The following is a 144,179-nucleotide window of genomic DNA, read 5'->3' as shown; positions in this document are numbered from 1 at the left end:
ACAAGCCAGACAAAGGTTAAGACCAGCATGATCCAGAGAATTAGAAGGACCCAGAAGATTAGATCACATTGCCAAACTTAGTATGAGGTCAGGCAGAGCAATTTACTGAGAAACTAAGAGACAACAGATTGAATCAGTCAACTTGGAGAGGAATTTGAGCGAGAACAGATGAGTTGAACCAGCCAGCCAGAGTTCAGAAAGAGCTAGAAAAAAGGAACTTATTCGGCAGTAAGTCTCAGAGGCTGAAAACATTCTAGGCCTAGATAAGAATGTATGGTGAGTAGAAGCGTTCAAGAGCCAGGCCTAGGGTAGCAGGAGGCAGTAAGCCTGCTAGACAACAATTTCACCAGGACAATAAAATACTGCTTTTATAGACCTCTTTGCTGATCCTTCAACCTTGTCCCAAGCAAGCATGTAAAGCTGCTAAGTAACATTGTACCGACATGTTGTTATCAAATCCAAACAGGCTTTGTAACTCATCATATTGACCTTCACCTAGCAACTGATCCTGGGAGATAATACCTCTAACCCCATTTCATTGTTCTCTGGCCCTAGCTTCCTCCTTTCACCATGTCTTCCATTGTAACTGGGAACCAGCTTCCAATATTGCCGTTGTCAAATCTTTTCAGACTTGGGGAGTGATTCTGTTCTGAGTTGCCCATGAATTTAATATCTGCTTCACATAGGAAATCTCTCTAATTTTTCTTCTAAGACTTGTATCTTTGCAATCCAATTTTTATATTTTTCTTTTTCCTGTATTGATAAAGCTTTTTTTTTCTTTCAGAGTGTACAGAAAGTCATTCTGGCTACTAAAGATAAGTATAAAAAACAAAATGGTAATAATTATAATAAGTATGGAGCCAGTTTCTCTGTCCATGTGGTCCTGCTGCTTGTTTTTACAAAAATCTCAATCATTTGATTTTACCAATAAAGATTTAGGAGCCAGATGCTGGGGTGAAGGCCTGCTAGCTCAGAGAGACAGAGGAAGCATCCATCTGACTTTCCTCCTCAGCCAATATTCCAAAAGAAAAAGGAAAGCTCTCTCTCCATACTCTCGCAAAAACCCTCAAATGAATGATCTGCCCTTCTACTTCCTTAGCATCTCCCTATCCATTCTCCTGACTTCCTCTTACTCTCTATGAGTTTTCTCTATGTTTAATCCCTGTCAACTGGTTGATTGCTCTGCTTCTTGACCTATGGTTGACTTTATTTAATTCTATCTTGCATTAATCATGTGTGCTAGGGCTGAGCCACACCACAACTACAAACAGGCTTTTCCAGCAAACAACACAATCTCAGCATTCAGAATGTGATCAAGTATCCTGCAACCTTTGTTCTGATAGTCAGATACTAAGCTAATACTTACAATGTATACACAAAGGATCTGTGGCAGACCCATGTAAAGCTGGTGCTTGCCATCTCAATCTCTTTGAAATCATATATGCTTTGCTTAGTTTATTCAGAGGGACTTGTTCTCCTGGTGTCCTCTATGACCTCTGGCTCTTAAAATCTTTCTGCCTCCTATTCCTTAAGATTCTCTGAGCTCTAAGGAGAGGGATTTGAAAGAGAACTCTAATTTAGACTCTCTCTCTCTCTCTCTCTCTCTCTCTCTCTCTCTCTCTCTCTCTCTCTCTCTCTCTCTCTCTCCACATAATGTCTGGCTGTTACTAGAGGAAGCCTCTCTAATGTTGACTGGATAAGGCACTAACCTATGATTATAGCAGAATCATTATTGATTTTTTGACAAGTTGTGTTTTATTTTATACTAGGTCTCTAGACTACCTAGTACCTAGTTCTTGGTTACCCAAGCAGTTTGGGGTATGTTTTCCTTCTTGTGGAATGAGCCTTAAGTCAAAACAGACATTGGTTATCTACTTCCACAAATTCTGTGCAACCATTGCCCTGGCATATTTTGCAGGTCAGGCTGGTGGTAAGTCAAAGGTTTTGTGACTGGATTGGTGTCCACATTTCTCTTTCAGTAACCTATAGAGTACCTTACTGCACCAAAGAGACTAGAATATAGGGTGAAGGCTCAATCTAGGTACCAGCTTGACTTTCCCATGCTCAATGAGTTGTGTGGATGTTGCTCTTGGCAATGGGGCTCACACTGTCACTTTACAGATACCTTTGTCATAGTATCAGCCTGAGTTGTTTGGCGGTTTCCATGGCACTTGGTGGGACAACAACTCAATTGAATGCAACTGAGTCCCTCCACTAGAAGCTTTGCAGGGCAACAAAAAGTGAACAGCTGAGCTCCATGTCCCCCATTACTAGAAGTCTTCAGTAGCATCACCTTCATAGACTCAAGGAAGTTCCTGCTGCATTAGGTTTCCACATCACACCCCAAATGTTCCCCAATTTCAGCCATTTACAGTGAATCTTCCCACTTCAGTTTCAACCAATCAAGAAAATCTCTCACAAGTGTGCTCAGCAATTAGTCTTTTAGTTAATCTAAGATCCAGTCAAAACTAAGATTAATCATTTTAACCCATTAATTATCACAATTACATAGTAATGTTTTTATAATAGTTTATTGTATTTATGTATAATAAGATAAATATCTATATAAAATAATAATAATAAAATATTTTTAAATATATAAATCATTTTTATGATGTTCAATGTCCTTTCTGTGGTTCATGGAATCTCTTAACTGTAAAATCAAAATGAAAAGCAGATCACAAACCTTCAGTATACAGTGGCACAGGATATACGATACCATTCCACAAGGGAGGAAAGGGTGTATACTGCAGAAATACTGGTTCAAAACAAGACAAAAAACCACCTGGGCAAACTCCAATTTCTTTGTCTCTGTGTTTGCTATTAAAGTGCTTTCAGATCTCCAACTCCTTTCAGCTCTACTGACTGCAACATAACTTTTCCTCTGGGGCTGATTCTATTCCCAGTTAGCAGCTTTCCCCAAAAGGTATCGCATGCCTGGCATCTGTAACATCTTGGGGTCCCCAAGGTAATCCAGTCTTCACCTTCACAGCATCATGCACTGATCTCTCTAGGCCTTCATGCAGAGACACACCTGACCGGGCCTCAGAGGATTTCCTTAGTTATGGAGAGACATTCCATAAGCCGTTTCTTGTATCCTTGACTGTAAAGCCAGAACCGTGTGGCCAAAGCTGACAAGTTCTGTTGCTTGCTGGGACTGAAACATGCCTCCCCACCGCTAGTTCAACTACATCTTCATAGAGAAGCTCTAGCCTCTGCTTCCTGAGGGCTGGGGTTAAAGGTGTCTACCAACCCAGATGGCCCTGTGCTTTTCTTGAATTTCTTTTCACTAGTTGGAGGCTTAGCTGGGCCGCATGTTGTTCTTCAGTCACCCCTCCCTTCAGTCTAAGAATCATACTCTTCTTAAATTTGCTTACATTTTATGGTGTCCCTTTCTCCTCCAACTGTACATTTTGTATTTCCTTTGCTTATCTTGCTCCTTTTCATTATAGATCTGCATGAGACCAGTCGTTAATAGCCATTCAAAACAGACAATGCTAGGTTGTTGGGAAATGCCCTTTGCCAAACCTGTCAATCTATAACTCTTCAATTTAGCCTCAGGCAATTTTTTTTTTTTAAGAAATGGGCAGAAAGCAGCTACATTCTTCACCAAAATATCACAAGAATGATCTCTACCTCACGTGTTAATATTCTATTTCTCGGAAACCTCTTGACCTGAGCCCCTCAGCTCAAATCACTCTCTGCACCGTTGTCTTTCAGGCTCCTATTTGAACGGCCTATTTAGTCCCACTTAAAGTGTTCAGCTGCTTTTCTAGTCCAAAGTCCATATTCCTCCAAACAATACCATAGTCAGTCTCATCATAGCAATACCCCACAGCTGGTACCAACTTCTGTCTCTGTTAGGGTTTCTGTTGCTGTGAACAGACTCCATGACTATGGCATCTCTTATAAGAGGAACATTTACCTGGAGCTGACTTATAGTTCAGAGGGTTAGTCCATTATCACCATGCAGTAAGCATGATGGCACATAGGCAGACATGGTGCTGGAAGGTAGCTGAGAGTTCTACGTCGTATCCACAGGCAGTAGGAAGAGAGTGAGAAATTGTGCCTGGCTTGAGCATCTGAGACCTCAAAGCCCCCCATGCTCCAACCCCCAGTCATCCCACTCCCCTATCCCCCCATCCTCCGACCCCCCCATCTCCTCCCCATAGCACACTTTCTCCAACAAGACCACACCTACTTACCCCAACAATGCCACCCTTTCTAATAGTGACTCACCCCATGAGCTTATGGGGGCCATTGTCATTCAAATCATCACAGCTAGTGTGTAGCTCAGTGCTACAGAAATACTTCACATGCTAGAGATGCTGGATTCGATGCCTCCAAAATTTAATGTGAAGTTACTAGTTTTATTTTAATTCACATATATTACACACACACACACACACACACACACACACACACACACACACACACACACAAATGTTAATACTTAATATATGAGAAATAGGCATGCCTTTAATCCTATTATTCAAAACAGAGACAGGAAGATCTCTATGAGTCCAAGGCTAACTTGGTTTATTTAATAAGTTTTAGGGCAGCCAGGGCTAGATAGTAAGATGTTTCAAAACAACAAAAATAAAACAAAACAAATAATTAACATGTGAAGGCAGCTACTGATAGAAAATGCCTGGGACTTCTTCCCTACCTGGGCAACTAGCAGCATGAGTGAAAAAAGCCTCTGGTATACAAACTTGAGTAACAGGTGCTTTGTAAGTGACCTATGAAGTCATAAGACTCATGGCCCAAGGCTTTGAGCAAGTCTTTTTCCAGCTTAGTTGCCCACTTTCAGTCTCAAGAGTGTCTTCCTTCTCCTGCCTTCTTTTGTTCTTTCTTTCACTAAATATATATTTATTTTGGGGAGGAGGGTATAAAAGTAGCTCAATGTTTAGAGTACTCACTGCTCTTTTTTTTTAATTTTTGTTTTTTTATAATCTATTAACATTACATCCCAATTGTAACCTCCGCCCTCATCTCCTCGCCTTCCCACCCTCCCTCTCTCTTCCTCCCATCTCCCTCCTCTAGTCCTTTGAAAAGAGGAACCCTTTTCCCCTACCATCTGACCCCAGCCTGTCAGGTCTCATTAGGACTGCCTGAATCCCCTTTCTCTGGGGCCCAGCAAGGCTGCACCACCAGAGGGAAGTGATCAAATACCAGGCACCGGATTCCATGTCAGAGATGGTCCCTGCTTCCCTTACTAGGAGAACCACATGGAGACTGAACCGCCCATCCGCTACAACTGAACAGGGTCTAGGTTCCCTCCATGCATTGTCTTTGATTGGTGCATCAGTCTCTGAAGCCCCCATGCTCACCTCTGGGTCCAGATTTGTTGTCTTTGTTGGTCTCCTTGTGGAGTTCCTGTCTCCTCCAGCTCCTTTTATCCCTCTGCCTCTCTTTCATAGGACTCCTGTGCTCTGCCCAAAGTTTGGCTGTGAGTCTTAACATCTGCTTGGATCCCCTGCTGGGTCGAGTCTCTTACAGAGGACCCAGGTTCAGTTTCCAGAAGCTGCATATCCACTCATAACTGACTGTAACTCCAGTCCTAGAAGATCCAATGCTTCTTCTGACTCCTTTCAGGCTCCTACATATACATTCACTCAAGCACATACTTATAGACACAAATGAAAATAAATAAATAAATAAATAAATAAATCTTTGCTCACATGTGTTCCAGTGCCAAAGAAGGCCAGAAGAGGGTGTCAGGTCCCCTTGAATCAGAGTTACAGAACGTTGTGAGTCACCATGTAAGTGTTTGGAGTTTAACCTAGGTTGATCCTTTGCAAGAACAGAAGTACTCTCTTAACCACTGAGTCATCTCTAGAGTCCACTTTCTCTTTCCTTTCCTTTTTTTTTTTTTTTTTTTTTTTTTTTTTTTTTTTTTGGTAAGAGTGCGGGGTTAGACAGGGTCTCACTGTGTAGCCTGGCTGGCCTAGAGCTGGCTATGGAGATGTCATAGAGGTTTGCCTGCCTCAACTCCCAGAGTTCTGGAAGTAATGGTATGCGGCATCATGCCTAGACCACACCTGGCTTCCCCTTTTTCCTTCTTAGTAGAATTTTTATCTCTATCTTCTATTTCTATCTCTCACCCCGGTGCAGTTTGTTATCCTGAGTCACAAGAAATCCTAGTAGGTGTCCTTTGTACTCTGATCTGTGTCAACTCTACCACTTTCTCATAGCTAAATAAAGAAATGATAGTGTTTCTTTAAATTTGGAACAGTTTTGTTCCAATTTAAGTTATAGAACAAAATTGTAAATTTCCTCCCTTAGTATTCTGAATGTACTTAGGTGTTTTTTCTTTCATACAAAAAAAAGCTTTATCAGCATACAACTTATGTCAATGAATTTTCATTGAATTTCAAACTTGAAGTGCATTGTTGAATAACCATCGCCAACACAAGAGTGGAGGTAATGAGGACTACAGCCAAGATCTGGACCAAGCAGAGGTGGGATGGCGCATGCCCTTATTCCCCAGCACCCAAGGCAAGTCTGATATGCATACTGAGTTTCAGACCAGCCAGGGATGTATAGTGATACCCAGCCTCCTAATAAATTTTTAAAAATCTAACATAAAACATTCCAACTAACCCTAAGGTACCTGACAAATTAAATGTTCTGTGAATTACAGCCTTCTCATCCCAGGTGAGCTGCACACCTAACACTGTCTCACACATGTGCAATCCCTCTAGTCTCCAATATCTCTAAGACCTTCAGCCAGCAATAGCCAAATGACAAAGGCCACCTAGTCCCATGCACTTCCTTGAATCAATCATACAGCCTTTTTCCCAGAAAAGGATAGGTAGCTATATCGCTTGTTTTCTCCCCTTCCCCAGCATTCATCTACCCTCATTTCTATAGAATCACAAGCTGGCTTTTATGAGACTCCTACACTGTGTATCAAAACTTTTTCTTGTCCAAGCGGTTCAGATGTACAATAGTCTCCAACTACTCTATTTTTCTTTAGTGGCCTTTTGTTAAAAATCTTGTCTCACACCAGATCACAGATTCACCTGCATTTTGAGGACAGTCTACACTTATGTTTTAAGATAGGCCATTAACTACCATAGAGATGAAGATGGATTTCTTGGCACCCTATGTTTCACCACAGACACTACATTTTCAAATGGAGCATCACAGCTACACATCCTGTCCCTCACAGGTGGGGTGATGTAATTGTTAATACAGCAAGAATGCATGTCATGCCACACTCAGATAGCTTGCCTTAAGTTGTATATGTTGTCACCAATATCAGAAACAAGAGTCTTCCAATATAAACATTTAGTGCTGTCTGATACTTGTCCTGGCACTAAGATCCAGACAAAGAGATGATAGTACCCAAATCTAGCTTGGTGTACTAATGAACGTAATTGATGCTACTTCTAGGATGATGAGAAATGAGCTATTTACAAGCACCTGGGCAGCTGATAGACAGCTACACCAATTAAAAAGGGTCTCTCCCCAAACAATGGTTATATGTGTAGGTATCCTAAAAGAGTATGGAGACTTCTTAGAAATATTATTTGCTGCTTTCTAAGCTCCCTTACTCCCTTCCAAGAGGGCATGCTAGCCAGCGCGAGTTGTAAGAGTCTTCTGAATTGGCTAGATCTGAGCAGGGGAGTCTAAGTTTACTGCATGTATTATGCTTTGTTGGTGCAACTGTTTGGGGACTGCCTCTGACATGAACTCTGGTGGCCGTGATTTGATCACTTCCTCCTGGTGGGAAGGCCTGGTAGCACATAGAGGAAGGGGAGCCAGGCTATCAATAAGTTGTGTTCATATAGTCTCCATCTGTCAGAAGACTAAGGGAGGGGAACAGAGTGAAAGAGGGAGGAAGGGTGGGAACAGGAAGATACAAGTGAGGGGATAACATTCAGGAGGTTTCAGCACAAAAAAAAATTGTTAACCACAGCTTTGTGTCATGTGTAAAGAAGGTTCCAATGCAATGGCTGAAAAACTAAAGGTGGTATTTGGGCGACCTCTTCTGGCAAATGGCTCTTAATGCATTTTTCCTGAGCACTAACCTCCAAGATAGCCCCACTGCTTCCATTTGCCTCCCTCCTCTCATTTAAACTGAGAAGACCATGATAAAACAAACAAACAAAAAAAATTTTAAATGTATAGGTATATATTCACAACCACAGTTACATCTGGAGGGAGCCCTCGATTACGGGAATGTTCCGTTTTTTAAGTGGACACTGTACACCTGGGAATCATTTCATGACTATTACACCTATTCTTCTGCATGAAAAACACCAGCAGTAAACTTCACCTAAAATTTAAAAGGCTACAGAATGTCAGAAGTGTAGTAGAAGTGCTGCAATTAAGAGAGTAGGTGGGGGCAAGGATTGAGCCTGGAACAATATCTCAGTAGTTGTGGATTTGGTTCCCAATACCTACATAGAGTCTAACAACCATCTGTAATTTCCAGTTCCAGGATACACGATGCCTTCCTCTGGTACGTGTACCTGGCACTCATGTGGTGCACCCATCTATACAAGCAGACAAAACAACCACAGACAAAAATAAGTAAATAAAACTGAAGAGAGAGAGGGAATGAGGGAAGGTAGGAGGGAAGGAAGGATGGAGGAAGGGAGAAAGAGACTGTGCATGTGAACACAGATGGGGTACAGTTATAATTCCTAGTTTCAACCAAGGTGCAAAAATCATTCCCTAGGCAGAAAAACAAGGGTTCCCTTTTACTCAGCCATAATCACAGTGTGTCAGAATGATGTGGTCAATCAGAATTACTTGCAACCTGATAACATAAATATGTCCTCATTTACATAGCAAGTATTGCTTGCTGGGAAATGCTAGGCAAAGTTACTCACCCTGACCTAAAGAGGATTATTCCTGTAAGGCTAATCATGGAGACATGAGCTTGAATATGTGTTTTTAGTTTAGTGTGCAGAGATTGTGGGAAGCCATGCCAAATTCTGCCATGTCAGAAATCCTGTGCTTAGGCTGCATGCTGTGACCTTTGAGTTGCTGACCTTTGTCCCAGGAGGTCTTGTGTTCCAGGCTATCCTTGGACTATTTACCTTTGAAAGAAGTAGGGAAGTCCCAACCTGGAACCACCCAGAGAATCAAGGAAGTTCTTACAGGGAACTACTCAGAGAACTAGGAAGTTCTACAGGGAGCAATTTAGGCTATTGTATTCTTGCCTGGGGGCTAAGGTGAGTGAGATTAGAATAGATACTATTTACCTTGCTCTCTATATATTCTTACTGGTAGGGCATTAAAATGAATCTTGATCAGAAATTTCTTGACTTGATTCATTATTTCTCGTGTTTTGTATCCTACTTTCAATCCCCACTCCCTCTTTTTTTTTTTATGGTTTTTTGAGACAGGGTTTCTCTGTGTAGCCTTGGCTGTCCTGGACTCACTTTGTAGATCAGGCTGGCCTTGAACTCACAGCGATCCACCTGCTTCTGCCTCCCAAGTGCTGGGATTAAAGGCATGCGCCACCACACCCAGCTTCCCACTCCCTCTTTCAGGTGAACTCTGATTCGATTTTTCCAGCGGGACAGAACCCGACATAAGCTCCTAATTCTAGTCAGTGGCTCTGGTAAGTGTCTATCTTACTGAAATACTCTTGCCTGTATATATATATATATATATATATATATATATATATATATATATATATATATATATATCAATTGTCTCAAAAAGTAGAATAGAAGTTTATAAACAAGGGGATGGTGCAGAGGATATTTCATAGGGAAAATGTTACCTATGTAAAATAGTTCTGGAGTTCATATAAAAACAGTTATGTATCTAAACCAAATACATGAGGGTTTTCTAACCATTCATTTCTCCTGACATTATTACAAGTTTATTTACTGTGCCTTACAAAGTATCACAAATAAAACTCAGTTTTTCTGGGCTTTATATTTTCATACTAATTTTTTTCACTTCGGTTTGTGTCTGCACTATACTTGTTGTTGGGTTTCTGAGTTCATCTTGGCATGATGAAGTTTTATCTTACCCTCTGCACTCAGAAGTGACACAACACTCTTAATAATATCTGCAATAACAAGTTCACCTTGGGTGTCTCTTTACTAAGGAACAATTGGAAGAAGAGGGATTTCTTTGTGGTTACCCTGGAACTATTAATGTAGACCAGGCTGGTCTCCTACTACCAGAAACCTGCCATTCCTTGCCCTCTTTCTTGAGTACTGGGACTAATAGCACACACTACCATGCCAGGCAGTTTTTTTCTTGACATCTCACAACCACAAATGATGAAGTTCCTATTAGCTCTTTCATTCATGGGATTCAGGATAACGACTGAATTCTGCCATGGCTTGTAAAGTGAAAACTTTTAGCTTGGTATTTGGAGGTCAGGGTCCCATTGAACTAGATGGAAGATGTAAGACCCCCAGCACGGTGGTCTTAATGTGGAGACCCCCACCAAGAACCAGCGAGACCAAGGTTTCGGTTGCAACACGCAAGAGGCTTTATTGCAGGGGGACAGGTACCCGAGCGTCTCAGTCTCTGGAGAGGCTGGCGTGCCGAGCGAGTCTTTCGGGGGTCTTTTATAGGGATTTTAGCGGGAAGCGCGGGTACAGAAGCGAGAAGCATAGTTACAGGGCTCTGATTGGTAAATTTAAAGAGGCGAGGTTATGGCCCGGTCATCAGATGGGCTTTAGGAACAGGGGAGTTTACCCGTTCCCTGGGCCAGATGGCGGACCATAAATATCTCGTTTGACATGAAGTGAGGTTATGGCCTGGTCATCAAATGGGCTCTGGGAACAGGGGAGTTAACCCGTTCCCTGGGGCCAGATGGCCGACCATAAATACCCTGTTTGACAAGGACAAACTGTTTCTGTTATCTCTGGGCCCCAGGCCTCATCTTATTCCGGGAACCTATTATTCTAGTCTTGCCTTGCAAGATAGTGTTACTGCTGCTATGCTTGCTATGGCGGGTGCACAGGGGAGGGGGTCTTACAGAAGACAATGGCCTGAGTTATCCTATGGCATTCAGTGTCCTGGGGCTTCCTAGCCATACCTCGGTGTGAAAGACTCTCCAAGCTGGAAGGTTAGAATGGATTCCACTTCAGAGTGAGGGTGCATTTCCTGGACTAGGATTGGGTTTCTGTTTGAGAGAGGAAACATGCTTGTGGGAAGGAGACGCGGGTCTGTCCCAAGTCTCAGATTTGGAACAAACTCAGATTTGCAAACACAGCTAAGGTGCACTGAATTCCTACTTCCACAAGGTGGCAACCTACACCTGGTATGCACATCAGGACAAGTGCATGAAGACCTTGGCCAGAAGAGGTCGCAGTGGAAACACCACCCTTCTTTTCCTCACCTGCTCAGTGGGGCTACCATGACCACCTAAGTGAGGACCATCTTTATACACAGCACAGAGCTGTTGTCAGCATGGAAGATAGTAATATTTTATGCCCTGTCATGGGGCCCTAATATATCATATAATGTCAGATTGAAAGCTTTAGCTAATACCCCCTAATACTGAGTCATAAGAGTAGAAAAGAAAGAGGTAAATCATTTTTACTTGCTGATAGTATGATAACATTTCTGAAAATATCAAGGCCATCGGTGAAAAGGCTGCTATTAGTCAGGGAAGCGGGTAGACTAACTCAAGGTCTTCCCCTTCTCCTCAGTTCCTCCAGATCCAGTCCCACAGCCTCATCCCGTCTCTGCAGCAGACCACTTGTGGCAGCCTCCCTTTGCCCCCAACCCCCATCCCCAGTGGATCTCACAGATCTTCCCCTATTAGCTGTCTTCCTCCAACTCATTGTTTTATTGCAGCTCCTAACTACAGCAGGCACTCTCTGGAACCCACGGGCCACTCTGGCCAGGGAAGCAGGTATGCTAAAGGCAAATCTTCACCTCTCCCTCCATTTGCCCAAGTTCAATCCCCCAGTCTCATCTTCAGGTCTGTAGCAGAACACGTACTGCAGCCTCCTCCCCAATCTCCAGGGAAAACCACACATCTTCCTCTCCAAACCTCCTCCCCACATCCTGACCCATTTTCTTGTCCCTAGCCACCAATTCCAGCAGGCACTCACTGGCCTCTCTGACCAGCAAAGCAAGTAGGTTAAGGGCAAATCTTCACCTATCCCTCCAGTCTTCCTAGTGCGACCCCCCAGTTTCATCCCCACCCCTGTAGCAGACCTTCTGCTGTGGTCCCTTTGCCCACAGTCCCAGGGAACAAACTAAGCAGATTGTAATGACACACTCTGCTTTTCTCCCTCTTATGAATCCTGTCCACAGCTCTTCCCCATGTCTAAGTGTCAGCACTCACTACCAAGAAACACTGTCCACCTGGAACCCCTAGTGGTCTCACACTTCACGACCCCAGAATAATATCCTAAATGGCAGCACAAAGCCAACACACTTTCCTAAGAACCAAAGAGGAGACAGATACCAAGAAACAAAATACCCACCCAACAAAGACAAAACCACATGTCGGCACCTAGAATTACAATTTTCCCAATACCAGATGCCTAAACATCCAAACAAACACACAATCAATTAACATCCAGGACAGCATGTCTCCACTAGAGCCCAGAAGCCATACCACAGAAGACCCTGAATATTCCAACATAGCTGAAGCAGAAGAAAAAAAGCTTAAGATATTTATGAATACAATAGAGGCCCTCAAAGAGAAAAAGAACAAATTCCTTAAAGAAATCTATAAAAAACACAAACATACAATGGAAGAATATGAATAAAACTCTTCAAAACTTGAAAGTGTAAATAGAATCAATGAAAAGAACTCAAACTAAGATATCTGGAAATGAAAAATTTAGGAAATTGAACAGACACCACAGAGGAAAGCTTCACAAACAAAATACAATACATGAAAGAGAGAATCTCAGGCATTGAAGACAGAACAGAAGAAATGGATATATCAGGAAATGAAACTGTTAAATCTATCCCAATACCTCACTGGGTGGAGTCTCTCAGAGGACATCTATGTTGGGCTAATATCCACTTATAAGTGAGTATATACCATGCTTCTCTTTCTGGGTCTGGGTTACCTCACTCACTCAGGATGATCCTTTCTAGTTCCATCCATTTCCCTGCAAATTTCAAGATTTCCTTGTTTCTACTGGCTGAGTTGTATTCCACCGTGTAAATATAAAGAAACCACAGTTTCTTTATCCATTCACTGGTTGAGAAACGTCTCGATTGTTTCCAGATTCTGGGTATTACAAATAAAACTGCTATGAACATAGTTGATCAAATGTCCTTGTTGTACGGTGGAGCCTCTTTCATTGGAACTTGCTACTGGGCTCCAGGTGCAGCTCTGAAAGTTGTATGGAAGAATTGGCGGATGAAAGGACCCAGAGGGTTCAGGAGTCCCACAAGGACATCATTAAGGCTGGTGGATCTGGACCTAGGGGGGCCTGCACAAACTGCTGCACCAACCAAGGGACTAACAATCTAAATATAATCTGAATGAATTATAATAAATTAAAATTTAAAATGTATTTAAGAGTAAAAAATAAAAACAAAAAGAAAAGAAAATATTAAATCTAAAACATTCACAGCAAAAAAAACATTCAAGAAATCCAGGACTCTGTGATCTAAGAGAGAAGACAAATCCCAGCTCGAAGACACAGAAAATAGTTTCAACAAAATCATAAAGAAGCTCCCTGTCTCAAAAAAAATGAGATGCCTATCAAAGTGCCAGAAGCATATAGAACATCAAATAGACTAGACTGTAGAAGGAATCTCCTCTGTCTGTATGGAAGCATCACCTCTCAATACAAAGTTAATGGTCTACTAGCTGAGGCAGAAAATAATTAAAGACGTGGGAGTTCAAAGACAGACAGACAGACAGACAGACAGACAGACAGACAGACAGAGACAGAGAAAATAACTCTGGAAACTCTGTTTAAAAGATGCATTCATCCTTGGTTTCCAGCTCACCTCGAGTCATCCCCCATCCTCCCTGGAGCCTGCCCTGTTATAGGTTGCCAGACTGTTTAAGAGATGCCCTAATCCTTGGTTTCCCTTTTCTCTCCAATCTCTTTTACCTCCATTCCTCAACTCCCCACCTCTGATCCCCTCACCTCGTTTCTTTCCCCCACATACTTTCCTACCCAGTTCACTATCTTTGCACGCTTCTGTTGTCTACTCTATTTCCCTGTCTGAATGAGATTAAGGAGGGCCTGCCTTGAGCCCTCTTTTTACTTAACTTCTTTTGGTCTGTGAATTAATGGTTATACCCTAATATATGGCTAATATCCACTTATAAATTAGTACATACTATGTTTGTCTTTCTGGGTCTGGGTTAACTTACTCAGGATGACTATTTCTACATCCATCCATTTGCCTGCAAATTTCAATTTTTCTTCGTTTTTATATCTAGGTAGTATTCCATTGTGGAAATATACCATCATTTCTTTTTCCATTCTTCAGTTGAAGGACATCTAGGTTGTTTCCAGTTCTGGCTATTATGAATAAAGCTGATATGAACATAGTTGAGAAAATGTCCTTGTTGTATGGTGGAGCATCTTTTGAGTATATGCCCAGAAGTCGTATAACTGGGTTTTGAGATAGTGCTATTCCAATTTTTATGAGAAAGTGCAGGATTGATTTCCAAAGTGGTTGTACAAGTTTGCACTCCCACCAAACTGAGAGCTACAAACACTAGTGATGCTGTTTCCCAGGGAAGAGTATTCCATGCTGTGTGGAGAACCTGTGTAGACCACCAGGTTAATCCACAGAAAAGTCCCTGGGTCCCTGCAGGCATGTGCACAGTCTCCAAAGGCTAGCCACTCACACACATGCATTTGGCACCTGCACTCTGGATATCAGAATGAACTGAGGACTTAAAAACAGCAGTGTCTTGGTTTTCCATCCCCAAGGAGATGCCACAGTCTTGAATACAAGTGGATCCAACCTCAGGTCACCCAGCCAATCCATGGAAAGTTCCAGGGTCTCCACAGACACGGGCTCGGGCTCCAAGGTCTAGCCACATGCCTGGGGGAGGCACACAACATCTATGCTCTGTGTCTCACATGTATCCGTGAGCTATAAAATACCACTGTCTGTGTCTTCTAGCCTGGAGGAGACTGTATGGACTATAACACAAGTGGATCTTACCTCAGGTCACCCAGCCAATCCACAGAAAGTTCCTGGTCCACACAGGCAATGATGAGGGTTCCAAAGTCACATGTGAGTTGGAGGCACACAGTACTCGTATTTTATGTCTGAAATGGAACTGTGGGCTACAAAACACCAGTGTCTCAGTCTCCTTGCCAAGAGGAGACACCACAGTGTGAAACATAGGTAGATCTGACCTCAGGTCACCCAGCTGCCCACTGAAAAGTCCCAGGTCTGACCTCATCCACCTGAAGGGTTTCCTGATTCCTGTAGGTGAAGGGTCTCAATCTATAACCACTCACTTATGTGCTCCTCTTAATGGCCAGTGAAGGACAGTAGAAACTACCATCCAACACCAGACACAGGAAGATGAGTTAAGGCCAGTGTACAAACACAAAGAGCAAAAGCTAAAATAATATGGCATCTCCCAAACCCAGTTATGCCAAAGCAATCATCCCTGAAATTTTTAACACAATTGAAACACAAGAAATTTATGTCCAATCTTTTTTATGAAGATGATAATGGAGGAAATGAATAAAATCTGTAAAGAAATAATAGGAAGATACAGCCAAACAGATTGAAGCCTTCAGAGAGGCTATGGCAGAGGCCTATAGAGATGAAATGAAAGAATCACTGGAAGAAATTCAGGAAAATGTGAACAATCAGGTAAAAGAAATCAACAAATCTGTTCAAGATTTGAAGATGAAAATGGAAACAAACATAAAAACACAAACTGAAGAAATCCTGGAAAAAATGAACTTAGAGGAGAAAACAGGAACTGCAGAGGTAAGTATGACAGCAGAATGCAAGAAATGAGAGATGAAGGAAAGAATCAATGGAAGAAATTAATGCAACCAGCAAAACATCCAAGAAATTAAGGACACCATGAACAGATGAAACCTAAGGATAATAGGAACTGAGGAAAGATAAGATGCCCAGCTCAAGCCCAGAAAATATTTTCAACAAAATCAAAGAAGAAAATTTCACCAATTTAAAGAAAGAGAAGACTATAAACATACAAAAGGCATATACAACATCAAATAGAGTATACCAGAATAGAAAATCCTCCTGTCACATAATAACCAAAACACTAAATATACAGAACAAATAAAATATTAAAAGTGTCAAGGGGAAAAACATACAATGGCAAATGAATCAGAATCACACCAGACTTTCCAGTAGAGGCCATAAAAGCCAGGAAGGTCTGGGCAGATGTCTTGCAAACCCTAAGAGACCCAGATGTCAGTCTAGATTAATATACCCAGCAACACTTTCAATAACCAAAGATGGAGAAAACAAGATGTTCCATGACAAAAACAAACTCAAATAGTACCTATCCACAAATCCAGCCCTACAGAAGATACTAGAAGAAAACTCCAACTCAAAAAGGATAACTACACTCAGGAAAACATAGGAAATAGATAACTTCACTTTAGCAAAACAGAAATTAAACAAGCACACAAACATACTAGCACACCCAATATCAAAATAAAAGGAACTAACATTCACTGGTCATTAATTTCTCTCAACATCAATGGTCTCAACTCTTCAATGGCAAAACACAGATTAACAGAATGGATGTGTAAACAGCTCCAATAGTCTCCTCCATACAAGAAACATACCTCAACCACAAATATAGGCATTTTATGAGAGCAAAGGGCTGGAAGAAGGTCTTCCAAGCAAATGGACACAAGAAGCAAGCTGCAGTAGCCATTGTAGTACCTGATAAATTAGATTTTCAACCAAAATTAATCAAAAGAGGTGAGAAAGGACATTTCATACTCATCAAAGGAAAATAGCCAACCTGACTTCACAATTCTGAACATCTATGCCACACATACAAAGGCACTAACATTTGTAAAGGAAACATTAATAAAGCTTAAACCACACATCGATCCCCACACATTAATAGTGACATCCTTCAGCACCCACCTTTCACCAAAGGATAGGCAAAAGAAACAGAAGTTAAACCAAGAAACAATGACACTAAAGATGTCATCAATCAAATGGACTTAACAGATATGTACAGAACTTTCCACTCAAACACAAAAGATTATACCTTATTCTCAACACCCCATGGGACCTTCTCCGAGCCTCAACAGATACAAGAAGATTGAAATAATACTTTGTATCCTATCAGGCCACCATGGACTAAAGCTGGACCTCAACAACAGAAATAACAAAATCTTACATACATATGAAAAATGAACAACTCTCTACTCAATGAAAACTGAGTCAGAAAGGAAATAAAGAAAGAAATTGGGGACTTCCTAAAATTCAGTGAAAATGAAGGTACAACATCCCCTAATTTATGGAAGACAAAGAAAGCAGTGCTAAGAGGAGAGTTCATAGCACTAAGGGCCTTCATAAATAGAATCAAAACATCTCATACAAGGAGCTTAACGGCACATCTGGAAGCCCTAGGAAAAAAAGAAGACATCCAAGAGGAATAGACAGATGGAAATAATCAAACGCAGGCTGAAATCAATAAATTAGAAACAAAGAGAACAATTAAAAGAATAAACAAAATCAAGAGCCAGTTCTTTGAGAAAATCAACAAGGTAGATGAAACTTTACCCAAACTAACTAAAAGGCAGAGAGACACAATCCAAATTAACAAATTCAGAAATGAAAAAGAAGACATAACATCAGATACCAGGGAAATCCAAAGAACAATATGGTCTTAATTCAAAATCCAATACACCATAAAATTCAAAGATCTAAATGAAACAGACAATTCTCTTGACAGATTCCACTTGCCAACATTGAATCAAGAACAGGTAAACTAAATAGTATGATATCTCCTGTGGAAATAGAAGTAGTCATCAAAAGTCTTCCAACCAAAAAGAGTCCAGGACCAGATTGTTTCAGCAAAGAATTCTACTAGACCTTCCAAGAAGACCTTATGCCAATGCTTTTCAAACTGTTCCACAAAATAGAAATGGAAGGAATATTACCTAACTCATTCTATGCGACCACAGTAACCTTGATACCTAAACCACACAGATCCAACAAAGAAAGAGAATTTCAGACCAGATTCTCTTATGAACATTGATGCAAAAATACTCAGCAATATACTTGCAAACTGAATCCAAGAATACATCAAACACATCATTCATCATGACCAAGTAGGCTTTGTTCCAGGCATGGAAGGATGGTTCAATATATGGAAATCCATCAATGCAATCCACCATAAAAACAAACTAAAAGAAAAAAAAACACATGATCATCTCCTTAGATGCCAAAAAAGCATTTGACAAAATCCAATACCCATTCATGTTTAAAGTCTTGGAGGGATCAGGGATACAAGGCACAAACCTAAACATAATAAAGACTATAAACAGCAAGCCAATAGCCAACATCAAATTAAATGGAGAGAAACTCAAAGAAATCACACTAAAATCAGGGACTGGACAAGGCTGCCCACTCTCTACAGACCTCTTCAATATAGAACTTAGAGTTCTAGCTAGAGCAACAAGACAACAAAAGGAGATCAAGGGGATCCACATTAAAATAGAGGAAGTCAAAGTATCCCTATTCACAAATGATATGGTAAATATACATAAGTCATCCCCAAAATTCCACCAGAGAACTCGTACAGCTGATAAACACCTTCATCAAAGTGGACAGATAGACTAATTTTTAAAAAAACAAGTAGCCCTTCTGTATACAAATGAAAAACAAGCTGAGGAAGAAATTATGGAAACCACATCCTTACACTCTTCCCTGCTCCACGAATCGTTTCAGTTTCCTACTAGGATCTCCTGCTATTCTTTTACAGACCCCAGCAGAACTGTAACCCCATCTTCACAGATGGCAGCAACCGTCTCCTTGCTTTGTCTCAGGACAGTCTTCCTTTCCCACTTCTGCTCTAACAGCGAGATGTGGATTGTTACCACAAGAGGGCAGAGAATTGCTTTCAGGGGAAGGTGCTCTTCAGGTTCAGTGTGTCTATGACTATAAATGCCCAATGACTCTGGACATGGGAAATATATTTCCTCCAGACACCAGCAGCCAGAAAGGCCCTATATTATGTCCTGGTGTGGGTTTTGAGCTAGCCAGGAGTAGTTCTTGGTTTTATGTCTGCCAGCTACAACTTGGAGCAGGAGTTTCGTGCTTAAAAGCTCGCAGTCAGAAAGGCTTAGGACTGTACTCAGGTTACAAACACTCAGTGCAGTTGCTGGCCTGCTAATAGACTTTCTATTGGCTTGAACTTATGTGCAAGTGATCTTCTACGGTAGACACCTCACACCATGGAGTGTTGTTCTGTGTTGGATACCTTACAACATTTTTGGAGGTTCCAGAGAGATCCTCAGAGACCATTCCTCAAGACACCAGGGGTCTTAGAACTTCTTGGAGAGAGAAAGACTGTAATGGTCAAGAAACTCCTAAGAAGAGATGCTCAACCTAAGGCATTCCAGGGCCCAGGAATTCCCTCTGATCAATTCTGCCTACAGCTTGAAAGAATCCAATAGCTCCTACCCAGAAGGGAATAAAATTGAAAGTTATCTCTGTCACCTACAGAGGTAAGTCTGGCTGAGGTGCCTTCTGTTTAGGACACAAAGGAGAAGCCAGACCCTGCCACTGAACCAGTATCCGGGATCTGGGGGAAAAGTGACCAATTTCATTGGTCTGTTCAGCTGTGTGAATGTGTGGTGGCCACCTGTATGTTTCTCTGTATGTCTACATGTTTAAGCTCTGTTGGTTGGAGAAACTGATCTAAAATGGAAGCGGGAGTGAACTGCCCTAGGATCCTGGACTCGGCTGCCCTGGAGACAGCACACAATTTCTTCAGCTATGTTGAGCCACCTATCTGTGCTGTGTGCCACCCCCACCCCCAACGTCTGGTGGTGACTGTGGCTGTAGCTGCTGCTGTTACTATGGTGATGTCAGAGGTGGTGGCTCCTGAGCAGTGACAGCAGAGGGGACCACAACAGGGGAGTTTTTGAAGAATGAATATGAGGTTTCTTGCATGAAAAAAACACAAACTTTTATAAAATCAATTGACACTCTTATGAAGTCAGGTAGCCCAGTGACAATTCAGACCATCTACTTCATGAAAACTGGGAGGCCCTAGACACCGTGACTACTTTCTCTGCATTGACCAGTGGCTTGCTTTCTTTGATGTGAGACCACTTGGCTTAAAACCTGTGCCCTACTATTGGGGACCCTTAATCCTTTTGGGTCATCCAGGTGACTCAAAGAAACCCAAGCCCTCCACCTTTTCTCTTCTGCTTCCAGAGCACCCTCCCCCCAGCTCTAACTCTATGTAGCTGGTTATGCCAGGGGAAGGGGGAAGTAGTTCCTCTGGCTGGGGAAGGCTGGCCAGGAGAGAAGAGGAAGTCTCTTTTCTTCCCCTTTCATGGTTTATGTCTCTTTTTCAACTGATGCTCTACATAATTGGAAAACTCAGAACCCACTATTCTCTGAAAAGAGTAGTAAAGCCCTGCCTCTACCCCTGGGCCCTGTAGAGTACTGTTGCTGGACAGTGCAGTACAGCCCTTTCTGTCCTAACTGACTGGAACCCCAACACTGACCAAGGTAATGATGCTTTGGATAATTTTTACCAGGCCCATTTTTAGAAGGCTTAAAGACAGCTGCTAAAAAAAAAAAAAAAAAATCTTGCTTTTGTTATGCAGTTAGTCCCAGATATTAGAAATAAAACATAAAATATTAGAAGGGTGTGAGAGTATAAATAGTATAGTAAGAGTATAAATAGAGTATAAATTAGGGACTGATCAAAAGGTTTACAATTCAAAACAAAAGATAAAACAGATCCCAGAACAGAGAGCCAGAGACCTAGGAACAGGAGAGGAGGAAAAATGCCCCATCCTATATAAGTGACTGTAAATGGGTCTTTGCTCAGATACCAAGACCTTAGAAGAGGGCAGTGGCTTATCTGTCCAAAAAGCTTGATCCAATTTCTGCTGGTTGGCCAGTTTATTTGTGGGCAGTTGTCACCACAGCCATGTTAGATAACAAAAACAAAAACTGACTTTGGACTAGGAACTGGTGTTCCTAACCACTCTGCTCTTTGTTGAGGTCCTCCTGAGGTGGACCCCAGAAAGGCGGATGTGCAATGCCCGCATAATGCATCATCAGGCACTTCTCTTGGACCAGCCCCATATCTAATTCTGTAAAACTTTAGTCATCAGCCCTGCCTGCCTGCTACTAGATGATAACCTGACAGAGCCACTCCAAGACAGCAACCAACTTAGGGTCTTTAGACTCTATCAGCCAGATAACAGACACAGCAGGGCATGCATCTGAGATGATGCAGTGGATGCATCCCTGGCACAAAACCCCAATGAGGAGAGATGTGGTCCAGGTGCTTCACTGGCCTTTCTGACTTGAGCCAGCAGGAACTTTCACCTCAGCTTGTCCAAGCCCATTCTGGCAATGCAGACGCACTAAAGGCCATGGTGAAAGATGAACACAGCATCTTCAGCACCCACTTCAAACAGGCCTCCATCCCAGGATGTTGCTGCCCCTGTAACTACAGATGCTTCATTCTCCATTTTGAGGCTGGCAGGCCAGGAGCCTCCTGCCTCTGCTTTGGGCAATTCAACCCATTAGACCTTATGACATTCTGAATGGGAGCAGTTTTGTTCAAGATGAATTCAGGTATGATGAGGCCAATTGTCTCCTTGGACTGTGTTTTAGTTAGGGTTTCTTTCTCTGTGATGAAACACCATGACCAAAGAGCAAATTGGAGAGGAAAGGGTTCATTTGGCTTACACTTCCATACTGATGTTCATCATCAAAGGAAGTCATCACAGGAACTCAAATAGGGCAGGAACCTGGAGGCAGAAGCTGATACATAGGCCATGGAGGGGTGTTGCTTACTGGCTTGTTCAATCTGAATTCTTTTAGGACCTGGGACCGCCATCTCAGGGATTGCACCACCCATAATGTTGCCACACCTTACATGCAGATCTTATGAAGGCATTTACTCAATTTAGGTTCCTTCCTTGCAAATGACTCTAGCTTGTGTCAAGTTGACATAAAATTGGCCAATACAGACAGACTGGTGAAATCAAGGAACTTCAGCACAAAGGACTGGACTTCTGGCATCTCCTAAGAACTTTTCTGGGAGAAGGGTAAAGCCATCACTGCATACATGGACAGCTGGTATGCAACACACACACACACACACACACACACACACACACACACACACACATACACACACACACACACACACACACACATGGCCGTGGGGCCCTCTATATATAGAAAAGGGGCTCCTCACCTCAGCCAGAATCTGGCCTTATTAGAGGCCATACAGCTTCCAAGAAAGGTAGCCATTGTTTTCTGCAAAACACATCAAAAGGGGAATCACCAGAGGCCCAAGGAAATAGGACAGCATACTTGGCCACCTAGAAGGCAGCCCTAGTACCAGTGAGCCACCTTCAAATCCTGGCCACCCTGTCTGAACCTGGATTAATCAAGAGCCCAACCTATACATAAGAAACTTTGTTGATCACTTCCCCTGATGGGGGTGGGAGCAGGGGGAGGAGAGGGAGAAAAGGGAGGGAGGGTGGTACTGGCAGGGGAGGAGGGAGGGGGTTACAATCAGGATGTAAAACAAGTAAAGTAATGGGTCATGGTTCCTTGCAGATGAGACATTTGCACTCTCTGCCATTATCAGAAGACAGATGGTTGCCAAACTCCACCAACTAAAACTGATGAGTTACTCTGACACAGTATCCCAGATAAGAAATTTCTAGACTTGAGCTGTCCCTCTCCCTGGGGTCTGACAATGGCCTGGCCTTCAAGGCCAGTTGCTCTTACTCTGCTGAAGGTCCTAAATGTTGATTGGAAACTACATTGTGCCTAGAGGTCATAAAAGTCAGAGCAGGTAAACCAATCTTTTACCTTTTGCCCTCCTAAGAGCCAAATGTGCCCCATATCAAGAAGTTCATATGGCAAAAATTACTAATGATCCCCTCCTCAATCCTTATAGGCCCTGCATCAGACCTAGAGGACTATTCACCAGACGGTTCAAGATGCTGTGCCCTTTCCCATGTCTGAGTCTGCCCACGAGTTCCAGCCTGGAGATTTTGCATGATTAAAGAGAATCCCAACATTGAACCTGAAACCAACATAAAAAGTACAATACCCCGTGGTCTTTGCCACCCCTGCAGCAGTGAAAATCACCAGTGTCACCCCATGAGCCCTCCACACCTAGATGAGAGAGGCTACAGAAGATAATGACAGATGGCTGTCACCAGGTCCTCAGAAGCCCTAAAAGTAAAGCTGAAACAGGCTGTGTAACTATGGTTGTGCTGTTTTGTCTTTCCATAGGGAAGGCCAAACCCCCATACCCTCTCCATAAGTCAGGACTTTGAGTATAGAAATTAAGAAAGACTGGAACTGGAGAGTTCATAGCCAATCTATCCAATTAGATCCAAACCACCTTCAAAGTAGATTTCTGTAAAATATTGCACTCAAGGGCTACCATCGGATGGATCACTCACTCCTGAAAAGGAGCACACCATTGGGCTGTGGGTCCTTTGTTAAAAGAAGGGCTTCTGATCTATCCAGTACTATGCTTGCCCAGCAGATGGGCCTCTAATTTGCCAGAAGCCAGGCAAATGCCATTGTTCTCAGTGGGGCTGTGAAATACAGTCCTTCTGAGGGCACACTGATCCATTTACTGTCCTAGAAAGGAAACCATCATCACCTACCTGTGGTCACCAGCAATGAAATCACATATCCATAAAAGTCAGGTCCTCACAGGAAGCTGAAGATCATTGTTGAGAAACCAGTAGAACTTGAGGAGGTACGTTATACCTAAACGGTCCAGACCAGTTTTCTAGGTCCAGAAGATACCTACATCTAGAGTCATCTGGACCATTGGCCCAAGCTGACCCATGTTGGTACCCTTGGGAAATAGTCCCCCTAAGATAGTGAGTCCCAGGACTCCAATTTCTCCAAGAATTGCTTTGGCAAATGTCCAAAATGCAACAGAAGCTATTTGCTCAGTATTCAGGACACTAAAAAGATATGAGGCTAGTATCAGTTCCTTAGCTATTCTCAACATGACATAGGTCAGGGCTGCTGGCTATGCCTAGACCAGAAGGCTCCTTATTAGGTTGAGATTGCAACTAACCAAACAATAAGTTGTAAATAGGACCAAACTCAGCTCCCCCTGGAGGTCCTCCAAAGGAAGAGTGCCTGTTTAATGTCACCAAGGTACTCCATAGATCAGTGGTTCTCAAATTTCCTAATGCTGCCACCTTTGAAATACAGTTCCTCATGTTGAGGTGACACCTAACCATAAAATTGTTTTTGTTGCTAATTCATAACTATAGTTTTGCTACTGTTGTGAATCATAATATAAATATCTGATATACAGGGTATCTGATACCTGTAAAAAGTTCACTGGACTCCCAAAGGGGATTGCAATCCATAGGCCAAGAACCACTACCCTAATTAGTTTCCCCTAAGCAGATTTCTGTAGCAGTCTCCAGTACAGATTAACTGTTATGGAGATTGAATTTAACTAAAGTAATCCCAGGCCCAGGGACTACCATGCCACCTTGCACTAATACTTAACCAAATGTGCATCTTCTGACTCATTTGCACCAGAGGAGAACCCACTCCCTTACATTCTTATGCATAATATACCAGAGGTGCTCATCTACAATGGAGAAGAGGGCAGGGACCACCTACATCTATATTCTGGGCTTCTCCATGCACAACAAGCTCTTTCCATTCTCATTCCCTGCTTGCAGGCATCAAGGACTCTATTGCAGTTGGAAATCCAGCCCTAGTTGTAGGGGGGAGGTATAAAAACTTTAAGGAATGCAGTCCTCAAGTAGACATAGACCTGGCTCCCATTTTGCTTCCCATTTGAAAGCTCAGTTAGATTACTTAGCTGAATCAAAGAGGACTTGAGCTTCTCCTTATGAGGCAAGGAGGTCTCTGTATGACACTGAGAGAAACTTCTTGCTTCTATGCATTGAGAAAGTTTAGCTGTGGTCAGAAAAGCATTCAAGAAAGAGAAATATCAAGAATCTAACAACTGGCACCAATCTTTGTTCTTTTGGTCCCTCTGGTTAACTACTCTAGTTACAGCCGTGGCTGGGCCAAGCTCTAATTATATGACCATGCTTACTCAATTGTTTCCTTAACTATGTGAAGCAGAGAATAAATTCTGTTAAAATACTAGTGGTTAAGGAGGCAATAAAACTCCTAGCCCCAGATGAGTTCATTATTTGACTCATGCCAATAGGGTCAGTGTAGAATGTAACAGGCACCAAGACCTTAGTAGGTTCTCAGACTTTAGCACAACTGGGGACATGATGGCTACTGGAGCCCAGCACATAGGCAGGAACACCTGCAAAAAAATAGAATAAAGCAATGGCACTAAATGCACTAATGTTGGCTTTTGGCTTCTGTAGTTCCACTATACCTAACTACTTTTGATACCTGAGGTGTCAACCCAGGGTAATACCCCACAACACATAGACATACACATGTACACACATAAATACACACATGCACACCCCATAAACATACACATATAAGCAAGGTGCAGCAGCACAGGCCTGTAATCCTGCACTCAAGGAGGCAGAGACAGGCAGATTTCTCTGAGTTCAAGGCCAGCCTAGTCTACAAAGCTTGTCCAGGACAGCCAAGTCTACACAAAGTACACATAAATATACAACATGGACCCACACATAAATATACAACATGAACCCACACATAAAAATTCCTTTATAAACACAAAAGTAATAATGTGCATGTATACACAAACATAAACATACATATGTATACACACATAACTATATACATATACTCACACAATCAGAAATATGCACATGCACACAGATAAATGTACACATGTTTACACATAGACATATATTCTCCTCAAAATATATACATACTCACACATAAACATACTCATGACCCACAAACATAAACATGTATACACAAAAATATAAACACATACACATGTACACACCCTAATTGTAAACATGAAAAACCACATAAGCATACACATATACACCCACATAAATCTTCCCATGCACACATACATACATATACTCATGTACATGTACAGAAATGAACATATACATAATTGTTGTTCAGTGTCAGGAGGGCCAGTGCTGGCCTGGCTTCCACTTCTGGAGGGCTGCTCCAGGCACTGCTTGCCTCTGGACAAGAACAGACAAACCTCAAGATCAAAGGCTCCATTTCTAGCTCAGGGGCAGCTTAGAGTTTTCCACTGAGTGTTACAGTATCAGATGGCTTTGGAAACTTGGGCGTTCCAAAGGTTCCTGATGCTATCCCAGTGTTACAGGTCCCTGGTTGAGCTGTTGTGCTAATCACAGCAGAGAATGGGGATAGACTTCCTGGAAGGCAGAGTCTGTGAGATGAAGGCTTCATCGGCCCCCAAGGCAGTTCTGCGCACCAGTGAATGGCAGCAGCCCATGGAGGTCAGCAGCACCTGTGGACTGACCAGCAGTCAAGCCCTGACTGGACCTGGTCTAGAAGCTCAGCATATTTGGCAATGAGTCTTCAGGAGCCCTACCTTCCCTGGGAAAAAATGACCAATTCAGACGTTTGTGATAGAGTGAGAGAGCAAGCCAACATTAACTCCTGAATCAGGTATACATATACACACACCAGGATATACTTATGTACACACATAAAAATATGCACATAAACATGAACATCAACATGTACTCATATAAATATGCATCTGTACACACACATCAATACACACGTGTACATACATAGAAATATATACATATAAATACACACAAACATATATATAACATATACATATAACATATACAAGTACAAACATGGACATATGTATACACACATGAATATACAAATCTATACACCTAAAACATTAATACACATAAGTACTATTGTATGTTTATTCACCTCAGATAGGGGGTTCCACAACAAACCAAAGTACAGATAACACCTGAGTCCATCTTGGTGAACCATGAATTGTATTGGGGTTACACACAGGAACATGGGTGAGGGGTTACATACAGGAACAGAAATGACTCAGAGACATCTGCACCACCAAATCCCACTCCAGCATGGGAACCTGGAACATCTCAGTGTGTTGGAGAGTGTCCTTCCCGGAGCTTTAGTTGATAGAAGGCTCTTTTAGGCAGCTCACCTGGTTTCTGCTTCTTACAGACAGCTGTTCTGGTCTCAGAGTCTTTGCAGCTTTTCTCCTCCAATAATCTTATTCGACACTCAGTTTTCTTCTATTGGAGACTCTCAGCTTTTGTAGTTTACTCTGGTCAGTTTCAGGGATTTCCTGAAGCTTTTTTTGAGTTATTTATCTTCATTCCTTAGGAGCTGCCCTGAGGGATGGAATGTCTCAATCTCAGAAGAAGCTGTAACGTAACACCACACCATCTCCTCCAACTCTTACAGTCTTTCTGTCCCTTCTTCATAGCGGTCACTGAGCCTTGGAGGGGATAACTATAGATGTCTACCTATGACTACGAAATAGGCCATCATGCCACAGTAACTTGTTCTCAGGAACTTCCCCAGTTGTTATGAGTCAAAAGGTGATGACAACAGCAATCCGTAAGAACAAACACATAAGAACAAACAGGAACAGCACATCCATCTAGGAAAATAAAACATAGAAGTTGCTTCCCCATTAAGACATATGACCTACTCAGCCACAGGTTTTCGTCCTGGCTTATAGTACCCAGGCTTGAACTCCCTCTTGCAGAGCAGGCCTTAAATCCTATAGGAAGGCTGTTAGTGTTACTAACCATAGCCAAGTCACTACTCCAAAAGTAGGAGCATCCTGCCTAGCATGTCAGTATTTTAGCACATAGGGTCCATAACCAAGCAAGATGTTGGTGACAGTTCTCCACCAGCAGCCTGTGTGGCCCCTTCCAGTACTATGAAAGCCACCTAGCAGGATGGGAGTTTCCAGCGAAATACAAATTTAGTCCCTCCATGTCCTGCAGTCAAAGTGTGCAGTGTCTCCAGCACTCCAGTCTAGTTCTCCTAGACAACTAATAGCAGGACCATAGCCTTTGTGAGTTTGTGGGGCCTCACTAGGAGGTAGCCAAGCCCTGGAACTGGGGTTTTCATTCAACAACCTTATGACTTTGAGAGTGTCCCTTTCCAGCCATGTAGGATACATTTTGTATTCTCCCCCCCCCCTTTTTCCCGTTAACACAGCCTCTGTAGTGTTGTAAGGTAGGTGGAAGTGCCATTGCATCGGATTGTCTTTCTAATGGCTTTTCAAATCGGTAAAATTCTAAGAGGTTTGCATTATGTCATCTATATAACAGAACCTTTTCTGGTATCTATCACAGTCTCAACACTGAAGTCTACCGTTCAAACCCCAGTGTGCAGCTTTCCTCAGCAGATTCTGCCATCTCCAACAACTTGGGGGTCTCCTGTTAAATCCAGGCACTTTTACAGCTTCACAAAATGACCTCTTTGGGCCTCCAAGTAAAGATGTACCTGACACATGCCTGGCCTCAGTGGCTTTCCACAGTCATAGAGGGATATTCCACAACCCCTTGCTTGAATCCATGACTCTAAAGCCAGAAATGTATGGTCAACGTGGCCAAGTTCTGGTGCTTGATGGGGCTGGAACCTGGCATCTTCCTTCAGTCACATTTGCACCAGCTTTCTGTTGATAATGGCTTCCTTTACTGACTAAGCTTTTCTTTTTTAATTCCTTTTCACAGGTTGGAAGCTTAGCAGGGTGGGGCCTTGTCCTGAGGTCACCACTCCCTTTCTTCCATTTATCATCAGGTTTTTTGTTTTGTTTTGTTTTGTTTTGTTTTGTTTTCAAGACAGGCTGTTTACGTGTAGCCCTGGCTGTCCTGCACTCACTTTGTAGACCAGGCTGGCCTAAAACTCACAGAGATCCGCCTGTCTCTGCCTCCCGAGTGCTGGGATTAAAAGCATGCGCCACCATGCCCGGCCATCAGGCTTTTCTTTACACTTTTTATCTCCTTAAACACTGGACTTAGCTCCCATTACAGTTCACGGTTCTCCTTTTCTCCTCAAACTGTGCATTTTGTATTTTTCCTTGCTCAGCTTACTCATTTTCATTGTAGATATCTACAAGAGTAGCTGCTAATAGCCACATGACACAATCAATGCTAGGTTGTCTTGAAATCGTCTCTGATAATGTCATTAGCTTAAAAGTCAACTTAGCCTCAGACAGATGTTTTTTCTCTCTTTTTATTTTTTCTTCACACAGATTTTTAAGACAAGGCTAAAATGCAGCCACATTCTTTCCCAAAATAGGCAAGAATAGTCTCTAGATCACTCACTAATATTCTTCCCCTCTAAAACCTTTGGACCCCACAGTTCAAATCACCCTCAGGATTGTCTTCCACGCTCCTAATAGAACGGCCCATTAAGCCTCACTTAAAGCATCCAACCATTTATCTAGTTCAAATTACCCAAATCTTCTCAATTCCTCCAATAATCAGCATGGTCAGGCCTGTCACAGCAATAGACCCCCTGCCTCCCCTCCCCCCTCCCCCTCATACCAACTAAGTGTCCTATTGCTGTAAAAAGACACCATGAACATGGAAATTCTTATCAAAGAAAATATGTAATTGGAGGCTTGCTTACAGTTTCAGAGGCCTAGTCTATTATGATCAAGGCAGGGAATATAGGGACAGAGGCATGGCAGGAATGGTGCCTGGAGAAGTACCTGAAAGCTAAATCCTCATCTGCAGGCAGAGAGAGAGAGAGGAAAAGAGGTGGGCCTGGCATGAGCTTTTAGAACCTCAGAGCCCACCCCCAGTGACACACTTCCTCCAACAAGGCCACACCTCCTACTCCCTGGTGATTAAACATTCAAATACATGTGCCTATGAGGACACTGCCTATTGAAACCAGCTCAAGTACATTTTGAATTTATACCCATTTAGCTGTTGGTTCAATTACGGGGTCAAGGTGGATGCTGTGAAGGACACTGGTAATATGACAGCCTGCCAGATATTGGTGTCAGAGCTTGCATACACCACATCTCATTGCTGTAAGAGTATATGCCACCTTTGTACAGATTGGTTCTGTGCCATGACAGAAAGCAGTTTAGCTAGGAAGCCTTCAGTCCACCCAGTCACTAAGGTCGGACAGGTTATGAATTCCACTGGTTGCAATGCTTTGTATTCCTCTCCCAGTTGCTGTTCTAATGTTGTACATAAAGATTCTGCTCCTTTCCGTGACTGAGACCAAAACCTTACTGGAACCATTTGCTCAGGTTGCTGAAGTCATAGCCCCCAGCTATAGCCTTCTGAAATCCTAGTGACTTCTAACAGGAAGGGAACCTGGAGTCCTGGGGCAATTAGCTGCTTAGCTTGTTCTACAAGGACCTTAGCCTGCTCAAAGTCCTTTTGAGCCTTTCTTTCCTGATTCCATATAACAATCTTTATCAATTTATACAGAGAATAAGCAAGCTTAAGCAAGATATGGTATGAAAATCTGCCAATACTTTGTTTGTATCTTCTTTATATTTACAAGCACTGACTGTTGTGTCAGTAACATTGTCAAGTATCATACACATCTGACTAGACCATAATAGCACAAGAATTTTTATTTATTTATTTATTTATTATTTATTTATTTATTATTTATTATTTATTTATTTATTTATTTATTTATAGCACAAGCCCTTGCACCTTGTGCACACTGATCTTCCATCCCCATTCTTTGAGATGAAGTTGTATGTCTCTCTAAATCTGCAAGACACTCAGAGGTTAACTGTATGCTAACAGGCCGGTGAAAAATCACCCTGCCCCTGGCTTGCCCTGAAGCTTAGACGATGAATGGCTAAGCAATGCTTCAGCTGTTAAAGGCCGAACAATGTTTCAGAGTTAACATACTTCCAGTCACACTGTACTATTCCAGTACCTCACTGCTCCAGCTCCACTGGCTCATTGCACATGCTCCAAAGACCCTATAGAAGCCTGCCCCTCAGCCTACTCCTCTGCTGTCCCTTCCCACTCAGAGACAGCTCCATTTTGTGTTCCCTTCCCCCAATAAATCTCTTAAGTGAGGGTTGTTGCATGGTGTACTTTGTGTTGTTTCTTGGCTCCTGATGGTTAAGATGCTCTTATGCTGGAGAAGCCCTTTCATTGGTTCCAAAGCTTAGACAGGCTCTCCTGGTGCCTGTGCCATCCCCACCCCCCACTTCACCCCTGCCTCTGGGTCTGAGCCACACTAGAACTCTATCTCTCATCTCAAGTCCACCTACAACAGACTCAACTTCCATCCACCAGTGGTAATTCAATAAGTTTCTCCTTTGTTTGGTGTAAATAATTCTCTGAGTCTGAGGAAGTGGCTGTTGAGTACAGTTGACCACCTACTAAATGGCTTGTTCTCCTTCAGTCCTCCTTGAATCAAGGGAACGCCTTTGACTACAGGCTGCTGTGACCTTTTTTTCTTCCCAACCCCTGTCACCTATGGGAATGGTGACATCCACACCTTCTCAGTCTCCCTTAGGATGCCCATTAGAAAACCTCCAGCCTTTCCACCTGGCATCCAACTGAAAGGCCCCAAGCTTATTCACTTTTACAAATTTGGCATCAATATCACTTAGATAACAAACCCAAATGGCCACTCAGTGACATCCTCCATCCCAATATTATCTGGGACTTTTACAACTATTGCAAGTGATGTGGAAATGGAGTTTCCCCATTTCCTACATTCTAGCTTTCTCTTATCTCAGCTCCAAGCCCTCTATATATATATGAGACACCCAAAATCCCTCTATAGCCAAACATCATTTCCACCTTGTCATCCAGTTACAAAACCCTACCAATTACATTACCCATGCTTAAAACCTACTCCCTCTCTCCAAAGTCTCATGGGACTTAAGCTTCTTAATTCTGACCTCTTAAGAGAAGGCCTTCTGTGTCCCACTTCTTCCTCCCCTTTAACACTCCCATATTTGCAGTTTTAAAACCCAACAGAATTTACCATGTGGCTCAGGATCTCTGACTATTGACTCTGCAGTGGTTCCTCTTCTCCCCGTCGTACCCAACGACTATGCTCTCCTTTCTACCATCCCCTCAGGGACCTCTTATTTCTCTGTCCTAGACTTCAAGAATGCCTTCCTTTCCATTCCTCTCAGCCCTCAGTGCTTTTACTTGGACTGACCCAGGAATGAACCTTTCTACCCAATTCATCTGAACTATTCTACTCCAACTCCAGAAGTTCCAGGATAGCCCACATCTATTTGGCCAGGCTTTGGTTTCTGATTTACTCTCATTGTTTCCTCCTAAATCTAAAATTATGCAATACATAGATGATCTTCTCCTTTGTAGTCCAGCACTACAAATTAGTAAGGGTAACACCTCTACTCTACTAAACTTTCTGTATGGCCAGGGATATAGGGTCTCACCATCCAAAGTCCAACTGTCTACTTTTCAGGCCATTACCCTGATAGGAAATGTCAAATTCAGTCACTCACAGTCCCTACCACCAAGGATAAAATTCTACTCTTCTAGGGATGGCTGGCTTTTTACACCTTTGTATCCCTTCTTTCTCTCTTATTGCTCACCCTTTTATGAGGTGGCCTTTAGTCCCACACACAAGCCCTTCCTTGTACCCATGGCCCATCCTTTTCATAAGCTTCAACAGAGTTTCTCAGCCCAAACCATGTATCAACAGGCTGAACTAGTAGCTCTTACCAATGTCTTCCAACTAGTAAAGGGTCCCCACTCCAAATCAAACTTTTAATGTGACTCAAGCTGATGATTTGGCTCTCCTAAATTATGTATGGAGCATTAGTTTTTGCTAGCTTCTGATACCACCATATTTGATTTCAAATTCTAGACTCCACCTCTTCAGCTGTTTTTCCCTCTACCTGCTCTAACCATCCGTCGTTCCTCTCCTGCCTGGTAAGTATCCCCTCTGGATTTTGGAGCCTGCTACACCCTCCAGGGCAGCCAGCACATGGGCATCTCCCTTCTATGTTCTCTGGGGCCCCATCTTATAGGGAACTATTAATTACTAAGACATTTACTTCTCTCCCCTTACGTGAATCCTATTTCCTTGACTCCTCCCCCTAGAAACTGCATGATAAGTCCCATAGCTTCTTTAAGCCTTTCTAAGTCTCTATGACCTGGTCCCTCCTGTCTCTCAGCTACCTGCAGGAAGTCTCACAGCTTTTCCAAACCATCCTGAGCTTCTCTCTTGTCTCTCAGCTACCATTTGGAGTTTATAAAACTTCCTTTAGAATAGTTTGTTTTGTGACCTTCCCTCTCTTCCTTCATAGACTCAGATTTTATTAAAGATTCACTCTGTTACTACAAACAGCTTGACCTCAGTACAGCCCAGTGATCAAAGCTGGCATGCTCAATATTCAAATTCTGTCATATGGTAACAACTTCTGCCACTGTACAAACAAATGATTCAAAATTGGCTTATACCTAAAGTTTCACTCTCCTCCTCTATTTCTCCCTATTTACACATGTCCAGGGTAGCTCTTACATATGGAAGTTAACATCCAAGAGAGCCCCCACTTCTAACCAACAGCCTGTCCTAATCGGGCCTGAAATTGCTCTATAGCAGGTTGTCAAAGGCCAACCCAGCTCCCTATAGCTTTCTTATATATCTCTTCTTCACCAGGGTGTATGCCCAAACCTATGTTTACTCTATTTCTTGTTTCTGACCTTAAACTCCACACATCAGTTACTGAATAACACCCTGCCTGGCCACTTTGGAGAATGCTGGTTGTATGTCCTTCCCAGGTCAAACCTATGACCACATTCATGGCCTTAACCATTGGTCTGTTAGACTTTCTCAGCCCACTGCTCATTAACTGCTCTGAAGCAAATAGCACTACTATTCCTTATCTTTCCCACTCTTTGGTACCTCAGACTGCTTAATTTTTCAGGGACTCATTTATGAGCTCACTGGAGTGTTTAGACTGTAATAATACCTTAATCCTTAGCACTACTACCCAGCCTCTATGGCCAAACATTCACAATGCCCCATCCTTTGTGGTGCTCCAGTTTACTGCTGCCTGCCTACATGATGATCTGTAACTTGTGCTCTGGTGCTCCTCTTTCTTTCTTGAATTAGGGGCAATACCCAGTGAATATTCGTCGCTGGTTCCTTTCTTCATCCAAGACCTCCAATGGGTGGTTCAAACCACCCTTGCCCTCCAGAGTCAAATAGACTTATTGACCAGTGTAATGGTACAAAATCAGCAAGAATGAGATCTACTAACAGTGGAGAAGGGTGGCCTTTGCCTCTTCAGAGGGGGAAATGTGGCTTCTATATCAACCAATTAGGTACAGTTAAGTTCAAGATCTGACAACTCCAAACAGATCTACAAAAACGTAAGGCACAGCTCAAAGCCTCGGGCCAATGGACAGTTGATGGTCCAATATGGAATGGGATACTGTCTTTCTTACCTCCCATTCTCCTCCTTCTCCTAATCCTCCTAATTGCTCTTTGCCTTTTAAACTTCTTGTCTGGACTTCTTCAACAGCAAATTCAAAACATTTCTAACCAGCCCTTTAATCCATTTGTTATTTCAGGATTATCAGCCCCTGGCTACAGAAACAGAAACCTGACCCAAGGGCTTAGCAGGAAGTAGTCTAATGATAATTTCACCCCATTTCCCTATTCCTGATTAGTTATCAATAGGAAAAAAAAAGGAAGGGGAAGGAATTTGTTAACATTGTCAGCTATATAATAAAACCTTTTCCAGAGGATGGGCAGAACAAGGCAACATCCAGGACCACAGTCCAATATCAAATAGGGTTATAAAAGTAATGTTGGTGAAGCCCTCTGAAGGTTCCTTGTCATCTGTCGAGGGTCAGGTGGTCGCAGAAGTTTACCACTAAGAAGATATCAAAGTGGAACATAAACCAGAATTAATACAGCATGGAAAGGTTCTATCTGTTTGTATCAATCACTCCCTCTACAAATCAAAGTTGAGTGCACAGCATGGGTAGGAGTCACTAACTTAATTAGCTTCCTGTAACCCTCAGTCATTCTCTCTGAGCCATATGGTTTCATATCCTGGAGCTCTTCCATGGAGCCCCACCTCCCACATTTCTCTACTCCAGATAAATTCAGTGGGCCTAACTTAATCTGTTCAGCCCACCTCAGTGGCCAAAGGTGACTGTGGTCTTGCTCTCCCCTGCTGCACCTGCTTACTCCGTGGGTCACAGAGATTCTGAGTTGGCACTGATCCTGCAGAGCTGTGGCCTCTCCATCCACCATAGCTGGCTGTTGGGGGTGTTCCTGGCTGGGCAAACCATCTGGGCAAAAAACTTTTGCTTGAGGAAAGTGTATCCTCCTTAGTAGGAGGGCGTAATTCTCCACCCATGGAATAGGCATGATTGTCTTTACCTGCATTGCTCTAACATGGATGTTTCCTTGAACTGAGCCTCAGGCTTTAAAGGAGTGGAGACCCCACGGGTGTCACATATAGGATATCTAAGATATCCTGAATATCATATATTTACATTGTGACTCATAACAGTAGAAATTTATGAAGCAGCAACAAAATAATTGTATGGTTGGGGTCGCATCAGGAATTATATTTAAAGGATTGTAGCATTAGGAAGGTTGAGAACCATGGCTTTAAACCCTTCTAGCTCCTTAGCATATAACTTGGCTTTCTATCAATTCTTTCCTTAGGAACTCGATCTTGACATAAATCCTGATACCTTGTCTTCAAGTAACTTCTTCTGTTTTACCTTTTTCTTATCTCCTCTAGCTTGCTCTTTTCCTTTATGGACACTCTATATGCTGTTCTAAGTCACTGATATCTGTTAAAGCTTTTCCTACTTTATAAAGATCCTGCCCCACCGAAGGGCTCAGCAAAGCTGCTAAAGTCTCCAGGCCCCACTGGATTAACCTTCTTTTTAACTCCTCTGTGAACACAGTTGTATCTGGTTGAGAAAAAAGGGCCTCAAACACAACTTTCCTTACTCCTAGCTCCCCCACCCCCAACAGCACCTGTCACTCTGCCGTGGTCCTATAGCCCCTGCTGTTTATGGGGACTTCAGACAGTGATCACCAAGTGTTCCTAATGGCTTTTGTAAGCCAGTCCTTCGTGAACTGATTTCCCTAATACCATCTTAGATTATGAAGACTTTACCTTAAAGAGAGGCAGATAGTTATGTTACTCAGTTTTTCTGCCTCGAGAATAGTCAGACTGATGCTGTCTGTGCCTGTTTCCCACACCTCACAAGCCAGGCTGAGACATTCTCTTTCATTGCTTGTTTAAGTCTTCCCTCATTTGAGCAGGTAAAGTGCTGAGTACTTGCATTGGCCCCATCTCCATGCTGAATTACAGATTCTTCCTCCTGTTCTACTAAAGGCTGGCCTTGAGAGGTATCTTTTATTGCTTTTTACCATCTCTCTTCAATATTTTTTATTTGCATAATTTAGTTGCCAAATCAGAGGTTAACACAGAGGATGCTAGCCACATCTTCCTCTCCTGTTGCAATTTCTCTTTTACTTTAACAAGTTCCTGCTTTACACAAACAAGTTCCTACTTAGCTTCCATCTTAGGCGCAGATGCATTTCTAACCACATGCAACAGTGGCCAGGCAAACTCTACCACTGCTTACCAGAAGTCTTGCCTCTTGTGTACTAATCTCAATGACTGAGATTTTCATTCTAAACTTTTAACTGTTTTCAAGGCATCTCCATACACATGTGGAGAGTCACTCATAAAGCACGCTATACCATACAGACGAAGACTGCTATCCTGGTATGCCTTCCACAGACACGCCTAAGCCTCATGGCTCAGCATTAGTTGCATGCCTCACTACCCATAGCAAGAACTACACAGCTGCTGTCATTGCACACCAACATTCATGATAAAGAAAAGGACAATTATTTCAGAATTTCTTCCACGGAAGCTCCTCCCTCAGGCTTCTTAGCCTCAACAGCATGTGAAACAACTAAAACTAACTAGAACATCACTAACATGGCTCTGACAGGCTTTGCTCTTCTCTTCCATTCCCTCTCAGTTGCTTAAAAACTGTTAGATTGCATGCCTAAAGCTGGCCACCAAAGTTTGTTCCGTTATTTGGCCACTTCTTCCTCCTGCAGTTGACTTCCAAGCTCCAGCTATCAAAGTACTGAAGTCCAGCAAACAATAGCCCCCTTTTGCTCACCGAATTAACATGCCCAACTAAAATTAAACACATCATCCTAACACGGGGTTTCAACTTCTACCTTTTTAAACTGCTGTTTGCCTATGGACCATGTCTATCTCTTCCCTATCCAGAGGCAGTCCTTTGTCCCTCTCCATGACAAATGCTCTTTCCCTTCTCTCTTTGTCCTTGTCCCTTTTCCCTCTTCCTCTCTCTCCTATCTTTGTCTCTTATTCTCTGCCCTTTGTCCCTATCGGGCAAATCAATCTCCTTTGTGCTGGAAACTTGGTCTTGGGGTGTCCTGAACAGATATCTACCCTAACCAGGACAGTGCAGTCACTCCTCCTAACCCATCTTTGCTTCTGTAAGATTCCTGTTTGGGAACCAACTATGTTATCTGGCAAAACTTTTCCTGGGGAGACACAACACACATGTCTATTCATTGAAGCTAGGCATCCCTTGACAGACCAAAGTACAGATACTACAACAGTCTGTTGGGGTAATCTCTTTGTACACAAAGATAGTCTCTGTATTATTCAAATGCTGACTTCTGTGCACATGCAGATCTGATTCAGGCTGGACTTTGGCATTGTCATTTTTACGAAGCATCGCCCGTCTCAATGTTTTGTAAATATTGTTCTTCATCGTGGTCACATAAAGATCTCAACAGCCAATAGTAGTTGGGCAGGAAAATAAAAGGTGGGACTTCTGGCTCCAGAGATTGGGGTTGGGGCACAAGGAGGGGGAACCACAGAGATACAGTAAATCTCAGAATCTCAGGAGCTGAAAAGGAGTCACCGACAGGACATGGATAGAGAAGCGGCAGGCGCCAGAGCAAGACTAAGATGGCAGGTAATGAGCCACATTGCCAGGGAAGCAGGCCAGGCCAGTGTTAGAACAGCCGAGTGTCTGCCAAGCTACAGCGCCCTAGGCTTTTAATAAATCTAAAAGTCTCCATGTCGTTATTCGGGAGCTATGGCAGGCATAGAAAAGACCTTGCGTTTTACAACAGTCCAACTTGAAGATCAATGAGTTTTATTGGGGCTGCATACAGACATGTGGCTGAGGGGTTACTTACAGAAGAAGAAATGGCTCAGAGATAGCTGTATCACCGAAACCCACCCCAGCACGGAAACTAACCTGAAGGCAGCTTGACAGGCTAAAGAGTGTCCTTCCAGATGCTTCAGTTGGTCTAAACTTCTTTCCAGGGAGCTCGGGGGTTTTCTGCTTCTTCCAGGGAGAAACAAACAAACAAACCAAAACAAAAAACAACAGTCTGCCCTCATGAATTCTTTCTCAAATATTTCCTCCACTAAGAAAAATATTCTTTGCAGCTCAGTTTCCTTTCCTCTTAGAAGGACTCTGCGCCTCTGCTCTTTACTCCGCCAGGGAAGGGCCTAGTGAGTTTGGTCAGTTTCAGGAGCTTTCTGAGGCTCTTTTGAGTTGTTTATCTTCCTGGGTAAGGAGCTGCTCCACAGGACATGATTCAATCATGGAAGAAACTGTTATGTAAGACGTACACACAGAAAATATATGTATACACACAAAAATGTACAGATGTAAAATTCATAAATATGTGCACACACGTATAAACACACTTAAACATACACATAAATAAATATACACTTCTATACACATTAACATAACCATATACATAAATAATAATACATATGTATATAAAGATTATATGTGTACATGTGTATTGTTATGTTATATACATGTGTACATTTATGTGCGTATCCATGTGCATATGTATATATTTGTGTGTATGTGTGGATGTTCATGTGTGTTCAAGTGTGTATTTATATGTGTATAAGTGTATATTTATGTTTATATGTGGACATGTGTATATTTTATGTGTATACAAATGTGTGTGCTTATGTTGATGTGTGTACATGGTTAGGTTAGTGTTTGTTTAAACATGAATATTTATGTATGTGTTTACATAGTCTACATTTATTTGTGTGTACATTTATGTATGTACATGTGTATATTTATGGGTATGTACATATATATATTTATTAGTTCATGTGTATGTTTATATGTAATTACATGGGTGAATTTATTTGTGTATACATATGTAATTTATGTGAATGTTCACATTTGCATTTTTATGTGTGTATGGTTGTGTTTGTGTGCATACATATGTACACTGATCTATGTGTGGACATATGTCTATATAAGTGTGTAACCTTGTATATTTTTTGATGTATATATATGATGTGTACATTTTATATTCATGTTTTGTTTACATGTTTATGTTTATGTCTGCCTACAAGTGTAGATTTACATGAGTTTAAATGTGTTCATATATATTCACATGTGTTTCATATTTTATATATGTTCATGTACATGTTTATGTGTAGTACATGTATATAATTATATATGTGTATATCTATGTTTGTGTATTGATATATATTTATGTGTTTATATATGTGCATATTTATGGGTGTATATGTTTATATTTATGTATGTGTACATTTATGTGTGTGAACATGACAATATAATTATTCGTATAGATGTCTATATCCATTTGTTCATGTTATTTATGTGTGTATACATCCATATATGTTTACGTGTGTGTACATGTGTATATTTATGTGTGTAAACATGTATATTACTCTGTGCACATGTATATGTTTATGTTTATGCATGTACATGTGCATGTTTATGTGTGCACATGTGAATATTTAAATGTATATTACTTGTGTATATTTATGTGTATGTACAGGTATATATTTATGTGTGTGTACATGTGTATGTTTTTGTTTGTGTGTACATGTGCATATGTTTATGTTTGTACATATATATTTATATGTGTATATTTACTTGTATATATTTATATTTTTGTACATGTGTATATATATGTGTGTATGAACATGTGTATATTTATGTATGTGTACTCATGTGTGTACATGTTTTTGTTTATGTGGGAATATGTGTATATTTATCTGTGTGTACAAAGGTATATATTTTGCCTCCCTGCGATTTCAGAAAGACTATTCGGTTCTCAGAGAGATTTTCCCTGAACACCATAAAAGGATATCTCTTCATGTTTCTGTGTCTTCTAATTTCCCTTGTAACATTTCCTATCTTCTCTAAATATCTGGGTTATTTACCCATTTATGTGTTCATCAGTGGCCCCACTGACTTTGCTTTAAGTACCATAAGCAGAAAGTCTCATTTTGATTATTTTCTAAAGTGAGTGAGCAAGTAAATGAATGAATGGATGGATGAATTCTCCTCAACCAGACATTTCATGCACATTTTACAAGTACTATACATGCCTTCAGAGAGACTGAGTTCTGCCTTCAGGACTGTAGGCTGGGAGAGGTGCAGCTGAGTCCATAAAATTGGGAACTTTCCTCACCACTACATTTCATCTTGAAGGGAAATTATTCTGGGCAGCAAACGCAGCCTGGCTAAATAGTATACTAAGTCCCCAATGGGAAACTGGATGGCAAAGATTCCAGTGTTCCTACTTCTTAAAGAGGTAGCACTGCCAGCATGTGGCTAAGGATTACAGCCAACTCCAAATTCCAGGCTGCACTTGGGGCATTACACGCACCCAGTCGTCATCAGAACAGTGCAGTGATTGTTTGGGGGAAGGCAAGGAGACCCATAAGCTCAAGGGAAAGCCTGATCTTCCACAACTTTCTTCAGAGCTTATTCTAACTTGGGATTGATAGAATGACAAAGTCCTTTCTACTTCCCTTACACAATGTGGCCAAATTTGGAAGAATTTTTTCATTTCTCTGGCCCCTGCTGCTGCCTGCAGGCAGCACCCATTATTTTCACTATTAAGAACACTGCCTTCCCTGCTGATAATGTAGCCTGACAGCAGGAGCCATCTCTGTGATTCTATAGTGGCTGTTTCTGTAGAGACAACTTGGTGATGTAACAAGACCCCTGGATCAGAAGTCGGAAGTGTGAACCCATGGACATCCAGCCAGACAGACTTGAGGACTCTCGCTGGCCTTCCACTCTCTCCTGTGTAAGGAGTGGTTTCAGTTTGATGGTAACTTAGAATCTGACCCTGATTTACCTGCTGTTTTGCAGCGTCAGATCCTGTCAAGACCCTTTGTTCTATGAGTCTTGGTTTATCATCCACACATGATGTGTTTGGAGGGCTAAGGGTCAAGGCGATCCAAGCTGTGTAGGTTCAGTTAAGCCACTTCATCACTGAGCAAAAATGAATATATAAAGCATTGAGCCAAAACCTTCCTCTAATAGTGACCATTCAATAGTGACATGTCCTGTTTTGACATTTGTTCCTTTTGTGGCCCATTCCAAGAATTGTTTGTTTCTTTAAAGTGGAGGTTTGCTTATCACTTTCAAGCCAGCATGAAGTTAATACAGCTACTGTGAAATAGTCAATCAGAGGACATCATAGTCCCAAAGGCCTTAGCACTTCCAGGGGCACCTTAAATAGAAAGAGGAGTCAGGTAGGTGACCATTGTGCCAAGCAGTCCTCAGTCCTGGTGCTGCTCTCTGGCAGGCACAGGCTGTAAAAGTGGAGAGTCATCAGAGGCAGAGGGCCAAGGGCACAGGATGGCAAGAATGTGACTTCTCTAGAAATTCTGGCTGTGGCATCTCAAGGACATTGTACTTTCCTGGCCTTCAGAGGAAGAAAGACGATTGATGAAAAGCAGACCTACAACAATGTTTTTTAAACGGTCATGGTTAGTAAGGTTTGGGCTCAACGCTTTATAAGTTTGGTTTTGCTTGGTGATGCTTTTTCTTAGCAGGAGAACAATAAGAACAGTGAGCCAAAATGACTGAACCTATGCAGCTAGAACAACCAGGACTGAGTCCAGGGCTCTTTATTACCAAATTGCTGTCTGCCATAACAACAGCAGCTATAAAAAATAAATAAATAACCAAAGTGGGGTGAATGCAGTAAGAAATGGTAGAGACAGCTTTGAACCTGAGGTCTAAAGTCCTTCAATTTATTACCTTGTAACCTTGAGCAAATTATCTGACTACTTTGAGTGATAGCAAACTTCCTTATAATGTGGGAATTATCAGTCTTTACTTCACAGAATAATGGTAAAGGACTGAGTATATTAAATGTTTCCTGCTCGTGCCTGACATGTAGTAAATGCTCAGTAAATGCCAGTCACTGGTGGTATTATTGCTACTGATCTTATGTCCATCTTCTTTCCAGGACTGTTATAGGAAGCTATTGGGGAAGTTCTGTTTGCTGTGTGCTTGTCAGCAATCCTTTTTGCGACAGCTATAGCAGTCTAAGGGAAAGTTTTATTCCAGAAACTCAGGCTCCATTCATCCTTATAATGGTTCAAATTCTTTGCTCTGCTGCCAACACTGATGACGAACAGGGTTTGACTCAGTGCCCACTGTGAATGACGTCCTTCAACATCTCAAAGAACTGGGCAGCAAATGCTTTTTTCTGCACTTATTTTAACATCAGAGGAACTTTGAAGCTGGGTTTTAACATTTAACATCGTTATTTAGAGCTGGCACTTTTCAATGAATATAGGTTTGTGACCTAGGACACAGTAGGAATGCATAATCTTAGATGCAAGCTAATTCTCTTGTTGGTTGTTACTGATTCTTGAGAACAGTGGATATTCACTGCAAAAAAAAAATGGAAAATGCAGACATATGTGGGAAAAATTTAAAACATCCATAGTGCAGTCTCTCAGAAACAAAGAATATTTATGGCTCAGGGATTTTGACTTGGTTATTTATTCTGTATTATCATTTTACATGTATTATATAATTTTTATCATACAAGTCATGTAATCCATGTTTTCCATAATTTCATATTACTAGAATATTAATTCACTTTCTTTTCAGTTTTAGAATTATTGTTATCGTATTTATGCCTTTGTGTGTTCTCCCTACACCCCCTCCCCATGGGTGTGTCTCCAAGCCCAGAGAAAGATGTTGGATCTCCTGGAACTGAAGTCACAGAGGGAGTTGGGAATTGAACTTGTGTCCTCCAGAAAAGCAGCAAGTGCTCTTAACTATTGATCCATCTCTCCATCCCCATGTATTCATCTTGTAGGTACCTCATATTCAGACAAAGCAATATAGAGTATAACATACTTAATCAATTCCTTTTAATTGTTTAGGTTTTTCTGATTTTTATTAACACTTTTACCTCCCTGAGGCAGGATCTCTAGGCTCTGCCTCCTGAGTCTTGGGATCATAAGCATCTGCCGTCATGCCTAACTTTCATATATATATATACATATATATATACATATATGTATATATATATGATTATTAATTTTCTTTGGGTAGATGTAGAAGGAATATCTTGTATATTGTATGGATGTAGCACCTGTCAATAATAAATATGATAGCCTATAGCTTTAGCAGGAAGTAGGAGGAAGAACATCTGGTAGGCAGAAAGGATTCAGGGAGAGAGCCAGGTGCTCAAGATTTCAGCCAGCAAGATGTAAAGAGAATAGACACATGGTGCCTGAGCTCGGGTACCGGCTATGTGGCAGAATATAGATTAGAGCTATAATATAGATATGAGCTAGCCAGAGAAGAGCCTAGCAATATAACCTAAGTTATTTTTAAAGTAATAATTGAGTCTCATGAGTCATTTTTCTGGAACTTAAGAATGGAATGATAAAAGACCTCCTACTAGAGGTAGACTCTTAAAAGTGGAAATCAAGAAGCAAAGAAGAAAATTAACAAGTTCAGGACTTCCTAGAAAGGCTTCATTCTGTCAATTTTTATGCTTGTAACAACTGTGAATGACACTTCTGGCCAGTACCAAGTTTAACTAGCTGCTAAAATTTTTGATTCCGTGCAAATCGGTAGGTTTAAAAGGATAGCAAGCCACCGCCTTGATTTGCAATGTTGACTTCTCTAGCTGAACAGGCAGCATTTTGTGTGTTTTAGTCACTTGTGTTTACTTTCCTGGGAGCTGTCTGCCAGTGTTTTCTGCTGGGCAGACTTCACTAACAGTGGCTCTGCTAACATTACAGTTGTCTGCAAAAGAAGCCAAGCCTTGCATTCAGCCACCACTGATAGGAGACAAGGTTCCTGCAAGAGCAGTAAGTGTGGAAATAAGTGGTATAATTTGGGGGCCTTTTCTAATCACTCACTTTTGTTCCCAAATAATTGACATAGAGATTTATTCATTCAGTAAGACTTAAGGCCCGAGAACTGGGCCGATGTTCATGAATGCTCCATGCTCTATGTTAGTCTGGCTACTTCCTAGTCACATTCCCCAAATTACTTGCTATATTGGTCCCACCTTTGCTGCTACTGCTCCATCAGGTCCGTCCTCGTGGCTACATTCTTTTTCTCCCTCTTCATTCTTCCTCTTCTCTCTACCTGAGACACCCAGACTGGGAACGAAATCCCAACTGTTCTCTCCCCTGCTCCCCTGTTCATTGGCTCATAAGCTTCTTTCCTAACCAGTCAGAGATAACTGGGGAGTGGTTTTTACACAGCATTGAGAATGTCATAAAAATGACAATGCCCAGGTCCAGACTGCAACCTGCTCTTGGGGCACATAAATCAACATCTGAATACGTAGTGCACAAGACCATGCCCTGACAAGTAAGAGTCTATGCCAACACTGATGTTTCAGTGAAGCCAGAAAGGGTAAAGTGTCTGTGTTTTATTGCAGTATGGGAGAAGCTGTTAGGATGAGCCTCTGCTATCATATTTTGTATGTTTTCTAACTTCCAATGCCTATCTTTTCTTAGATGCTGCTCTAGTAAAAGGGATACATTTGGTGCATGTGCCTCACCTTTCTTCACTGATTACTTTTTGGTCTACTGCTATGTGCAACATGCAGTTGCCTTGTTAACAGATTGAATTATAGAGACACAATTGGCTTTGAAGTCAGGCAGAACTTGGGCAAGTCTCAGTCTTTTAGAAGTTTAGTTTCCTCTTCTTTTTCAAGCGTAGGTGATAGTCCTCAGCCTAAGGAATGAGTGTGTTTCTGGTTTTGCAGTGCTGAGGACCAAACCCAAAGTCCCATGTATGCAAGGAAATCATTCTGTTCAGTTCCTGTGAATGCAAAACACTTGAACAGTGCCTGCTTCCATCACAAGACTCCTCCTACCTCCAGGATGACTGAGCCGATTCTGTGGATTTCATGCTGAGCTAGAGCTTCCTAGCACAAAGTAGAATCAGACTAGACCTTCTATAGCATCTGCAGTTACTGCAGGAGATTGCCATGCCGCTCAAACAGACTTCAAACTGGCCTTCTCTGGGTGTTTGTAGCCTTATCTGCCATAGTGGGAATGACAGCTCTCTTCTGGGGCAACAGGAAAAGTACTGGACTCCATTATGATACATAATGTCAAGGCCATCTCTTTCGTCTCCTCTTCTCTTTCGAACATGAACATTTTCCCTTCACAGTTTGATGATGCCAGCCTGAGCACAGCCACTCTAAGATACTAAGGGACCTTGGGGAAAGCTGATTGACTGTTCTGTGTCTGAGCCCCCTTTGGGAGGTGCTAGGTCATGAGGTCAAAGCCCTTGTGAATGGGATCAGTGTTCTTATATAAAAAAAATAGACCCCAAACAGCTGCTTTGTCCTTTCTATCACAAGAAGACAGTGAAAGATGGAATCTATGAACTTGAAGGAAGTCTTCCCAGACACGCAATGAGCTAGTATCTTGGCCATGGATTTCTTAGCCACCAAAATTATGAGAAATAAACTAGCATTGTTTGTAAGTGTCCTAGTCTTTGTTGTAGTAGTTCAGATAGTCTAGAACATGCTAGCACCTACTGGGGGGGATGTCCTGAGGGTTAAATGAAGTAACACATGCAGATCTCTTAATACAGTGTCTGGCACTTTCAAACTCTATTATGTTCTGTTGATAGCTCCAGCACTGCCTTGATAGCCATCTGATAATATTACATAATTCACTTGAACAGATGTATCTCTGATGTTGATATTTATGGTATTTCCCATTTTTAAACACAAACTAAAAATATTACTTACAAAATAAGTCATGTTGGGCATGATGTAATCCCAGTATTCAGGAAGCTAAGGTAAAGGACTTTCATGAATTAAAGCTAAACTGGACTATATATGGAGTTCCAGGCCTGCCCAGATTGCAGAGAGAAACCCTGTTTAAGAAAACATAAAACAAGCCATCTTATAGCTTGTGGTTCTGAGATAAAGCAAAGCAGTGAATTCAAATCTTTGGAGCTAGTGATTTGAAAAAGGTAATGGTAATGAAAAGTAAAAGGTAATGAAAAATGGAGATAGCTCAAATGAAAAAGGTAATCACTACCATGCCTGCCAACCGGAGTTTAATATATAAAACCCATGTAGTGGAAGGAGAGAACCAGCTTTCCCCAAATGTCTTCTGACATCTACCTGGGAACCAAGGCACACATGTGATCATGTGTGCATACACAAACACAAGCAAAATATATTTTAAGAAAATTAATAAAAAGAGTCAATGTTCAGCGGAGTAATAAATGGCATGTTTAAGTTATCTGACAGGCCTTGATTGGTGGTTATATCTGTGTTTCTAGCCCTTGGGAGGTTGAGGCCAGTCTAAGCTACAAAGGGAGACTGCTCAAAAAATTGTCTTAAAAACTTCAACATTTCTTAGACATATTTCTGGCTAATTGTCCGACCTGAGAAGCCCTGCATGAAATGGCCTTGTCCAAGGCACAGAAGGCCTGGATCACTCTGCAAGGTCTTCTAGGCCTTTTTGCTCTGTGATCCTCCTGGGGGAAAAAAAGCCAAATCAGCTTTTCTCCTCTCGTGGCAGAGAATCTCTGATCCAGCACAGCTCAGGGCCAACCCAGCAGTTTTGAGATACCGTTTGGAAATATTCAGTAGAGCAAATGTCAAGCCATGTCACCTGATCTGGAGTTTATGGAACAGAGGTTTCTGCTGCAGTCTTTCAGCCAGCAAAACTCAGAGTTAGCAATAGCAATTGACATATGCAGAGTACAATTTGTGTGTCAGGCTCTTTTAAAACAAACAAACACACAAACAAACAGAGTTCCATTCGATCTGTTCGAGGAATTAATGGTCTCATTTTATAGACAAGGAACATGAGGTACAGAGAGGGTAAAGTTTTCCCCCAAGGAAACTTGATCCAAGTCTGTGGCTCTGAAGACACAAGCTTTCCCTATGAGCACAACAGGATCTCTTTCAGTTTAATCCACATGTGTTAGTGCTCACTGCTAGGCACTGGAATAGAGCCTGATGAAACAGACAGGCAGGGGTTTTAATCACAAGCTCTAGTCTGAAGGTTGATGAGTGCCCAGGAGAAGTAATTAAGTCATGTGGGTGGCTCATTTTATTTGTGGTATTTATGTCTAAAAGCCATCATTAATCCTTTTAGGAAGAGGCAGGGGTTGAGAGATCAGGGCTATAAACAAAGGCCAGTAGGGGAATAGGGAGGGCTGAACTCCCACTCAGAAATCCAAGTCTCCTAAAAGCTGTGGCATTTTGGTTGGGGAAACCAAAAAGAATACAGGGGAGGGGTACGCCATGTCCACTCCCTTCCTAAAGACAAGTAAAACCAGAACCTTGGTCAGTGCTTACTACAAATTGGTCTTCAGAACTTTTACATGGCCCTCTCATTTTGTCCTCTGTTTCTTACATAAGTAGGCCTAGAGACAACCTCATATTCAAAGACAGAAAATTCACACAACACACACACACACACACACACACACACACTTACACAATGCATTCATATGTTAAACATATCATGAAAATACATACAAGTTCTTATATTCACAGACTCACAGATACATACGATTTTCACAGAGACTTACAAATGTGTTTATGCTTTCATACACAAGCTCAAACATATCCTTTCCCCACCCACTACTCGCTCAGGCAAATAAATGCATGCTTTCGTTAACACACTTGAGTTCACTCACAAATCTCATCCTGCCTGTCTGGTTAGAGGCGAATGACTAATGGGAAACCATGCACAAAGGCAAGCATCCTAGGAGGGGCCAGGACTGGGTTTACAGAGAAGCTGGTAGGATAAGATTAAGCCATCAGATGCCAAACTTGTCCTGCCAGGCTGCACCTAGAAGTTGCATGGCCGAGACTACAAAGTTGGACACTGCCCTGGATCCTGGGTGATGGTGCTAGTCTGCCTGCCTTATTTCCAACTTCCTCAAAGTTTAATGTCATTCAGGGTCAAGCCCTGTTATCAGTCCAACCCCAATGCCGGCAACAGGCAGGAATCTCTGGGGACACAGAGGCGGTGCGGGCTGCTTTCCAACATTAGGCTTGTTCTGACATAGTGCAACCCCAAGTGGTTAGTATTAATGACGTTTTTTACAACAGTAGGCCAAGCACCGGGTTAAGCCCTTCATGTACATGGTTTCATTCTCACAACAGCTCTGGGAGGGGTGGGGGCGGGGTGTTCCCTCCCATCTCACAGTTTAAATGGTTGAGAAAACTGCTTGAGCCACAAAACCACTCAGCAAGAGAGACAAGGAGCTGGAATTCAACCTGGTTGCATTCTATCCTTCCCTCGGTTCAGGGCATAAAGTGTGCATTTGCGTGTGTCTCTCTAACGCCAGAAGCTTGCATCTTGTGCCCCATGCGCTTAGTCCAGGGCTAGGCCCTTGGCAGGTGTTTGCTGCGGGCAATGGAGTTAGTTGGCTTGCTGAAGCTGTCAGCAAGAGCTTCAGTTTTCCCATCTCTGAAATGGAGATGGCATAGCTGACCCCGCCGGGACGAGGCCAGGCTGTCTGGAACAACCGAGTTAACGCGGAGCTCAATCTGTATCATCTCGGGCACCTCCCGCGTCCATCCCGGGGATGCAGCCCAGTCCCCACCCGAGCCCGGGTGCGGCTCCGGCGCCCCCATTGTTCACAAGGGCGGAGATGCTACCCACAGGGGATCCCCGCCCCGAGTCCAGCTAGCAGCCCAGTGGAACAGATGACTTGGCCCGGCGTCGACCGCGCGGGCCGTGTCCTTTGTCTGCTCGGCGGCGCCGGGTGCCCGAGGCCCGCGCCCCACTCCGTGGATAGACAAAGCCGGGGCCGCCGCGAACCCAGCCCGTACTAACGCTGCTCGCGCCTCCCGACGTCCCGCCTTCTCCCCTCTGAGTCCACTGATTGGTCCGCGCTGTTACAAAGAGGCCGGGAAGCGGGCGGGTCACGTGGGTTAGCGCGGCTTCCTATTGGTCAGACTCGGCTGCCTATCGGGGAGGGTGGGCAGTGCGCGCTCCGCCCGGTCGCTCCCTCCGTGTTGAGGCCCGCCCGCGGGGCCGGCCGCCTGTCAGAGGGAGGTGGCAATGGTGCGCCCGGTGGCGGCAGCGGCGACGGAGGCTTTCTTGGTCGGACGGCAGGGAGAAGATGACTGACCGACCGACTGGATGAATGAATGAATGGCGGAGCCGAGCGCGCCATGAGGAGACTGCCGAGCCTGGGCGGCCTCGCCCTGTTGTGCTGCGCGGCCGCCGCAGCCGCTTCCACAGCCTCGGCGGGGAATGTCACCGGCGGCGGAGGGGCCGAGGGGCAAGTGGTCGCGTCGCCCAGCCCGGGGCTGCGGGACCAAGCCAGCCACCCCTTCCCTAAGGCCGCGGCTCCCACGGCGCAGGCCCCGCGGACCGGCCCCCCGCGCACCACAACCCGCAGAACCGGGGCTGCGACCCGGCCAACCGGCTCCCCGGAGACCACCCTTCTCCCTACCACCGCACGACCCGCAGCCACCCACTTCCTGGTCCTCAGCCCCTCGCCTTCCACCCTTTCGGAGGAGGGACGCACCCCCGCCACTACCGAATCATCACCCTCCAGACCCGCGCCCACCACTCTAGCGAGCACAGCTGGCCAGACGCCGACCATCACCTCTGTAGTCACCACCGTTGGGGCTGCCAGCACTCCCGGGACCCCAACCGACGAGTCCCAGGACAGTAAACGCAGCAACAGCAGCAGCGTCCCGCCCACCGCACCTGCCACCGAAGCCCCTGGTCCTCCTACTCCAGGTGAGTCTCCGTGCTTCTTTGCCCCCTGGACCTTCCCTAGCCACTGTCCATCTTCACGCCAGCCTCTGTCACCCTGTCCTTGTCGCTTCACGTCCTAGAGACTCCAAAGGGGAAGATCCAAGCTCCAGCTAGACTAAATCCCCAATGCCTCCAAATCTAGAAAGTCTTTTGTCTCCCCCCCCCCCCCAGCCCCCCGCCCCAACCCCCAGGCCTGTCTCCATCCAGAAGGAGCAACTGCTATATGGAGAGCTTAGGGTCTCTTCCTAAAACAGGGTTTTCTGGCCTTTGTCAGAGTCCCAGAATGGACGCAAACTTTTGTATTGGGTCCGCCTAGAAGGCCACCCCGCCTGGGTTATTTGGGGGAAAGTTTGAAATCTAAAATGATGGTTTATCAACACACAGGTAAAATATCTGAAGGGTTTCCTCCAAAGCTCCGGTTTCCTTGTTTGTTTCTTTTTGTTGGTGTAGTTAATAGCTACTGTGTGTGTGTGTGTGTGTGTGTGTGTGTGTGTGTTGGGAAAGATATAGAGTGAATTTTGCTTACAAGATCACACTTCAGGCCTGAAATTAAAAATAAAAATGGCATTGTAATCCATGTTTTCTCTGCAAATAAGTAGATTTGGTAGGTCATTTGGGACAGGTGTGTATCTAGGTTGAACATGTTTATAAATTAGGTTAAATCCCTTCCTTGCACTACTTCATTCTGTCTCAATTCCAAGGTCAGTGCTTGGGCAAATACCATTTAAGCAGCGATGCCCATTTTTGCCCTTTTAAAACTAGGATGTTCCTTACTGCTGATGCTGACATGACAATTTCTGTTTGAGCTCAGAGTAGGAAATATAGCTCTTCTACTGGTGAAAGTCTTCAAGAAAAGTTAAGGGACAACTGCTATTCTTTCACCCCTTTTTGTCTTAAGTGGGCCAGGAACTCAACCAATCAAGCCGACATCTTTAAGAAATTGGGCAAGTTTCTGAGATCTTTTGCTTTGCCTTGGGGTGGAGATTTGCCCAAAGCGCTTGCCTAGCTTGATCTGATCATTGACCTACTTTTTAGGCTCAGTGGTTTACTGTGGAGTCAGGTATGGACTTTGGACTATAATTGAGTTGGTAGAGGATTTTCCCAGGTGGTTAACTCTTGAATTGTATGTTGGAGCTTGGCAAAGGCGTAAGTAAGTAGGAATGCAGATTATTCACCCCAGAAAGGCCACATTTGGGTCTCGTTTAGCTTCAAGGAATGTATTAAGTAGCTAGTTTTTAAACCTGTGATGTCTTTTAGCTTTTATAAAGTGAGATTGACATATTGCTAAAGTTAGACTAGTACTTAACTGTAGACTCGAGTCCATTTTTAGGTTTGAATTCCAGGTTATTGCCCCCTTTTGTCTATATAAGTATGGTCAGGTCATTTAAACCTGTGGTCTCACTTTCTTCAACCTCCAGATGAAGGTTTTCATAGTCCTTAATAGGTATCTTCTGCAAATTATGTCAGTTGAACCGAGTGAGGAACCAAAGGGAAGAGGATCAAGGGTTCAAAGTCAGCCTTGGCTACATACGACATTTAAGGCAACCTGGACTACATAGCAAGACATTGTAAAGAAAGAAAGAACAGTGAAGAGAGGTTAGAAGAAGAAAGAAAAGAGTTCACCAGTGACTGCATACCTAACTATTGCTGAGAATAGTTCTTCATGCTTCATAAGCACCACCTGTGTTTTGTGTTTCATTTATGACCAGCTCTTTTTTCTGATTAGCAAAATATTTAAGAAGCTAAGTGGGGATTTGTGATTTTTATACTTTGCTTTAGTAAATGGAAAAAGGGTGAGTTAGAATTTCTGGACTTTTAAGGATGGTATTCAAGTAGCAGTTGCTTACTTTTGTTAGTGTGTGATAAATAAACACACAGTTGATGTCACTTCACTTTTGTCATTTTTAAAACACAAAGATATGATATGCCGAGGTGGGATGATATCCATGGGAGGTTTCCCCTTCTCTGAGGAGAAAGGGGAGGTCACAGGGAGAAGGGAGGTGGAAGAGAGGGACTGGGAGAAGAGGAAGGAAGGACAGTTGCAATGGGATGTAAATTAAATAAATTCATTAATGAAAAAAAAACCCACAAAGATAATTCTTATTGCCAAAGAGATAACCAGAGGCCTATGAGAAAAAGGTAAAAGTAACTCCTTCACTGCTATCTAGTTCCAGTCTCTAGAGATTACTCCTCTTAGCAGTTGTTACATCTTTAAAAACATTTTTTTCTGGGCATATATCAACACAAAAATATTTTTAAATAATTTTTAGGGCCCAGAGGTAGAGACTTGTTTAGTTGTGGTAGTCCCTGACACCATAAAAATTTAACCAATTAGTAGTTTGTAATATTAAAATAGAATTGTTCTATACATATTGTTTCATCTTGATGTATTCACTTAGCTATGTAACATAAAACTGAAGTTTTTTCATGTCAGTGCCTAGGATTTAGTTTTCTCCTTCTAATAGTTGTATTTTTTCATTGTAAATATGCACAGAGAAAGCAGACTTGTTTAACCAGTTCCTTATTACTTCATTAAACCAGTTCCTAATTTATACATACATAGAATGCTTTTAAAATCACAGAGAAGAATGTATTCTTGTTTAATCCATCATGATTAATTATATTCTCTGATAGTTTGATACCAAATCAGTACTTAGAATTCAAATCAATTTTAAGTGAAGCAAAGCTGGGTTGATGATTATTTACCATTTGAACTGTTTTTAGTACTTTCCATGGGCTAACATCTGTTTGGCTATCTTTGTGTAGCAAGCACTTAAGAATATCAAACTGAGGTCATTCACCTTTGTGTAAGTAATGTGTAAATTTATAATCTTCTGTGAATTCATTCTATTGTCTATGTTTAGTTCTCAATGGCTTAACTGACTTTGTGGCCTACTAGTAGGCAATTTTAGCTTTATAGTGATATACCCAAGTGGGACTTTTTAACTGTAGCATGGGCTCCATTCTATTTTAGATAGTAAGCTCTGCAAAAGAGGCAAACTGTATGAATTTGAGACAGCTGATTTGGCTTGCAAAGCTGTATTTCTTGCCCTTGGGGAAGATGGTTGTAGAATTTTATTTTAACATTTCTATGGGACTGGTTACCATTCGCTGTATCATTTGATTGGGCAGGTCTTACAGGTGATATATGAACCAGTGCTGAAAGCTCTTGCCTACTGGTCAATTAGGATGCAGTTGTTTACACAGGGACACTGGTCTGCAAACTGAAACTAATTACCCAGCAGGCAGGCACTTTCCTCTCATTAACCTGGTTTAACACTATACTGGATGACAGGTGGAGAGAAATGCTGTGATCCTACTAGAGAGAAATAATCAGCATTAAGGCTCCAAGATAATGTCAAATGCTTGCTTGTTTGTTTCAAGTGGGCTTCTGAGGCTAGTAGGATCTTAGAAGCCACTAAAGCCCAGCACTGACTCTACATTTTAAGAAATACTTCTATAGACTGCGGTGAAACATCTCTCTCTGCCTGTAGCTAACATTTAACTAGGTGGATTCTGCCCTTTGGAAACATGTACAACAAGTCTGCCTTCTCTGTGTGCTTCTTAAGATTTGGAAGAATGTGGTCGTATTCTTGAGTCTTAACTAGATAACCTCAGCTTCTTCAATTGGTCCTTACTTGACGTGGTTTCATATTTCTTCACTATCCTGGTCACCTCTATTCTGAACCTTTTCAGTCTTTGTGTGACAGAGATAAACCTAATAGTCTAGACATACTCCAGCATAGCTCACAGTAGCTCATAGCAGAGAGAGTGGTTACCTTGTTCCTTCTGGGCACAATACTGATGATGTATTTAGTTCTCTAAACACAGCTTTTTTTTTTTCTTCCTTTTTTCTTCTTTTTCCTTTTGGCAGCCAAATTGTTATGTTGACTCACTGAATACATCAAGATATCAAACTATCCTAACTTAAATATTTTTAAAAATGTGTTGGATAAATAATTATTAATCTGGACTTAGAAATTCTTGTTATTTTTCTATAATATAATCTGAACCATTTACCAAGCTCTTAGGATTGATTATGTTCAATTCAGATGTTTTTAGATCACAAATTGTACTCCACCCAGGTTGTTCACATGACTTCCAGGGTGTTCCTACAGACTAGTCAGGGCAAGTTATTCTTACACCACCGGGAAGAAGAAATGTGTGGATGTTAAAACAGTTTGGAAGGGAAGGGAACAGTAGTTTAGATTAGTTCTCAGGTGTCTCTTTTAGCCCTTAAGTTCTGTGATGTGCATAATTCAAGGTACATTTACAACCTAAAAGGAGTCTTAATTGTTTACTTGTGATCCAGACTACAAGAATAGGCTTTGTTTAACAAGCTTCAGAATCCAGTTTGAAATATCTAACTATTATAAGGTATGAATACATTACAAACAGATTCTATTTTATATGTTTTATTTGCTTGATTTTAAGGTAGGGTCTATCTATATAGCTCAGGCTGATCTGAACTTGCTATATGGCTCAGGCTGACCTTTAACTTATCATCCTCTTGCTGCTACCTCCTGTGTGCTTGGAGGTGCCACCATGCCTAGCACTTTAGAGTCCATTAAAAAAGAACATTCTAGAAACCCAGTATTCGCCTAGCTGGACCAAAAAATGCTTTCTTTAGTCCAACAGTCTCTACTGTTAAAGTTGAGTCTTATTATATGTGGTTATTTGTGACTATAGCATTTATCTTATGGAAATACAAACTGTATAGGCTCCAAAGATAATACAGGTTCAGAGCCTTTTATCAAAAACCTATGTGTGTGGATATATTGAAGAACTTTTCAGATTTTAGAAACTTAACCAATACATCCTGGTGAAGCTGGGAGAATATGTAGGAATGGGACTCAGGAAGACATCCATACCGACCCACACATTCAGTAGGATAAAGACCATGAAAAGCTTTGCATTTGTTGTCATGCATAGTCAGAGAAGGGCTTGCAGGACAGACCCTGTGGTTCTTTATCTGTCTTGGAATAGGTACAACAACATCCCTCCCCACCGTAGATAAGGTCTTACTGTGTTGCCCTGGTTAGCTTTGTTAGCTTAAGCCATTCTTCTGCCTCAGCCTAGGTAACGAATTACAGGGGCTCATTGTTGTGCCTGAATTCATAATAATTTTCTTCAACATTTGTTGGGCCCAGGCCTTGCATCAGCTGGCTAATACTTATAATCCACACTCGAGCCCTAGCTTTGCTTGTGTACATTTGGCAAAAGCAGAGTCCTCACTCAACCCTGCCAAATGAGGACAGAAGAATCTTGTGGCCACTATTTCTCTGTGTCTGCTTGGGAAGGAGACTAGCTGACCCGAGAAAGGCTCTTCTGTCTTGGAAGAGGGGCTCTAGGACACAGACACTAAGAGTAGTTCAGACCTGGGGCTTCTCTGTGAATCCTGTTTACAGGCTTTATGGATTACCCCTCATTAGAGCTATAGTTTGGGTGCCTATCCTAAACCCTATCCCTTCCCAAGAGTAGCTTGGTCCTAGAATTGGGCTCCTTTCCCTATACCTTTACACCCCAAGAACTGGCATAAGTTAGAGGGAAAACACAGGCATTTGTGTAAAGACAGGTGAGCATGGGGGCCTGAGAATGCCCTGCACACCCTTCTGTGTCTCTTCTGCCTTAGGGCCAGAATGAAGTAGAGGAGTGAGTAAATGTTAACACCATGAAGAGACTACGAGTGGTTGGGGCCTCACCATGGTTTTGTTAGAAGGGGTCCACTTAAGGCTAATGAAGTTTAATCTCCCTTTGATTCTGTTATTTTGGATTTAGCATTAGGTGTGAGGGTTGTAGATGACTATAATAATAATTGCGAACATTTTTGTGTTCCTGGTGCAAAATGTCTTACATGTATTAACTTATTTAATTCTTAGAACACTGAGGTACTGAGTTATATAGTATGAACCTTATTTTTTTCTTGTGCTGGACATTAAATCAAGCCGTTGCATATGATAAACACATACTCCTCCTTTGAGCTGTAACTTCAACCCCTGTTTCATAAATAAGGAAACTGAGGCCCGAGGCTTGTTGGTATTTACTCTATTGCGTGCTGTTCATCCATCTTTAACTTTTTGTTTTATGATGGTTTATGCCTGTGATAAGAAACTGTAGCTCATCATTTTGATTATGGTTTATCTTGCTTTGATGGATGGATTTGTCTGAATTATCATTAGGTCCAGGCATAGGGACTTCTTATATTTACTGTATGTTATTCCTTGCCTTAGTGCCTAGTTTTGTGCAGAAATTCCTTATTCTGATTTGTCTCTGGAATAATATAAACTTCCTAAAATTAGTTTAGAATCTTTTGAATAAAGTCTCCAGGAAGCCTTCTGGCTAGTTGAAAATTTACGCATTGAAATAATCTGACTAGGTCTTTTTATCTTGATTTAACTAAAGACTCATAAAATTAAAGTGCATTACGTTTCATCTTAGCAATCTAAACATGTGTGCATTACCTTCTAGACATCCTGGCACCCTTATAAAAAGAGTGGACCAAAGTATTACAGTGCTGTTTTTACTGATGGATAAATTATGGCTGGAAAGCTTACTGCTTCATAGAGCAGAAGCAAATAGAGATAGATGATCTTTTTTAGCTGAAAGAATGTTAGATGGTATTTTTACTTATGTATACCTTAATATATGCTTTTTGCCTTGGTCTTGATTTTTGTTTTCTTTATATAAAAATCTGTATTGTTAATTTTGACATTATTTACAGGTATTTCTATGGCTACTTTTAGGTCTTTTTAAAGTATAGATTTTAGTTTATCTGTGGTTTTTTTTTTCTTGCTTTGTTTTTGGTATGTGTGTGTAAACATCTATACCATCTACATGTGTAATTTGAAAGGAGATTTTGTTTTAATTTTGATAAAGAAGATAAAGGTTATGCCACGATCCAGATGTGTACAAATCACAATAAATGTTTGCTCAAAAGTAGTAACCTTTTAGCTCTTTCTACTCAAGTACATCCAATAAATTTATGTCAAAATAGTGTCTCTAGTAATACTATTCTTGCACGGGTGACGGCCAGAGAGCTCTTCCCCTGCTTTCCCTCTTCTTTATTTGCCTATGTTTTCAGTGCACATTCCTCCAAGGGTTCCTCTGCTCTGTCTCGTTTCTGTGCCCTACCCCTTTCTGTGTTATTTAAGGAGCCAAATTACCCTCTCTAGTGAACAATTTACCACTTTGTCCTCCTTCAGTGCCTCCTCAAAGCCTGATTCTTCCTAGAGATCATTCTAGATGAACAAAAAGTCCTTGAAGATACCAAAAGGTCTTGGTATCAGGGTGCCCGGGGTTGAACCCTTGTCATACAGAACAAAACCTGTCCTAAATTAGTCTACTTAATTTAGATTTTTAACCCTACATGATAAGGAAATATCATTCATATAATAAGTATATGTATATCCTTTTAGTTTTTCAGTACATGGTGCTAAAATATAATGGAGAAAATATTTTACCCTGGTCTTTGTTGCTGTGTTTTGCTTCTTAGTACTGAGGATCAGAGTCCCTGAGATGTAATTCTGAAGAGATCATTCTCAGAAAATGCTCTCTGAGATAGGAAACCTCCTGAGGCCTGACAAAACTTAGGTATAGGTGATGTAATGAATTAATATGAATTCATATGAATATATAGACATATATATTTGTTCTGTAGGAAAGATTACTGCATTGATAAGAGCTGAACAAAAGAAATTGGGTCTTTTCTCCATTTTATCTTGTCTAAATGATTTTAAACATACATTTAAAAATTAATTTTAATTAATATACCAAAGAGGTATATTTCACCTTGTATAAATATTAATTCAAAATGATCCAAAGACCTTAATTTAAAACCAGAAATACGGCAGCTTTTAGAAGAAAACATAGGGACTACCCTTCAAGATATTAGGGTAGACAAGAATATTTTAATAGAACACTAATATCATAGAAACTAACCTCAAGTATCAGTAGATAGGACTTCATGAAAATTAAGTTTCAATACAGCAAATGATCAAACGAGGGGCTAAAATCCAGAATTAACAAAGAATTGCTGAAATTAAATACAAAGGAAATAAAATGGCCACTTAACAAATTGGCAAGTGAAAATATGTACTTTTCAAAAACAATTAAAAAAAAACCCACAAATGGCCAATATCTTTTTTTTTTTTTTTCAAAAAATGCTCAGTATCAGGCGGGGCATGATGGCGCATGCCTTTAATCCCAACACTTTTGAGGCAGAGGCAGGCAGATCGCTGTGAGTTCGAGGCCAGCCTGGTCTACAAAGCTAGTCTAGGACAGCCAAGGCTACACAGAAAAACCCTGTCTCGAAAACAAACAAACAAACAAAAGATCAGTATCCCTAGCCATTGAGAAAATGTAAATTAAACTATTTTAGAAACCACCTCATCCTAGTCAGAATGGCTATAATAAGTAAATTTGACAACAAATACTGGACAGGATGTTGAAAGAATTTTTATTCACTGTTGGGGGGTGCAAATTAATATAACCATTGGAAAATTAGTTTGAACATTTCTTTAAAAAAATGAGAAATAGAACTACCACATGACCCAGCTATTTTACTGCTGGGCATATACCCAGAGAATTCCATATCTTACCACAGAGAAATTTGTACCTTTATGTTTATTGGTACTTCATTCACTATAATAATCAACCTAGTTGTCAATCAACAGATAAATGTGGAGTGAAAAATTGCTATACATATAAATGGAATACAATTCAGCTGTAAAGAAAAATGTTATCACAAAACTAGGAGGGAAAAGGACAGACTTACAACATATAATATTAAGTGAAGTCTCACAGTCTCGGAAAGAAAAATAAAAACGTGTTCTTTCTCATATCCAGAATCTACCAATAATATCTGTAAATATGTAAGCATACAGTACAGTATATAGAAAAGAAGACAAGAAAAGCTAAATATTATATTAGGGGAGGAGGAAGGATTGAATCCAGGTAATGGACACAAGTTATGAAAAAGGATATAAAGTTAATTGTTTTGCTAGTTCTAATTCTGTCATGTAGTTTTCATTTTTGATGGTAGATAAATGCATAAAAATATATTTGGTAGTGAGAATGTAAGATCTAGTGTAAAGCTCCAGAGTTTCTGTTCCCAGCACTATTCTAACAATATAGAAGTTCATTGAGTTGTACAGTTTGGGGGTCTAGTTAATTTTGCTATGTGCTTTTTTATTTACAATTTTGAAAATACATAATAAAATTTAAGAAAAATAAAAAGTTAATTTATTGAGATGGAGACAGTTTGACTGAACAATATTTGAATTCGTGGCAATTTTTTGTTGTCTTTTGCCAATAGAAATCTATGATTGGTTTTTTTCTCTTGAAGACACAGAGCTCCTTAGAAGATAGTTTTCAGTCTGTCCATATGTTTTGCAATTAGATCAGATGGGGTTGCTTTTATACTGGTAATAGAACAGCTGTTCTATATGATGTCTTGCCAGGGAGACAGCTAAGCTCCAATGAAAGGAAAAATTTATTCATTTGGAAGAAGGAATGTGTTCTGCCTAGTCAAAGAGAAAGTGATAAGGAACAGGAATGTTTTCAACTTGCAAGAGGAATGTTAAACAAATTTTAGTTAGTCAACATTAGGCCTTTGCAATAACTGATTTTGAAAGCTTGTTTCAGTCTTGCATGGTTCTTAGCAACTAGCATATTTCCAGTGATCTTCTTATATTTTCACAATTTATTTTAAATCTTGTGCTTTTACTTCATGAATGTGGGCACAGAGGTGAGCAGTGAGAAGGACATGATAGTCTGGAGGTCCTTTTACTTTTAATGCTCATTAAAGACTTTTTAAAAGTATATTCTAGGAAATGTTTGGATGTTGGCCACTCTGAAGTAAATTGCATGAACTGAATAGCTTTAATTTTTTTTTTTAATTTTTCAAGATAGGGTTTCTCTGTGTAGCTTTGGCTGTTCCTGGACCAGGCTGGCCTCAAACTCACAGAGATCCCCCCCTGCCTCTGCCTCCCAAGTGCTGGCATTCATGGCATGTACCACCATGCCCGACTCTGAATAGGTTTTATGTTATCTTCGGTCTTGTCAGTCATTTATAGAAATGTAATCCAGGTGTAGGAAGGGTTACTGGGAATAATGGGGGGCAGTCGGGGTGGTCAGCATTCCACACTGTTTCTGTTTTATTTTCCTCTTGAGGGTTGGTTAATAGAAGATACCAGGCCTTTGTTGCTATACATTTCTCATTTGGCTTTGTGTTCCTTCAGCCCAAGTTCTGTGTACAGCATTAATGGTATAACCCCCTACCACTGACCATGTGTGGAATAATGAATAGCTAGACAGTATATCAAACATACAAAGCAATTTAGCTGTTGGGTATTATTATACTGAATAGTTGGTGTATTGCCTGCAAACATATCCTGTATAACTGGTTTTAATTTTTATGTTAGTTTGTTGCTTCAACTTGTCCACAAATGCAAGACTGAATGGTCCAGTTAACCAGTGGAATGGCAGTCAAAACTAAATTTCAGTCCTTCTTTTCAAGTCTATCAAGGTTTTTTAGAAGTAGCATATAACTTAATTTGGGATTTTCTCAAACATAAAGGATTTATGGCATTCAATCAAACAGTTTCTAGTATTTTTTCATATTATGTCACTTATATTTGTTTATAATATAATGTGAATAAGATAGCTTTCTAAAAAACAAACAAAAACATACAAATTTATATGACTTTTTAAATAAATGAATATTCTTATTCTTCTCAAAAATACAGAAACAATTGAATACAATAAAGATGTTACTATTAATCCAGTATTTACAGAATTTTCCTTTTATATGTTATATTTTATAGTATTTTTTCATTTACTTTTTTGTATAATAAGTTGTGCTACATCATTTTAAAAGTTTGGGATAATTTAATGCCATTCTTTGTTGAGTAATTAAGTAACTTGATGAAATTAAAAATAACAAATTATGCTCTATAAATATTTAATATTATTTTAATTGATTTTTGTTTGCTGTTTGCTTATTTTCAATTTGGGGACAAGACTTCACTGTGTAGACTAAAGTTTTACTATAGAGTAACCTTGAGCTTAGGCTCCTCCTGCTCCAGCCTCTTAGGTTCTGGGATTATAGACATGTGCCAGTAGACCTAGCTCATGGTTGTGCTTTTTTGAATGGATTCTACTTAATCATTTTTATGTTTAAATGTATAAATATATGTTTTAGAATGTGTAAGCAAGTAGAAAGTTAAAATTGAACCCAAATATAATGAAAGTGACATTTTAGTGGTGAATATTTTTATATCAACATTATTTTTCTTCTCTTCCCAGCCGCTGATATAATTCTGTGTGGATATAATACATAGAAGCCATCCATTCATATAACTTAAAATACCTGAATGTTTTAAAATGAGATGGCTTCCAGTTGAAGTTGAAAGTAGAGCCTTTAGTGTTGTTATGTTAATTTATTTTATCAAACAGTAAAAGCTTGCTATGTTCAAATTACCATATTAGGTACCTCTTAATATTTACAGGGGAAAATTATCCTGTAATGCTTTTTATTACCGAGTTTAATATTTTATTGCTATGCATATTGCTCCATTTCTTACAGTAATAAGTGAGATCACTTATTTGTTAAGAGAACAAAAATGCAAGCTGAATTTAGTACCCTGAAGTCAAATATATGACAGATCCACATGGAAAAAAAATCACCATTTTTAAGTGATTTATCTGGTCTGCATAAAGAGTACAAATCAACTTTAGATAGTGACCCAAGATGATTTGCTTGGTATTCTCTGCCAGAGCTAGATCACTGACTTGCTTTTTTGTGTCTCTCCAGTACAAACATGCTTTTTCTTGGGTTCAAGTAGCCCCTGAAAGCCTAAAGCAGTCTGGAACCAAGCCTGGCATGTGGTATTTTCAGTCCTGTGTTAAGAAGCCAAGATGCCCATCTGCCCAGTTTATGTATTGCCAAATGCTTAGGTGCTATGCTGAGGACATGGCTGAACAGCAGCTCTGACTGTCCAGAAACTGGTATCTGTCCTGTACAGTGATCTCTACTTTCTGAACTTTGAACCTTGAAATCAATAGTTAATCATAATGCTGTTGAAAAAGGATTAAATTATTTAATGCCATGGTCTGTGGTGGGGTTAAATAGCCAGCACTTACATTAATAGATACCACATACAAAACACTCAAAATTAGCTGTCATTATTATATGCATTGCTTTACCACCTATCAATAATGTTTGGGTACATCAGAGAGAACATTGTAATTCTAGATTTAAAAACTTATCATCTTCCTTGGCAGTCTAACAAGATTGTTATAATCAGTAAGGCATACACATTGTCACAAATCAACCTTATCTAATAAGTGTTTCTAATAAGCAGGATAGAACCAGTGTTCTCCTGAAGACTGTGTGCACTCTATCCTTTAGAGGAGTCCAGTTCAAGTGATAATCATCTCATGCTGTATTGCCAGACATAATAGCACTGGGGCTACCTGGAAGCTATTTTCAAAAGACAAATATGAGCACTCAGGAGAAAGGAGTATCAGGATATTAAGAGATACATGAGACCCTACAACAAACAAACAAACAAACAAGAAAAAACAGAGAGGAAAAACCAGAACAATAAATGAAACCATAGGGAGGACTTTAAAGAATCTCTAGAATAGCCGTTATCCAGTCTGGTAGATGTACACACCCATGAGATCTTTTGTTTGTACCAGGCCATAGTCACAAATAGCCTAGCAAAGTGAGTTAGAGTTCATATTCAGTTCTGTGTTGTTGGCACATTGTTCTTTCTCAAAGGATACCAAATCCATTCTGCATACAAGTGCAAGTTATACAAGCTTTTTGGCCTTCAGTGCTTCCCCGGTAACATGAGTATAATAATGCTTACTTAATAGATTTCTTCAGTGTTAGACCTATCATTTAAACCCAGCTCTGCCTGACTCCAAAGTCTATGCAGTTTTTCCTCTGACTAAATTGTGTTGCATTGCCAAAGCAGATGGGAGTAGCAGAAAATGGAATAAAGCATCAAGTGGGTACAGAATTCATTTTGGCTTCTGATTTTCTCACCTTTTCTAGCCTCCTCCAGCAAGCTCATATTTTTTCCTTTCTCAGCACTTGGTTCTAATTGTACACAGTGATCCATGTTTACTTTCAGTAGCTCCTACAAAAATCAAAATTAGATCAAAGAGTCTTTCTCCAAGGCAAATATGGATGTGGAGTAGGAGTATAGAGGAGTTTGTGATAAGAATAAGATGAGGACAAACAGGTGGATGAGCATGGAAAATGTAAAATAGAACCGAGGAGTGACTGTGAGATTGTCCTTCCGTACCAGATGGTTGGGGCTGACAGATGACCATGCTTGTTAAAATTTGGCAAGTGATACCACACACTATGAAACGGAAGTATTGATGTATTGATAGTTCTTGACTGACAATAAGACCTTTCATAATTAACTTAATATAGTCTCTAAATCAAGTTGCTGATGTATAATAAACTATACAAAATTCATTAAAAATTCAGATTTATAAATATGAGTCAGACTTCTGCCAGTCACCTCAGGCTGTAGCCCTTTCCCCATTTAATCAACATCTTAGTGAAAAGTTAGTTTCTCTCACACAAAGGAATGGTTACTATTTCAGCTATAGACCCAGCTCAATCTGATCCACTTAAAAACATATTGACACGTTTTGTGTAACCGTCAAAACATAACATGCAAAAATTTGGAGTGTTTGTTAAAAAGAATTGAATGAATAGCTTCATACTTGCAAGTGGACACCAGCTGCAGTCAGCTCCAACTTTAGATGTAGGGAACACATATACAGTGTGAAACCTAATCATGTCAGTCTCCTAATTAGTGCTTTAATATTTATATTGTAGTATAAATAGTCCTTTAAGTACAGTATGTAATGCCAGCCCATAAAGCTAAAGTTGTTTAATATGATTTTAAAGTTCTTCATTACCTATCTTTGTCCTCATTTCCTACATGCTTCAACTTGTGCTTCAACTTATACTCTAGTAGAACTTGTTTTTTCTGAACCCTTCTTTCCTTTTTCATTAATACCAGCCATATCCATGATTATTATCTATTCTAGAAAGAGAAGCTGGTAGGCAAACTGTCTTGGATTTATGCTTTTTAAAAAAGTAACTCCTTAGAAAAATTTAAAATAGTTAAAAATAGTCTGAGAGATGTCTCAGTAAAGTGCTTGCTGTGTAAGCATGCAACCTGAGTTTGATACTCACTATCAGTATAAAAACCCACAAATGATGGTGTGAGCCAGATACAGGAGAATTCCTGGGACTCACTGTAGCCACTCTAGCTGAGTCATTGAGCCCCAAGTTCTGAGAGGGACTCTGTCTCAAAAACTAAGGTTGAAAGTGCAAGGAAGAAACCTGAACAACAACAACAAAAAATGCATACATACACACAAAGTAAAATTTAAAACTGTTTGAAGAGAGAAAGTTTAATAATTCTAAAATTAATTTGCATAAGGGCAATGGAATAGTAGAAATGCAGTTAGAATTTTGTGGCCTTTGGATGTTAGTGTTTTGTCATGAACAAAAACCTAATTTAGTTAGATTGAAAGAGAGATTTTCAAGTTAACTTGAGAGTCGTTGTCAATGACAACTGTCATCTCTGGATCAAGGCTGTCCAGTTGTGACTTCGGCTATGCTACCTACCTAGTATCCTCATCTATAAAATGGGCATAATGGGGGTTACTATATGGATTATGCAATAATTTGTTTAGCACTTAAAAATTATGATATAAATTGGCTTTGTAAATGTTAGATGTTCTGGGAGGGAGGAATGGGAGGATACAAGGGATGGGATAACCATTGAGATGTAATATGAATAAATCAATAAAATAAAAAAAATGTTAAATGTTCTTTTTACTGCTATATTTTAAATAACTGTTTCCCTTTACTACTTCCAGTTCTTAATTGTTCTGTACTTCTAATCCTTTCAACTCTAGTGATTAGTAATGTGTTATCTTTTACAATGAAGAGCCAGAATCTAAAATGAGGTTACCTTACATACCCAATAATCATAGGACCAAGAAGTGCTAATTAGGGGATTCAAACCCAGATCCATCATATTTAAATTTTTTTCTATCCTGGCAAATTTACATGCTAGAAATAGATTAAACTTAATGCTCTATGGTATCCTTCCTTCCACTCCTGTTAGTTTTATGCATCATTCATCCCCTCAACATTTTTACTTCTCTTTTGTCTTTTTTGTCATCATATTTTTCTGTCTATAACATAAATCTGCTTACTACTATTTAGCTTTTTTTCTGACCCTTTGTACTCATAGTAGAAAGTTTGCACATTATCTGGGAGAACAAAACATTGTCTGACAGTTGCTGGCAGACTGGGAGAAGTGACAGAGAGGGAAAAGAGACGGCTGTGGTGGTGTATTTCCTTTGTTCTGGGAGAAAATCTGTGTACAGGCCCATAGACCCTAAGGAATTTGCCCCATGGAACTGATTTCTGGAAGGTGGAGATTTTACAGGACAGATGGAAATTGAAGATTAAACTTTAAGCCTTTTCACTCCTTCTGGACTTTTCCTTGCTTGCTTACAGGAAATGTATTCGCTGAGACTTCCCTGTAGTCTAATTCTTGTTACTCAAGACAACAAATGCATTTCTTTTCTCCTATGATGTTAGCGTCTGGGCAGGAACATAACTACTGGCCACAGTGGTCCGTGCCTACACAATTGAGCAGATAAAACCCGGCATACCCAGGCTTCACAGCCCATCACAGTCTTCCATGCTCTAGGGAGAGGCTAGAAAACTCTGAAGGGTCAGGAAAGAAAACTAAATAGCGGCCACAACTCAGCAGGATTGAACCGCCTCAGTAGTGTGATCTGAACGGGACTAGACAGAAGCCTACCTCTGCTGACCCTGTGGCGAGCCTAAGGTGTAGAGCAAAGTCTCCTGGAGTGGAAACCAGTTCACCTGCCTGTTCCAGGGACACTCAACCTATAATCACTCACCAACTATCCACTCTGAAAGACCAGTGAAAGATGCCAGAAGCTAGCTCCTAATATCAGAGACAACAAGATGACTAAAGGCCAGCATAAGAATGTAAACAACAAAAACCAAAACAATTTGGCATCTCCAGATCACAGCTATCCCATAGAAAGCAACCCTGAGAACTCAAACACAATAGAAATACAAGAAAATAATCTCAAATCCTTAGTAATGAAGATGACAATGCAAGAAACAAATAAAATATGTAAACAAATGCAGGAAGATGAAGCCAAATAGGTTGAAGACAAAAAAGAGGTCTACAGAGAGGCTGTGGAAGAAATGCAGAAAAATACGATCGATGAAAGAAGTCAATAAAACAGTTCAGGATCTGAAGATGAAAATGGAAACAATGATAAAATTACAGAGAGAAGAAAGACAAGAACAAGAGGCCTTAGAGAAGAAAGCAAGCAACATGGAGGTGAGCTTCTCAAATAGAATCCAAGAAATGGAGGGATGAATTTCAGGACTAAAAGATACAATCATAGAACTCGAAGCAATCATCAAAGAAATTGCTAAATCTGAAAGACTCCTCACACAAAACATCCAAGGAATCAAGGACACCATGAAAAGACGAAACCTAAGGATAATAGGCATTGAGGAAAGAGAAGACACCTGACTCCAAAGCCCAGAAAACAAAATCATAGAAGAAAATTTCCCCAATTTAAAGGAGATGCATATAAGCATACAAGTGGCCTACAGAACACCAAATAGAATAGACCAGAAAAGAAAATCTTCCTGCCGCATAATAATCAAAACACAAAATATGCAGAACAAAGAAAAAATATTAAAAGCAACAAGAGAAAAGAACTAAGTAACATATAATGGCAAACCTATCAAAATAACACCTGACTTCTCAGGAGGGACCATAAAACCCAGAAGAGCCTGGACCCATCTTTTCCATTCCTTGGAATATACTCAGAAGGTGCTCCACCACACAACACAGACATATGCTCACCCATGTTGATAGCAGCCTTATTCATAATAGCCAAACCTAGAAACAACCTAAATGTCCCTCAGTTGAAGAATGGATAAAGAAACTGTGGTACATTTACACTATGGAATACTACTCAGCTATTAAAAAATAAGGAAATCCTGAAATTTGCAGGCAAATGGATGGAACTAGAAATGATCATACTGAGTGAGTTAACCCAGACTCAGAAAGACTCACATGGTATATACTCATTTATAATTGGACACTAGCCCAACAGGGATGTCCCATGAAAGTCTTCACTTACCAGGAGATTGGTATAGATGCGGGGGCCTCCTATTTGGATTCTAGGTGAGAGAAGTATGGGAGAATGGGGAAACAGAAAGTCCAAGAGGGTTCTAGAAACCTACAAGAAGAACATCATGGTGAGTGGATTTAGGCCTAGGGGGTCTGCTCAAACTACTTCACCAACCAATGATAATACATGCAGTAAACATTGAACCCTTACTCAGATCTAGCCAATGGACATTCTCCACAGTTATGTAGAGAGTGGGTACTGACTCTGACATGAACTCTGGTGCCTGATATTTGACCTGTGGTGGGGAAGCCTGGTGGCACTCAGAGAAAGGATAAGCAGGCTACCAAGATGAAACTTGATAGACAGCCTATAATCATATAGTGGAGGAGGAGGTCCCCTCAGTCACAGACCTAGGGAGGGGAATAGGGTGAAAGTGGGAAGGACAGAAGAATGGGTGGATACAAGTGAGAGGAGAACAATTAAGATATAATCTGAATAAATTAATTTAAAAAATTAAAAAAAAAACATTGTCTGACACTATGCTGCTTTTATTTTGATTTCTTTTTTAGTGTTGTTGTTGTTGTTGTTAGCCTAACTGGTCTGTATAGTGGATTTGTTTCAAGAGGATTTGTTATTAGTCAGATGAGTAAACATACATTATCCAGATGACAATTAAGAAAAATATACATCTGAACACCGAGGGCCATTTACCTGGTATAAAAGATAAGAAGTAAGTTGCTTGGAGCTGGTGACAATAGCAATGAAGACACTGATTTACTACAGAAGTTTTGCAACCTGAGCATGGACTTTGTGCATTAATCTTTTTAAAAACTTATGCGCAAGACACTTGAAATTTTTGAAGTAGATTCTAGACTTTTGTAGAAAAGACAAGAGTGTTAATCTTGCTTATTTTTCATAGCACGGTTTTTAACACCTCACTTTTTAACAAGACTTTTACTGGTTATCAGAAAGTCAACATTTGTATTTGCTGTACTTCTTTTAATTAATAATCTTTGTGACAGAGTATCCATTTACAAATACATACAATTAAAGTCAGTGATCACTAGTTTTCATGAACTAAAGTCACAATTGTCAGAATGTGATTAATTTGTTTCCTTATTATTTAACCAAATTTTCAATGCTCTTTTTGTTGTTAACCATACAAAATTTCAGATATTTTTTACTTTCTCTGTATCTATAGTCATGTTCAAATTGTTTTTCAACTGTTCTTCATTAACAAGATTAAACTCCACATTAAATTCTCATTTATTGTCATTCTGAGGATTGAACCCAGGGTCTTCAACATGCTTGGGGTTCTACCACACTGCACATGTCCAGCAGAGTCTCTTCATTTGTATTTATGCAGTAGGGAAATGGGTACATGTTTGTTAATAAATTTACTCATTATTGGCAATTCTTATATCCATTCTTCAGGGCTTTGTCAATTTTCCACTGACACTGAGTAAGGGAACTGAGTAGAAATAATGAACTTCCTCAGAGTCATGTGATATTTAATAATGAGAAGTAATTAAGTACAATTCAATATTTGATTTTTTTATTTACCTCTATCATATTTTGTTACTTTCCCTGACAAGGCAGTATTTCTGTACTTTCAGCCTGAAGTACTTTCCCTCTCTTAATTATTTTTAGTGCCAACCCAGCCCATTTATGAGAAAATGTTGACAAAGCACTTAAACAGTAAGAGCCCAGAGAGAAACCCTAACATATCTTAGTTGTTAAAGTCACCATTGAAATAGCAACTTATCTGTGTTCCAAACACTCAGGAAACTTGACAAAAATCCATTTAAACTGTTTTACCATATTCAAATTAATCTTTCTAAAAAGCCTTTGCCTGGCATATATTTTAACTCTGATTTCTTGTTCAGGGACTCAGAAATCTTGTCATCAAAAATGCAGATAGAAGAAAGTATGTAATGAGACTAGCTTAAACACTCCTTTATTGTGGAAAATTTGGAATATATGCCAAAATTAACATAATAGGGTTATGATATTGTTTGTGCCTATTTTCTACCTGGGCAACCATTTTCTGGGCCTTGTATACTTTATTCTGACATTATTTTGAAACAAGAGGCAGTCATTCTATCATCTATGAATATCAGAATGTATTTAATGTATAAAAACAAATCATATTTAAACAAAACTTAACAATTTCTTAATATAGTTAAATGGAGATTCAGGAAATTATTTTCTTTTTTTAAATATCTTTTTGTTGATTGCTTTTAGGTAAATTTAGAGACTTGATTTTGAACATACAAAAAATGTACAGAATAGTGACCCTTCTTGTACCTCCCATCACCTCATCTTGAGTCCTGCTTTATCAACGATCCCACCCATTTACTTTCCTAAATCTAAATCTAAAGGCTGGACTAGTCCTTTAAGTTTTTGTTTTGTTTTGCAATAAAAATTTATGACTTTATGTCACTGTCTCTCACATTGCTAAATATCTAGTATAGCTCAATTGAGAATAGAGATGACAAGGAACCCTGGGTACTGATTATTACCCACTTTCTGAATATAAGGAAACTGATTCAAAGGCATGGTTTATCAATATAAAGCTGATAAGTCCGTGTTGAAATTTGTTATTTGAACCTTGCTCATCCATAAGTGTATATATATATGCAAGAAACTATTTATAATACCTTTTTTAGATATTATTTTATGTGCATAAATATTTTGCCTACATGTATCTAAGAGCACCACATATATGCCTTGCTCTTGCAGAGGACAGAAAGTTGTGAGTAGCCATGAAGATACTGAGAATCAAATGCAGGACCTCTACAAGTGCACCCAGTACTCTTAAACCTCGGAGTTGTCTCCTAGCCCCTTAAATTTCTTTTCAAATGTTTAGTACACACATAATTTTTACAATTATCTACTTTTAACTTTAAATATCTGATTTCTTCTGTCCTTTCTTATATTTTGCTTCCTCTGTCTTACCCTAACTTAAGTGACTTTGCATCTAATAAAGAAGAAATTTTGATCTCCAACAGAGGGCCATTTGTAGCTATGAAAACAACTCAAGCATAGTCTATTGATGGAGAAACTTTTCATTACAAAATGTTCTTTTTAAATTCCAGGATACTGGCTGCTCGGTCACTGAGGAGTCTGTGCTGCCATTCACTAGCACCCTGGGTGTCTGAGCAGACCTGGATAGGAATGTGCTGTTCATTTTGAATGAGAGAAAAGGATAGGGAAGCTGCCTCAAGCATTGCACCATCCAAGCCAAACATTCTGTTTGATACAAGCCATTGATCTTAGAGTATATCCTCAGATACAAATAGGTTTCACTCTGAATGGACTCATTTTTCATGGTCTTGCTAGATGAGTAAAATTGTTTAATGTATGTTAGGTCTGGTGTCAGAAAATATGTATTTTGCCTACCTTTTAATTCTGTTGAATTTTCAAGCCCTTGGACCTCATAATTTTGCATACTGTCCATTTAATAAGAAAAATGTAATACTGATGGAGTATGACTTTGATATTGGCTCAGTTATATATCTGGAATGTTTATTCCCCAGAGCTTTCCAACTGAGGGAGCCCAGCATGAACTCCTACTTTGGAAAATATCTGAGTGGGCAGGCCTGTTTGCCACATTACCCTCATTGTCTGTCTTTGTTTATTCAGCTGAAAAACAGTACTTGCCTCTTAGGCAGCCAGGCACGAATCTCCAGGTCTAAGAAGCTATTAAAATGGGTAGGAAAATTGCTTGGGAAAGAGAAAAAATGAAAATTATTATTGGACATTGACATACTGTACAGGTAAAGGTGCTTTCTTATGTGAAGAGTGTAATGATTTTTGGTGATTATACAACCTAGCTCTGAAAACATTTTTTTTTGTGGGATATTATATTAGGGTCTTTGCTTTTATATATATTCTTACCTTCTGAATAAAAGGCAGGGATAGCTTACTCACACATTTTATTTGTTTTTACTGCAATGAAAAGAATCCTGTTTTTTTTTTTTTTAAAGACACAAACTGCCATCAGGTACAAGTAATGATAAATTTTCTGTGGCCAAATTAGCAGGCACATATTCTTCGCCATTTTCTTTGGTTGTGTTTGTCTCTCAAGTGAAGTATTTTAGCTGGCTTCTAAAAATGAATTGCCTTCATCCTTTTCCAGACTTTTTCCACATTGCCTTCAGAGTTGGAGTTCTATAATGCAGATCTGAGTCTTTCTTATGTGAAATTCTCCCATGACTACTCAGCCCTCACATGTCACCACTTCTGCCTACTTGCTCTAGTTACAATGAACTGCTTTAAAATCTCTAGAGTACTTTTCCTTGTCTCCAGATCATATACATGCTGTCTCCTTCTCTTAGTCATATGTTCTCATTCTTTGTTCCCAGGTTAGATGCTTTTCCTGGACTAGGTTTTGTGTACTATGCTTTCCTGTAACGCCACATGCTTATCTCCACATAGCATTTAACAGAATATATTACTTCTTTGTTTTTCTTTTTTTCCATAAGACAGTAAGTTGTTGGAGATCAGACACCATGTCTGTCTTCTTTGTTGTATCTCCATTACCTAGAAATTGTAGGTTCCATTTCTGGTACAATGTAGCTTGTTAAAATGATTGAATTAATAAACATGTGCTTTGCTAAGAATTCTTTCTTTAATGAATGCAGAGATATTAGCTATCTCTTCTTGTGTTCTTGAAATTTTCCTCTTTATGTTCGATTAATATTCATTTGTCCACTTATTGATTGTCAGGTTGGCAGAATCTGGAATCACCCAGGAAACAAGCCTGCAGGCACACTTGTAAGGGATAATCTTGATTAGGTTAGCCTCTGACCAAGCCTGTAAGGAATCATCTTGATTAGGTTAATTGAGATGGAAAACCCCACCCACTGTGGGTAGCACCATTAGGTAGGTAGGGTCCTTTACTAAATAAAAAGGAAAGCATGAGCAGAGCCTCTCTCCACTTCCTGACTACAGAAACAGCATGGTCAGCTATCTTAAGCTCCTTCCTACTGCTAGTTCTTTCCCACCATAGTGGACTGTTCACTTGAACTGTGAGCCAAAATAAATACTTCCTCCCCTAAGTTGTTTTTGTCAGGACATTTTATCATAGCAACAGGAAAAGAAACTGACATACCCATTTACACAACAAAATGTTACTTTGAACTTTTCCAACCTCCATGCCTTCTCAGGAAAACCTCAGCTATTTAAATTGCATTCCTACAACAGGAGAGGGTTCCTTCTTGGACCCCTTTCCTGTATTGCTTTTCTACATTAGCATTTAACAATTTTATGGCTACTAGATGAACTACTAGATCCTTCCTGGAGCATGGCACTTTATTGCATTGTTTCATATAATTCCTGCCTTTTGTAAATACAAATGAGAAAACTGAAGCTCAGTGTTAAATGTTAGAATCATTCTTTAGATTCTAGACTGCCTAGCTTCAAAATTGTTCTGGAAAATAAGCACACTTGTCTTGGTTTTAGTTAAGCTTCAGTTAAGAGTAGAAAAAGAAGGGAGTGGTAGAGCAGGTGAACAGATGTTCAAGTGGCAGCATTTAAGACACCCTCAAATCTTTGGTTGGCTAAGAAGTGCATACAGACATACTATATAATGTTAGTTTTCCTCTAAATCTATGCTAAAACCCTTTTAATTTTGCCACTTTAAATTACAATTCATTAGTATTATCTTATCTCAGGAACCTTTTCATCTTACAAACCTGAAAGTCTGTCCTCATTCTATAGCTCTCCATTATTTCTTCCCTAAGCCCTGGTTTGTTTTTATGAAGTTAGTTACTGGAGATAATCTCTCCATGTGCACTTATACAACGGTAATCTTTTTTACTTTGTGACTGAAAGTTTCACTTAGTTGCAGCATGACACAGCCTTTCATTTTAAAAATATTCTGGGGTGTGTGTGTGTGTGTGTGTGTGCGCGTGCGCACATGCATGCCACATTTTAAAAACCAATTTACTTACTAGTCAACACTTGGGTTCTGCCATGTTTTGACAGCAAAACAACCCCACAATCACATGTGTTTGAGCACTTAATATCCTGTTTTGGGAGCTTGTTGGAACCTTTAGAAAATGAAGCCTAGTGGGTCACTGTAGTTTAAGTGCTGAGGGATATGCCTAATGCCTCTTCTGGTCCAAACACTTTGCTTCCTGACCTACTGAAATATTGGGAGAAATCCTGGTCCTGTATGCCTGCTGAAGCTGCTACTTGCTGCCGTGCCTTCCCTGGCATGGTGGACTATATTTACTGAGCTATGCTTCAGAATAAATCCTCTCTTCTTCAAGTTGCTTCTGTCAAGTAGTCTGTTACAGTGATGAGGGAGGAATCTTCTTTCTGTAGCTGTGTTCAGTGCTTCAGGACATATATACTCAGAAATTGAGGGTCATATGGATGGTCTATTTTTAATTTCTTGAGGAACTGCCATCCTGTGATAGCTAATTTTGATTGTCAACTTGTTGGGATTTAGAATCACCATAGAAATACATTTCTGAGTGTGTCTATCACAGTGTTTCCAGAAAGGTTTATCTGAGCAGTAAAGACCCATCCTAAATGTCAGTGGCTGCAACCCAAATGAAGACAGGTTAAGAAGCATCATTCACAACTCATTGCTTCTGTTGCAGGGGTAATGTTGACCAGTTGCGTCACCCTCCTTGCCATAATGTATTGCATCCCCTCAAATCTATGCTGAAATATATACTTCTTTTTTTATTGCTTTTCTCAAGTATTTGACCATAGAAATGAGAAGCACAACCTATACATATATTTTCTTCCTCCTCCCCCTTTCTCTCTGTAGTCCTGGGCATGAAATCCAGGGCCTTGAGCATGTTGCATAAGCCTTTTATTATTGAGTGCCACCACACCCAGCCTGCTATACTATTTCCTATAGTGTTGCAGTGTTTTACAGCCGTACTGAGACTGTTGAGGCATACAGTAGCAAGTGGGAGAAATGAAAGCTGAAGTGAAGTAAAAGAATAGGCAGTTTTCCTAGTATAAGAGAAAGCATCATTTAGCCAATTTGCTTGCTTTACATTTTTCAGTTAACACTGCCTTTTTTTCCCAGGCCTATTACTTCAGGAAAAGAACCAGTTTGAGTTATGGTTAACTGTCATTAATCGCTGAGAATTTCTAATTACTGACTTTGATAGTGTCTTAGGAGTTATTAAGGAAGCCTGAGGGTTGTGCTTTGCATTTTTCTTTGAAGGAGTTCATGTTGGAATGATGGTGACATGATGCCTTGTTAAGAGTTTTAATGTCTTTGTGATTCCAAATTTGTATTTAATTTTTAAAATTATCTTATTTTTTACATATACATTTATATTATTATACATATATACAATAGATTGCCTATGACAAGAAGAACCATGACACAATCAGGAATGATATAAATGTTACATTCTTAATGTTTTGGCTATTTGTATTTGAAGAAGACATCTTTCCTATCTTGGTGCATCCAAATTTCTGAATGTAAATCAATCTCCATCACATATTGTCATTATCAACTTAGAACACCTATCTAGACCTAAAAACATCTTAACCCCTAAACAATTAAGCTTCATTGTAAAACTAAGCTACCTGGTTTTCAACCCCTTCAAAGACTTGAGAAGGAGTAAACTTGATTATCTGAGTATGCCAGGAGTACAGGTTAGTAGCTTTCCAAATGAAAAGATGACAGAGACAGTTTTCTACCAGAATAGTCACCCAAAACTCTCTATAATGTTGGAGCATCTTCGTCAGCCTTCTGGCCCAATATATCTGACAGACATATTTGTGAAGCAGGAATTATTGAAGACTTGCTTACCCTGTCTTGGCAGAGTTTGGCCGTCGAATCTGCCTGCATCCAAGCTTGCCCTTTTTTTAAGGCAGAATTCTGTCTGTGGTAGAAATGAGGACCTTTTGCCCAGTGGCTAGTTTACCACATTTGAAGCCATCTCCATAAGGAGGTTCTTTGATGCTCATCATCTTTGAGGTAGGCTAGGTGTTACCAGGAGTTAACCTATTTCATTGTCATTGAATCTTTAAAGTAATACAAACATTTTTAAATGCCATATTCTGTATGTCCCTGGGGTTTTTGAAGACCTTGTCTTTCAATAGAGTCATATCTATCTTCTATACCTAAGATGTATATTCTTGTGATAAAACTAGTCTAGCAATTGACATGACCATGATTTAATCTACTAACATTTAAAGTGAAGTATCCTAATCTGTTTTAGCTGCAAGAATTTAGCATTATGACTTCTTACATCTTAGCTTCTTCTTAAGGATGGTGTGTGTGTGTGTGTGTGTGTGTGTGTGTGTGTGTGTGTGTGTGTGTGTGTGTGTGTTGCTGAGGAAGTGTATGAGTCCCAACAATGTGTGCAAGATGAGGAGGAGCAAGCAATGAAGTAAGAAGGGGATTTCGTTTTTAATATGAAGTGTTGCCCGGATGCTTAGTCATGATGATAAAGCAAAGAGCATTGCAGTTTACACAGTGTTACAATGATCATACTAACTGTTTGATGATATGGAAGGGTGGCAGGAGAGTGGGAAGAAATTGTCAACCAGTTTGTGGGATTAAGAAGATTGGAGACCACAAAGTAAAGATAACCGGCTTCCAGTTTCAAATGGAAAAAGTAGATCTATTTTAATGTTCTTTGGAATGATGAAAAGCTCAGGTGTTTTCTTACCTTAACTTCACATCAATTAAACTTGTAGCACTCTTAAAATTAGAAGTATGTTTTCCACTTCACAGTATTTACTCATTGAGAAAGCAAGCAAATAGACTAATTATACTGTATAACACAAAAGAGAAAGTTTACTACTGTGCCAAACCCATGTGTTTCAAAAAGGGGGGTGGAGGGTGGTTTACTGCTGGTTTTGCCCCAACTTGGATTTTCCTTTAGATAGCTGCAGTAATTTACTAATAAATATATTGCCTGTAGCCTCTTTTCTCCAGTCCTTTCCTTGCACTGCTCTTGAAGCAATTCTAATCCTAACTGGACTCTGTGCACCATCTGACCTTGAGAAAATTAATTTCTCTATGTCTTCTTTCCATTGTTTTATTCTAAAATAAAAATTGTACCTATCAGGCTGGAGAGATGGCTCAGAGGTTAAGAGCACTGACTGCTCTTTCAGAGGTCCTGAGTTCAATTCCCAGCAACCATATGGTGGCTCACAACCATCTATAATGTGATCTGATGCCCTCCTCTGACCTGCAGGTGTACATGCAGGCAGAGCATTGTATACGTAATAAAAAATAAATAAATCTTTTTAAAAAATTGTATCTATCTTTTAATTTTCTAGTAAATTTACAATGACTTAGTGCATGTAGAATACAAAAAACAATGTATGGTGTGTAATAAGAAAATAAATTGGCTGTTGACTCTGCTTGTGTTCAAGCTTGCCAATTTTTAGGCAGAATTCTGTGTGTGGTGGCAGAAATAAAGACATTTTGCCCAGCGGTTGGTTTGCCACATTTCAAGTTATCGCCATAAGAAAGTTCACTGATGCTCATCATCCTCTTTAAAGCAGGTTAGGTATTGCCTGTCTTATTGTCAAAGAATCTTTAAAATAATAGAAACATCATTAAACGCCAGATTCTGTAGGTCTCTGAGGTTTTCAAAGACTTTAACTATTTTACTTTATCAATCTATAGAATCATACCTATCTGTTAAACCTAGGGTATGCATTCTTGTGATAAAAATAGGCTAGTAATTGACATGACCATGATTTGATCAACTAACAATTAGCTTGTATTACTTAAATTTCCTAAACCGCCTGCACTAGCACTTTCAAAGTATTGGAAGTAAGCCTTGTATGATAATTGAGTTGTATGGGTATAATACCTCATATTAGAGTAGAAATACATCTCTAATGTGTGTGAAGACTAATCATAAATTTGAATTCTATACTAATGTATGAAAATTAAACTTATTTTGCATCAGTATACAAAAATCTATGGCCAATATCTGCCAAGACAGGATAAGCAAGTCCTCAATAGTTTCTTCCTCACAAATATGTCTGTCAGATATACTAGGCCAGAAGACTGAAGATGATGCTCCATCATTATAAAGAATTTTGGATGACTGACTGATCAGGCAGCTAACTGTCTCTGTCATTTTTTTTTTTTTCCATTTTGGAAGCTGCTAACTTGCACTTCTGGTTTACTCAGGTAATTAAGTTTTATTTCTTCTCAAGTCTCTGATGGGACTGAAGACCAGAGAGTTCAGTTTTACAATTACGCTTAATTGTTTAGAGGTAAATTATTTTTACGTCTGGATAGATGTTATAAGTTGATAGAGATGAGATATGATAGACATTGATTTACATCCAGAATTTTAGACTTAACCAAGATAGGAAAGATGTTTTCTTCAAGGTTGCCATGTACAAGTAACCAAAACCCTAAGAATGTAACATTTATATAATTCCTAATTGTTTTGTGGTTCTTCTAGCTGTATGTAGTGTATTGTGTTTATGTGTAAAAATAAAAAATAAAAAATGTAAAATAAAGAAAATAAATTAAAACAGTAAATAGTAATAGAAGTAGTTACTGTTGATTTTTGTATTATTTGTTTTTGCTTCTGAAATAGAATTCTGGCTACCTGTTTCGATTTTATGTCAAGTTGACACAAGTTAAAGTCATCTGAGAAGAGGGAGCCTCAATTGAGAAAATGTGTGCATAAAATTGGGCTGTAGGCAAGCATTTTTAAAATTAGTGATTGATAGGGATGGGCCCCACCCATTATAGGTGGCTCTATTCCTGGGCTGGTGGTCCTGGGTTATATAGCAAAGCAGGTTGATCAAGCCATGGAGAGCAAGTCAGTAAGCAGCACCCCTCCATGGTCTCTGCATCCAGGTTCCTGTCCTGCTTGAGTTCCTGTCCTAACTTCTTTCAGTGGTAAACAGCAATAAGGAAGCTAAGGAAGCCTTAGCCAAATACACCCTTTCATCTCCACTTGCTTTTGGTCATAATGTTTTACCATAGCAATAGAAAGCCAAACTAAGACACTACCTTATTGCACTTACAAAGAATCTTTCCTTTTCTTTTGCTTATGGCAAACCTTTCAGGTACATTAGCATGATTTTTCAAACTTATAACAGTGCATAATCTTGAGTACCCCCACCAGATCTGGATGAACCCCAGGAGTTAGTGTATTACTGTGCTCTCTAGCTAGTCATGCTGGGATATTCAATGGTGAATAATTCCATGTAGAATAAAATGCAAACTTTTCCTGGATTCAGAGACATAGATAACTCTTCCTCCCTCTGTTCTTCCTTGCGTTTTGCTGCAGCCATGGTAAATAAATTTTCTTTACTCAACTGTCTTTCACTATTCCTTCGGGAGTCTCTTAGAATAGTATGGTCTAACTCTGGGATCAAATACCTATATCCTCAGTAATATGTTTAACAATTGGTTGCATATGAATGTTAAGCTACAATATATAATCTTTTGTAGGTTATATCACCAGCTGCGTTAGGATGACAACTCTTAACTGACCTTTCCTTTTGTTCTCTTTGCATTCCACTGAATGACTTTTCCAGGTATTACAGTGAGCAAATGGTTCTAGGCTTTACAGCTGGCTTCTGTAAACAAAGAGAGTAAAGCAAATTGAATCCACAGGCAGAAACAGTACTTGAAATTGAGTTTATTTTTTAATCACATTTGTTTCTTTTAATGTTTGCAGTAAGAATAAAACATTACAGACATTATTGAAAGTATTTTGGTAATATTCAGCTATCTCTGATGATCTTTTTAGTCTACAATTCTTTCTGTCTGTAGTTACAGCTAAGAATGCTGCTTTTCAGTAAGGTTGCTTATAATAGAAACGTAGGGTGGAGACAGAAAATATTGCTGTAGATATTCTTTTGCCTTGTATCTTCTAATTGTGAAGACACTCTTCAGTTAGGTATCAAGTATCCTAGCTTACAAGCAGGCATGAAATTCAAGAGTACAGAACAATAAATAGTGGATTCAGGTTTGACTCCAAGTCCCTTAACCTCACAGGCCAATATGTTTCTGCAGTTGTTTGGGGCAGGATTTCAGGCTGTTCAAATTCAATTTCTGTATTTACTCGTAGAACCTCTTCCATCTCATAAAACTCAGGGTTACTGTAATCTTGCTGGCAGAGAAAAGGCCCGTATACATTCATAAATGGTTACTAAGATAGAATAGCAACCCTGCAGATTTTAAGATAGGATACCTTTCAGGCCTCAGGCAGTAAGTGCATTTTAAATTTGACAGTGGCTTGGGAGAATAAAATTAATTCTTATTAAATGGAAAATTTCCCATAGGCTTTTACAATGTGTACAGATAGAGAAATAGTGGCACAGAGTGTTGATCTAGGTCCAGATAGCAGGTTGTTAGTGTAGCATAGTCCAGCTCCAGAAGTCTTGGTCTTAATTTAGCACATTTTTTTCTACAGAGATACTTGAAATCTAATTAATGGTATTACTTTAGGAATGAGGACACATATAAAGAAAATAAAGTGATGACAAGTATTAATACATGAATGTGTGTCTTTGGCTCTCTGTATAGTACATTAAGACTCATAAGCCAAAAGCAAACACAAGATGCTCTGTGTCACCAGTTGAGAATTAATTTTGTTTCTTGAGCAACTGTTTCCTCCCACCTACCATTTGGTAATCATTTGACTTGATGTCACTTGCTTATGGAGAAAGCAAATGAATGCGATATATTGAACAGTAATAGGTAAATGGCCCATCTATTACCTGAAGGAAGAAGATTGTGTGGTGAACCAAAATGAACAAGAGCATCAAAGTGAAACAGCGTAAGTGTGCCTGTTGCCTCAGCTGCTTCCTGCAGCTGTGCACTTAGCCAATTCCTTCACTTCTTTAAGTTTCAGTTTTCCTGTTAATAAACTTAGGCTTGCAGTATCTTTCCTGAAAGTTTGTGTGAGCTAAATATTATTGAGGTAAAATGCTCAACAAAGTTTGGATCATTGGTAATAATAAATGTTAATTTTTCTTACTGTGATTAATAGTAATAAGGCTGGCTATACTAGTAAGGTTTTGTATTGCTATAAAAAATCCATGGGAGAAGTAATTTTAAAGGGAGAAGGATTTACTTGGATCCCAGTTTCAGAGATTTCAATCCATGATCAAATGGCTGCTGGTTTGGTTGTTTGTTTTGGTAGGGGAGGAGATATGGTAAAATAGATTATGATGGTAGGAGTGGGAAGCAAAGGTGTCAGAGAGGCATGGATCAAGCAACACACAGTCCCAAGATCACACCCCCAAATAGGCCCCATCTCTGAAATATTCTATGACCCCTCCTTATAATACCATAAGATTAATTCATCAGTGGATAAATTTATTATGTCCGAACCATAATGGCATAATTACTGTGAGTGAATCGATCTGCTGAGGATCAAACCTTCAACACCTGAGACATCTGGGGGGCATTTTATATTCATATCCAAACCATAATACTGACTTAGATTACACTAACAGTTGTATGAAGTAGTTTATTGACAAGATACCCTGGTCAAAGAAAGTTAAAATATGTTGTTACCCAGATAGATATAACCTTCAGAGGGTGACCTTATTTAGTAATAGTCCTATTGAGATCCAAGGAGGGAAACAATCTGGAATGAGTTCATCAGAATGTTTCTTTGTATCTCTCAAAACATAGAAAATGATTACAACTTATTAATGCTCAGGAGAAGATATAATGGGAAAGGATCAGTTTTAACCACTGCTGATAATGATTAAACAGTTTAGAAAATATATGTATATATATAGAATTTTAATTATAAAAGTTTATATATATAAAGTTTATATATATAAAAGTTTACTGTGTGAACCAAAATCCTGAATAAATAAATTAAGAGGCAAGCCAGTACTTATAATTGAGAAATTTGAATATTATAAAAGCTATTCATTCTTGGTATATTAATTTTTAGGATAAGTGAAATTGTTAGAAAATTTTTGGAATGAATGTGACAACAAAGTTTAGAAATATAGATAATTATGAAGAACTAAAGGTGGAGAACAGTTAAGAAGCATGTTATAAAGCTGTAGTTAATAAAATAATTTTTATTCTTCTGGCATATAAATAGATGAATCTAATAAGTTGAAATTTCATTTTGAAGTTTAAAAATGTATAGTTTGTATGAGTATTTGTGTGCTTTCATATGGGTGTACATGTGTGTGCAAATGTATGCATGTGGGTGGAAGCCAGAATCAACTTTGGTGTCATTCTTCAGGTGTCATTCACCCGGTTTACTGAAATGAGGCTGTATGACTTGCCCTCATTTATAGGGGTGAGGAGTGGCATGGCATATCCCATCATCATGTGTCTGCCCCACCTATACCCACACATGCCAAAACAGCAATGCCTATGTAAAGGGTGCTGAGATCCTCTGCTTAACTGAATGTGAGCAACCACTTATACAGTGGAAGCCTATTGACAGTGATTGGTTAATACTTTCCCTTGGATTAGATAGTGAGCACTCATACTGCCAGGGTTTCTTTGCAGCAGAAGCATATTAAAGGAGACGTGAAGAGACCCCGTGTCTCCGTTAATAAAATATATGCCATCACACCCCACTTTTTATGTGGGTTTTGATTATTAAACTCAGGTCCTCATGTTTGCATATCCCCATGTTAGCTATATCCCCAGCCCTGACTTTGAAAATATATTAACATATTTTCATAAGATATGAAACATATTAACATAAGATATGAAAAGCACATCACTGGTTAAAACACAACAATGTTATTTCCAATTTGATGATTATGAATAAAACTGTTGTGAACATTTAGTTATACTTAGGTTCAGGAACAAATTTTCATCTCTCTTGGTTAAGATTATTGCGACATATAGCAGGTATATATTTATTAGAGAATGTCAGCTTATTTTTCAAGGATTCATACTAACATTATATGAAAGCTTTATCTGTTCAGACTTGTTATCATTTAAAAAATTAGCCATAGCACAAGATATGTAGTAGGAGATATGCCGTAGTATTAGATGTCATTAGGATTGTAACTAGCATTTTGCCATGAATGATGTTGAGTATCTTTCCAAGTAAAGTAACTATTCAGATGCTTTCTCCATTTAAAGATTTATTCTTTTGTTAGGATTTCAGAGTTCTTTGTGTATATGTGCAATGAGTATGATTTGCAAATATATGCTCCTAGTCAGTGACTTGTGTTTTCAGTTTCTGAGCAGTCTCTTGAAGAATTTTATTTTGTGTTAGTAAAGTCCAATTTGTATGCTTTTCTTTCTGTGGATTTTATTTCTGTTGTTATATTTAAAAGATCTCCAAATATTCAATGATTTGTCTAACCCAATAAAATTTTCCTGGTCTTTCTTCTAATAGTTTTTTTTTTCATACTGTATATTTGGGATGATGGTCCTTTTGATAAAATTTTGTGTATGAGGTTAGAACAAGTTTTAGTCTTCCTATGTGAAACTCATGACGCTGTTAACTGTCAGCTTGACAAGATTTAGGATCATCTGGGAGATGAGTCCCTAAGCATGCTTGTGAGAGATTTTTCTCACTGGGTTATTTGAAATAGGAAGACCTATTTCACTACCTACATTCACCACCCTGAATGTAGGCAGCATCATTTCATGGGCTGAGCCTTTCCAAACTAAGTGGAAAAGAGAAAGCTGTGCAGGAAGCATGCAATATCTGCCTTCTTCTAACTCTGAACACGGTGTGTACAGGTGCCTCAAGCTCCTGCTGCTCCACCTTCCCACCAGTGATGGACTAGAACCGTGGGACAAAACGAAGCTCTCTCTCCCTTAGGTCACTTTTATCAGATTATTTTAATCCCAGTAACAGAAAGCAAACTAAGACAAACCTCAACTGTTTAAAATCATTTATTTTAATTTTAAAAAACGTATCCTTTTTACATTCGGTTGGCATTTGTCTTTGACAAAAGTTAGTTGATATCTGTGAAGGACTAGTTTGGGGTTTGGGGAGGGGTTGAGGCGTGTCACATCACAGGTGTGGAGGTCAGAGGACAATTTGTGGAGGTGAGTTTTCTCTTTCAGTGGGTCAAATTGCCAGGCTTGATGGCAAATGTCTTTGCCCCTTGCTTTGTCTCTCCAGCCCTTAATGCCCCTTCTCCACTGATGAAACAGTGCTCTAATTGCTGCTGCTTTACAGGAAATCTTGAAACCACCTGTTACTACTTCTATGCTTTGCTTCTTGACTCTTTGTTTCTTTACTTTTTCATACTAATTTCTTTTTAAAACCCAATTGGGAATACGTCTTCCAAAAAATTATTCTGGGACTTTGGTTAAAATTCATTGACCTTGTAGATGTGGTTATTATGGTATGTTTTCCCCAATTATTTAAGTCTTTCTTTCTTTCACAAGTGTTTTATAGCTTTAAGCATAAAAACTATAAACACTGTGTTAGATTTATACCTGATATTACATATTAGGTATAATTCTTAAGATTATTTTAACATTGACTTGCAAATGTTTATTCATAACATGCGGTAAAACATTGGTTTTAAAATATGAAAATATTTCTAGTATTTATTTTTATTTATATGTATGTAGGTATCTGTGTGAGTGTATATCTCTGTGGGTACCTGTGTGGGTCACAAAGGGGTTATGAATTCCCTGAAGCTGGGGTTGTAGGCAATTGTGGGACACAACAATGTAGGTGCTAGGACCCATATTTGGGTCCACTGGAAGAACGGCAAGTGCTCTGAACTGTTGAGTTACTTCTCTAGTCTTCCTGATTTTAAATCATTGTTGACATTGTATTGTGCACTCTTTAATGATGTTGTTTGTGAGGTATAGTTGTTTCCCAGGATGGCCCTATTTCTGGACTCAGGTGATTCTACTGAGTAGCTGAGACAATACACGCATAACACTATGTCCAGCATAGGATCATTGGCATACAAAGAGTTTGATTTCTAGTACTGTATTATCTCCTGATATTATGGATAGTCTCTAACTTGATGCTTTTTGACTTTATGATGGTGTGAAAGAACAACATTAGATTTTGAATGTTGACCCTTTTCTGGGTTAGCAATATATAGTATGACTTTCATATGATTTGAGGCAGTGGCAGTGAAGAATAAGCAGTGGATATTCTCCAGTGACCTCCACAGTTGCTAAGCTTGTGTTTATGAGCTTGGATTCATTTTGACACAATATTTTAGTGTAAACTCCTTGTCCATTTAGGATCTTGTGTACTTTGTAATATGTTTGTACTAATTTTCAATTGTTCAAGTTAAAAGTTGTTTTCTATACCTTAAAATATTATTTTAAAGCAATTCTTTTGCTTTTTGCAGAAAAAAGTTAAAAAGCCCTCAATGAGTATCTTTCCTTTGTTTATACTTTATAACAATATTGTCAGAATTATCAAGACCAAGAATTACCTGACAACAATACTGTTTACCAATTATAGATCTTATTTGAATTTCACTATTTTCCTCACCATCGTCCTTATTTTAGCATAGATCCAATACAGCATCTTACATTGTATTCATGTATCTCTTCTTAGACATCTCCAATCAGGGGTACTTCTAGCTGGGGCAATCTTTATTTTATTTTATTTTTTATGACCTTGATACTTTAGCAATACTGGTCAGTAGTTTTGTACAATTTACGAATTTGAATTTGATTATGTGTATATACAAGTGTGTGTGTACATGAGTGTGTGTGTTTGTGTGTAGAAGGGGAGTGAATATGAGTGTGTGTGTGTGTGTGTGTGTGTGTGTGTGTGTGTGTGTGTGTGTGTAGAGGCCAGAGGTTCGAATTGGGTGCCCTCTTTAGCCTATATTGGGCTATATTTTTGAGACAGGGTCTCTCATTACACCTGGAACTCACCAATTGGATAAACTGGATGGCCAGTGAACCATTGGAATGGATCTACCTGTCTCTACTTCCTATGCACCTGGGCCAAGCTATATCTTCTACCTCTTTTTTTTTTTTTTAATGGATGCCGGGAAGTGAACTCAGGTTCTGGGCTTGTGTAATAAGCCTTTTGCTGACTGAGATGTCTCCCTAGTCCAGTGTGTTCTTTTTCATGATGAATTAAGGTTATTTAGTTGGGGTAAGATTACTACAGAGCCGGACGTGGTGGTGCACACCTTTAATCCCAGCACTCGTGAGGCAGAGGCAGGAGGATCGCTGTGAGTTCGAGGCCAGCCTGGTCTACAAATCGAGTCCAGGACAGCCAAGGCTACACAGAGAAACCCTGTTTCAAAAAACAAAAAACAAAACAAACAAACAAAAAAAAGATTACTACAGAATTGATACTGTAGCCTTCTTAGATGAACACATTTTGAAGAAGGCTCATTTCTTGTGATTTAATATTGACCATTTAACTAATGTAGCATCAGTCAAGTCTCTTTACTATAGGAGGGCAGTGACTTGTTTCCCATTAGATATCACTAAGTATCTGATTGAGAAACACTTTGAGTCTATATGGCTATCAGGGTTGTCAAAGTAACTGTCACTCACTAATTTTGTTAACATTCTTGTTTCCAATCATGTGTGCCTAATGGAAAATTTCTATTATTTTCATTTTTGTTTCATTTTGATGCTAGAGATTGAACCTAGAGTCTCATACATGCTAGCTAGGTAAATGCTCCTGTTCTTGAGATACAATCCCTAGTCCCTGCAATTTTTTTAAGTTAAAAAAGTTTATTTCTAAGTTGGTTTTATAGATTTAAAGTCATGCTCAAAAGAGTATCTTCTGTGTTGTGATCAGCTTTTCTGACCATGTACAGTTTTTGCACCTATTTTCCTGAGTGGAGGCAGAAATCTACACATATGTCTCCCAGGTCCTTGGACCTCCTTTGATTGTGCCTTGAGAGGCATTCACTGCACCTATTCAGTTTATTCATCAAGCTCCAATTTAGATTCCCCTTCAACATTTTCTGGTAATGTAAGAACAAGCTGTGCCAGCCTTGCTTCTACTTCTGCCAAAAGAGCTCCTGGTAAACAGGCAAAAAATCTCCAGACTTAGCCCTGCTGACTCAGCTGTCTTGGGCCCCCACGCACTTGCTGAGCCCCCTTCAGATGCCAAGATCCACAACTTGCTTTTTTCTATCATCCTGAACCTATTAATTAGGAATTTGCTGTAAGCAAGAGCCTTCCCTACAGCCTATTTATTAACTTATTCAATTATGTATTTAGATCACTGTGATCCTGTGACAGTTGTTTTTAAACTGTTAGCTCTTTAAAATCTTTGTTTATATTTGGATTTTGGAATAAAGATACAAAACAGTAAACAATAAAATATAGTAAGGACAGGTTAATATAATTGTACACATAGTATAACTGTACTTAACAATACCTAATCTAAACTTAAAATTGTTAAAATGGTAAGTTTTATTTTTTTCTCCTTTATTAACTTATTCTTGTTACATCTCAATGGTTATCCCATCCCTTGTATCCTCCCATTCTTCCCTCCCTCCCATTTTCCCCTTATTCCCCTCCCCTATGACTGTTCCTGAGAGGGACTTCCTCCTCCTGTATATGCTCATAGGGTATCAAGTCTCTTCTTGGTAACCTGCTGTCCTTCCTCTGAGTGCCACCAGGTCTCCCCCCAAGTTTTATTATATCTATTTTGCCACAATTGGAGGAAAATGCCTCTTTAAAAAAAAGTAAAACTATTAAAGAACTAAGAAGTCAATAAGTAATAAAAATGCTCCTAATATTTATCTAGTGACCTTTGCCTATTTATATACTAACCAGCTTTATATAAATATTTAGCCTTAGGTAAATTTCTAAAATTTCTAAAAATAATTCAAATTAATTTTGAATTGAACTTTTAATTGTATAATTTATTGCTATTATAAGTATTATAAACCATGTTGGCTCATTTTTTTACAATGTATTATACTAAAAAGTATATTTTACACACCCCAATAAGGTGGTTTCTTCTTTCTGCTCATCTTCCTACTCTTCCTAATTTCCTTCTCCTCTTTTTTTCTCCTCCTTTCTCTGTATGTCTTTCTCCTTCTGTGATATGTGTGTGGCATGTATGACTGTGTGTGTGTGTGTGTGTGTGTGTGTGTGTGTGTGTGTGTGTGTGCAGTTCAGAGGACAACTTTATTGTGTCAGTTCTCTCTCTACATATAGGTTCTGGGTATCATATTTAGGTCACCATGTTGCTGGCTAGTCATTGTATAAGGTGCCTTTTGAGGAAAAAAAAATAAGAAAGTTTAAGTAAAAATTAAGGCACTTCCTTTATTCTTTCTTACCCCCTTTTCTTTTCTTTCTTTCTTTTTTTTTTTTTTTTTTTTTTTTTTTTGAGTGCATTATTTATATCAGGCTGGTCTCAAACTCACAGAGATTCTCCTACATATGCCTCTTGACTGCTGGAATTGAAGGCATAGGTCACCTTAACCAGCCCCCTTTTCTTTTTTGGTATAGGATCTTGATATGTAGTTTAGAGTGAACTGAAACTTTTGATGTTTCTGCCTTGATCTCCATAGTCCTAGGATCTCAGGACTTTGCTAAGCACTGCAGTGGCTTAATGAAAAGATAGAATCTAGTTGGGTATCTATAGCCAGAAAAGCCAATGTGATCTTTAGAAATATAATTATTGTTGATTGTGGTACTGGGGATAGAAGCCATGTATTGTAGACAAGTGCTCTACCACTGAATTACATCCTCATCCCTGAAGCTATTTTAATGTGCCTGGCTTTGCTGAAAGCGTCTTATTTGAACCACTGATTGCCAGCTGTCTATTGTTGTGTGACAACAAATCACCACAAACCTCAGAGTCTTAAAACAACAGTGGTTTATATGTGTTTCTGGATGATTTTGCTGGTTTCTTCTGAGCTTACTCATTATTTTAGTTTGCTTTTCTGTCGCTGTGATAAAACACTGACAAAAAGGAATTTGAAGGAGGAAAGAGTTTATTTTCAACTCCCAGGTCACAATCCATCATTGAGGGAAGTTGGGACAGGGCTTCAAGCAGGAAACCTGGAGGCAGAAACTGAATCAGAGACCAAGGACGAGTATGGCTTACTGGCTTACTTATGTTTTACTTCAGTGTCTTGCTTAACTGTTTTTTGTTTTGTTTTGTTTTATGTAGCCCAGGCCCACTTGCCTAGGGATAATACTGCCCACAGTGGCCTAGTCCTCCCCCATTAATTAGGACAATCTGATGGTGGTATTTTCTCAATTGAGGCTCTATCTTTCCAGGTGACTAATTTGTATCAAGGTGACAAAAACAAACCAGCATACCCATGATGTTGCATTGGTGCATTAAGTAGAACTCGAGAGTCTAAGATAGCCTCATTCATGTTTGGTACCCATCTGGGGATAGGTAGGTAGCCAACTTTTCAGTGTGTAGAATTTCTTTAAAAATTCTTTTAAATTAGATTTATTCCTTTTACTTTATGTGTAAATGTTTTGATTAAGTATATGTATATGTACTGTGTCTGTGATCGGTGCCAGCAGAGGTGAAGAGAAGACATCAGATCACTGAAACTTGGGTTAGGGATGGTTGTGAACTACCTTATGGGTGCTGACAGTTGAACCTTGGACCTCTGTCAGCAGCAACAAGACTCTTAACTGTTGATCCATCTCTCTAGTCCACTGTTTGTTGAATTTCTTATTGGATAGTTGTTTAGCTCAAGTATCGGAGTAGCAAGGAGTCCTTAATTAATTAAGACAGAAGATGTAAGGTGCTCTGAGACGAGGTTTGGAATTGTCATCTCACTCATACATACTATATTTATAAGGCCAGATAGGAGTTTCAAATGGACTTTGTCTTTTGATGAAAAATTACAGCAACATCACAGTGCTAAAGAGGTGTGGACACAGGCAAAATTCACTGGGAGTCATTATTATAAGGATCTACAATGATAGGAACACAAGCAAAAGGATAGGAATTGGCATGGTAGGGTCTCAGTAAATAATAAAAAAAATAGTTGCAAAGAGTGAGCAGGTGTGAGAGTGTCTATTGGTATTTTTTAATTTCTTTGGCCCTAGTTAGTTATATGATTTATTTCTTTTTCTGAGTATAAAATTTCTCACTCAAGATCCCTATGTCCTAAGATATCAGTAGCTTACAAAGGAGACCATTTGTGTTGTTTCTAACATTATATCTGATACATGTAGCACATGCTCAATGACTGGTGATATCATTTTCATTAATAGTAGTAAATATTAGCTGTTACCTTCTTAGAACCTGTCATCTTGTCTCATTAATTAGATGAATTGTCCTTGAACTGTAGAATTCTGGCAATAAGCCAGAGGTAAAACATTAATAACATAGCCTTAGCTGTGACTCAGAAATATTTATATAAAAAGTTCACTCCTTTATTCTCACATGTCTACCATAAATTAAATGTGTTACTATAGAAAATTGTGGCCTGGAAGTTTTGTGGCTACATCTTTATTTTAAAAAGAAAATCTTAGAGCTTTTCTTTACAAGTGGTGGCCTTTAAACTTTCAAATTTCAGTGAAGCCTGTTTTAACTCAAGGAACCTGTCAGCTTTAACATTGTTTCCCATATTTTCAAATATTTATGACCCTACCCTAGCCTAACATAAACATGAAATGTAATTTGAGTATCAATGCTATGTTTAAGTAAGACCCTTTATAAAAGTAAAATTCCATTGATTGTTCCTTTTCCTTAGAATGAAGACTTTCTGTGATTTCTTTTTTCTAAATAAATAAAAATGAAACACAATCCTAATAAAAAGTACAATTTGAAGCACATCATACCTTTAGGAAGTCCAGTCTGTTCTCAAAATAAAAGTTTTCGGGTTTCTAATAATCCCTTGACATGAAGGCATTGAATGGGGTATCCCTTGATTTCTACAGTCCTCTTCCCTTCCTTCTTCAGTTTGAAAAACACAAGAGATGGTTTTTGTAAGCTTCTTGAAAAATGGTACCATTGTATGTTGGACAGACTGAATACACCCCATTACTATACTTAAATGCATTTTCCTAGTCTTTGTATTAACTGAGTTAGGCCTTTCTAAATATCTCAAATGGAAATAAATACATGAAAAGGGAGACAGGAATCCTGTGGATCTTCACCTTTCTCCTTATCCTTTTACTGTAGCCATTATAATCCAAAACTTAAGTTTTGTTAGTTCAAGTGTGTATGTTTGAATGCAATGCTTACTTATAACTAATTTATTATTATCAGTTTAACATTTCCTTTTTTCAGAAACTTGCATAGTAAATAGACCAAGGACAGTTTTTCATTTCCTTATTCAAATCTTTGATTTCCTATTTTCATAGTTCTTTTTCTTCTGTAAAGGACTAACACACTATTGTACAAAGTTGTTTGAACCTTTGGCCATCACTGCTAACTTTAAGATTTATAACAATTAGAAAGGATTTTAAAAGGGAGCATAAGGAGAGGGTACACACTCAGTAGGACTCACTAAGTTGCCTCAGTTCGCCTCAGACTCATGGTCCTCCTGCCTCTTCATGTAGAACAGCTAGGGTTGTAGGCATGTGGCACCACTGCCAGCTGAGCAAAGACATAAATGATGAAAACTGTATGAAGAGGGAAAAATGCAAGTATGTAGAAGGCCCACAAAAGGTCCATTGTATATTCATGAGGATAATGTCCTCCCACAGTAGGGGACTTTAAAGCCAAGGAAGTTTCATTTCTTGATCTTTAGTAAAGGGACACTTGAAGAAATGCGCTGTGGGATGTAGATGCAGTGGCTCCTATGATACTTTTACATCAAAATCCTCCCATAAATTCAAGTTCTAAGAGGAACCACTGACTTTCTCTGGGCCTTTATGTTTTATTTTCAAACACTTAGAGCAGTATGCACCCAATTTTATTTTATTTTATTTTTATTTTTATTTTTTTCATGGTTCTAACCACTATTACATTGTTCTTTAGAAACCAAGCAACAAAAAGGTTGCGTAGTATTGTCGTCTGTGAGTATTTGCATTACTCTTCCTAATTATGCCTCTGTAGAGGTTTCCCCTAGAATTTCAAGGATTTGGAAAATAATCTGCTACTCACTTGATAAACAGTATTCCATAATCAGTTCTAGGAAACTGAATGAGCTTTTGGTATTTCATCTATACTGTCTGTAATTAGCTTCTATTCTTTCATTTCCATTAATGTCTGCACTCGTGACTTACCATTAATCATGCTATAGCCTCCTTTGTATTGCTCTAGTGTCTATGATGCCACCTCATTAAAAGTCAGCACTCCCCTGTTGCCTTGGGCTACAGGTTCTTCCTAGTGTTTTATCAATTGAAATTTCATTTTTTTCATCTTTACACAGTTTTCTGTTAAAGAGATTTTACTATTTTTGCATTAACTTCTGTTTTTACGTGAATGATTAGAACTGTGAATGGGCAGAGAGTTTTCTTACAAGCTAACAAATTACCATGACATAATAAAATGGATGCTCACAGGGTTTTGTATTTATTGCAATTGCTCATATCTCATTTAGCACAAGCCATTTTTATTTGAGGACTGCCACCGAGACAAAGTTCAAAATTCTGAGCTACAATTAAAATGATACATATACCCTTTCACATTTGCTCTAGCTTCCGTTCCTTGATTATCTTTGGGGAGATTATCATATTGTATCTTTGTCTTTCCCTATGACTAGGTTGGTCTTTCCTGCTCAAATATTTTACTCACTCTGTTACTGTTTGGATGACCTAACTGTATTATGTAGTGTTAACCACAATATGAAAGGTGACTAATAAATACTGTATTTTTTGGACCATAAGATGCTTTTACCCCCAAAAGTGAGGGGAAATTAGTGTGTGCCTTATGGTCCACTTGCTGTTTTTACTGTTTTTCTTGTTTTACTCCTGTAAAAACGGGGTGCGTCTTATGGTCAGGTGTGCCTTATACTTCGAAAAATACAGTACTCATTTTCCATTCTTTTTGACAAATTCTCTTAAACCTTTCTATTCTCATCACTGTTTCATAGGCATATCTAGCAGTACTACATGCAACCCACTATATATAGGATATTGTAAGAGTACTATTTTGTTTTCCACATATTATCCAAAACTGATCTCACCCATACGCATAAAGAACCTGTGGCCTATGAATATAACATCTGAGTTACATTAGTCCTATCACTTTCCACTGTTTTCCCATTCTTACATTAGTTAGTATAGTGCTTCAGACCCCATCCTGGCCTATAACAAAAATGCTATTATTCCGCACTGTTTACAGATGATAAAAGGACTTGCCTAAGGCTATACAGTTAGTAAGTTCTTGGCATGATGTTAAACCTTAGTTGACTACCTCTACACTTTCTTTGCTTTATTGCCTCTTTAAGCTATTTTATATGAAAGTTACAAGGAGTAAGTTGTATTTTATTTCACAGGGTTGAAGTAAATTTTAACATTTTCTTGAAATTGGAGACAGAATTTGATTCTGTGAGAGAACATTCCAGAACATAGTACAGAATGAACAATGAATCAGAGATAGGCTTAATGAGTACTTTTAGGGAATAATGAAACGATTGGATTTATTCCACAGAAATAATAGCCAGTTATCTTGACATTGAAACTATACCCATTAGAACGCTACTAAAAAAATACTGAGTTTTAAAATATAAGGTTTAGATTAATTAGATTTAAAAAGTACTGCTAATTGGAGATAAAGAAATGGGTCAGTAGTTAAAAGTACTAGCTGCTCTTCCATAAGATGCAGGTTTGATTCCCAGTACTGCATGGTGATTCACACTTGTCTGTAATGTCAATCCCAGGGGACCCAACTTCTTCAGGCCTCAGAAGGCACCAGACATACATAGAAACAAAAACCCATATAATAAAATAGATAATTTAATCAAAAACACATCATAAAAATAAATAAAATATTGCTAATTATATATAATTTATTGAGCATACTCATTCTATTTTTAATGGGAAAGACTTTATTAGTAAGCAAATAATAAAATTACCAGTATTTACTGTAGGGTCTCTTAAGCTTAACTGTTCTTTTTTTTAATCATTTATTTATTTATTATGTATATGAGTACACTGTCTTCATGTACACCAGAAGAAGACATCAGGTCATAATACAGATGGTTGTGAGCCACCATATGGGTGCCGGGAATTGAACTCAGGACCTCTGGAAGAATAGCCAGTGCTCTTAACCACTGAGCCATCTCTCCAGCCCAGCTTAACTGTTCTTGAGACAATTCTGTCCAGTCCAGCATAATTCATTTAGTTTAACATAACAAAACTTGGTCCAGCAAGAAGTGTTGGATATAGGTTGAATTTCCACTGAATTCCAGAAAAAAAATATTATTTTGTTTTGGTCAATTTTGGTGCAGCAGAGGTCTTGCCATGATAGGTTCCTTATATACAAGAAAATTCAGATCCAAGAGTAAGTGTGTGTGTGTGTGTGTGTGTGTGTGTGTGTGTGTGTGTGTGTGTGTGTGTGTGTGTTTACTGTGGCTTGCATCCAGGGAGCCTCTCACATGCTAGGAAAATGCTCCACTAAATTACAATCCCCAAACCAAAAGTAAGAATCCTGATTTTGAGGTAAAGCTGATTCCCTAATCTTGGGAATAAAAATGTTTGAACTTCCCATTAATTTTTATGGTTCACTACCCATGCTTGAAATATACAAAAGAAAATAAATTATCCACTCGTCTATTCATTACATCTACAGATTAAAGGGAAATGGGAAGAAATGAACTGACACCAAAGCTTAGGAACTGAGAAAGCACAGGAAGTTGGCCAAATGTAGATTTTGTGTGGAATCTTTGTTTTTACTTATGCAAACAAGCTATTTTTAAACTCTATTTCTTTTTCTAAAATACAGAATTAAACACCTTTACCACTTCATAACTTCCTATGTAAAATTCTGTACTTGCTACTATCTGGTAATTTCTTTTGAAATAATCAAGAGTAATATCAAAGTTACTTTCCAAAGTTAAAATTTTATTACTACAATGCCAGTTTATATAGTGCCTTAACTATTCATGAATATAATTTGTTCTTTTACTCAGTTTATCCCTATTTGGGAATGAAAGAAGCTGATTGTAGACTATACACAGCATTTTATTTATTTTTCCTACAGTTGATTTAAAGGGCATCTTTTGTACCAGCTTGCAAAGTCCTCTGTTAATACTGTATTAAACTGTTAAAAATACTTTTCCTTTGCTAAAATGAGAAGTACTAGCAAAAAAATCATAAATGAGTATTTTCATTACAAGGCTAAAACGAGGGGCTTCTAAATCATTTTTAGGCAAAGAACTGTTTGAAATCTGCCCAAGAAACTGCTTAGGTTCTAAGCATTTGAATTGTGACTGGTTTCTGGTCAGAGTGAACTGGTACTTCCTTCTCTGGGCTTATTGTTCAGTTTCCTCCCCTTAGAGTTTAACTCTCCATTTCTTCTGTGATGAAACATTGAACTTCTGATTCCAGCTGTGACACAGTTTTATACGACCGTGTATAGCTTACTAGAGTTAGTCACCTAAGCCTTAGGTCTTTGCTGTTCACAGTAGGGTTATTTATTATTTAACATATCATTTCCAGCATGAACTCCAAGAGCCATGCAGATAATTTGGCCCTTGGAGATCCTTAGTTCAGAAGCATGCACCAGAACACACACACACACACACACACACACACACACACACACACACACACACTGGCTTAGGGTAAGGAAGTAGACTGAAGAGTACTGGAGAGGAAATTGAACATGTCAGCTTTATACTTATGAACTATTCATGTGTTTTGTGCTCTGCTATGTACATTTTGCAATTTCAATAGACTGAATAGTATAGGAAGTAAAAATTAGAGGTAAGTTTTTCTAGCCTTAAAATTTTATCACAAATGTTTATTAGCAAAAACTAGGGTTTGATGATGGCTTTCTTCTGTTTTCAGAGTATATATGTAACTGTTCTGAGATTGGAAGCTTGGATGTGAAGCACTGCAACCAAACCACAGGGCAGTGTGATTGTCATCTGGGTTATCAGGGTCTTCACTGTGATACTTGCAAAGAGGGCTTTTACCTGAATCACACTCTTGGTCTCTGCCTGCCATGTCACTGCAGTCCATATGGAGCCCTTAGCATCCTCTGTAACAGGTAAGCAGCAGAAAGTGGATGTGAGGTCTGTTGTATTTTCATAAGGGAAAACTGTGTTGGGGAATTTGTAGGGGTTGGATGAAAAGACTAGGGGATGGGCATGACTAAGATTTTTCACACAACACACACACACAAGACTAGGGGGTGGGCATAACTAAGATTTTACACACAACATACACACACACACACACACACACACACGATATATATATATATATATATATATATATATATATATATATATATATATATATATAAACAAAGTCTTCTACTGTTGAGAATTAGTCATTTAATTAATGGGGAAAGCCCTTGTGTCATAGATTTATAAAATGCTTTATATACTTTAAATATATCACTTTGTACATTATATTTATTGTCAAGATTATAAAGATTTTGTTTTCTGCTTTAGTTCTTCAAAAGGACCTGCGCTTTGTGATAGTTTCTTTAAGATTCCTTAAAAAAAAAAACTGTTGATGAAGGGTTCTGTTTACTGGAAAGGGTTCCCTTTCATGCATTTCTAGTGGAATATCTTTATTGTATTTATTAATATATGATTGGATGTTCTGGATGTTAAGGAAACATATTTTTGGTTTACTTTATTATCAAAGTCTCAAATTTGCATATACCTTTTATTTTTGTTTCTTTTTGCTTTGCTTTCTATTGTGACTAGGAGGGATGTATGCTATGGCACTAATGTGGATGTCAGATCTCTGCATCTACTATATGGTTTCTGGGAATTGATCTCAGGTCATTAGGGTTTTTTGGAAAGTACTTGTACCCACTCAGCAGTCCTATATCTATTTTTTAAATGAGTGGAAAATAGACTTTATTTGTGTGTGTGTGTGTGTGTGTGTGTGTGTGTGTGTGTGAGAGAGAGAGAGAGAGAGAGAGAGAGAGAGAGAGAGAGAGAGAGAGAAATCAAATTATCTTCTATTTAGAGGTGACTTAATCTCATGGTATCAAACTATGTTATGAAAGTAGTTATTCTCTGACCTTGTATAAGTGAATACCTAGCTTTTTATAGCCCTCAAGCCAAAAAGATAAAAAGCCTGTCTCACATAATGACAGGAGCATGAACTTAGTGTAACCTGGAGGATATGGACCCAAGATTTGGTGCCACCTCTGAGCTGTACTGTGCTATGAGCAATTCCTCTCATTTCAGTGACTTTTCTTCTCAAGGCTGCTGGAGAAGCTAAATGGGTTGTTATATATAAAGTGTCTAACACACACAAATCAAGACCTTCAGATTTGTCTTTATTTGAAAGGCATATTGTCAAATTAAATGAAAGAATTTTTAAAAATAGTTTTTTAATGCTTTATAATTTTTCATACATGCATACGATATATGTTTATTATATTAATCTACTACTCCTCATGGTAGAATATTTTAAAGGAACTTTTATAGCTCACTGGTTTAAAATATGCTTTAAAATAACTGGGTGATGTCCCCTGGAGGGGGAGACCTGGTGACACTCAGAGGAAGGACAGCAGGTTACCAAGAAGAGACTTGATACCTTATGAACATATACAGGGGGAGGTAATCCCCCTCAGGAACAGTCATAGGGGAGGGGAATAAGGGGAAAATGGGAGGGAGGGAAGAATGGGAGGATACAAGGGATGGGATAACCATTGAGATGTAACAAGAATAAATTAATAAAGTAAAAAATAAATAAATAAATAACTGGGTGGTGCTGGTGCACAGCTTTTATCCCAGCACTTGGGAGGCTGAGGCAAGCAGATCTCTGTGTTCAAGGCCAGCCTGGTCTACATAGTGAGTTACAGGGAAGCCATGGCTATACAGAGAAACCCTGTCTCAAAAAATATTTGTTAGTCTTTACCAACAGGTATATTAGATGCTTTTTAAATTATATTTTGTTATTGTTCTGTATTATATAATGTACTTGTATTCAAATATAGAAATGAATTTCACTGAGAAGCTTATAATTTGAAATATAACAATGATGAATGTTTATAATGTTTGTAACCTCAAAGTTTATTTTAGTCTTCGTAACAACTCTTTATGTATAGGTTAGTAGGTCAGAAAGATAGTAAGTGGCATAAAAAGAACTCCAAATTAGGCCTTCCAAGTCCAAGTCCTGGCTTTAACATCATGCTACTTGTCACCTATAATGAGAATATTGATGCTCTGTTTTTTAATATTTAGACTATAGTATTTTTTTTAGAAAGAGTTTCACTGTGTAGCTCTGTCTGGCTTGGAACTCTTAAATTAGCCTGTCCTCAAACTCATGGGAATATATCTACCTTTGCTGCCTGTTTTCGTGTCACTTCTGCCTCTGCCTCTCTAATGTTGGGATTAAATTTGTGTGTTAATATGCCTGGCCTCATATTACTATACCACTAAATACATGGCCATACAAGTCACATGCAGAAGCTCCTCACTTACTTTTACTGTGGTACTAGTGACTGAACCCAGAATCTTGTGCATGCTAGACAGTCACTGTATTCACAGAGTTATAGTGTCAGCCCAACACACCTACCATTTTAAAAGGCAGGATGCTAACAGGTAGATAATTTGCTAACTAGCTTAATAACTTGATTAAGTTATCTCTACTTTCTGAACCCTAGTGTTTTAATTTGTAAAGTATGATCAATATATTTAACATGAAGGAAGTCTAATGAGAATTAAATTTTTGTTTTATATATATACATGTATATAATTGTGAGCAATGTATAGATTCAGCTTAATAATCCAACAACTCTAGGAGTTTAATCTAATTGTTTTGTTTGTTTTGTTATAAACTGAGCAATAGAATTAGTTCTCATAATAGAGAAGGACTAAGTCAGCCATACTAGTATAAGAGTTGAAAACAGTCCTTTGTTAGTAAGTTACAGAGTAAATTATCCCAATTATAGCACTCAAACTAACATTCTATGTTTTAGAAAAAGAATAGGTAAAACTAAATTGAATATATGCTAAGCAATTGCCTATGCCCTTGGTAGTTATTAATTTATTTCTCATATGAAGTAGTCATTAGCATCAGTCTTCTTATGACATTGCTGGTTTGATCATTTCCGTGGGTAGTAAGAAATAAGATAGAAACTAGCTACTTGAGCACCTGCATTCTAGAGCTAGAGTACATAGTCCTGTCTACTGTGATGACACATCTTTCCTCAGATATGGGCAACTGAAACAAGAGTGTGAGCATTTTCGTTTTGAACTTTGATGCTTGATTACTACACTTAGAGTACTTGTATTGTTAAGGATGTCTTCCAGTTGTCTTCTGGTAATCAAATCCTGACTCTGGTGAGGTACTCACTGCTGGTATGGGTTTAATAGAGTTAGGAGATAAAGACTAGCCTGGTGAATAAGTGTCTTATGTGATGCTTATGTTGCTCTCTCATTCCATTAGCACCTTGTAGTTTAAAATAGAAAGACTTTTTCTCTTCTCAAGAAACATTATGACAGGCAGATCTGGGCCCAGGGGTCCTGCTCAAACTATGGCACCAGCCAAGGACAATACATGCAGTAAACGTCGAACCCCTACCCAGATCTACCCAATGGACAGGACATTCTCCACAGTTGAGTGGAGAGTGGGGTCTGACTTTCACAGGAACTCTGGTGCCCCATATTTGACCATTTTCCCTGGAGGGGGAGACCTGGTGGCACTCAGAGGAAGGACAGCAGGTTACCAAGAAGAGACTTGATACCCTATGAGCATATACAGGGGGAGGAAATCCCCCTCAGTCACAGTCATAGGGGAAAGGAGTAAGGGGAAAATGGGAGGGAAGGAGGAATGGGAGGATACAAGGGATGGGCTAACAATTTAGATGTAATACGAATAAATTAATAAAATATATTTTTAAAAAAGAAAGAAACATATAATCTGTGTAAGACTAAGGGCGTAGACTGTTAGGAAGTAACAAAAGCATGTCTGACTGCACACTTAGCTTGTAAACAGAGCAGTTCATCTACTAAAGGCACTGAAATGTGCCTTTAGGGTCTCATTTAGGGAATTAAAGATATAAGACCTTATGGGGAGGAGGAGACCCAGAATTTTCGAGAATTTTCTAAAATAATGCAAGGAGATAAGAAATCCCTTAATGCCCGCTATAATCTTTTGTCTTGACCACTCTGTTCTCATTAAAAATGAATAAAAGTAAAGTTCTGTCCTGACTCACACATTGAAGGTCTATGGAACAAACAACTGACTTTAAAAATTCATTTTCTCATTCTTTCTGTCCATATGTTTCAGTGGGCGTTGCTCTAGTGAGGGTAGATCTTGGCTCTAGGACCCAGAAGTGGGTTGAGCAATGTCTTTATATGCAAACACAAAGTCCTCTATGTACTGACAGAAGGTCACCTTTGTGTTAGTGTTGTTCTAGTCTGTTTAATTGGAAAAAGTTGGTCTACAACATCCAAACTGTTTTATTTTTGCTTTTGAGTCACATTCCTAGTGTTTTTCTGATTCACATTTTGCTCTTTGATTAATTAAAGAGGCAATATTTTATCAAAGAAGAAGAAGAAGAAGAAGAAGAAGAAGAAGAAGAAGAAGAAGAAGAAGAAGAAGAAGAAGAAGAAGAAGAAGAAATGTCCAGAATCTCTTCATGTATAGTTCTTAAGATATTATCAGATCTGACTTTAATACTTTAATAAAAAGTACCAAAATGTATTTGATACTTTTTTAAAAATCCATAATAAATTAGGATACAAGACTCAATATTTTAGATTATCTTCCTAAGTTCTATAATGATCTAATACTCCTCTCCTTAAAATCTATGTTTACTGCTGTGTAGTGTGTCTTGAAGTATATATATATGGGTGTGTATGTGTGTGTGTGTGTGTGTGTGTGTGTGTGTGTGTGTATCTCTGTGTGTGTGTGTGTCTGTGTGTGTGTGTGTGTATATGTGTGTATGTGTCTGTGTGTACATATACTTCACTTTTCAATTATTGGAAGGTGTTCCAGGTCAGAAGGCAAATTTTACTTATGTCAGAAACAATGGCCAAAATTTATTTTAAATAGAAAGCTGACAGAACATCTCCAAGACTTTTGTCTATATAGGGCACTAAAAATCTTTTTTTATATAGTATTTAGGAGTAACAGCTGGTACAAAATCACTGCTTTGTATATGAAATTTTGAGAGATTAAAACAAAAATGCTATTTTATCTATAGAAACAACAATGTGGAAAGTTTTTTCATTTCATCTACCCATTTTTTCATGTAATATGGGCATTGAGTTTGCTATTCATGTCAAAAGATATTATCCCTGTTCTCAAGAAACTCACAAGTTAGTAAAATAGTAGCTGCGAAAACATATTAGAGCTTGTAAAATGTACAAGTTATTTAGAAAGGACAAAAGAGGGAATCTGCGTTTGAAATGAAGTGTGAAAAGTGAGTAGAAATTTGTATGAAAGGTTCACTATTTCTAGAAGGCAAAGATTGGTAATGGTAGAGAGGAAGGATAAAAGAGAATAAAAAAATAGGACTTTTTGTCTGTTAATTTTCTGTTGTATCTCTAAAGTTTGGCTCTAGTAGAAACTCAGTAAGCATTTGGTGAGTCAACAGAATAGATAAATGAAAAATAAACAGAGCCAGAGTATGTAGGGGGTAGTGTACCATCATATTAACTAAATATGGTTGAGTAAAAGGTAATATCAGATTTACTTTTAGAAAAATCGTCTTCCAGCTGTATAGTGATCAGAAAGAGTGTGCTCAGGCAAAAATACCAGTAAGAAAGCTGTTTAACAACTTAAGAGAGAATAAGGCCATACATAAAGCACAGAGAAAGGAACCAGTTTAAGGGTAAATGGGTGCCTTAAGTGTATAAAGTGAATGAAAGAGAGATGTCTACCATGTGTCTTTCTAGCTAGAGTGTAGAAGTGGAAGAAAAGAAATATTCCCATTAGCCAGATGAAAAAGTAAAGGATTATGGTAAGTTAGAGGAAGGTGGTAATGCTGTTTGATTTTAATCATGTAGATATTGAAATGACTGGACATTCAATTAGAGCTGTCTGGTTAACATGTTCATATATGTTTTCTAACAAACTCAAGAGATATTCTAAGTTATTCATATTAAAGAAGATTTATTTAAAATTGTGTGTGTGTGTGTGTGTGTGTGTGTGTGTGTGTGTGTGTGTGTGTGTTTTCATGTGAGTACAGGTATGTGTAGAATTCAGAAAAGGTATTGGCTCCTCTAGACTTGGAGTAACAGGACAGGTGGTTGTGAGCCACATAATATGGGTGTTAAGAACTGAATTCAGGTCTTCTGCAAATACACTAGGTAACTAACATATTATATTTTATGCTGTTTTGTAGAAAAAAATAAAACAGTACATCATAACTTTGTTCTGTATAACAATTTATATTCCTGCCAGTCACTAGCCTCAAAGTTTAAAGCATTTTTTAACCCTTAAATATGGTTTTCTTTGCAAGTGGAATTTTTAAAGATAACCAATAGTGGCCAAAGTAGGTATGTAACTCAGCCTTATCATGGTTTATTTGGTTTTCAGATAATTTATGTCTTAAAAGGCATATAAAGCTTGTTATATCAAATGTCATATAGAAAAACAAGTTGAAATATACTGTGACTCTTAAGTGTCAGAGAAGTCTTGTTCAGAAATGGGCACTGAGAACAGTGAGATTTTTATGGAAACAATGCATATTTAATATAGTCTGGAAAGTTTTGTCTGTTTTGTATCCAAAGAATCCATTCCATTTCAGGCATAATTTTCCCTCCTAGCCATCTAATTATTAACTAGATAGCAACTGTCGATAAACGAATGGAAAAAAAATCTTCTAGCTACTCCTGACCTTTGTGACAAAGAGTCGCAGTAAGCTGATATTGTTGTTGAACAAACATGTCACTGTTTCTAAATCTATCATAGACTCCTCTATCATAGAATCTATCATAGAATCTATCATAGAATCTATCATAGAAATCTATCATAGAATTTAGATTTTTCAAAGTAATATTTTAATGTTTTGTTATTGGTGATATTAAATAATCATTTATTTTGCTTCTAGTAGTCTGTTACATCTATATGTTAGTGGTAAAATCAAGTTCATATAAATGTAGCTAGCATCAAGGTACTATCTGTTTAAAGTAAAAACTGACTCAAACCACAAAGTATGAAGATAAGCTGTTTAAAATGATTGAGAAGCTAGGAAACATCAGTTACCGCCGTGTAAAGCAGAGATGAAAATTGATTGAGGCAGTAGCATTTTGCCTGTTTTGAAGATAAGAATTTAGACAAACAGGGTAAAAAAGGTGGGAAACACCTTTTTAGAAGAGGAAACAGGAAGATTAGTAACTCAAAACTGCACTTAATATAGATCACAAATAAAAAGATCAGGGTTAAGAGATAAATCTTGTAAGTTCTTCTGAGGTCAAGTCATAGAGAACATTAAAAGCTATCTAAATTGAAATTTACTCACTAAGTAAATTTTTAAAAGACTTTTTATATTTTATTTTTTATATTTTTAATTTATCTGTATGTATCTGTGTCGGGTTGGGCACAGGAATGCAGTGTCCATAGAAGCCAGAAGAGGGTATTCTCAACAGCAGGAGTAAGATGAGCACTGTATTGGAGCAATATCCAGTGTGAGTGTATGTACTAGTGAGTGCTTAAAGATAGAGAGCAAATAAGGGTCAAAATATGGGACATAATAAGAATAAGAGAACAGTAAGAAGATGATAGAGTAAAGGATAAAGTGCTATAATAGCCGTATTCCTGTACATATCTTTAGGAAGTAATACTTTGTATTAATGCAAACAAATGGAATGGTAGTTTGTTCCTAAACTGAATTTATAGAAATGTGCAGCGGTCCCAGCATCCTTCTTGGATCTATATCCTTTCTGTGCTTTCTGTTCTGTTGTTGCAAGCTTCAGGGGTTGGGTTGCTACACCCACTACACCCACATGGGATTTTAATCTCCCCAAGTCTCGCTGTTGATTATCAAACCAAGCCCTCATACCCATGTGCTGCTGAATATAAACCTGAGGGCCCATTACCTGTTAAGAATTTAAGAGGTATTATTATTCTTAAACGGCTTTTGGTGTGCAGAATAATAGATGTGGAAAAGTCAAAAGCTTATGTAGTTGGCAGTTTTCACAAACAAAATTTGAATAAAATTATACTTATAATTTATTTTTCTACTTACTCTGACCCTCATATGCAGTAACAGAAAGTACAGTGCCCTACTTTTGAGGTCACCCGTTCTCTAACTGTTAATTACTCATTGTTCAACAACTCTTAGGTCAGTTCCCTTGTGACAGTAAGTATAAGTGGAATGATTCTGATCAGTTCGTTGGTGTTGTTTTTTGCTGATTTATGGAATTACTGGTGACAGCCTGGTCCCTGAACACCTGGATGTCTAATGTGTACTCACTGCTTTGATGCTACCTTACCATCTGTCTGTATCCTTACAAGCAGGAGTAGTCTTTTTGTTTTGAGGGAGGATGAATTTAATCCCTCAGTGCCAAGTTCTCACAGGATGCTCTAAACTGGGCTTCCTAAGTTACAGATCTTAACAATCAGCTTCTTCAGTTTACACATGATGCCATATCCCTTTGTTTCATGGCAAGGCCAAACCTTTTTTTTTTTTTTAATATATATCAGATTTAATCATACACATCAAAGGAACAAATGATCTTAAAGTTTTTGTTAATACATATTATGAACTTTTTTATTAATTTATTCTTGTTACATCTCAATGGTTATCCCATCCCTTGTATCCTCCCATTCTTCCCTCCCTCCCATTTTCCCCTTATTCCCCTCCCCTATGACTGTTCCTGAGGGGGATTACCTCCCCCTGTATATGGAAATCTATCTGGTGCTATCTCAGAAAAATGGGAATAGGGCTTCCTCAAGACCCAGCTATTCCACTCCTTGGAATATACCTAGAAGATGCTCCAGCACACAAGAAGAAAATTTGCTCAACCAAACCTTTTTTTAGAGTTTTCCCTAACAAACCTGAAATCCCTTTTCTTCCCTAAAGATGAGGAGCTTTTTATAGATATTTAAACAACAAAGGGTTTTGTTAAACCTATCTCTCCAAATAGTGGTACTTGTTGAGTTGACATTCACATAACCAAGGGAAACCTAACTTAAATAATTCAGTTTAGGAGGACCATCCTTAAGGTTTTCACCTTCTGTTTAAATGGCAAAGCAAATGTCAGTTTTTCTTGCTTTAGAAGAAAGAAACCAAAAATTAAATTTTAGACAAATATCTGTCTCTTAGGCAATTTCATTATACTTTAAAAGGTTTTTTGTTTGTATTTTGGTTTGAGTTTTTGTTGTGGTTTTGGTTTTGGTTTCTTTGTAGACCAGGCTGGTCTCAAACTCACACATCCTCCTGTGTCTGTCTCCCAAGTACTCAGATGAAAGGCGTGTGTCACAACTCCTGGCATACTTCAAAAGTTTTGAAGCCTTATAAACATATAGTGGTTTTTGGCCTGTGGTCTGACTTCCTTCTACGATGTGAATATCATATAACTTGGAAAATGCTACTGACATGTTATTACATGCTATCGTAACCCTTCTCTACAATGCTTGGAACCAGAAGAGTGTTTAACATGTTGAACATTTGTATAAATGTTACCATTTGAGCACCCATAATCCAGAAATACAAAATCTGGTGCAGAAATTCTAACCAAAGCTACTTACAAATTCAATGTCATAATTGACAAGAAAGTACCTTGAAGTTACAAAATTGAAGAAAATCCTTGGAGATGTGACTAGTAAATGCTGAGACTCTATAACAGAAGGACATAATTGGAAAGTTTAGAGAAATCCAAGTGAAGTCTGTAGTTCACAGCAGTTATCTTAGTCTGGATTCTCTAGAGGAATAGAACTTATAGAATATATATATGAGATTTATTAGAAAATGACTTTCTGGCTGTAGTCCAGCCAGTCCAAAAGTGGCTGTCTACTGATGGAAGTACCAATTATTCAGTAGTTTTTCAGTGCATGAGGCTGGAAGTCTCAGTTGGTCTTCAGCATACACCAGAATTCTAAAGAAGTAATGTGCTGACTAGTTTTATGTTAACTTGACACAAGCCAGAATCACTATAAAAAATGGAATCTTAATTAAGGAAATACATCTATAAGATCAGACTGTGATGGGAGAGGGCCCTACGCATTGTGGGTGGGACCACTCTTGGACAGCTAGTCCTGGCTTCTATAAGATATCAGGCTGAGCAGGTCATGTGGAGCAAGCCAGTAAGGAGCACCCCTCCATGACCTCTACATCAGCTCCTGCCTTTCAGGTTCCTGCCCTGTTTGAGGTCCTGTCCTGACTTTCTTCAGTAATGAATAGTGATGTGGAAGTGTAAACCATATAAATCCTTCCCTACTCAAGTTTCTTTGGTAATGATGTTTTATCATAGCAGTAGTAACCTTAACTAGGACAAATAGGATCTAATGCCAGTGAAGGAATGGAGTGGCTAACACAGAGCGGGGGCGGGGAGGGGAAAAGAAAGGAGAGGGAGACAGGGAGTAAGAGAGAGAGCTTGCTTCTTCCATCTACTTTATATAGGCTAACAGCAGAATGTGTGGCTCAGATTATAGGTGGATCTTCCCACCTCAGAAGATCAAAGTAAATGTGGGCCTTCCTACTGCAAATGATTTATTTAAGAAAAAATTCCCTCATAGGTGTACCCAGCTGCTCAGGTTTTAGTTAATTCTATATGTACTCAACAAACAAGAGTAGTCATTACAGCAGTATTTACTAACTTCAGTTTTTATAAATGTTCTGTGGTTATATTAGAAGGTAAACATTACAGGAAGTTGGGTGAAAGCCATATGAGAGTTCTCTGTACTTTAGAGACTTTTCTTTAAACCTCATATTTTATGAATCTATATATATGATTTTATAGTAAGAATATACAGTTAAGCTGGCTGCCTCATTTAATGTCCTTCCTTAAGGTTTTAAAAGAAGACTTTCTAGAACTATGCTAGTAGAATTAGTTTGAAATAGAAGGACTTTTGTTCCTACAGAGAAGGCTTTGTCTTTCTCTGTGTCTTAAATCAACGTGACTTTTTCCATTTCTGATTTTTTTCTTTCACACATTTAAAAAAAAAACATGTTCTAGCAGGCAGAAATCCTGGGCTATAGAGCTTTTTGTTCTACCAGAATGTAATTTTCACTACAAATGCCTAAATTTGCCAACCCAAAGGATTTGGATATGACATTTCTCCAGATTCCCTAAAAGAAAAGCTTAAGTTTTATTGTGGCCTTCAACATATAGAGCTGGTTCAAAATTTAAAGTTGCTCTTTAGTTCTCTCATATGATACAATGCACTTTGACAATTATTTACTTAATTACGTTTTTACTCATATATAAAAACAAAAGTTATAAAGCACATGTATATATTGTTTTATTCACACTGAATATATATATTTCTCCTCAAACATTTATCATCTCTTTTTGGTAAAAAAAAAAATATCTTTTCTTCTGTTCTCTTAAAACACAGAGCACATACTTGACATCTATAGTCACCTTACAGTGCAGCAGCACAGCATAAATTCTTATTGCTAGGCCACACCCACCCACACATCTATCTTCCTCATCTCCTCAGCCTCCCACTCGTCTACAACTCTGGGTAACTACCATTCTATTTTTAACTTCAGTGAGATCAACTTTTATTCTATATATGAATGAGATAATACAATATTGACTTGTGGCTGGCCTATTTAATTTAACATAGTGATCTAGTATATTGCCACAAATGATAGAATTTCATTCTTTTCTATATCTGAATAGGATTCTATTGTGCATACTTCTTTCTTCATTCCTCAGCTGATGTACAGTTGGGTAATATTTCTTGACTCTTGTGAATGGTGCTGAAATAAACATGAGAGTGCGAATGCCTCTTCAGCATCCTGATTTCATTTCCTTTAGTTATGTACCCTGAAATGGGATTATTGGATTATATAGTTGCTCTTTTTTGACTGTTTTGAGGAATTTCTGTACTCTTTTTCCATAGCTCATTACATTGCCATCAATAATGCAGTGCTTCCCTTTTTTCACTGAGTTTTTAAACCTTGCAATTGTATTAGTAAATTCAGTAGGTTTTGTAAGAATATTAATTTGATAAGATCTGCAAAATAATTTACAATGAATATTGTTCTCTTAATTCAATGGCAACTCTGAGAAATAGGTTTGTGATTATACAGCAAATTACAGATAAGAAGTAACAAAACGTATATAAGCCAAGCTTGGGTGTCTGTTAACTACCAGAATGATAAAAGTCAATATGCTGGCTTCTGACATCACATGTTCTTTCACTGCTTTAAACTCTCACTGCTAGCTATGGTACCACACAGGATGCTGATGCAGGAAGAGATCACAGTTCTGGGGAAGCCTGGGCTAAATAGCAAGCCCCAGTCTCAAAGGAGAACAGCAAACATGTTACAAGAACAAAACCCTAAAGACTTCCATGGCACTCAATGCTGGGTTAGAATATGACTCTGTTCTCTAGACCAAGAGTTATCAACTAAGAGGAGAACACACAAGAAATGTATTGATGAATAAATACACTTTTCATTAGATAAGTTCCATAATATTGGATAGATTCTCAAAGATACAAGGGTTAAGTTTTATTGTAATTACTGTACAGAGAGAACAAAGACATAATTTCCATTTTGTCAAAAACTGTACTGAAAAGACAGCTTCTGATGTCAGTGACAAACCCCATATCTTCTCTTTGTCTAATTTTCAACACATACTATGACCATTTTATTAATTTTCAGTTTTTAAACTTTGAAATGATTTTAAAGAGTTCAGAAAATGAATAGAATGTATAACAAAAAATATACTATAGCCATTTGAGGTGAAAAGTTACAGAGAAATATATTATTTTCCTTTACTGACCTACTTGTTAAAAGAAACAGTATAATCCAGGAAAGGCATAAAGAGGAACAAGGAGATTAACGTTAATGATTGTGGTTAAACCTCTGTGTTTGATGCTTTACATGCACACACACTCTGACTTCTGTCAGCTCAAATCAGAATTCTCTGGGAAGCTGTTACTTAGCAATATGCAATAACTAATAAATAGCAAAACAAACCTAAGGACTTCCACATGTTAGACAACTGTTTGAACTTTATAAGTAGAATCTTACAATTAAAAAAATAGTTGAATTCAGACCTGTTTTACCCCAAGTTCTTCCCACTGTACATTGAAATAGAATGGGGCAAGATTGTATATGACAGTGTGAGCATCTCATGTAAGTGCTTGGTTGGGTGTCGATGAGAATGATTTATTGGTGTAGGGGTTGGTCATTGGAGAGATAAATTTAAAAATCACTTTTGGACCACAATGAAAATAAATATTTCAAAGATGGCAACATGAAGTAGAGAGTCTGTCTATATTGAGAATCATTTGAAAGGAAAGGACTAGAAGTAGGACATTATAAATATCAAAGCTGATTTGAAGAGTCAGAACATCTGTCTTGGGGTTTTAATGACTGGTATTTGACTTTTGGAGATCTGAACACAATTATCATGAATTCACTCATTGGAGTGGGAAGAAGGCAGGCAGGGCAACTAGGACTCAGAGACAGACATTGAGAAACTAGGTGCAGTAATTGTAATTTAATTATTCAGAAGGCTCAGGAGTAAGGTAAAAGGGACTGGGTCTTGATGACACAGCCTTGGGGTCATTTGTTGTAGAAAATATAAAATATATGGCTAACAATATTTATTATTTCAAGTCTATAATATTATGGCAGTTTTATTTAACCTGCTATCAAACAGTAAAAGACACAGACACCTGATAGATTTTAGATAAACCGTATTTTACCTGGGGCTGGACAGATATTAAACCCCTAAATACCACCCAGACCCACATGCCATGCCATTTGACATAATCATTCTTATCTTGGCTACTTCCCATCCAATGTCACCATAAATACTTGCACATGCATTCCATCTGAGCCACTCCTCTCTCCACTATTCTCAGAGCTCAACTGTAATATGCAAATAATGATAGCACATATAGTTTTGACTTTGTCAGAAACTGTTCTTACATGCCTATCTAAATTAACCTTTATGGCATTCATATGAGATATATTCTCCATCCTACAGGTAGCAAAAGGGATTAAGTAATTTACAGAGGTTGAAAGGGGGTTAAATAGTTTACATAGTGCTAGAGAGATGATTCAACAGCTAAGAGCACTTGATGACCTTGGCGATTCTTATAAAGGAAGTGTTTAATTGGGTCTTGTTTAGAGTTTCAGAGGTTTAGTCCATTATCATCATGGCAGAAAGCATGTCAGTACACAGGAAAACATGGTGCTAGGGAAGTAGATGAGACCTCTACATCAGGACCCCAGACATCTGAAAGAGAGAGAGAGCCTCTGGAACTGGCTTGGGCTTTTGAAATCTCAAAGGCCAGACCATAGTGACACACTTACTCTAACCAGGCCATACTTCCTAATCCTTTCAAAGAGTGCCATCCTATTGACCAAGAATTCAAATTTATGAGCTATGGGGACAATTCTCAATTGAAGCCACCACACTGTATTTCCAGAGGACTTGAGTTTAGGTCCCAACACCCATAATGGAGCTCCATATGATTCCAGCTCCAGGGAATCCCACATCATCCTCTAACCTCTGTGGGCACCCATATACATATGAATGTATAAACACAAATTTAAAGATAAAATATTTAATAGTTTTAAGGTGTATTCATTATATATATATAGAGATGAATATTTTACTTGCATGTATGTATTTGCACCACATATATGGCTGATATTCAAGGGGTTCAGAAGAGGGTGCTGGATCTCCTAGAACTGAAGTTATGTATGATTGTGAGTCATCACTATGGTGCTGGAAATTGAATCCAGGTCCTCCGCAAGAGCAGCAGCAAGCTCTCCTTGATGACTCTTGAGCCATCTCTCAACCTTAAAAAAAAAAATCTTTAAAATATAATTTACACAGAGCTATATAACTAGTGAGAAAGTGGGAGTTTGAGTTCAAGTATTCTAATTTCAGAGTTTGTTACTTTTATGTTTCTTTTTCACTGATATATTAAAATAATATTTTAAAATGCACATTTATGTCATACATGCAATACTTTAATGCATGAACACTTTGTTTTTTGTTTAAATTTGGCTAATATATCTATCTCCTCAAATATTAACCATTCCCTTATGGTGAAAACTTTCTAAATCTTTTCGGTTTTTTTAATTAATTAAATTTTTATGTGTACAGGTATTTTACCTCCAAGTATATTTGTGCACCACTTGCATGCACTACTCTCAAAGGTCAGAAGTAGAGGAAGCAGATACACTGGGATTGAAGTTACAGGAGGTTGTCAGTCACCAGGTAAATGCTGAGAGTGGGTCATGGATTCCCTAGAACAGGAGCCCGTGCTTGTGACGGCTAAGCCATCTTAACAGCTGCTTTATTTTAAAAACTGTATGAAACATTATTATCTTAGTGTTTATGGTCTTGATTGTTCTTCAAAATATAAAAAGGGAAACCCTGATTAATTTAACTATATGAAAAGTAGAGACTTCTGTTTATAAAAGATCTTATTAAAAAGATGAAGACAAACCACATTCTAGGAAAGGACAATTATAGTATTTGAAAGTGACAGCACCGTTTTCCCAGAAACATTTCAAGAGTTTCTAGAAATAAATGTGAAAAGTACTTGGGAGATCCTTTACAGAACAGCAAACTCACATGACCTGCAATTATGAAGACACACTTCATTGCTCTAGTAATCAAAAGAATGCCAAGTGTTGGTGAGGCTCAGTGCACCTTCCTCCATTGCAAAATGTGTGCTGCTTGGTGACGCCGGTTACCTAGTAATTCAGTCTTTGGTACATTCCTTAGGGAAAACTGTACTCAGGAGCATAAGAGATACATAAGAGGTTCACAGGATGCAGTGCACAATAGTTTAAAAGTTGAAAACAAGTCAAGCATGGTGGCATACACCTTTGATTCTAGCACTTGGGAGGCAGAGGCAGAGAGATCTCTGAATTCAGGGCCAGCCTGGTTTGCATAGCAAGTTCAGGGTCAGTTGGAACTTCAGAATAAGACCCTGTCTCAAAAAATAAAATAAAAATAAAAATAAAGAAACCACTGTCCAAATAATGGAGTAATTGAGTGGACTGAGAATTCTGATAGGCCTATTTCTTCTGCTGAAGAAAAAAAAAAAAGTAAAGAGAATGAGAAATAATTTTCCCATCTAAATTAAGCCAAGCTTCTGAGTTATGCTCTGTGTACTTTTGATATGTTTTGCCTCTGTTTTGCTTCTGACTTTTCAAATGAATTTTTAAATATGATGATGGTAAGATAAACTATCAGAAAATATTTTTGTACTTAGGCAGTACACTTTAATTATTAGGAATTTCTGTCTGAATTTGACTTTCCTCTAATGTATTGTATACTATTTCTCCTAAAAAAATACAAGGAATGTTTGGCATAATAGCCCAGTGTTTTCAACAATAAAGCTATCCCTTCTTTTCCTCCAGAAAAAGAGCTTAGCTTATTGTATAATAATCTTTTCCATGACTAGGAAGATAGGGGAACAGACAGTTTTCAGCCAAAATGTCCAATTTTTGAGCATTTTTGGTAATCAGAAAGGAAACAGTATTTTTCATCACCTTTACAAAACTGTGGCTCAAGCATGAAATGAAGAATTGTCAGTAATTTTTCATTTTATTTTCTTAAGTAAAAACTTTTCTGATGGCTAAACTTTCTACCTTTTAAACAATATTTTAATAGTTTGAGAGCGCTTATAATTAACAGGAGTTTGTTTTGTTTTTTCTGACTATTTTAATTATCCATCTTGGTTTCTTGTCAAATTAAATTGTTCTTCCTAGTTAAAACAAAAAGAAAAAAAGGAAATTGGTAGCTTTAATCTAATTTTTCTGTTTCTTGTTCTCCATGTCTGAGTAACAACATGTAACCTATCTGAGAAAGAAAGAAAAAAGAGTAAGTTTTTTTAGTGACCAAAAAAAAATGTAATTATTTATTTTGTATGTGTGTGTATACACATGTGAATAAAGGTACCCATGAACACCATAGAGGGCACTGAATCCCCCGGAACTCGCATTGTAGCCATTTATAAATTGCCTGGTATAGGTGCTGGGAATCAAACTCCATTCCCCTGTAATAACAGCAAGCGTTCTTGACCACTGAAAGATCCCTCCAAATGCTAATGACCATAAATACACGAATTAATATATTTTTAGTTAAAATTAATGGCAGTGTATCTAAATGTGTACATACACATGTAATTGATATTTTGCAAATCTTAAGAATCATATAGGCAGGTGTTTTAATGACAAAAATATGCCAAGATATTTGATATTTAAAAAAATAAACTAAATCATTAGCTAGGTAATACAAATAGTCTAGCTGGCTTCGGAGGGATTCCCAGAGTTTTCCCTTCTTAATTGTAAAATTTTCTTTCCAGAAACTGTAACATGTGTTCATAATATGTTCTTTTCCTAGCTACCTTTTGCTCCATACTAGTGAAAAAAATTAAGTGATTCCCCCTTAAGTTTTTGCCACTTTTTAAAAAAGGATTCTAAAAAACAAATAAATAAAAAAGGGATTCTTAAAATAGAATATAAAGAGTAAATAACTCAGACTTTCCTGTATTTAAATACTGTAAATTCCAACCTATTCTAGTAAATCTTAAGGAAAAAGTATGACTAAGAATATCACAATTATCCTTACAGCTGCTTTCATGTTTGAGTGAAAGTTTGTGCTGATGCTGTATATATAATTTTTAATTTTCACAAGAACACTATAAAAGTTGTTGTAGTTATCTTCACTGCACAAAAGAGAATAGCTAGGCTATGGGAGAGTATGTGCTTCGTTCCAAATACTCACCTGCAAAGCTGGATGAGAACTAAACTCGTTTCCTTGGGGTGTTTTTCCATAAACTCTGGTATCTTCTTTCCGGTCTTCTCTTCCTCCCAGTTAATCAATATGAATATAAAATAATGGAAAATTTGAATGTTCTTTATTCTTTTATCTTAAGCCAAACAGAACCCTTTTAAAAACAGACTGGTTCCTTTTTTTTCGTAACATAGATTTGTGTCATATCTTGAGTTAACAGATCTTTAAGTTTCTTTTTGAAAAATTAGTATCTGTTCATGTTGGAAGACAACCATTTTGTTTATTTACTTTAAAGAAGTACACTTTTTTTTTTTTGGCTAAATATTAAGTCCAGGGCCTTGCACATGTTTGTGTACTCTCCAGATTAAGCTACACCACAAGCTGTAAGAAATACATTTCTAAAGAAACTGTTTACTGAGGTTTTTTGGTAATATCATCCATGTATAATGTAGATTCTTATTATTAAACATTCCTGAATAAATGCTTTTTGAAAGTATTAAAGCCTTACAATATTTAGTGAACTTGTGTTTTGCAAAGTCTATAACTAAGTATTGGCACCATGAGAAAATCTGAAATCCCATTTGGATAGTTTAAGAAATATGGGATATATTCATAGTTTTCCTACAAATGAAAGCTTATTTTCTGTACAGTGCTCACAGTTTGCTAGAAATTCAAGTCCCTAGGAAATGACACCAGAGGAACAAATTCTACCTTAAATGTCTTGTTAGCATATCTTACAGATTTCTCATTTCTATTCAAAATACAGTGCTGTGCTCATCCTCTACAGAGATGAAACTGTGAATCTTCAATTCTTTCATTTCAGATCTATGGATAAGTACAAACTGTCTTTAACAGCTCCCTCCCCCACATTTAATCATTGACCTTTGCTTCAGAAAGCATTCATCAGACTGTAACAGGGAGCCCATGAAAGGGAGTGTTGTATGGCATTATTCTATAAAAGAAGCACACAGGCAAAGCTTTATGTTTACTGAGTGATTTAATTCTTAAGCATGCTGAAATTGGCTATAGGCCATGAGTAACATGATAGAAAAAGCACTTTTAGTGCATGTCTCACAAGCAAATTTCCCAGTCTATTCCCTTGATTTTTTTTTTTTTACATATTATTTAAAAAACTTTACCCAGGAAAAATGAAGCATGGTATCTAGGTTCAGTCATTGGCTTCATCAGGATTCATGAAGTTCCTCTAGTTGATTTTAAAATAAGTAACAAGGGATAGATTCTCCAGAGAGAAAGATGCCAGCTGACATCAGTGTTTTGAGTGCCCAGAACAGAATTCTAAAGGGAAAACGCAACCAGCAACAACTCAGGAAATATGGCTATTTCATAGCTACAGGATGTTTGTGATACAGTGTCCCATGGTAGACTAAGCAGGTCCTCAGGAGTTACTCTTGATCCATTTGTATTTTAAGTAATGTTTTAGAGGAATCAAGAGGAAGTGTGTTTTCAGAGATGGCTTCAAAATGGTTGAAACTTAGCTAATAAAGCGCAGTTGGGCATCCTCACTAAGAGTGACAATTCTTTGAAGCTTTCTCATATGGAGAAGGACTTATGATACCTTCTTACTGAATGACAAGATCTTCCTTTGCTTCCCACATGATGAATGAACATCTTCTTTGCCAGATCATTTAGTAGCTTTGATGTATTCTTCTGTAAGACTAGATATGTATGGGAACATCTTTTCTGTTTTTTTTAATTAAATATTTTTTTTATTTTTTATATATACATTTATATTATTACACATATATACAATAAACTACCTACAGCAAGAAGAACTATGAAATAATCAGAAATTATATAAATGTTACATTCTTAGAGTTTTGGATATTTGGGTTTTTTGTTTTGTTTTTTCTTTGTTTTTTTGTTTTGTCTTGTTTTGTTTTGTTTTTGACAGCCTTGAAGAAAACATCTTTCCTCTCAGTATATCTGAAATTATGAACGTAAATCAATATCTATCATATCTCATCATTATCAACTTAAAACATCTATCTAGACCTAAAAACATTTTAACCTTAAACAACTAAGCTTCATTGTAAAACTAAGCTACCTGGTCTTCAACTCCATCAGAGACTTGAGAAGGAATAAACTTGTTTACCTAAGTATGCTGGGAGTGCAGGCTAGTAGCTTTCCAAATGAGAAGATGACCGAGACAGTGTGCTACCTCAGTAGTCACCCAAAACTCTCTATTATGTTGGAGCATCTTCTTCAGCCTTCTGGTCCAATATATCTGACAGACATATTTGTGAGGCAGGAACTATTGAGGAATTTCTTACCCTGTCTTGGCAGAGTTTGACCATCAACTCTTTCTCCATTTTAAGAATTTTTTCTGTAAATTCATTTATTTGCCAGGAAAGTACATGGCTGAATAGACCATCTAGCTTTGAATAGAAATGCTGTTTAATACAAGATTTATTATTTAAGACACAATATTTAAGAGATGGTTAAGTGTATAATACTAACACCAGACTGGCTTTCTTCCTTTCTAGATTAGATATGTTTGTGTAAATCTGTACTGACTTTCCATATAAAACTGAGTGGTTTTATTTTTTGTACTTTTCTATTCCATTTTACAATTGTTCACATAAGAAGGACATTCAGAATAGCAATGCTGTCTTAGCTACTGTTCCTGTTGCTGTGTTAAAATACTCAGGCTAAAGCAATTTATGGCCAAAAGGATTTATTTTGGCTCATAGCTCCAGAATACAATCCATCATCACAGTGGGGATGCTCTGATACCAGAAGCTTATAGCTGCTGATCATATTGCATCCCTAGCCAGGAAGCAGAGGAGAATAAATGATTATGCATGACTACCTTTCCTCTTTTTCTGTATTCCAGAACCCAAGCCACTTTTAAAATGGCTCCTCCCACCTCATAAAATCTAGTCAAGATAATCCCTCACGGGAGTACCTCAAATCTTGCCTTCTATATGATTGCAGATCCTGCCAAGTTGACAGAAGCAAAATTCAACTCTGTTTGAAATATTTTCTTAGGAGTAGAATATAAAACTTATTGGCTGTACTGGAGGCATAGTAAACTGAGATGTGTATCTCAGTTTAAAAAAAAAACACCTTAGATTTGTAAACTATAAGTAGCAGATCCATGGTTAAAAGTTCTATTATCTCTATTCTGCAAAACTCCCTTCAGAGTCCCAATAATCTTCGAATTTAAAACTTCTATTTTTATTACAGTAAAATAATACTGTATTATTACAGTGATGGGGTGGCAGGGGATTGCATTAACTGATGTGCATAAGAGCCATGAAAGTATTAATAGTTTTAGTTTGGCCTCCTGAACTGAATCAACAGCTTCTTTGGGAATCACTATTAGCAGCAAAATCTCAAAGAAAAAATTTTTTAAATGCAGCTTTCAGTTCAACTGTCTCTTACTCAGTGTGAGTGCTGCCAAGTCTGTCCAGATAAAGTCTAAACTTTTGAGGTCTAGAACATACGTGCAAAGAAACATGTTCATTCTCAAAAGTCGTTTTCCTCTGGTGGTCCACACCTATAGTAACAGCAATCAGAAGGCTGAGAGAGAATCAGAGGCCAGCTTGGACTAAATGACATATTGAATTCCTATCTTTAAAATAAAATAAAACCAAACAAAAAAAAACAAAAATAGTATCCTTCTTGAGAAAATACTATTTTCCCCTGAAAATCCTGTTAATTAGTGTTTTTAATATTTTTCTCTTCCTAGTGCCTAATTCCAAATCTTAGTCTGTATATTTATTGAACATTCATCAGGCATTTATTAAGTATATACAATAAACCAGGCATTCACTCTTTTTACACTCTTTGAGGTTGCCAAGTTGTTTACATATAATCCTTGAATTGCGAACCCACTAAACAAGGTGCACAGCATTAAAACCGTCTGTTGCTGTTCTTGTGCTAGATCGTGACAACAGGGAACCACGTGATAGGCATTTGTTTCAGGACTTTTATAATCCAATATAATGGGGGAGAAAAGCTTTACATGTTGAAAGAATATAGAATAAATTACACTTGGGAGGCCAAGGCAGGTGGATCTCTGAGTTCAAGGCCAGCCTGTTCTACAAAGCGAGTTCCAGGACAGCCAGGGCTACCCAGAGAAACCCTATCTCAAGAAGAAAATTACACTTGAGATTAAAATATAAATACGAGATGATCTTTATGGACCATCTAGAGAAAAGTTTCATTGAAAAAGAACCCCCCCCTTTATTTCTTTTTTTCTTTTTTTGTTTTTTTAGAGAGGGTTTCTCTGCATAGTCTTGGTTGTCCTGGACTCACCTTAAAAGCAGGAAAAATTTTAGAGATAAAAAGAAACAAAGGATATTCCAGCAAAGTTTACAGAAAAAATAACTACCAAGAGTTATTTGAGGAAATTTTAACAGAAATAGATGTCATATTAGACATAAATGGATGATTGTAAGAGCATGAAGTAGAAAAAATGAGTTGAAAGTGGTCCAGAGAGATCACTGTGAGAGTACTAAAAGCTGTCAAAGTTGTACCTGATTCAGCCATTCTGAAATGCTGTGCTCTGTGCCATGTGTTGCAGTCACTTTGATGTGGCACTGGATAGAATATACCAGACATGCCTAGAATAGGATGTTGGATGCTCTGGGACTGGAAATATGGATTGTTGTGAGCCACAGTACAGTTGCTGAGAATTAAACTTGCATATCTGTAAGAGCAATAAGTGTTCTTAATCCCTGAGCCAACTCTCCAGCCCATTACTTTGTATATTTCTGCCCCAACTAGCTGTGTCTTGCTAAAATCTGTCATCATTTCTTCAGGAGCCGCTGAAGCCTTTGGTCAATCTATTTCCTATGTCTTGCTACAAGGCCCAACTGGAGTTCCCAGTGCTTGTAATAGTCAGACATTGGAAGCAACCTAAATTCCATCAAGAACATTAAATAAGAGATGTTGCGTTTGAATAATGCCGTGCTATGAAACAGCTGTTTGGAGGCTGGGGATGAGGTACAATGACAGCGTACATGCCTGGAATATATTATGCCTTGGGTTTAAATCCTCAAAACTGAGAAACAAACCTATATACTTATTTAGACATTTTCTACTAGATGTTTGTGTAGATGACAGCCACAACACATCTTCCTCTTGTCCCCTCAGTTCCTCCTGCGTACGATGGGAGGCTCTTATAGGGATCACAGCAATGAATGTTCTATTAGGTATGATGCAAGGCTGTTTTGTATAGATCACAAAATTGAAAGTCCTTGCCTGTTGGCTTCTGCTTTGGTTCATTCAATGGGGGTTCCTAATTTTAAAAAAAAAGCTGGATATAGTGGGACATTCCTTTGATCCCAGCACTCAGGAGGCTCTCTGTGTTTCATACCAGCCTGGTCTACATTGTGAGTTCTAGGATAAGACTACAAAGAGCAGTGATTCTCAACCTTACTAATCCTGTGGCCATTTAGTACAGTTCCTCATGTTGTGTTGATCCCCCCTAAAGTTTTTTGGTTTTTTTTTTGCTGCTTCATAACTATAATTTTGCTACTATTATGACTTGTAATGCAAATATTTGGTATAAAAGATATCTGGTACATGACCCCCATAAAAGGACTGTTCAGCCACTTCCAAAGGAGTTGTGGCTGTGAGAACTACTGACATATAGAGACCCTATCTCAAAACAAAAACAAAAATTAAAAATTTTAAAATAAAATAACAAAGAAGTTTTATGTTTTAATGATTGGGGAGAAATGTTATTATTGTAATAATGGGTATCTAAGAAAAGAATATCAATAGAAATTGATGGGATACTAAATAAAAATCTTAAGCCCTTTGCACTCTTATTTTGGGTGGTTAGCAGCCTAAAAATTTTATAGCATCTAATGCAGGAGCTGGAGAGATGGTTTGGTACTTAACAGTGCTTGATGCTCTTACAGAGGAATAGAGTTCAGTTCCTAGTACCCATGTCTGGCAACTCACAATTGCCTCCACTTTAGCTCCAAGGCATCTAATATGCCCTCTTCTGGCTTCTGTCAGTATCCACAAACATGTGTATATACACAGACATAGACCCATAAATAAATATAAAATCTTAAGAATTTAGTGTGAAATGCAGTAGACATCTCCATTCTAGTCATGAACTCTGACATGAACGCTGGTGCCCCATATTTGGGGAGGTCTGGTGGCACTCAGAGAAAGGATAAGCAGGCTCCCAAGATGAGGCTTGATAGGCTGTGACCATATGGTGGAGGAGGAGATCCCCTTCTGTCACAGACCTAGGGGAGGGGAATAAGGTGAAAGAGGGAGGGAGGGAGGAACAGGAGGAGACAAGTAAGGGGATAACAATTGAGATGTAATCTGAATAAATTAATTTTTTTAAAAAGACTTAAAATTATAGAAAAAAACAGAATTTAGTGTGAATGCACTAGATATCTCCATTCTGGTCATCCCTACTTAACTGTGACCTCCACCTCACTTACCGGAACTACGATTTAAATGCATTGTAGGCACAACATAGAGTTATGTCAAGTACCTGCCTAGAAATGGGTATGAACTGGTTCATCTGCCAGGATCTTAGTCTTCATGTTTGTGGTCCAGGATCTACGTGAGGGCTGATTCTGAAATAGACATCTGTAGAGCTGTGGGATAATCCTGGAATGAAATTCAGCAGTGATATATGTTCTAAGGCCCACTGCTCAGTAAGAAAGGTTTTGTGCTGGGAGCTTCTATTCTCCATGGAGCCTTTGTCTGTATTTTAAACTCTCAAAGCACAAAGGATGGAATTATCAGAAAGTATTACTATCAATACTATTAGCTGGATTATATCCATAAAAGTTTCTAGTTTAAGTGGCCAACACAAGGGGATTATGAATTTGAGGTCAGCCTGGACTCAAATGAAACTAGGACTCTGGAAACCAAAAAAACCAACCAACCAAACAAACAAACAAAACCCTGGGCCGGGCAAGGGGTGGGGGGATGGGTAGCCTTTTTATGTTTCTTGAAATGGAATCTTGTAGAAACTCTTGGCTGTATTAAGATAATCTATGGAGCATTGAACAATACAGTTTTCAACATCAATTACTTTTGCTTATTGTCTTTGCTTTTATTACAGTTCTGGGAATTGCCAATGCAGAGTGGGTGTCACCGGCTCCACGTGCGACCGATGCCAAGATGGACATTACGGCTTTAGTAAGACAGGATGCTTGCCCTGCCAGTGCAGCAACCGGTCTGATCGCTGTGATGTTTTCACAGGTACATAGTTTCCTTAATAGCATCATGAAATTATTCCTTATTTGTTTGAACTTGAAGTGTTTATATATTGATTTTTTCAAATAGTTTATAAGGCCTTGTTCATTTAAGTAGATACAATACGGTATATGCCAGTAAAACCTTATAACAACTTAAAATATTTCATGAATTTCAAAAATCATTTTGATCGAAGAGATACAGATGTGTGGAGAAAAACAGAAAGTGAAGTGTCAGACTGAGCAAAAAAATGTTAGAACTCTTTTAAGTAAGCAGTAATCACTTAGGAAATCATGTGTGAAAGAACTGAGGTTCCATATGACTTAAGGAAGAGTCAGATAGAGTTAGGATTGCAGTGTACAATTTACTGTGAGCTTACTTAAACAAGTATGGTCAAGGGTGGTAGCAAGATTGGCCAGTCCTTACAACTTGGATCAGCAACTAAAGAATTATGTGGCTTGAAGGTCAAAGATGACTTTCATTAATCCTAGAATGTAGCCAGTTTATCTCAAGCTAACATGAAAGATGCCAACCACATTCCTGGTGCTAGTGGACAGGTTCTAGTCATAAAGCTCCATTTCCCATACCACTCTTTTTTTTTTAATCTGTAGTGTGCAATAAAGCTATGTAAGGAAAGTGTGTAAGGTGTATGTAGGGTAATTTAGGCAAAGTCTGGACATTTATGGCTCGAGATGTCTGAAATTAAGTCAGGCTGCATCCACATACCACATGCTTTCTTTCCAGGAGAGATTTGATGATTCTGAGCATGGGCTAAGGAGTAGGGGCTGGCCCAAGGAAAGCATTTTTACTTGAGGAAGAGCTTTTGACAGCTATTTGGAGCCTGCATGGTAATTTGAAATGAGAGGGGCCCTAAACACAAGGCCAATTTTCCTAGACCTGACTATGCAGGAAATAGATTGCTGGACCAGAAAATATTTTGTGCTGAGGACACAAAATCCTTCTAAAGAAAGGAGAGCTTATTATAACATACAACTAGCTCTTCTTAATACATTGCCAAACTCTGAAGATGTATGGAATGGGTCTGAATATCAAGTGCTGAAGCTCTTGAAGTCTTTCAGAACTGAGAAAACAAAGGTCTGACAGATGCTTAATCCAAAGGGTCATGCAAAAAAAAAAAAAAAATAGTGAAGAACATCTGCAATGCACTTTGATGTGTGATTGAATTGAAGCCATCATTTTCTCATGATTGCCTATTAGAGGAAAATAGGACCCTCTTTGTTTCTTTTATATATCAGGTATGATATACAATAAATAACAGAGACTACAAAAAAATGAAAGATGTGGCCAGCAATAAAATATAAGCAATGGAAAAAGCGCTACAAATAATATTGTTATTAGAGTTCAACAGTGAAACTTCAAAAGAACTAAAACTAATATATTAAGGAATTACAGGAAAATTCAGGCAAATGAGAAAAAGATAAAATTTCAGTAGAGAATAGCACTACACTGTGCACACACACACACACACACACACACACACACACACAGGAGCGGGGCAGGGGAGATCATGGAGATCATGAGGACCGGAGCGATAGCTCAGTTAGTAAAGTACTTGCTATGCAAGCTTGAAGAGCTGGGTTCTAGCACCATGTAAAAATGATGGGCACAGCTTTGTATGTATGCAGGTTTTGTCTTCATGTACGTCTGTGCAGCACATGTGTGCAATGTCTATGAAAGCCAGAAGAGGGCATCTGATCCCCTATAACTGGAGTTACAAACAGCTGTACACCATTGTCACATGGGTACTGGGGATTGAATGTGGGTCCTTTGGAAAAGCAGCCAGTATTCTTAAACACCAAGCTATCCCTCTCTCTCTCTCTCTCTCTCTCTCTCTCTCTCTCTCTCTCTCTCTCTCTCTCTCTCTCTCTCTCTCTCTCTCTCTCCAGCCCCAGTGGCATACAGTTGTAATCTGAGTGCTGGGGAAACAGAGGAGGATTCCTGGGATTAGCTGGTCATCCAGTTACCCTAATTGGTGAGCTCCAGGTTATTGAGAGACTCTCCTCTTGAAGTGGACCACATTCCTGTGGATGACACTTAAGATTGTCCTATGACTTACACATGTACACACATACATGTGTAATTGGGTGCATATGAAGCTGCAAACGCATACACATGCAATAAAAAAAACCTAGAATGGGAAATACAATTTAAAAACTGTCTAAGCTGAAGCCTTTTGATAAAATGCAGTGGCAGAAACAGCAGGAGAGATTAGTAGGACACAGCCAGAGTCTAATGTAACTGTAAGAGAGGCCCAGGAGATTATAGTCAGCAAGCTACAGGCCAGAAAGCTCAGCAAATGCCAAGCCGTATAGTAACAGAGAAAACCACATCTAAGGAAATTCAGTCAAATTGTCACAAATTAAACACAGTACCTCTGATCTTCAGATTCCCTAATTTGAGGAACTTCCTGGAAAGTTTTTAAAACCAACAGGAAAAAAACCCATGACATATGATTTTGATAAGTACAAGAGTTTTTTTTTGTTTGTTTGTTTGTTTTGTTTTGTTTTGTTTTATGAGAACAGAGTATCAGAACAAATCTAAACTGAATGGATCCCCAGAAAACTCTGCACTCAAAGTTTATTCTTTATATTATTCCTCTACTTTCCAGTGTGTGTGCATAGAGAAATCTATTTAGAAGGCATTGTGTTATGTTCTTTCCTGTGTTATCTAGCTGTACCTACTTGCCTAACGTTCTTTCTCTCTTTACTGTTACATGTGTGATCCTGGCTTTTCTTCCCTGTCCCAAGGTTATTAAACATGATCTTTACTCCACCAAGAATGGCCTTCCCAACTAACCTCCATCCACACCACAGACCCCTTTGCCTTTTTAAGTCATATTCTTCTTTCGGGGCCTCAACAAAAGGTGATTTTATTGGCATTTCCTGTTGCTCCTCACTAAATGCAAAGTCCTCTGTTATACATTGTTATATGCACTTGCAATTGTTCAGAGCACTTGTCACAATTGATGTTTACATGTTTGCTTGTGACCATTACACTCACGTGCACACTTCACTACCTGGTAAGTTCTATCACGGTAGGAACAGCGTCAGCTTTATCTCCATTGTTTATATAATTTCTAGCACCTATAGACACATTGTGAACACTCACTGAATCTTTGTTAGAAAAAGTGAGCTAATAGTGGTAAAATATGAAAAAGAAGAGTGAGGTTCAGCATTGGATAACAAGAAGAATAGTTCACTGTGCTGAATCATCAGTTGTTTGTTTCCTGGGTCTTTTATAATACCAGAAAGCCATGTACATAAATCTTTTTCTTTGTAGTAGGAAGCAGCTGTTACATACTCTGGAGATAAAGGAAAATAAATCCTTTGAATTATTCTGGATTCTAAAAGAAGTAAATGTTTACCATAGGAAAATTATAATAAAGTGGAATCCAATTTGAAGGACTGAGCACCTGACTTAAAACAGCCAGTTCATGTACAATTTCTCTCACAGATGAGTTTTCAAGAGTGCTGTGATACAGTTGCCCTCTAGTGGCCACTTTGTATGTTTACACAGTTATTCTTCCCACTATTTTTGTTTTAGATTGATTTACGGTTTCAAAGTTCTCTTTTTGTAGTAAAATATATTAGAGGAAAACAGGAAAAAATTTGACAGTAGACATAAACAGTGTCTTAACAATATTCAACCCAGGATTTCAATTTTTCAGGAATATTCTGAGAAAATAATTCTAATGAAAACCTTTATGTTAAAAAATGCTCATCAAGATGAAAGTTATGGTCCTAAAAAATTGATACCCAATTTATAACAATAGTTAATTAATACTGTTGCCTAGATGGCATATGGTTAGAACCCCCAGAAAATCAAATTGTGGACGTTTCTTGGGTAAGTTATTTAATGTGTTCCTGTATCCATAAACTTGGGATAACAATAACCATCTAGTAGTTTGTAAAATTAAACACACTTGTGTTTCTTACAGAGCCTTGATCCCCATAAGCAGTCTGGATATGATAGCTGTTAGAATGTTTTCACGAATGGCAGATAACTAGGTAGTGTGAAATGACTGGGTTATAAAATGTCAAGTACCATACAAGTAGATTGTTTCAGTGACAAAACCCAAATCTCTATAAATAAGGAAAGATTGGGGGGGGGGTGGATCTCAAGTGGTAATGAGACTTATTCAGGGCACTTATCTTTTCCTTTTTCTTGTTTTCCAGATTTTCTTTATTAAGCACATTTTTCTTAAATGAAAGTGTAAGAGTTTCAATTATTTTTTAACTGCAAACTTTGTCTTCGGAAAGCAGACTTATTTTTAAGAACTCATGGCCCTTTCGTGTCTTGGTAATCTCCCATATAAGTTGAGACTCCAGCAGCCTGACTCACTGACTGCCTTGACTACTCAGTAACCTCCTTGCTTCAGGATGCTGCTGTCTTTCTTCCTGTGTGGATGCATTTTCTTCTTCCTCAGTCAGCTCTATACCAGTGCCTCGGAGGTCAGAGCTGAGCACATTTGTCCCCTCCGTGCATACTTTCCCTCTGAGTGATCTCACCCAGGCCCTAGATTTAGTTTAAATGCTATCGGCATATGTGCTTATTATCAGGTTTGCATTTTTCCCTTGATCTCCATCCTGAAACATCCAACAGGCTATTTCATTTGAATGCTTTGATTGAAATTAAAATCCTAACATCCAAAACGCCTGTTTCCCACTAATAACTGTCGTCTTTCATTCTTACAACAAATATCTAATAAACTAACAAGTTCTGTTATCTTCAGAATGTATCCTGATCCAACCACTGATTGTGTATCCTTAACCAAGCCATTATTGCCTATTTGGACTAGTTAGCCTTTCCTTACCTGATCTCTTTGCCTTCTGTCTGTTGCTTGCTCTCTAGGTACCTAATCACACCACAATCCAGTCTCCATGTAAAAACCTTTAAAATTATCAAATGTAATTGTATAATTCCCCATGCTGAAGCCCTGCACTGACCTACCATTACTGCTGAGTAAAACCAAGAGTTCTTTCTGTGACCTGAAACAATAATAATAAAAACTAAAATTTAAATGGCTTTTGTGTTAAAAACCAATCCATAGTTGTCTGTGATTTAACTTGTCTGTACTTAAGCAAACCTTTTTTAAAGCCAACTTTTATTGTTATAGAGCTCATAGCTAAGGAGGCACTAGGATGTAAGATTTAGAAAGAAAGCAGTCTCCTAGTGTTTTTATCACTGTATTTCGTTACATGTGTGAAAAATGTCTTCAACACTCATAACTATAAACATTACATGATTTTAGCCCAGCATGATAGCACTTGCCTGTAATCCCAGAATTCAGATATGGAGGCAAGAGTCTCAGGCATTCAAAGCCAGCTTCAGCTAAATAGTAAATTTGCGACCAGTTTGAGCTATATGAAACATTGTCATTCATAACTAAATATATTTATATGGATTTAAAAGATGATGTTTACATACAAATTCAGTTGAAATCAAAATTAAGTATCCAGGTAGTATTAAACTGTTTTTTCCAGGAAGTCATGAAATTTGGGGGAATGTTCTGTAATCCTTTAGGAATTGAGAGCATACATTATTAATATCACTTTCATTGTTCTTTCAAATATTCCCCAGTTATCATACCATTTTATCTCATAGTCCCAGCCTTTCTCTCACACCCATTTTTGTAACTACTACATGAGTAAAAGAAATGCAACATTCATAAATGTTAACATCAGCTGTTGTTAGCTTGTTGTAAAATTTCATTACATTCCTAGATGTTTTGTGCAGCATTTCCCCACTTACTTACACAGCAGTAGTATAAGTCTGATTTACACTGTGCTGTCTCAATCTGATTATAGATGTGGCGCTGCTTCATCTTTCTCAAGGATCCATCAGCATGGAGTGACAAAGGAGCACTGTCCCCAAAACATACAACTGTATCTCCTTCTCAATTTTTTAACTAATCACTTTCTAACTCTTCACTTTGCCATATCAAAACCTGTTGAGAAAAGTATACCAAATGCCCACTGTCCTAATTTGCTTTCTGTTGTCGTGATGAACATCATGACCAAAAGCAACTTGGAGAAGAAATGGCTTGTTTCATCTTTCACCTCAGGGCACACTTTATCACTGAGGGAAGTCAGAGCAGGAACTCAAGGTAGAAACCTGGGGGGCAGCACCCGAAGCAGAAGCCATGGAGGGACAGTGCTTACTGGTTTGTTTCTAGTGGCTTACTCAGCCTACTTTCTTTGTTGTTGTTGGTGGTGGTGGTGGTGTTTAGGATTTTTGTTTGTTTTTGTTTTCAATTTTCTATTTTTTCCTTTTTAATAAATTTAGTGTCTCATATATTACATCCTGACCACAGTTTACTCTTCCTCCTCTCTTCCCAGTCCTTTCCCCTGACTGTTTCCTCCTCATCCACTCTTCTTCCATTTCCCCTCAGAAAAGTCAGCCTGCTTTCTAATAAAACTCAAGAGCACATTCCTAGGCTTGGTACCTCCACAGTGTGCTGAGTCCTCCCACATCAATCGTTTAAAAAGAAACTGCCTAATAAACTTACCTAAAGTCTTTTATTGGTTACTTTTTAGTCTTTTGATAAAGTATCATGAGCAAAGCAATTATAGAAGAAAATGGGGGGGTTGTTTGTTTGTTTGTTTGCTTTGTCCTGTTATCTCTTTTCTTAACGTATTTTTTAGAGTTTTTCCGGACAGACTTTCTCTGTGTAGCCCTGGCTGTCCTGGAACTCAAGATGTAGATCAGGTTGGCCTTGAACTCAGATATCCGCCTGCCTCTGCTTCCTGAGTGCTGGGATTAAAGGTGTACACCAACACTGTCAGGCTTAACACAATGTTTTTATTAATTGAGAATTTTTGTACACTTATAAAACATATTTTTATCATCTTCTCCCATGGTAATCCCTATTGTGTCAGAAAAATGTTTTGATTGGTTTTAGAAAGCTGGAGTCCATCATGATTTGGGGTAGGGAAGCAGCAAGCATGTTGTCTGGACCAGCATCTGAAAGCTCACGTCTCAATACAGTCCTCAAGCAGTCCTCAGAGAAGGAGCACTGAGAATAGCTGGAGTCCTTTTAAATCTGAAAGCTTACCGCTAGTGACACACCTCTTCCAACAAGGCCATGCCTCATACTCCTTCCCAGTTTTACCAACTAGAGACCAAATCTTCAAACATAGGGACCTATATGCCCATTTTTATTCAGCCAATCTGATGTACACATTTTCTCATCTGAGGTTTCTGTCTTCCCAGATGACTCTAGTTTGTATCATTTAACAAAAACTAATCAGCCTACCTATGTATCCACATCTAAAATTAATGAATATTAATATTTTGCCAGCATTTTTCTTCATATTTATCCAGATATGTATAATTACTGTATTAGTTGGGGTTCCCTAGAAGAAAAGAACTGATAAATGAATATATATGAATGAATATATGTACATATACATTATATATTACACAAATCAAGACTGCTTTCATGTATATATGACTACATTTATGGTATTTATAAGAGAAGTTTACAGACTTTAGTCTAATTAGTCCAACAGTGGCTGTTCAACCAATGGAAAGTACAAACATGCAGCAGTTTTTCAGTTCACAATACTGGATGTATCAACTGGTCTTCAGTATACCAGAATCCTGAGGAAGTAGGCTCTAATACCAGTGAAGAAATGGACTTGCAGTGAGAGTGAGGCCAAGTAAGCAAAGAGAAAAAAGATCCTTCATCCATGTCCTTTATATAGTTTGCCAACAGAATTTATAGCCCAGATTAATGGTGGGTCTTCCCACTTCAAATGATTTAATTAAGAAAATCCCTCACAAATATACCCAGCTACCTAAGTTTTAGTTAAGTCCTGTTGTACTTAAGTTGACAAACAAGAATAGCCCTTACAACACATATTTGAAATGGAAAATTTCAAATGAAATTGACCCATTGTTTTCTCTTTTGTCATATTTTCTTTCCTCTGTTCACAGAGACAATAATCCATGAAATTCTTTAAACTGTCTCTGTCCATATTTAAAGATTTTTACTATGTGTGTGTTTTTCTTTTGGTTTAATGTATTATGTATTTTTTATTTTCTTAGTGTTTTTTTTTGATACTTTGCTTTTATTTTTTCTGTATGAATGTTTTATTTGAATGCATGCGTGTGCACAGTATGTATGCAGTGCCCTTGAAAGCCAGAAGAGAGTGCCAGATCTTATGGGTCTAGAGTTAAAGATGATTGTGAGCTGCCATAAAGGTGATAGGAATTGAACTGGGGTCTTCTGGGAGAGCATCTAATATTCTTAACCATTAAAGCTTCTCTCTAACCCCTAGTGTGGCTTTCTGAAATTCTCTAAAGTAAATATTCTCTATAAGTGCTGTTCTTCAATTTACTTTTCAACCAATGCTGCCTTTAAGATGCATGTTTCTATGCATTTAATAGTTAAGTATTTGACTACAAAGTCCAAACTATGCAAGTGCCACAATTTACTGATTCTTCTATTAATATATATTATCTTATTTTTTTCTTTCACAAAGTTAGTCTCTTTTCAGTATGTAACCAATCAACCAGTGAGGGCAAATTGTGACTATATTCACATACCCAGCTTTTTTCTCAGAGGAAACATTGAATTCATAGACATAGCTAGTACATAAATAAATCAAGAGGTTCTGGAAAGGTGGCTCAGCAGTTAAAACCATTTGCTCTTCTTATAGAGGCCCCAGGTTGGGTTTCCAACACCTGTTTTGGGTGGCTCACAAATACCCAGAATTCCAGCTCCCTCTTCTCTTCTCCAAGGGCTCATGCACATACATGTTGAACAGAAACACATGTAGGCACACATACATAAATAATAAATCTTTTTTAAAAGAAGTATTTTGTTGTTTTATGTGTATAAGTGTTTTATCTCCATGTATGCATGTGTTCCTAGTCCCCAGATGTCAGAAGAGGATGTAGAATCTCCTTGGACTAGATAAACAGACAGTTGTGAGCTGTCATGTAGGTGCTGGCAATCAAACCCAGAGCAATTTGAGTGCTCTTAGCAACTGAGCCATGTCTCCATTCCTAAATCTTTTTTTCTCTTCTCTGCTCCCCTCTCCTCCTCTTCCTCCCCCTGTTTCAAGGCAGGATTTCTAAAAGTTTTTAACTTTGAAACAATTTGATTGTTTTAGGTGCTTGTTTAAACTGCCAGGAAAATAGCAAAGGGGATCACTGTGAAGAATGCAAAGAAGGATTTTATCAGAGTCCTGATGCTACTAAGGAATGCCATCGCTGTCCTTGTTCAGAAGTGACATCTACAGGCAATTGCACCATAGGTAAGGTCTTTTTCTAGGTCTTCACTTACCTCTGTGAGATAAACTGCATTGATGAATTGAGTTCTGAAGGGTGTAAGTGAAAGTGAGTTATAAATATCACTACAGTTTTTCTTTCTATAAATTTGCAATCAAATTCTAATACATATAGAAAAATGAGACTTCAGATGTCTTAACAGCCAACACTGTGCATGTATCTGGATTATTTCATTAGCATATTTTCAGAGTTCATCCATATTGTAACATGTATCAAAATGCATACCTTTTATTGTCATATTGTATAGATGCCACATTTTATTTATTCTTTTCTGAATTGGTGGACATTTAAAAGTTATCTACTACAAGTAATGCAACAATGAACAGTTCTGTTCATGTTTTTGTGTATATAAATGTTGCCAGTACACCCTCAAGTCAGTGGTTGGATGTTTTCTCCACTACTGGAGATTGAGCCCAGAAACTCATTCATTTATGCTGGCCAAGCACTCTGCCTCTTAGCTGCCCCAGCTCCCCTGTGTTTTTGTGTGCAAGTGTTTTAATAGCTATGTCATATATGAGCTCTATTTACCTCTCTGAGGAAGTATCAGATGATTTTCCTAATCATTTTGTGGGGGTGCTGTATGTGTATTGTCTATGAGTTTGTACAAGCGTGCTGTGTATGGAGAGCATAGACACATCATATGATTTCAATCTCCCTTGACCTTATTTTTTTTAAGATTTGATATTTTTATTTTTAATTACGTGTATATATGTGTGTCTATGGAATATCATGTACATGTTAATGCAGTGCCTGTGTAGGCAAGAAGAGGGCATCCAATCCTCTGGGTCCTCAGAGCTAGAGTTACATGCCACTGTGAGCTGCCCTACATGGATGCTGGGAACTGGACTCTGTAAGTACAGTGCTTGCTCTTAATCACTGAGCCTTTTTTTCCAGTCCTGGTCTTTTCTTTTTAGCAAGAATATATGAGGATTCTAAATTGTCCACAGACTCAACAACATTTATTATCTACTTTTTTTTTATACCTATAGCCATCTTAATCAGTGTGAAATGGTATTCCGTTGTGGTTTTGTCTGTCTGTCTCTGATGGCTAATTATATGTTTATTTACCAGTTTTGTATATCTTTTGAGAAAATACCTATTTGGTTTTTTTGTTCACCTTAAAATTGTAGTATTAATTTTGTCATTGTATTGATATAGTTATATATACAAATCAGTTATCAGATACATGATTTGTAAGAAATAATAGTATAGCTCCATGGGAAAGCTCTTACCCAGTAAGTAGGAGATATTAAATTTTATCTCTAGCATTATAAATATTTAAATAAAAATGGTTTTATAAAAGAATAATTTGTAAATATTTCTCTTATGCCATAACTGAATTTTTACTTGCTTCATGTTGTTTTTAACAAAAAAAATTTATTTGCTTGCTTACTTAATTTTACAGGTGTTTAGTTTAATTTTCTTGCATTGTTTATGTTGACTTGGGATTTCTCATGAGACTGCAGTCAAGATGTTAGAGCTATGTGAATAGTCTGAAGGCTTAATTGAAACTGTAGAATCTGCGTCAATATGGCTAACTCATGTTGCTTGCTAGGGGCAAAAAGATTCTGTTAGTCACCATGTGGACTTCTTCATTAAGCTACTTAATATTCTTGCAACATGGCAGCTGGCTTCCCCTACAAGTGAATGATCCAAAAGAAACTAAGATGGAAGCTGCAGTGTGTTCTATCATCTAATCTCTAAAGCCACAGAGCTGTTAGCAGTACCCTGTTAACTTACCCCTGCCTATTCCATCAAGTATGAACATGTGATTTCCAGCAGTTGGGATCATTTGACAGCATCTGGAAAATCAGGTGCTATACCTAGTAATAGGTACTGATATGTTCCTTTTTTTTTCATAGGAAGCTCTGAAAAAAAATCTTTCATTTATTCCATAGATAATAGTTAAGTACCTAGTACATGCTTATCATTATGATAGACAAGGAATACAAAAGTCTAAAAACTAAAATATCGATTTTGTTCTAAAGGAGTATTCAGTGTTCTAGAGAGGAAAACATACAAAGTGTCAAAAGTCGTAAAGCAACTTATGGGTATGAACTTACAGGACGTGAAGAAGGCCACACTGTTGTCCCTGGGACTCGATTTTTTTCTTTTCTTTCTTTCTTTTTTTTTTTTTTTTTTTTTTTGATTTTTTTTCCTTTATTAATTTATTCTTGTTACATTTCAATGGTTATCCCATCCCTTGTATCCTCCCATTCTTCCCTCCCTCCCATTTTCCCCTTATTCCCCTTCCCTATGACTGTTCCTGAGGGGGATTACCTCCCCCTGTATATGTTCATAGGGTATCAAGTCTCTTCTTGGTAACCTGCTGTCCTTCCTCTGAGTGCCAAGCGACACCACATGCTGGCGAGGATGTGGGGAGAGAGGAACACTCCTTCATTGCTGGTGGAAATGCAAACTAGTACAACCACTTTGGAAATCTATCTGGTGCTATCTCAGAAAAATGGGAATAGGGCTTCCTCAAGACCCAGCTATTCCACTCCTTGGAATATACCCAGAAGATGCTCCAGCACACAACAAGAACATTTGCTCAACCATGTTCATAGCAGCCTTATTCATAAAAGCCAGAACATGGAAACAGCCTAAGTGTCCCTCAATAGAAGATTTTTTTCTTTTCTTTTTCCAAAAAGTGATGATACCTTCACGTCGCATACAATGTTATTTATCACTATATGTATATATTAAATATTTAGAATAAGTTAAGACTACTATCTTGAGTCAGGAATATGAAAATTGTATATTATATAAATTTTCATCTGCAGTAACAGAATTACAGAGCATACATATTGACATGTTGTTAGTGACAGTTTAACATTTAAGACCTTTATAGGATTGGAAAATCAGAACTTTGGCTGCTTAAGTTCTTGGCTCATCTTGAGTAATATTTATTTTAAGCATAGGGATTTATATAAGTTCCTGCTTTATACAATTGTTTAGTCAAGTGACTGACTGGATTCTTTTTCATATGATGAGTTTAAAATGTAGATTTCTCTGAGGAAAGAAAATCCTTGTGAAAAGTAATGTGCTTGAAATCCTTTGTTCTTAAATGCCGTTTCTATACACTATCTGCTGCACAAGGGTAGAGTTGATGTCTATATTTTTAGTATTTTATCTTTAGTGCCAATGTTAATGCCAACAGTCCATGTTGAGTGTGTAGAAAGGGAAATAACCATAACCCAGAGGAGAGAGTAATTAGGTATAAAAGTGGAGTCAGGAGCACTTTGAAGAGGCTTATATTTCCGTCTAGGAAACAGTGAAAAGTCTTTATGGAACAGGTTACATTTAAACGGACCCTTAAAAAGTAAGGACTGGGACACTTAGCTATGTATCCCTGTAGAGGGAGTAGATCACAGCCAGAGCCTGAATTGGGACGTGAGCAATCCAATTCGGCATGCGTGTGCCTGTAGGAGTAGAAAGTACTAAGCCAGTTCAATTTGATACTCTCAGAGATCACTCTGTCTAATGTACAAACAACATACAAATAAGTTCAGTGCAGTGAATCAGTCTGTACATGATGGGTGCACTAAGAGGGTGTCTTAGAGTTTCTACTGCTATGCTAAACCACTATTACCAAAACAACTTGGGGAAAGGGGTACATCTCATTTTAAACTTTGAGGTAACAGTCATCTCTGAGCAAAGTCAGGGAAAGAACTGAAACAGAAGCCATAGAAAAATGTTGCTTACTAGCTTGCTCCTGTTGTCTTACTTAGCCAGCTTTAGCATAGCATCTAAGACCACCAGGCTTGTCACCACCTGCAGTGAGCAAAGCTCTCCCCCATCAATCATCAATAAAGAAAATGCCCCACAGTCTTGCCCTTAGGCCCATCTAGTGGGGACTCATTTTCTCAACTGGAGTTCCATTTTCCCAAATAACTCTAGTTTGTGGCAAGTTGACATAATGCTAGGCAGCACAGAGGGGAACATTCTACACTAGTGAGGGAATATCAGTAATAGTTTCAGAAAGAGATGGTCTTGTGGTGAGAGTCACTGAGAGGAAGGATATTTCAGGTTTAAAAAATCGTATCAGACAGCAGTAGGGGAAGAGGCAGAAGGATCACAAGTTCAAGATCAGCCTGCACTACACAGGGAGACATTCTCTAAAAACAAACGAGCAAAGGCACAATGCGAATGTTAAGAGTCACTGATCTGAGCAAAGAACTTCTTAGGTGTGGCAGAAACAAGGTGCAAGGGAGGAGGGGAAAAAACAAGAGGCAGATACTGAATATCATCTCATGAGATCCACGGGGTATAAATATTAGAGGGATGAAATACTGACACAAACCTTGATTTCAGTCCCTTGGTCTATTTTATCTGGAAGTTTTTGAAATATGTTTTTGTTAACTATAAAAATGTAAGACATGATACCATTCTGAGTGATAAGCTTCTTAAAGACAAGAAGTATAAACCTTTTGTTGAGTATTTTTTATATATCATACATTGTAAGAGTTATGAATTCATTTAATTGTCACTGTTTTTATGCAAAGTAATTTAAGTATTTCTGGTTTAAAGTCTCTTGTTTGAAATATAGAAAACCAAGGTTCTGAGTTTATTAGCTTAATTTGATGCCACATGACCAACTGGGACTAAAAATGCTAAATTAAATTTGTTGATTATGTACACAACTCTGTGGCTTATACTCAACACCCTTGACTTATATACTTTAAATGACAAATTATGAATTGTTTCTCCAATGAAACTCTGAATAAGATAGACAAAGGGGTTCACTTTTTATACAGAGTCTAAGGTGGGGTCCTTGCTGCACCTGCTATGATCCCTGTAAATTATTCTTGCTGTAATAAAATACTGTGTTTAGAGGCCAGGATCATTCTGCTAGTTAAATTTATAAATTCTAAGATATTAAGTTATAATGTTCTATTAAGAATCACTTACCAAAGCTAATTGAGAAGCCCAAATTAAAAACATATAGAGAACTGAAAAGAGCAGATAGGTGTGAACCAGTGTGTCCCCATTATGTAAGATGAAATTACACAAGTAGCAAACATTTATTGAACAAATACTTTGTGTCAGACACTACAAAAAACATTGGAGGTAAAGATGGAACACAAGTAGCTTATAGTTTAATGGGTCAGATTGATAACTAATCCAATTATTACAACTTAGATGTTATGTGTAATGGATGAGCATGGAGTAACTCTAACTCAGACATAAAGCAGACACAACTTTGTGCTCCTGAAAAGTGATACCTGAATTAATTCCTGCAGTTTGTATTTGCAAGGTGATTAGAGGTAGGGAAGCAATAGTGTGCTGCATATAAAGGAAACAATATATATAACATTCAGAGAGAAGAAAGTAAGCAGTCTTTGGCAGTACTTCTAAGACATCTGGCAAACTTCAAACAAAGTAGATGGTAAAGTGTGAAGAGAAATGAGAACAGCTAGGAAAAGTAGGCAGGGCTTAGATAATCTTCAGTAAAAAGTTCTACTGCACTTTCACTTAGTCCCTAAGCCATCTGAATTGAAGATGGTTCTCTAGGGAAGCAGTGCATATACTCAGATTCACTTTGAAGATCATAGAGACTATAGGAGTGTACTGCAGCAAAGAAGCCTTAGGAAGTGTTGAGAGTCCTAAAAGTAAGAAATGATGACAGCCTTAACCATGAGCATAACACTGGAGTGGAGACACATCAGTAGATTAGAAATCTTTTAATGTAGCACTAAAATGAACTTCTGCCTGCTCAAAATCAGGAAGGAGATGGAGGCCCGAGAGGTGGTTCTTAGCTTTGAGACCTACTCAAGTAGATGCACGTTGGGACCATTCACTAAAATACAGGAACATGTTGAGGATAATCACCCATGTTAAATTTGAAATGTTTGTCGACCTAGGTGTACAAGCAATTTGTATGTCATGTGCAGTTTGCAATGTCATACAGAGAAATAGACTGCAGACATGCATTTCCCATTGCTGACTACATAAGTGAAGGAACAAAAACCAAGCATAGCAATCTGGGTGTAATGGTTTGGGATGTAGCTCAGTGGCAGAGAGAACACTTGCCCACCATGGAAGAGGCCCCAGATTAATACCCAGCACCACAGAAAACAAAAAGAAGCCTAAGAGTATCAACATTTAGGGAGGGGAGAGCTGGAGAAAGTTTTACTTAAATATAGTCTCTCATGCCTCAAAAAATAAAAAACTATGTAAAGACCTATAAGGTGGTTCAGTAGGTAAAGATACAAGCTAACACCAGGCATGGTGGACCAAAGCTTTAATCCCAGCACTCAGGAAGCAGAGGCAGGAGGATCACTTTGAGTTTAAGGCCAACCTGATCTACAAATCGAGTACAGGATAACCAAGGCCACACAGAGAAACTCTGTCTCGAAACAAACACACAAACAAACAAAAGCAACAAGCTAACAAACCTGACAACCTGAACATGATCCCCAGGACCCACATGGTGGAAGGAAAAGATCCCATCAAGTTGTCCTCTGACATACATATGTATATTACTGTCCATGTGAATTAGTACACGTGCACACACACATGCATATGCACACAGACACACACACTATGTAAGTGGCAATATATCAGTTATTGGGACATCTAGGAGAAGCATATGTCTTTTACTCTCTACCTCAGTAGGCTCTCTGGACAGACCCATCACTCCTTCAATTTGCTTAAAAATTAATAAACTAGACTATTGCTTCTGTATGTCTCTTGAGGGAAGATACCAGGGAGGATTTGTAAAAACTTTTGGAAGGCCAATATTTTTTCAGTGTAACTCGAGCCATTACTAAATTAATTTTATGTTCTATTTCTATTAGAATCTGGTGAATTGGAGCCTACATGTGTCCAGTGTAAAGATGGTTACACAGGCAAGAACTGCAATAAATGTGACAATGGCTATTACAATTCTGACAGCATCTGCACACGGTGTGAATGTCATGGCCATGTGGACCCAATTAAAACTCCAAAGATTTGCAAGCCTGAGAGTGGTGAGTGCATCAACTGCCTTCATAACACCACTGGATTCTGGTGCGAGAACTGCCTAGAAGGCTATGTTCGAGACCTTCAGAGAAACTGCATCAAGCAAGGTAAAACTCCAACTAAGATTATACATGTAGTATCTGAGGCTAGCATTGAATGTTTCAAGACAGCTGCCATTAGCTTTGTAAACCTTCCAGTCCTACCAGAGGAGTTTCTGGAAATAAATTTTGATAGGTATTTGCCTAAAGAGGTTTCTTTCCCTTCCGTATTGTCTCCTGATACTCCAGCGTCAATTCCAGAAATGTGAAGACCAGGACAAAGTCGTGACAGTGAGACCGAGTGTGATCATGTTTCCCTTCTTCTATCTGTTAAAATTGAAAGTCCTTTCATTTCTTCCTTTTGCTTCTTGACACATCATTTCAGTGATCATCAAAGGCCTTTTCAGAGAGGGACCTATAGTCAAGTCTACTTAGAAGTTCTAGCTGGAAACTGGAGTTCTTTCTAGCCTCCTTACACCTTGAGTTGACATGGCTCCATGTGTGGTAGATGGGTAGATGAAACCTTATTAATATTCCCTTTGATTTTTTAAAAGGAAAAGCTATTCATATAGTAGAATGTTTCTTGTAGAGGAGTTCAGTAACAATTTAGAAAAGGTTAAGTTATGAATTCAGGAAGATCTAAGGATAGTTAGAGATTATTAGTCCACAGAGAGGTTAAACCCTTTTCTGTACAAACCACTTCTTGATATTCTAGAGCACATGGATGACTGAGCTAAGGTCCAGTTGGTCTGTGAGCTGTGGCATCTTTCTGCCATGTTCTTGATATTCGACTGTAGTGATCAGATGGACCAACATTACTAGCTAGAACTGCTGTCACTTAGTATTCCACCATGTGGGAGGCATACCTTGTCCAGACCAACAAGCACCAAGAAGACAGGACTATGATGAGTTTTGTCAGCCATAAAGAAATGTAAGCTTTGCCTGTTTTTAGGTTAATTGATGTATAAAAGTGTGGTGATGAATAGTAATAGCTATTTTTATTATAATTTTATTGAGTGCCCATAATGTTTTTTGAAGTCTTCCCAAGAACTATGTGAAACAGACATTATTATCTTTGTTTAAAAGATAAAGAATATAAAATTCAAACAGATTGACTTACTTGTAGTAATATAGTCCAAACTTAGTCCAAAGCTTTTTATCCTTCCACTGAGCTATGCTGTCATTAATGTTCTAAAATGTACTCCCTTGACTATAAAATAGTTCAAAACCACACAACGCAAGATCTCTCCACATGGAATTAAAGGAAAGCTCTTTTCTCTTTTGGCTGACATCAACTTTGAGCGTTTAAATTCTTTTTTTTTTTAATATATTTTTTATACTTCCTTTGAGGAGAATTTTACCTTAATGAAATAACATCAGATGTTTTAGATATATTTTAGATAAAATAATTGTCATTTTTAACCACGTGATTTAGAACTCAATGGTGACACACTTACTGTCTTTACAGATATGTCCATGGTTGTACATTTATAAGGAGTGATCAAAACTTTCCATGTTAGAATTTTTCTAACACATTGAAGAACAGACCAGGATGTAAATTGTAATAAGTGAGCTTTGCAGACCCCATTTCTTATCATTATATTTATTTAAAAATTATTTTTAACTTGCATTGCTTTAAGCAGAGTACCATATCAACATTCCACATCAACTTCCACTCTCATGTGTGTTTCTTTTATTGTTTCTCAAAACTAGATAATTTTGTCTTTTACATTTCATTCTCTGTTTTTATTTTCAGAAGTTATTGTTCCAACTCCTGAAGGTTCTACCATTTTGGTTTCCAATGCCTCTTTGACCACATCAGTGCCCACCCCTGTTATAAATAGTACATTTGCCCCCACAACCTTGCAGACTATCTTTTCAGTAAGCTCTTCTGAAAACAGCACCTCAGCTCTCGCTGATGTATCATGGACCCAGTTTAACATCATCATTTTGACAGTCATCATCATTGTGGTAGTGCTCCTAATGGGATTTGTAGGAGCTGTGTACATGTACCGAGAGTACCAAAACAGGAAACTCAATGCTCCCTTTTGGACCATCGAGCTAAAAGAAGACAATATCAGTTTCAGCAGCTACCATGACAGCATCCCCAATGCAGATGTGTCAGGATTGTTGGAGGATGATGGCAATGAAGTGGCTCCCAATGGACAGCTGACCCTGACAACACCCATTCATAACTACAAAGCCTGAGGAGCTGAGCTGTTCTCCTGGATTGTAAAAATATGATGCCCACTAAAATGGTATCTGCCCTCTGCCTACACAGAGCCTGGGTAGAGTTTGCTGAGAAAGGTATCATGCAAATGAACTGTTCAGGTACAAACTGTAGTATGCTTACCTGTCTGTTACTCTGAATTCTCCATGAAGATCTGAAACACTCATCATCATTGAGGACTTGAAGTAAAGTATATTTTTGTAGCAAACTACATGTGTTTATGGAAAGGCTGAATCCCACAGAGCAACCTAAGTCCACCTGGCCTCTCAAAGGACTGCTGGGAAAGTGTTCACCTCACCAGCCATGATAGAATGTTGACTTGGAGGGGAAAGCGTCATGGAATACTTCATCCATTCATTTTGGAAACATATTTTTTAAGGAGAGGCAGGGATTATGTTCATTTTATTGTACTAAGAGATATAACTTAGGAAAAGCTGGTATCTAGGCTATACCACAGTTTAAAAAAAAATCTTGGTTGTGTGTAGACTAAGGGCATAAAAGCCCCAAGAAGATCTGTAGAAAGGCTTGGCTTTCCTCCCAAGAGTCTCCTTCAAGGATGGGATTAAAGCACAGGATAGGCTTCTGTGGTGAGGGGCAGGCATAGCGCCCAGAGAGCAGAAGGTTGACGGTCCTCCTCAGGGGGAAGTTCCTGCCTCTAAAGAAATAAGGTGTACATAGTTAAGGTGGCATATCTGCTCAACATTGTACTTGTATCTATTTGTAAAAAATCATGTCTTATTTTATCATCCAGACTTTATCTGTACAGCAGTTAATGGTGTTGTAAAAAGAAGATATGGAAAATTGGCTAGAATGCTGTAAAATAGGTGGCAATATTGCTAGAGCTGAGACTCTGGTGAACATCGGTCATTTTAGTCCCTATTTGGACACTATTGAAATTCATGAGGTCAAATGTTTCTAATCTTTCCTCTCTCTCAACCTAGAGTCATGTGCTCTTTGACTTACCGTAGATTCAAGCAATAGATTTTGAGGTCTGTAATTGTTAAGTTGGAACATAGGATGCATTCTCCAGATACTCAACTAATTAGCCACTCTGTGTTTTACAATGCTCAATGTAAACATCCTCAGGAAAAGACTTCTTTCCTGAATGTAAAAGACAGTCTTCCAAAGGATAGGGATTTTAAATTCAAAAAGAAAAGCCATCACATCATTTAGGGTTCCTCTTTTTTATGCCCGAGAAATATTTATGTGCCTCCCATAACCTCCAAAATAAAGGCCTCTGACATTTGAGCATAACCTATCACCCACTTATCATGAGGTATGTTTGGCTTCTTCAGTGGTAGAGTTCGTCCATCTTCATGTCTGGGCAGAGAGGGTCACTCTGGTTGGGTATGTATTTAGTCCTTACTTTTGATGCCATTTTCCCCTGAGGCAGAGTACTACTGCTTTCGTTTGTTATGCATCCACAGGTTGTGGATTAAGAGAGCCAAGAAAGGTGGCCCAGACTATGAAGTAGTTAGGGAAAACCAAAACAGAGACTGGACTTCAGAAACCCAGACTCCATTTCTTAACTTCCACAGAGATAAACATAAACTTTGGTCATCCTATTTAGGAGACCTCCACCTTTTTCTCAGGGTTTGGAGATGACTGTAGACTAGAGGATCCGTAGGTAACCTGGAGGTATTCTACATATTTGGCTGTCTTTATGAGAAAGTAGACATTACATTTCATTGAACTAAAACAATTTACAAGTGACTGATTGCCTAGCATATGAGTCTATAGGTTTAACACCCAGAATTACAGAATATATTAATATTTTTATTGCTCTTTGTCATTTACAAAACACTTTATGATGTGTGCTCTTTAATCCTTACCATAGCCTCCTTAGGAAGTAGTCTCGTACTCATTTTATAGATGAAGAAACTGAGGCACAGAGAGGTTAAATCATTCAGGACTATACAATGCACATCATTATTATTCCTGGAATCAATTCTCACCTCGACTGTGTAGTTGTTCAGCTATGTGATTACATACAAATCTACTAGCCATGGGCCCTATAAGTGAGGGTTCCCATTTGCAGATGCTTCTAATAGAGTCTTTGTGTGCTCTTGAGTATGCTTGCACACATACTCTCCCATTTAGTGAGAAGGGGGGAGAGGGAGGGAGGGAGGGGTGACTCAAGGCACAATTCAGGGCTACATAGCTACAAAGGATTTTGTGAAAAGAACACAGGAGAGTTTCTACCTAAAGTCAGAATTAATGATAGATGGCAAAGCTGCAAATTAGTGTTTGTAACAGGGAGGGGAGGGGGAGGGGAAAGACTTTTCTTAGCCGTTGCAGCACAGGTGTATATTGACTATACACCACACATTTCCAAAGCATTGTGCACAGTGCTTGCCTCCCTGATATCCCATCTTCTGCCAAAAATAAAGGTAAGGAGATGAAAAGCAAACATTTGCTAAGCAAATGTTTACTCAATAAATAAATGAGTGTTTCAAATAGTTGAGATTCCCTGAAACAGATCTTAAAAGGTAACACAGAAACTAAACCACAAAGAATGTTTATCATGTACCTGTCAATGGCTCCAAAGTCATGTTCTTCATTTTTCACAATGAAGAAAAAGTATAGTCTTAAAGTGTGTTTTAAATAACATTATGTAGTGACCCCAATACTCTGCTTGTAGGAATAATTTAGCTCCAAAAATCAACCATGAGGTGATCTCCCCTTGAAAGTAGAGTAGGAAACCAGTATAAAACATAGTGCAGGGTTTCGTTCCTCTGAAGGCATCACCACCCAGCACCAGGAGTTCTCTGGAAACCCTAATGTTGGAACAGTTTTTGTCTAAAAATTGAAAAACATGTCTTAAAAATGTAACTACATGAGCCTTGCCAAGACATGGTTGGCCTATGAATGAACTGATGCTTCCATCTTCATTAGCCTACCTTAATCAGCCCTCAGCATTTCTGATAGGTGTCAGTGTCAAGCATGTCTTTGACATCCCTTATCACCACTGTCTTCCACATTGCTTCCAAGAGCTCTCTTATTTACAGGTTCTCCAACTATAGAGAACACAAAATTATAGTAAAAGCTCTTATTTATATGAAAGTCTTGTGGACTCAGTGTATTATTTTTCCTAGGGATACTTGGGTTTTAAGAGAGGGCAAGAGGGCAGACATGAGCTGGGAGGATAGATTTCTTTTAACAACACTATCTAAGTCCTAAATGATATTGCTTTTCTCTAGTCCCAGCATTCCCAGTATCAGTAATCATCAAAGCAATACTCACTGACCTATCAGTTAATTTGGGTTATCTGATCATCAAGATGTAGTGTTTTAGAACATGCTTGTAAACATAAGATTAATTCTAATGATTTTCTTTAGCTTCTTATATTTTGAAGTATTATGTGGATAGGAGTTGGGTTTCTGCATTTCTTAAGGAAAAATCTCCAACAAAATATTCACTCAGAATAATTAAAAGAACCCAGTGCAATGGTAGGGCAACATAAGTCTTTGTGACCTCATTTACACACACACACACACACACACACACACACACACACACACACATGAACAAACAGAAAAACTTTAGTCTGTTGTTACTTTTAACAGAAAATGAATTAGGAGCTGAAATGGGTTTGGTGTCTATGTGTAGAGCTAGGGGAGGTGATGGAAGGTTAATTTGTCTTTTTCTTTCACCCTGAGCCAATGGCTGTAACATGGTGAGAAGCAGAAAAGAACACAGTGATCAATCTAATGAAGTCAAATAATATCACATGGCTAAAGGTTATGGATCATTAAAATCTCAGTAGTTTGATACTTTTTCAAAGGTATTAAGGATCTTGTTACTTATACATTCGCAGGAGCTTCACCCGCCCTGGATTAAGTGAGCCCAGAGCTTCAAATTCAAGCTAGCGCAAAGCTAAGTGACTTCTAGTCAACTTTTAATGCTAGGCACAAGCACTCTGTACTTAAATTTCAGCCCAATCAATTAGGGAACGTTTCAAAGAATGAAACTTGTATGTCACTAAAATCCTAACCCAAAATTTAAAAACATGTCTCATATGTGTGCTGTACTAGGCTTCATGATGCATTTCTAAATTTGTGTATGATTTGAATATATGAAAGAATTTATAAAAGAGTGTTATTTAAAATTATTAATAAATGTATATAATTTGTACCTATTGTAGATTTGTTTCACTTTTTATGTAGTGACTTTATAATTCTTCAGGTAAGTGCTAAAGTTCACTTGTCAGCTCATTTCATGGAAGTCTTTGAATCCTTCATGTACTGACCAGTATTTTCTTCAAGTTCATGAAAGGAGTGTTTACCACTTGGGGAGATGATACCATATGGGACAGTTGCTTCTCATAAAGCAAATTCATACCAGAGATGAAAATGTATTTGAACATATATTATTGGTCTGGGGATAGGGCTTAGGTCACTTGCATACCATGCACAAGGCCCCAAGTGCCATCCTCAGCACTTGAAATAAACAATAGCATATAGTCACTCTGTTTTTTGTCATCTGTACCATTGACTGAGATTTCTATCAAAATTTGTTAAGACTGACTGCCTTTGGATTTCTGACTTATACATGTGAAGACTTTCTGAACTCTGGGAGTGAAGGACATTCTGTGTTTATTAAGTAATCAATAACAAGAGTGCATCTTTCTATTATTTCAAGGCTCCCTTGAAGAAGCTCTGTTTCCACTGTTTAATGAGATACTGTCTGGTCATCCCATTGAACATCTAAGGCATGTTTTGAAAAGACTGCAAAAAGTCAGTCATTTCTTTGCATAAAGAAATTTATAACCTTGAGTCAATTTATTCTACCTCAGCTGCTCATGATAGCTCACACCTGTGATCCCCGCACTGGGTTGGTGAAAACAAGAGGATCAGGAGTTCAGGGTCATCCCCGATTACTTGGGGAATTCTAGGACAGCCTGGGCTTCATGAGACTATATATTACAAATAAAAAGATATTTCAGTTGATTAAGTTAAAAATTTAAAACATAGTTGTCTGTCCTTTATAATCAACCCTTAAGTTAATACCGTATGTCTGCATGAGATATATGAATTAGGTATTTTAAAGAAACAGAATAATTATGCCAGGAAGCTAAACAAATTAAGTTTTTAAGAGAAAAAATGTATACAAACAACACTAGAAAAAAACTCACTAAAATATAAACTATTTTTATGCTTCTGATAAAAGTCAGTAAAGACATATCCATTGCATTATCACAACTGAAAATGTTAATTTTCTGCAGGAAAGT

At 38.5% G+C, this 144,179-nt stretch overlaps 1 protein-coding gene across 1 annotated transcript; it reads left to right on the top strand.

Moving 5' to 3' along the window:
• The first annotated feature begins 49,394 nt into the window (after positions 1-49,394).
• Positions 49,395-143,092, top strand: MEGF9 (multiple EGF like domains 9). Its single transcript, XM_084773840.1, has 6 exons — positions 49,395-50,131; positions 95,169-95,370; positions 120,267-120,406; positions 129,541-129,684; positions 136,519-136,788; positions 138,476-143,092. The coding sequence occupies exons 1-6, from the start codon at positions 49,531-49,533 to the stop codon at positions 138,925-138,927; spliced, it is 1,809 nt and encodes a 602-aa protein (XP_084629966.1). The 5' UTR covers positions 49,395-49,530; the 3' UTR covers positions 138,928-143,092.
• Positions 143,093-144,179: the final 1,087 nt, after the last annotated feature.

This window comes from Acomys minous (assembly GCF_964271855.1).
Source record: "Acomys minous genome assembly, chromosome: 1".
In the NCBI taxonomy this organism is placed as follows: domain Eukaryota; kingdom Metazoa; phylum Chordata; class Mammalia; order Rodentia; family Muridae; genus Acomys; species Acomys minous.
This window is presented reverse-complemented; position numbering and strand designations above follow the sequence as displayed.

What these genes read in the sequence shown, in the direction of transcription:
- MEGF9 (XM_084773840.1), top strand. Translation starts at nt 49,531, where the DNA reads ATGAATGGCGGAGCCGAGCGCGCCATGAGGAGACTGCCGAGCCTGGGC. An exon ending in TCGCTGTGATGTTTTCACAG is followed by an intron (nt 120,407 to 129,540) that starts GTACATAGTTTC and finishes TGATTGTTTTAG; the next exon opens with GTGCTTGTTTAAACTGCCAG. An exon ending in GAGAAACTGCATCAAGCAAG is followed by an intron (nt 136,789 to 138,475) that starts GTAAAACTCCAA and finishes TTTTATTTTCAG; the next exon opens with AAGTTATTGTTCCAACTCCT.